Source organism: Asterias rubens, chromosome 5 (genome assembly GCF_902459465.1).
Source record: "Asterias rubens chromosome 5, eAstRub1.3, whole genome shotgun sequence".
Taxonomy (NCBI): domain Eukaryota; kingdom Metazoa; phylum Echinodermata; class Asteroidea; order Forcipulatida; family Asteriidae; genus Asterias; species Asterias rubens.
In genome coordinates, this window is record NC_047066.1 from 1,026,672 (window position 1) to 1,170,850 (window position 144,179).

The window sequence follows — 144,179 nt, forward strand, 5'->3', positions numbered from 1 at the left end:
TATATATCACTATACTAGTTTAATATTTTCCCAGTAATTTGAAATTTGTCTTGTTTGAAGAGTTCTTCTGACGCACTGATGCAGTCCGTAATGAATTAAACCCTCTAAACTTGTTGAAATCTCAGCTTGTTACAGGAATAAACTGGATTATTACATTTAAAAATAGTTGGTAATTGCGGATAGAGATGGCTAAGTGAGTATTGTTACCTAAATTCAAAAACTTGGTCTTAAGCTTGGTCTGGCTCCCGTTAATCAATGCTATTGTCCCACATGGGGATTGAGAAGAGTACAATACAACTAAAGGAGTATTGTAGTGCTTACTGAGGGCTTTATGAATGCGACCATGCTGGGTTATTTCGGTAACTGGAACCCCCTATGAGAAAAGTCAGTATTTGTGACGTGAATTAACACACTGAACTCTTCAAGTCCACTGAATTACATTGTGTAAGAAGATCCTAGCCTGACAAAAAGCTCCTCAATACAAAGTTGAAATGTAATCCTCACACCATATTGAATTTGAGTCTCTTTTTGCGGGGCTCATATCACTTTTATTTAGATTTGATTCTTTCATAAACAAAGATGTATACATTTACTCTGACTTGCTACTAATCTTGTGTTACGAATCTCCTCTAAATATTTCTATTACGAGAGCTCAGTGCAAATTTCATGTGTTGCAGTCAGTCTTTAAGCAAGTAATCTATCTGCTGGTTGTACAATGCGCATTATGTCACTGTAGCTTTTTAACACAATTTGTTTATACAGAGAATGGTGCTGATTTGTTGGAAATATTTGTTACTGGATCAAGTTCTGCTTGGAGAAATTGTTTTTATAATAAGACCAAGACAGGCTTAGCTGCGACTGGTCAGCAGAACAGCAAATCCATCAGCTTTTGTTTCAATCTGCATCATAATATTGTTACCAACATTCAAATTGCTCAGACGGTGGGTGTGACTGCATAGCAGATTACTCAGCCGCATGTTGAATAAGATTCTAGTGTTAACTGTTTAGAATCTCCCACACCAAGATGAACAAATATTGCCTGCAGCTGAAAAAAAAAACACCCGAAAGCTGTGATTTGATAAGCCAAACTGCTGCAGTTGGCAGTGAGAATTTTCCCCATTTCCCGATACTCGTTTCCAGTCGATAACTCAGTCTACCCATCCCTGTAGGACAGACATCTTGCTTAATTGTAAATTGACTACTGCCTGATTCCAAAATCAAATTTTCAACGGGGGAAAAGAGGGGGAAAATTTGCAGTCCTACCGAGAGTGTATTTTTCTTTCCAGTCCTTTTATGACTTGAAAAAATATCAGCGTTCTCCTGCAGGCGTTTAACTGTGAACGTCTGTTTCGGGATATTAACGTATCGCAGCGTGTCGCTCTTGGCGGCTAGGCTGGATATATTGTGTGTTACAATTCATCTGAAATGTCAACTTAGGTTTGTCCTGTTCAACTTCTTCATGCAAGCAGTTTCTCTACCGTCAGGCGTTCTGAATTATTGACAAGGAAACTCTTTAATTTGCCTCTCGGAGTTTCGCTATTGGAACTCCCTATTGTTGACTCCGTAGATATATTTTGCATTTAGGCCAGATACAAAGGGGAATAAAGACGGCCAGAGCTCGCATCGATTTCACGATTGCCCGGAGCCTGAATGACACAAAGTTTTGCCTCCGAGCGTCATAGAGGCTTGCATATATTTTGAACAAGAATAACTTTGAAATCGATATGAAATGTAATCTACAGTCTGAATTTTTTTTTTTTCTTATTCGTTTTTTCTTTCCTTTTTCTCTCCATCTTTGCAAGGACTGTCTCTTTCATTGAAGTAATCTAACCGTGAATGATTTTTTAATGGCAGAGACAATTAAATGAAACCTTTTCACCATAATATATTTTTCATACACAGACATGCTTTTTTCTCTTCTCACCCTGATCAATTTATTTGCAGCATTTACTCAGAGATGTTCATCAAGGGAAGAACATTCTTTCCAATATTGGATGGTTTCACCAAAACGGAACCAAATTATTGAAATGTTGTTGAAAAAGGTGTCGACATGCTCAATAAAACAGTTTCTTTCTGTCATTTTTTTAATGAATGTATAATTCTATTTACATCACTAAATGTTGGGACACTTATGTTTTGACACAAAATATTATGTTGTGTGACATTTTGATGCTAACATAGATCTCCATAGTTACATTGTAACATTTGTTGAATTCTAATACAAAATACATCAAAAACATCAACAGTTTTTAACATGGACTTTTCAGAATAGTCTCTATAATTTGTTTTCCTCATAATTATCATCAAAACTAAACCTTAAGTCTCTAAAGCATCTCCTTCTGTGGCAGAAGAAGATAGTTGTCTTTTAGTTTCTTCTTGATCACAATTTAAAGGTAAATGCTCCAAAAATGAATGACCTTTAAAACTACGGTTTTGGGAAATTTTTCACCCAAAAGCATTTGAACTGTTTCTCAGATTTCTGTAGGTTGGTGTCCATGCTTGCGGTTGGTGAGATGCATGTGGTTGGTACCCGCTGTCACCTCGCTAAATGCACATTGATTCATTATTCTTGTGAAACATGGCAGTTTTTCCTTTTTTTCTCAGCAAATAGACAACCTGTATTCAGCTGAATCTTAAATTGTATCCTTCTTGATAATTTGGCCTAAAAATCAGCTTTTCGTTGACAAAAAACAAAAGATGACCCTACCCTTAAGAAACCATTAAGGTTAAAACCTTTACTAAGGATCTTTATGATATTATGTTTATAACAATAGTTATAATGAACGTCGTCATCAAACCCAACCTAAAGGTATTCTATTCTGGAATGTGTCAGGGTCTACTATAAGACAAATTATAGCCCCAGACAATTCAATCTGGCCCCAAAATGTTCTAAATTTAGCTGCTGCATACTTTATTGATTTGCTATCCGTTCATTTACTAGCTCCTATTGAATTTTATCAGCCGTAATAGACCGGCTAAATTTAATATAACGGGTCGGAATTGGAAGAAATGAACGCACTTGGATGTCCAACTGGAAGTAAATAGTAACTCTCTGGCATCTCTGACAGGCACGAGACCGGCCCCAAATTACATCATTTTGTGAGCTGTGTTAGTCTTCAGATGTCAAATTTATGTCACTTTATTTAATAGTTTCTACGTGCTCATTGCAATGCCGCAATATTTGTGCTGGATGTTAAAAACCAAATATGGAGCATGATGATTGGAATGAGGGTTGCCGCCGTGCTTTAGAATCAAACAAGGCTCGCCGACGCATATTTTACTCTGAAATAAGCAACTGAATATGTTGCCATTGTTAACATATGCCATTCGGTCGTCTTTTGATGATATTGAATTTGTGTCAGATGATAAATATTTATCAAGTCCTTTTTTTCCCTTCAATACAGCATAAAATTAATCAACATGGAAAGAGCTTCCACCTGTGTAATGCACAGTATGTACACAGTACTCACAACAAATAGTACTACTATTCATAATGAACATTTGTTGTCATGATCATGGTGCTCCACTGTGAATTGTACGTCTGGTCATTTTGTCTCATAAAATTACACATAAATCCAAATGGCTCCCATTGTTTCATTAACATATGTAAGGAAAAAAACGGACAGCATATACATAACAACAGATTTGAGGGGAAATTTACATCAATTTAATTCACTTGAGGGCCCGGTATGATGATATGTACAGGGTTTCAGAGTAAATTATTTTGTTTTCAATTTATTTATTTAATTGGGTTTTGTTAAGGTACTGCTTAGTCTATGTGGGAAATAAATTGGCTGCAACTTGGACCAAACCACATGGTTAATTAAAGGGACTGCTTCAGGCAAAGATAAACTTTGTGTAATTGTCCTCACTTATTATTATTAGTCCCACACTCGACTGAATTCAATTTTGATTGAATTTATGTAAATATGAATAAGGGCAAATTTTGATCTCTTTTTTTAAGGTGACTCAATTTTTACAAATGGAGGGGCTTATTCAAAATAACAGAGTTACTTAACTGGCAGTGTGTCATACTGACAAAAATTATATATATCGAAAATATAATATCATAAGCTTCTTCCTTGAACTCCTTTTTCTCAGCCGAACTAGTGAAACCAAATTTTGAGCAGTTTGGACAAAAAATTCACAAATATTTTATGAAACAGTTTTCAATAAAAACGCCAAAACAGAATGGTGCCCGAACAGAATGGTTACCGGTAGTTGGAAAGGCAGTTAGTTCAAACTAGAAGAGTAAGTCGGCTACCCAAAATCAAACTAGAAGAGTAAGTCGGCTACCCAGAATCAGAGCAGTGTCTGTTCAAACCAGATGACTGAACCACAAGTCTGCTAACCAAAACCAGGTCGCTGCCTCCCTTTAAGGAAAGCATATACCCTATCACACTTATCCACCCAGTCTCTTCACATGCATAATCATTCAAAATAGTCCATGCAAGTCCACAAACCGTCATCCCATTATATCCACTTCTACAAACCCCGAGAAAGCCAAGAAAGAGACGAAAAGAAAAAAAAAACTACGGGTAGAAGAAAAAGAAACCCAAACAGGATTGCCAATTCCACTTGCCATTCAACGAGCGTCTCCCTTGGACTCAGCAGTACACTCGCGAGGCACCAACCGTAACGGGACTTCTCCCCCCTTACAATAACACTCAGCCAAGCGATGACATCTTGTATGTTTTCACAAAGACAACCCAAGAGGTTTCGGCACATCTCAGGAGTGAAGAGGTAAACTTGTCCCAGTCTCTCAAGTACTTGTGTTTTTACATCGACGGTGCAGTGACCTTATATCAATATTCCGTTTCTCTTGTTGTAGCGTGTATTGTGTGTATCTTTTCACATTTTTTTCTTCCCCTCTTTGTCGTTGTCTTCTTGTGTGTCTTGCGTTCACTGAGTCATGGAAGCGTCTGAAATACAAGTGTTATCAAATCAGGTCTGTAAGAGGTATGTTGCGTGATTTACATGTTCAATAAGCGGGATGGGTGTACCGAATGGAGAGCACTTTCACAAATTATTCTTCTTCTTTTAAAGAGAAGGTCAACTTAGTTCTACTAGTTGGTAAAGTATCCGTCTATGAATCCAGAATAAGAGGGAAGAGCTTTTCACAAAGATGAATTCTAAGTCGCTAACCTGGATGGGAGAGTTTCAGTAAAATATCCGTCTATGAATCCAGAATAAGAGGGAAGAGCTTTTCACAAAGATGAATTCTAAGTCGCTAACCTGGATGGGAGAGTTTCAGTATGTTGCTTTCCGTTGGTGGAAAGAAAGTTATGGATAGTCATTGCTATGTTTGAAACCTTCTCAGTCCAAGTATTGATTTTTAGGCAAACTCTTCATATTTTTTCAAATGTTTTACAAATCTTTAAGATCAAGCCATGCTGTACTTATTCAGATTTTTTAATACTACATGTGGTAAAAAAATTTCCCAAACACAAATTCAAATCAGAACAAAATATTCATTTAGCTTTTGATTCACTACAGATTGGAATAAACAATTAAAATCAATTTGAACAAGTTGAGGATGACTGCGCAATAAAATATAGCCTTTTTAAATATTTCATAAAAGTTTTTTTAAAAAGTCGTCACCAAAAAAACTCTGTTGGAAAATTCAAGCAAGCCTGTCTCCTTCCGCTCTTCTTAGGCCGCAGTTCTTTTTCAGTCCATAAATTCATGGAGGATCGAACAATGTCAAATATAAAATTTAACAATTTTACTTCTGATTTGTAAAGCTATCGATTGTTGTCCTTTGTCATTTTATTGTGCTGTAAATATTTAACACAATGGCCAATTGACAATGATTAAAGCCATTATACACTTTCGGTAAACAGTATTGTCCAAGTCCCACACTTCGTGTATCACAACTTATATATAAAATAACAATCCTATGGAAATTTAGGCTCAATCGGACATCGGAGTCGGGAGAAAATAACGGGAAAACCCACTCCTGTTTTCGCGCGTTTTTCCGTGTCATGACATGTGTTTATAACAAATCCGTAATTCTCGTTAACGAGAATTTATATTGTTTTACCGTTTTCTCAAAAAGTAAAGCATTTCTTGGACTAATATTTCAAGAGAAGTCTTTCACCATTACTTTCTGTAAACCCTGTAAATTATTTGTAAATCTGTGATTTTTTTTTTTTTCTGTACCGAAAGGGTCCAATGGCTTTAAATGCACCTTTTAAAGGCAGTGGACACTATTGGTAATTGTCAAAGACTAGCCTTCTCACTTGGTGTATCTCAACATATGCATAAAATAACTAACCTGTGAAAATTTGAGCTCAATCGGTCATCAAAGTTGCGAGATAATAATGAAAGGAAAATAACCCTTGCAACACGAAGTTGTGTGCGATTAGATGGTTGATTTCGAGACCTCAAGTTCTAAACTTGAGGTCTCGAAATCAAATTCGTGGAAAATTACTTCTTTCTCGAAAACTATGGCACTTCAGAGGGAGCCGTTTCTCACAATGTGTTATACCATCAACCTCTCCCCATTACTCGTCACCAAGAAAGGTTTTATGCTAATAATTATTTTGAGTAATTACCAATAGTGTCCACTGCCCTTAAAGGCTGAGGGATTAACAAATAGTTCTATCTGAGAAACATTTCTGCCTGAAATATTTCTCAGATTGTGTATTCCAGTTACATTACCACTGCACATTTTTTTTTGCGCTAACACCTTTTTATAGGATTAGAGCAATCGGATGGTTCCAAATCTTTGCCTTTAAGTTGCATATCACATGAACATCTGAAATTGGCTTGAATCCTAACTACAGTTGATTGTAGTTGAAGTCCTTAATCTAGTTCAAAGTTTACATTTAGTTCAAGTAGTTTTTTATATATTTTTTTTTTAAGAACTTGCAATAGTTGAGATATAAACAACTGGCTACACTCCACTAGAGTGAGCGTGATCTGACAGATGTAGGGTTTGTTTGTTTGTCAGCTTCTTCGTGGAGGTATAATCTGAATTTAAAACAAACAGAGGCCATGACCAGCATTCCATAAAGAAAAGAGACCACTTATCGAGAGAGAACGAGGGGGTGATATTCTTCTAAACATTCATTGGTATTGGCAATGAGTTAAAGGAGGGAGGGGTATTGGTATGAGCAGAGCAGGTCACTGATTGGTGAACTCTTTTCACACCTTCAGTGATCTGTAGCGACCTCCCCTCAAGAATAGATCTACCTCTTGGGCATGTGACTTGAGCTTCTGCCTGATGGATCACTGGGGGAAATTATAGCTGACGTAACTCTAGGAACTCTGTCGTCGTTCGTTTCAATGCCTCTCCATTTTGTGTTGGGCTATCACCTGCGGTTCTATATTCTACTAGATTTTGTGTGGTTATTTTTAAACACTTGGTCTAAGGCTCTCGTTTTGCTCATTAAGATGGACTCTTGGCTCATGCATAACAATTAAGTCAAAATTAATGATAGGAGTTATTGATGGAAATTAGCGATGGGAGTTAGCGATGGGAGTTAGCGATGGGAGTTAGTGATGTGAGTTAGCGATTGGAGTTAGCAGTAGGAGTTAGGGATGGGAGAATTTGCTATGGGAGTAAGAGATGGAAATTAGCGATGGGATTACGAGGAAAACGTCTAGTCTGGTTTGCATGCGACGCTTTAAAGGGATGGGAACTAATGGTTGGAGAGTTAAACAACTGGGAGATTGCAGATCAAGTATGCATGAATCAGTACTTTAAAAGATCTGGGCCTAGTTTTGTAGCTGCTTAACAGCGATTTTGAGCTTACTGTGCAAGTTTCCATTTCATAACGCTGCTAAACGTCAGCACACAAAAAGGCATGCTCTTGTGCTTACGTTTGAAAATGAATGACGTAACAGTTGAAATCCATGCTGAACGCTCGAGCTGCAGCTGCCTTATTTTTTTTTGTAAACCTGTGAATTGTACGCTGATGCTTTTGCAATTTATTTGCTGGCACAGACTGTTGCTTACCGTAAAGCTGGGCTATGGAATTGGTCCCAGAGTTTTGGTGTGGCCATTTTGTTTGTCTTCCATTTTAGGAAAATGGAACCAACTGACTTACGCAGGAAGGGAAATTGTCAGTTCCTGTTGGTATAATGAGAAGATTTGGTATCACTATCATTGTATGTGTAGGGAATGAAGTCAAGGTTTCTGTCATTTGATAAAGCTGCTGCCATGGCGATAATTGGTTGTCTTATTATGTACAGTGTATGCCACATCAACATAATTGATTATTTAAAGCAGAAAATGGCGTGCTCATTTTTTTTAGTATTTTTTTTTTTACAAATGGAAAATGTATACCGGTATTTGTTTACAGTTTCAAAATTAACAATCTAAGCAGTGAAACAAATTCCTACTTGGAAAAAAGAAATTCAATTGTGGTTATAAAATGTCTTGATTTGTAGGAGGTTACTGCTGCCTAATTTGAATTAGACATGTTATCAAAAAAAGTCGGTATGAATTGGGCTGAGAGTTTTGTTTCTGTGGAATCTTTGCGTGAAAGTTTTGTTAACTTAAAACAATTTCCCAAAGTGAAAGTTTTGTTAACTTAAAACAAAAGCGTGTTTACAACTTTACACCTAACTCTATGTAGGATATTCATGAAGGTGGAAATGTTGGCACAGGATGTCGTTGGGTAGAACAGCGGGGCAATTCCGTTGTAGATCACTTCATTTCAAATCAACCTCGACAGTTAGGACACACTTCTTAACGCCATGGTTTCTATTGACCCATTCCCATCAACTGATGCGCATCAAACATCCATTTAAAAGCTGAATAGGTAGATAGCTTAAAACTAATACAAATAAGACCTGCAAGTATCGATGCATGTAGTGCAACGACAATACTCATTAACCGACCGACAAACCGACCGACAAGAAAGGGGGAGAAAAAATGCTTATCTCTTGTCCGCATCTCTGATTGCAAGCTTACGGGGCATTTCCTCAATGAAGGGGGGGGGGGGGGAGGCTTTTTAGTCTTGCCTAGCCTTAACAAATAATTCCTCATTTGATGCTGTGGGTGATTAATAAGCCTATATGAACACATCCGCTCCAGCAAAGCAGCCTCCAGCAGTTTTGTATATTTCTCATCCCGGCGTTGGTGACAAACCTGGACTCAGTTAGGCAGGGCATGTGTGGATAGGGTACCAGACCTAATGTAGCAAGTGGGAGCCGAAGGAGATAAGGGATAAAAAGCGTGTCCCTCTTAGGCGTCTCTTATGCTTTGGTGCTGATGGGAGCTTTTATTAGCGCCGGTTACCCCCCCCCCCCCCCCCCTCCCTCAGTAATATCACAGTTTTAACTTTAAAACAAGCGCAGGGCATTGCACTAATGCCCTACCCGCCTCCAGGTAAACTCTATTCATTTCAGATTTTTTTTTTTTTTTTTGTGTTGCCAGCGTCTGTCTTTAGCTGTGGCTCTTTACTGAGCAGACCTTTAACAATGGTTGCAGAGTGTTTTTATGCGAGAAATGATGTTTTTCTTTTGAAGGTTCTAAGAGGTTTCCCTGTAGGGTAGGGGCATCATTTGTAACCCATGTAGCCTAAGGAGTTACTATCCTACCAGGAGTATCACTAAGATTTCTCCCACTGAAAGAAACGAACAGACTCCTCGAAGAAGAAAAAAATATGACAAAGAAGAAAGAAATTGACAATCCAATAAGAGTAAACCAGTAAATCAGTGCGTATTATTATGAGCTACAATAGCGTGAGTTGCATTAAAGTCGCCGCATGAATAGAAAGTGCAGGTTATTTTCCGTCAGGGCAAGGAGCTTGGGAATTTGAAACAGGAAATGGGATTGCTGTTATCAGCGTGATGGGTTTTTATTTGAGTCCGTTGAATATGCTTTGGGTTGAGGATTTCTGATAGACAGAAGAAGGGATAAAAATAAAGACAGATTCAGAATTTTTGTAATTTGATTTAGCTGGCTGATTCGGCACAATTTTTGTGAGTTTGTATTTTCTTATTTTGGAGGATAGATATTATTATTTTAAAACGTAATGCCACGTATCATCATGCAGCTTCAACTATCTCACATTTTTCTTAAAGACCCTTGTACCCAACATGATCATTTTAAAGGCTAGAAGATTGAAAAGTTTTGGCTCATGTAGAATTTTTGAAATAAAAGAAATAAAAGATGTTCTTGGTAGTGGTAGAATGCCAGAGGTGGTTATCAGCCGATGCCATCTTAGAAACATCTGACGTCTCTTTTTACTCGTCTCAGTTAAGCATCAGAGGGGAAAATTATTAACATTTCAACCAAATTCTTTTAATGAGAACAGTTAGTCCAGTTATTTTGTTAACTTAAAAAAAAATTGTCGTGGATGTACTTCAAATTTTCTTAAGAGAACGAATTAACTTATTTTAAAACGAACTAAATCATTTTGAAAGCTTGATTATTCACAATGACTTATCATTGAAAACCCCTGATTTAAAATCCTCTTACAAATCTGGGGCTGTTTTTTGTACAAAATATGTACATTTTTATTTCTAAAAAGAGGGACAGGAAAACTGTTTCATTTGCACTTTTAAACTTCACATTTAATAATTTAGAGCAAGGCTGTGGCCACCTGCCTGGCCCAGTGTCGAACTCCCCCTGGTGTTTGGTTGTCCTTTACGTCATGTCCGCACACTGCCTAACCATTTACCCATTAGACCGATGAATTCCGATCAAACCAAATCTCTTTTGGTTAACATAATTTACTGATTACACTCACTTGGCCTTGCACAGATCTACTGAGTTTGGGATTTAATCAGATTAGTTCCAGTGCAGTCAACCTTCCCCAGTTGCTGGCTCAAGTTATTAACAACCAATCCCAGCTTTCTCAGCCACTGTCACCGACATTTTTGTCATACACAATTATCATTTTTTCCCTTTCATCTATAATGGAGAGAATATTCAGAGATTTATCTCAACCCTCATTGCCTGAAAGAGTTGATTTTCCACTTGGTGGACGTGTTATGGTTGACTTGAAACCTATTTAGGGAAATAATGAAAACATTTCATCGTGAAAAGCCATCTGTTCTGTTACAATTCAATAGAAATATTGAAGCTTTTGGTTTTTAGTGCCGACTACGTACTGTAATTGGACAATCTGTTTGCTATCGCCTTGTATAAACGCAGTTATTGAATGGTGTAATATTGTGGTTGCTCCATTAGTGCTTGGCTCCCTTCTATATACATTTGCCCTTTAATTCCTGTGCAATGAGTTTATGTGCATGTGTACATAGTCTCCATTCCTCTCATTGAAAGCCCTGATGAAGACATAAAGAGACTGCTGGAGTTTCTGCTCCATTTGATAAGCACTAGGGCCATGCATGGCAGCCACTCCGCTTGCCCCTTTGTCAATAGCAGTAGGAAAACATCCTAAGGACTCCTCCCACTTTGTGCCTTTAATATGCCACGACCAGGACGCCTTGACTGTGCAGAGGGGCTCTGTTGATGCATTGCTATTGCCTCCCACTCTCTGTGTCAACACCACACAGCTCCCAAGGTGTCGGCAAGACCCAGGAGTGAATATCAACGCCGGGGCTGCGTGAGGACTGGTTTAATTAGTTGCTACAGCCAGCATTATCAGGTGTGTCGTTTGGCTGATTCAAAGCTGAAGACTGGGTCATATGGATCAGCGAACGGCGTCGGTGCTGGATGTATGCTGATGATCGCTGACTGGGGCCCCAACGACGACGTGTGTTATGTGTGTGTGATGCATGCTGTGCCTTGTGGACTCAAAGCTTGAATACTTGTATTATGAGCAGAAGAAATGGATACTGCATCTGCCATACATTGTGTGTAGTCACCGCAGCCGGTGCAGTGAATGAAAAGAGACGTGGCTTTTTGTAAAGCTAGTACCCCCACTGCAGTGTACGCTAACGGGCCCATCCAGTACGAATCAATGGAAAGAATCCTGAAGGACTAGACTGAATTTATGCCATCATTGGAACCAATCCAACCAGTGAGGTTGACAACGTGCTGGTACTAGACTCCTCATTGACAATCCTCCACACATTAACAACTGTTTTATACCACAACCAGTCGCTGGATATCTGGGAGTAGCTGGTGGATATACACAAACCATTCACCGTGTTTTTGAATAAGTAGCTGTTTTATACAAAGACTCCTGACTGTGTTATTCACCGCATTGACAACGTGTGTTACCCCAGCTCAACGTAGCTACCAGAGACCCTATCTCAACACAGCACTCAGTTGTATACAAAGCTTTCAGCGGTGGTAGTTAGAACGTCTTAACTCTACCCATTTATCCATTGCCACCCCCCAGTCAACCCCGTAAGGATTATTTATTTTATCTGGGGTATTGGATCATACTGTTTGTGCAGGATTCTTATTTTGTGCGACTTTTGTCCGCTCGGATTCTGAAGGTAAGGTCTTTTTTTTCTTCTCTCTCTCGTTGAATGGTGTTTAGTTGTTGGGTGGGTGTTTGTTTGTGTCTGGTGCTATGGTTGGAGTCTAGTTACATACAAACTGTTCAGCCATGTTTAACATTCCAGTAAAATGCACATGTATCTATGCCTACTCAGTCATCTAGGTGATCGAACCAGGGGGTTAGTGGAAAGCTCTGTATTGACTTGAGAAAAGAGATTCAGTGTCAATCATTCAAAAGAAATCTTTCTACAGGATAATTTTCAATGCGTTGATGAGATGGTTCCTCTGTGGAATTCTAAGAAAATCTGACAATTTAAAATTTTGGATGAGAGTGGCATTCTTGTCATCGATTGAAATGTACGTCAGAGGGTAATTGTATCTTTAGTATTTATTCTTGCAGCAGTTGTTTATGTCTTGAGACATGAGAGATGTTCTCACAAGGATTTGTCACTTTTTACAAACGCTATGTGTTCCTCAACCTCCACTGACTGCTGCACAAGATAAATTTTCTGTTAAAAAAAAATGAAAAGTGTATCATCAACGGAGCCCATGTATTATTTGTTTGCTCGTTGTAGTTTCTGAGTCTATCTGTCGTACATGTTGTGTACGTTTCTTAAATTTAAATTTAACGTCCATTTTGGTTTGCAACTTGCAAGATTCTGATATGTTGAGATTATCGCAGTAATTGTCTATAGTTATGTAGTATAACCATTGAGGTATATATGGTAGTTAAACTGTTGTTGTTTTCTGACTGGGATGCTATGTGGGTCTTACACTCAGTCAACACCTCGCCCCCTACCCAAACAACACCCCTGCTTCCCAGAGTGGTAAGATCCACTGAGTGAATGCCAGCCTTATAAGTCTGGTCACCTAATTGCTCAATTAGGGGCCATTGTAATCAAATTAAGCCAAGGCATTAAAATCAATAAACACTGGCTGTGCTCTTAATGCACTCCTAATTGAGTAACTGATTAAGGCTGTATATAACTGCAGTGTGGTTTAGAGATAACTGTATTATGTCTGGTTTGTGTATAGTGTAAATGCAGTAGTAGCAGAGGGCCCTAGTGGATTCATGTATAGGGAATTTATCTACATGCACATTAATCCATTCATGGTGGCCTTATTATACTGCCCTCTTGTGGTGAGAGTGGTCAAGATCACTTTCTTTGTCAGGTTGTTTTTTGGGAAGGTTTGTAAGGCGGCTTATCTCTTTTGTGCAGTGAAATGTTATGGCCCTGAGGAAAACGGTTAGAGTAGATGCCAAAGGTTTTTGCTTGGATTTTTGAGAAGAAAGAAAATGTGACTGTTTTTCAGAAAGTGAAATAAGTATTTGTAACATTTCGTTTGTTTCTATTTTTGAAATGAAGCGTGTCTTTATGTCATTTAAAAGAGACCACATGTTCTTGGTCGGATTTTTGTTTAATGCAAAATAGCGCTTTACCAAAAGGTCAGAGTTGATTGAAACCCGTTTTGATTTCTTCAATGAAAAAAAAGGCTGACATAGTTTTCATCTAATCAGTAGCCAGAATAGTCTGGTGCCCTTTACATGTTTTGAAAGGTGTAATTGTATTTGAGTAAAGGGAACCTGTTATTATAAGATGGCCACCTTACGCTGACGGTCCCAGACTGAAGAGTACATTTAGTGTTTATGGTAGAAACACTTGTAATGATTTCCTTATAATCCCCATTCTTAAGGAATGACGTTTGACGGTTTGTAAGTAATTTTGAGCGACAAGCTTTTTGTTTGTTAGAATCATCTCAATTTAGCTTCTTCTGTAAGTTTTGTGGCTTCACAGTTAATTGTACAAAAAGATAAGTCTGTTTGCTCTAGAAGCAATGGGGCTGTCCCTGCCTCCATGGGGGTTGCCAGCCTCCATCGGGCTGTCCTGCCTCCATGGGGAGACTTGGTCCCCTATTAGGACCATCTTGTCAAAGGGAACAATCAGTGAAGAGTGTACTTGCTGTGCTTCTTGTTAGAATGTGTGGGTTTTCTTACGTACATGTTTATGTCTTCCAATTTAATAAGGAGGTTTATTGTGTCTGTGACTGGTGAAGGAAGTCTGTTTCCCATAAGAGTATAATGTGGGGTTTCTTTTTTTTTCAGAAGGGGGGGGGAAGGTTGTTGACAAGCAATTGCAATAGCAATCCTTTTGAGTCCTTTTGTGGTGTGGGTTATCATGCTGGTTTGAAGTGGTGTTAACAACAGCCTGAGGGTGTTCGTACTCACTGATTTATGAGGGCTGTTTACTGTTGATGGCTTTTAAAACCCCCAGCTTTTCCACACAAATAAAACTCTAGCTTTATCCAGAAAAGGATTAAACGGATTTTGTATGTGGATTTGTTGGAGCGTGTCCACATCGCTCATTAAAAATACCAGCCATGGTTGAATTCCCAATTTGGAGGTAGGGGGTGAGACTCTTTATTAAGTTTTAGGTGTTCCTGTTGTTGTCTAGTGGGGGATGCATTTAAGCCTATTTGAAGTAAACATGGGCTACTTTGGATTCTGCGTAACCTTTACATGACTAACATGACCACCTTTTTCAATGACTAATTTTATTGTGTCTGTTTTTTCTTTGTGTTGTGTTTTGTTTTTGTTTTGTTTTTGTTTTGTTTTTGGTTTTACTGCGCCTTGAACACCCAGCAGGGTGGATATGTGCGCATTACAAGTCTTATTATTATTATTATTATTATTATTATTATTACATGGAAAACCGGCAGACGGAGTCAGTAAAGATCCATCATCCATGGTTGAATGGTTGAATGGACTCTGTTTTTGTGTACATCTATGAGGGTTGTATGTAAAACTGTTAAACTGAATTAAAATTGACGCTATCCATAATTCATGAAAGCACTTGTTAACGCTTGTATGCTTGGTCTCGGAATTACAATGCAATGTATTCCTTTTTGTTCAGTAAATCTTTGGAAACTGTTCATCAGCTGGAAGTCTGTTTGGTAAAAACATTTCATGTGAAAAGTGTTGCATCTGGTATCGTTTAACTGATACGTTTTGTTTGAGTTAACTTTCATAATTCCTTTTTATTTTATTTTATATTTTACGAATGATGGAAGTTTTATGATCATTCAATTCAATACAATTCACTTTTCATTTAGCCTCGCCCTTCCTTGGGTGAAGTTACAGACACTATTAAAACACGGATAGATCTAACATGCTTTGATGAAAACACTGACATTTTTTGTTTGTGAGGAGACAGTTTATTCAAGTGAAGCTAAAAACAGGTGACTTAAATTGTGTCTTTCTGTACATTTTGTCGTAAAAATCAGCTTTATATGATGTCCTTAACCAAACGATGACCCTATCTTTAAATTATCTCTTCGAAACATTAAAACTAGAAAAGTCAAGCAGATGCTGTTGGTGTAACAGCTGAACCGGCTTCACAACAACAACAGTGTAAACACAAAGAGACTAATTTAACTCATATTACATATTGATTTGGGTTCTTGACTGTTGATATAAAAAAAGATAACAAGTTGATTAGTGGGGTTTGAGGCCCACCGGTGTAGATGGTGTAAAACAGAAAACTGTAACATGGAAATAATCGTTTGTCTGAAAATTTGTTTCACTTTTATTGCCACCTTCCTGAATGGGGGCCCTGATATGCATAAGGAGTCCCATGGCTTGCACTTTCTGCCAAAACTCAAAACGGGGTTTATTGGCTCATCAAAATGGTAACTATATTATTTTTCAAGTAATGCCTGTTTAAGACATCACGTCACAATGATATAAAGGCTGATCTTTCAGGTGTCTTCACTTATAATGCCATTTTACTTTTTTTTCTCAAGAACTGCCTGATGTTGCCATTTGGTGTCATAGATAAGTACTTGATATAAAAAGGTTCACAGGTAGTTTTGTTAATAGGCCAGGGGTCGATTCCACAAAGAGTTAGGACTAGTCCCAACTTAGGACTAGTTCTAGGAGATATTAAAAACCTATGGCTAGTCCTAAGTTAGGATGAGTAACTTGTCTTAACTCGAGATAAGACTAGTCTTAACTCGAGATAAGACTAGTCTTAACTCGAGATAAGACTAGTCTTAACTCGAGATAAGACTAGTTTTACTCGAGATAAGACTAGTCTTAACTCTTTGTGAAATCCACCACAGGTTTCTTTGTAAAGGAGTCCTGTTTACAAAACAAAATGTCTTTTCGATACAAGCTCTGACAGCAATGTTGAAAATGTAGACTTTAAATATTGGACTAGAAACAGGTGGCTGATGGACCTAAGTTAGGGTTAATAAAAGCCTAAACCAGAGCTAAAACCCCAAGCTGTGGTTTTTAAACTGGCCTTTAGCAGAGTGTACTCCCCCAGACACCATTACTGCACCATCCCCAAAAAGCATCAGCATTTCAAGGAAAACAAAAAAATCTTGTAGAATTCAATTCCGCTGCCTGTGTCCCAAGGAGATTGGAGATTTGTTTAACATTTGTAAGAGGGAGGTTAAACTAGCTCCCGTGCAAGGCTTCGTCACCTTTCCTCCAGCCTTCTCTTGAAGCAGCCTTGTCGATTCTCAACACCTTGGTTGTCATATCTCCCAGTGGGGGGAGACTGATGATGAGAAATGTGTTCTTTCAAAGCTTAACCAGACTAGAATTCACCATGGGATATACCTCAGTATCGCAGACAATTTGATCTCCCAGTAGCCGTTCAACCACTTTTTTGGCTTACAACTCTCTCCTTATTAAAGCAGTGGGAATATAAACAAATCTTATAAAAATCTTCTCCATAATTGAAGGTGAAAATTTCAAAAACAGTTTTGTTTTGTGCTTATTTTAATTGTTTTGAAACTCCTTTTACAAATCATTATTTGTTGCATATTCCCTTCAGTTTTAACACTGTTAAAGGCAGTGGACACTATTGGTAATTGTCAAAGACCAGTCTTCTCACTTGGTGTATCTCAACATATGCATAAAATAACAAACCTGTGAAAATTTTAGCTCAATCGGTCGTTGAAGTTGCGAGATAATATTGAAAGAAAAACACCCTTGTCACACGAAGTTGTGTGCTTTCAGATGCTTGATTTCGAGACCTCATATTATGCTAAATCTGAGGTCTCGAAATCAAATTCGTAGAAAATTACTTCTTTCTTGAAAACTATGTTACTTCAGAGGGAGCCATTTGTCACAGTGTTTTATACTATCAACAGCTCCCCATTACTTGTTACCAAATAATGTTTTCTGCTAATAATTATTTTGAGTAATTACCAATATTGTCCACTGCCTTTAAACCATGGTGGTTGAACTGAGCACTGACTAAAAATATATTATAGTGTTGCCACTTTTTTGGGTCATACTTGTTTGGTACCCTGTTTATAGAGTTGGTTATGCAATGAGAGACGCATTGTGTTGAAGATAGATAGCATTGGATTACCCTTCAAAACTATCTAAAGAATCAGAAAAAATATCTATCTGAGCTTTTCACTGCATCTTGCAAAGCTTGAGATATTGATTCCAACTTTAAAAAGCGGAATGAACGATCTTGTTCTACTGTAAAGTCTGGCACACACCGGCCTATATAAGCCCCCAAAACTGTGTCATACATCTGTGTGTAGATAATGCAATGTAGTCTGAGAAGGGTGTAGCTCACTCGGCAGTAAAGCGTTTGATCCTTACATCCCTGCAGTCCGCAAGAACTCCACAGTGAGGTTTGTCAGCAAGGTAAACCGTATTCAATCTGATGGAAATGATAGGAGTTTACAGAGAATAAGACTTTCAGACCCACAAGGAGATGTCTTATTTGTAAGAGGTTATGAACTGAATGCCCTCAATACTGTTCAAATAAATGCCTCTGGATTGTGTAGTATCGGCGTACCTTAAGGGAGTGTGGAAAAAACAGGGCCAGAGCAGCTATCAGTAGACTTGTCTCTCTCTCTGCTCCACTCTCTAGGGACGTCCCGCTAACAAGGTTTTGACCCAATTTCAGACAGATTATCCCAACTCTGTTTTTCCACTCTCCCATTCAGATGGATTTTTACGCTCGAAATCCTCCTGGCATGGGGGGGGGGGTGTTATAGGAAGCACAAAGGGCGACGGGGCATTTGAATAATCTGGGCAGAATGGGTGAGGTACATGTACAGTGGGTTTTGCTCACCAACACAGTTCCCCTAGGTGTGTACTTAGCCATGGAGTGGGGGCTTTGTTGGTAGCCATTAGTGTGGGACTTCTGGGTTTTGGTTTTGGGAGGTGACGTCGTTGGCGCTCTGCAATCCCTGTCTTGCATTTGTTGGGGGGGTTTATGTGGATTGAGGTGGCTCAGTGGTGTGAATTGCTTTAGTCAACGGTGAGTAATGTCAACTGGATCAATGAGTTACTTGGGTTATTTTGGAATGAAGAAACTACAGCTTGGATTACATTAGTACGTTGTGTCTTGTCTAAGGATAAGGGTAAGGACTTTTATATTCATCACTGTATCATGTATTTGTGTACAGCTATGGTTACATTGGCAATGGGCCGCCAAAACAACATTCATGTTGATTGTGTGCAGGTGCTAAACATTGTATTCATGTTATTTGTCATGTTAGTTGTCGTGCAATGTATACATTTATACACTGTGTACTTGATTCTTAATCTCACTTTCGTCAATTTCAGAACTTTAAATACTTGTTTAAAACCTTTTAAGATAACTAAACTATTCTGCTATGAAGCCATCCGCTTTGTCAAGTCTCTTAAGTTAACTTGGTAAGAGACTAGAAACAAAGTTACTATTTAAAACCAACAGTGACTATTCCAGTCTTAATCTTGTGTGAATCTTCTAATTCAAATGTTACACGATGGATACCAACTATCCTTGTCCTTAACATCTGAAGCAGTCTAGTATTAGTCATCATGTCACCACAATAGAGAGTAAATTTACAACCACTGGTGTGACTACAAGGTTACCATGGCATTTTGTCAGTAGGCTTTTTATTCTTGCTCCGAGGCTTAATCACACATGGGACTTGTGTATTATAACGACATATGGCGGGGAGGTTGGGCGTGAAATTCTACGCACGGTCGGCTGGGCCCTGATTAAGACTCCTTTCATTCCGTTTTTCTTTGTTGCAGGTTTTTTGTGTACGTATGTTGGGGGGGGGGGGGGTCGGTTGTGGCCAGGGCGATTGCCCGTAGGTTTATACAGCACCCCATTTCTCGTCGGTGTGTTCACAACACTTCCCGTCCCTCGGCTAAGAAGTGGGCCCTGGAGTGCTGTGCACACAATCGAGATGTGATTTCTCCCACTGGCTCGAGTGCTCTAATGCAGTAGTGTTCCATTAACATGTTTGCTTTGGCCACGCTCATGATTGGGTTAACGATCAGCACACCGGGCACCGCGACCGTGCACACACTCCGACGCAGGTTTCAATTTCCTGAACAACTTGACTATCCTCGAAACGAGATTCTTCAGCTCTCCTTATTTCCAATTTCAGGGGCTCTTTTGATGAGCATCTCAAGTCCTTACCGGCATAACTGCAAGACTTGTCCATACTCTCCACTTGGCCAACTCCTTCTAAAACAGTCTGAATAGAATAGCATTCCAATCCCGTTATCTGTTCTCCCCCCCTCTCCTCCAACACCCCCCCCTCCTTCCCTTTAGTGGTCAATAGCTTAAAGTCTAACCACAGCATGGATTATTCAAAACAAAGACTGTCCACGTCAGTCTGGGTTATTTTCTGCTGTGATTATACCTCTATTGGATGGGCTAAAGTGCCTCTTGCCAGCCACATTGTTAGCATTGATTTCCCACTGTACTGTACATATTGATTCACGCTCTAGTGTTTACCGTTAAACGGAGTTCAAACAGTTGATTCTTTTGGAGTGCTTGTCCCGAGCATGGCAAATACATTTTCGGGGGTCTTTAATAATGCCCGGCACGTTTGGCTGCCGCGTTTTGATGAGCTGGCCTGACAGCTGGTTAACGGCGGGTTGAGGGGCCTCGTCTTCACCTGGTCAGTCGTCAAAGGAGAACACATAATCAGATATTTGCTGACACCCTCATCACATCGGTTCTATTCAGGGTTTTTGAGAGACAGTGCCAGACGGGGATGTATGAGAAAAAAAAAAAAAAAAAAAAGAAAAAAAAAAGTAAACATCAAGTTGCAAGGCTTTATTTTCTTTTCATTTGAGTCACTCTCTCTCATTACATGTAGGCAAAGCTTTGACCTTTATTATTTGCTATGTAGCGCCTAATTTTATGTTTCAATTCAAACGGACAGGGTGATATGGAGGGTCTGTTCTGTTTGTCAAGCCACACAGCTGGTGGTTGACTTTATATAATTGAATTTATCTGATATGAATATAGTCATTAAGTTTATACGTGAAATGTACAATGACTCACGAACAGACCCGTGAAATCATTTACATTTCATGTGTATGAAATAATAATGATAATTCTCACGATATTCTACGAAGTAATGTACTCGGATATTATAGACAATCAATCAATCAATCAATTCTAATTCAATATTTTAAGGACACTATGAAACTATACATTGTTCCTCTGAAGCTCGGCTAATCCCTTTTAAATTGGCTATCCACAAAACTAAATTCCACCTAATTTCGTGAATTCATCACATTAATCTGTCCGTCTACTCGACGCCGAAGACAATTTAATTGTACGCATGCCTGGCTATTATATTTAATTTTCATGTACCTGTAGGCTTCGTTAAAATGAACTGAATGGAAGATAATTATGAGCTTGTTAGATAAGCGTGGGTAGATGAGATGGGTGGATGCGTCAGTCATGCATTGTGCTGATGAGCGGGAAATTAGATGTTTACCGCAACTTGTTGCTTGATGTCCAAAAGGTTTTCTTGTCATGGAAATGTAACCCTTCCTTGTTCTCTGATAAACCACGACCACCTGGAGTGGATACAAAGCTAAATAAAATGTTCTCACCATAATTTTTCCTATTTTATCTTAGTGTCTGCACCCCAACCCCCATCTATTCATTGTTGTCAAATCCAACGTGTATCTCGCTGATGGGTGCATGTTGTTTCAATCACCTGCAAGTGCAACAGACAAACGGTTCAACATTTTGAAAAACAGAATTATTTCCAATGTATAAGCTGCATTACATTAGAAATCAGAGAGAGCCAAGTCTGAAATAGAAACTTCAATGTTTAATTTTCTTTGCCACATCCCGATTGTTTAACAGATTCTGTGTTACCAAACAATAATTTCTTGGTGTGCTGTGACCACCCAATCAGAGATGCCATTCAAAATGGCCGCCATTTTCATAGGTGTAACTATTTGGATCATAACTATCGATAGCAAAATGGTAATTTTGCAGTTGGTGTCACTTGAAAGGAATTTGTTTTTGCTCTGGAATGGTTTTTAGTTTGTGGCTTTGGGGATTTTGAAGGTATAATTTTCGCACTGCTAATATTTTGTTCGGTTGGCTACTCACTTTAAGGGTTGTTATTGAGTTGTTTTGAATACATTGAAACTGCAAGGCAGAATTTCTAGTGTGTCATTATCTACACCTTTCATCAAGAAAATTTGTCTGGAAACCCTGACCATTAATTTGTGTTGAGTTGCTGAAAGGACAAGCACCCTTTTAATTATATTGGGAAAAGACCTCCCTAGCCACTCCCCTGTCAATACTCAGATAAATCTAAATTATTGATGGGATCCAGTCTATATAGAATCCCTCGCACATAATTTGATAAAAGTACTGGGTAATTGACATTTCCCCTGGATTTATTTTCTAATTGCTGAAATAACATCGCTACAAATAAGCAATTTCCTTCCCCATTACTCATGTGCTCGCATTTCATTTGCCAAACGTACAAAGAGTCTCACTTTATTATTTGAAGGGGCGGGAAATTGACAAAAGAGATCTTGCCAATTTTAGACTGAAAAGGCGAATTGATGCCTTTGAGTATATTAGAAAAACATTCTAATAATTCAGAATAGATGAATTTTTGTTCATGCTGACAACTCAATGTTTGTTTTTTGACCTTCTGCTGAAAATTGTCTTTACTTAAAAAAAGAAAATAACAAAAGGTAATACATTCTCTCCCTCAGCGTTGCTCGTTGTCCCTTTTGCCACCAAAAGCAATTTTGTAACACAACGCTAAATTTACCAAGACGAAGAATAAGATGAAGAAAGGCCTGAAAGAGACTTTGGATTCAATTGGCGGCCATGTTGCCCCGGAGTCTGACTGTAGGCTGAAATGATATCCCATCACTTGTGTGTATACAGTTGAGTCCCTGAAAATGTCAAATGCAACTGGATCTTGCCGGTGAGTGTATGCAATGCCCACGAGTCGTGACTGTCACTGTTTACGTTAGCTGTTCCCGTAATGCAGCCCACATCCCCTGTCCAACTAGATCAACAGTTACGCATTCATTGCCAGCCGCTTCTGCTTTATTAGTGTGATTTGTTTTCTTCATTTATTATGTTTTTTTATCTCCTTCGGTTTTATCCCCGCAGTGTGTACATCCTGGCCGGGCGGGATAATATCCCCGATATTAATTTTGTATTTGCTTTTCAGCTAACTGTAGTCAATGGTTTCTTGAAAAGAGGGGAATGGACATTGGGGGGAAAAATGGAGGGATAACTATACGGCATTGTTGGGGAAGATGTATCATTTTCGTGTGGGTATCGACCAGTGTGCTGCACAAACAAGGAATTTGCGCCGGCTGCACAAAAGATGTCGGGATCGGGTTTCGCAGCGAGACGGCAAGGCGCATGATTGGACTTTCTGCTGGAATTGTTCGATAAGACTGTTAACTGATCATGGGGATTTGATTTAGAGGCAGGAAATTATAGCATGTACTGCATAGGGGAAAGCTTCTTTGTCTGATTTGGGTTTTGGAATCAGAGAAGTGACTCTTTGCTGCGTTTACCATTAAGTGTTGACTTGATAAGGTATGAGGATGATCATGGAAGTACAAGGTATGTTAATATGTAGTTCGAATGATAATGATGGAAGTATCTGTGACGCTAAAATCTGGACTCTCAAGGTGGCTATTTGTGGCAGTATTTTGATGTAAAAAACACCACAAGGAATTTTGTTAAATTCCCCTGTCCAAGTGCGTTTATGTATTATTCAATTAAAATTAAAATTAAGTTATACCTATTTTAATCTTAAGGTTCTTGCTCATTTCGGTGTTGCTCTGTGGAATTACTGTCTCAAGCTTATTGCAAACGCTGGAAAAATGCACTTTATAAATGCTTGTAAGTTGTTTGTATCACAATTATAAATTATAAAAATTGATTTCAATTTAAAACTGAATTTGTGTAAAATACTTTTTAAGCTAAGCCATTTTTTCAAATAAACTTGAACCTTTTAATTTCATATTGCTGTTGACAGCACATTTCACTTCTTTCCAAGCCTTGGTAATAATTTTTCATTTGCCTATTACTACAAGAAACACCGCAAGGTGCACCAAGACAAATATACAACACACAAGGCTTTATAAATCCTTATTAGACACTGTAAATACGTCTGCTATAATGTGTTTGCAATACTAAGAACACTCCCCAATCAAATCATTTCCCTCAATTGATGTACTACTAACTTCCTGAGAACTCCAACTTAGTGACAAAATGCTGACATGTTGACCTATGACCCCATCAATATCAATACACAATGATGGCCGTTTTAGAAAAGTCAGGGTGAAATGGGCTTCCTTTTTCGGAAATGTTGGGTGGTGTGTTCATAAGGGCTCTCCGCAATCTGTCAGTAAAGATACCACTGACATAATTGAGTCCAATCCCTTCTTGGGAGTAGGGTTCGGTGAAGACAGAGTGATTCAGGGGGGATTTGTCACGAATGGTCTGATGCTGTGAACAGACTAAAAGCAGGTGAGATCTAATCTTGATGGAATATGAAGGTGGAGTCCGGAACTAGACTTGATGTAGAGGAGGACTACAGGTTAATGTTATTGACACATGAGAGATGTCATTGAATTGTACATAATGTGCTATCTGTCTGGACTTCACAGTTAAAGGATTTTTTTTATTTTAGTTTGAAGCTTTTTTTGCCAGATTGGCATAGTGGTTTCTTTCCTCGCCTTCCACCTCTAGGACCCCTGTTCGAATCACGCAATGCGAACTAAATGGATTGGGTTTTTAGTCCCTACCTGATTGCTTGGGTTTCCTGACATAATTCTCTGAGATTTTCCTCCCACATCTTAGACTGAAACTTCCTTCTTTCAAGTTGTCTTCTCTCCATGGGGTTCTTGGCTAGTCGTAGTAGGCCTATAGTGATTAGGTTTGCTTTTCTGAGAGTCGTTGGTTTCACAACCAGAATTATTCAATGCAATGAAAGGAAATGTGAGCAGATCAAGATTTTTTGAAGAAAGTTTCCAACTGTTAACTCAAGGATTGCTGGGCAAAATAAATGTCAATAAGAGATTCTCTGTTTTTGAATAGGAACCTGCTTGTAGTCCAGTTGTAGGTTTTATTGATGTATTTTGTTGTTTCATGGTGATCAAGATCCAATAACCGTAACATAATCAGTGGTTATGTTGATTTGGTTTTTTCCCACATGAGGATTTTATGATAGAATCAAAACACATTATGACTTCCCCATCTGCCCTGCTGGGAAAGAAGTCATACTTTGGCAATGATTATACTCTCTCCTCCACAGCATGCATCATGCCACAGGCCCCCACAGGCCAACCATTCCATCCCCAGATAAGGTTGTCAGCCCCAGGCCTCAAGTAAATTGGAGGTAATGTGACTTGGCAGGTTAATTTTGTGACACAACTTCACTTCATCACATTCTGACCCCTGTCTGGGAGTCTCAGTCTGGTGGACAGATAGATCTAGAGTCATGTTTCTTGGCTCGCTGGTTTAACATCCAAAGAGAAAGTTGTGTGTTTTCTGTGGTGGTGTTCGAACGTCGAGACCAAACCGGCTCTTTTCAGAGCCAACACTCCTTCAAAGAGGTTTTACTCGTGGTTCTACCCCCAAGTTTACTATTCATATTTATATTGATAGTTACTCTTATTCTCCACTCCACACCATGCAAAGCTTCAAACACCATTTTCTGTGGTTATCAGTCACTTTCACTTTTCTGTGGGTAATTCACTTCTAAATCATGTGCTGCTATAATTATCTGCTCCAGTTATTTATATGTTGTATTATTCTTGTGTTTAATGGTTTTTGGTGTAGTTATTCAAGTTATTATTTTGTACGATCTATCATCTTTGAAAGACACAGGTTTCTTGAAGTTGCTGGTAGAAATATAATCTTGACAGAATATTATAGCCTACCATCATCTTGAATTTTGTGGTCGATCTGGTTTTATTTGGTTTAAGATGAACACGAGGAAATGAGTTTTATGATGGATCCATAGTAATGCAGGTACAGTAAACATGTAGGCACACACAATTTATTTCACAAGTTCCGATTTTAATGATCTATTTTTATAATAAGTCACTGAATAATATAACTGTAATGTATATTACGACTGCACCATTGGTTTTTATGGAAGAGTTATATTGATCTACCTGTTTATATAGGCCTATTATTTTAGGAAAGATGCTACCAGCATGTCTAGCTCTCACGTCTCTCTCTTTTTGAAGCCAGCCAAGCTCTTGGTTTGAGAATCAGCCGGAAAAAAAAAACTTATAAGCTGACTTTCGGAAGCAAGGTCTTAGAAATTTATGCAGAGCATTTAAAAACAAATTGTTGGGAAAAAGCATATATTTTGGTATAAATACTATTTCAAGTTTGATCAAATGTAAATTAACATTGAATCAAAATTCAAAACTTGTTACGAGAAAGCTAATTTTGTTAAAAACCCAACTTGCCAATCCTTCCCGAATTTGAATGACATAAATTTATAATTTATAAGTTATCGGAAAGGCGGGTTGAGTCTCCTCATGGGCAAATTATACTTTCCATCAATTTGGTACAATTTTTATAAACATCAATTACGCTACACCATGGCTACACTAAAGTATTTGAAAAAATAGAATTGCACACACATAAAACTCCCGGAATACGTGAGAGACTTAAATACAGTCTACCTTCAGCAGAGGACATGTACAGACCTGCACTTTATAATAATCCCAGTACAAACTGACTTGAGCCACACTGCTCATCATCATAATTTCATTTTGCCTGAGCTAGTTGGATGGAGTTCGTACCCCTGGGTCAGTACCAATTATGGAACAGGAAACCCGCTGTTTGTCCCATAATGCCCTCCCAGCATCACCCTAACCACCTTGAGCTAATCAGAAGTAATCAGATAATCAGAAACTTGCACTTTTGAATTACCAGATCCCCCTATGGGCTCCCCTAGTCATGGGGAGAGGGCCCAGACCCCCCTATGGGATCCAGAGAAACACTGAACCCAAACAGCATCCAATTAGTGTTCAGGTTTTCCTGCTGGACTGAGTCAATGTAAAGGGATCGCTCATGACTCTGATAGGCTACCATCTAAAGGCAAACTCATCTCAGAATTGTGTTTTCCAGGGGACAAATTGGTAATTGATAGAGTCCCTAGTGGTTTTCTGTTTCCAGTCGGGGCCATCATGGGTTTGTGAAATGGTCCATGCGTTGTATGTCTCTAGTACTGCATACATGAACATATGGTGTGTTTATTGATTCTTCAAGTCGGGTCACCAATCCTTACACAGGTGTGTTACATACCTAAGGGCGCAGGGTTCATGTCCAAAATGGTCGCCTTCAAATTTATCATCTCAGTTGATGGATCGCACAGGGGTTTTCTTGTTTCTTGTTCCTTCCCATAAGTCTCATTATGAACCGATGTTTGTGATTTCAAAATGTCACAGATGGTAGCCATGTTGTTTTCAGACAACCGTCAAAAAAAAAAAAATGTCTATGGGTGTAGCTATTTGTCCAAGACCCAACCTCTCCTTCAACTTTCCGTCTTATTTCTTGTTAACACATCCACAGTTGAATTGAATCTTTAGAGAGGTTTGTCTTTTTCATTAAACTACTCCATATGGGTATCGGTATTATTCTTGCCATCCAAGGTAAAAAGGATGAAATTTCAAGGACTGATTGTATGTATTTAAGGAATTAACTTTCTTAGTTATTTAAATTTCATGGATTCTTAAATACTGTGGGAAAACATCTTTCCTCGATCAGGCATGAGGCTGCAGAGTGTAATGCTTAAAATTGATTCGTGCAATTAGTGAATTCAAAACCCAGAATAAATTATTTAGTAAACGCTTGATGAGATTAAAATACAAGTGTGTTTTAAGTTAAAACCTGCAACCCATTACAAAGGCACTTTAATATACATGTAACCCAGGTGTCTTTGGTAAATCTAATGCTACCAACATTTTCAAGTTCTTGTTAAAGTCAACGTTAAACAGATGTACTGTATTGAATTGTTTGTTATATTGAAACCATATCAGAACATTGATTGACAGAACTAGGCGCTGAGACACCAAGACTGCACAAGAGCACTCATTCTGTCATCACAAAAACATCTTTTCCAAATTGTGTTTTGCGGACACATGTTTTTGAAATTGCAGAGTGACTCGCTCAAACTCAAACCATCACAGATGAGCACACAAAGCCTAGAGTGCCATGGTTTTGGAAAGATCTTCTCTTATATGTGACACACAATGTTATTACAAATCGAGATACCACGTTTTTGCAGTGACGGAACGATTTAATACTCAAAAGGTAAATGGCGGACTGTTCCTATGCATACCTTTTACTCCACTCTGCAACTAATAATACTTCTGCCACTTACTGAGTTGCCAACACAAAGTGGATGTTATCTTTCGTTTGCATAAAATAATAGTATTTTTTTATTACAAGTATCTACCAACAAGGTGGTTACTCAAGGCACTTGAACAGACTTCTAAATTCAAAGACAGGTTTTAGATTTGTTAAATTGTTAAGACCCTCAACTTAAACTCGCAACCTTTCCTTATACATTTTTTTTAAAATAAAAAATGGCTCTTAATAATTTGGATTTTTCTATACTGCACAGCAAGCATTTTTTTGGTTTTAACACAGAACTATGTTTTGTCAAGCATTTTCACGGAGACAGAGCTATGTTTATGATTTACCAAAACCTCAGCACTCTACAGATTTCAGTCTGCCTCTGTAGAAATCAGGTTATACCATGTCTCTGCCCATCCATAGGCCTCTCTTCTGGAACAGAGACGAGGGTAAAAAGGGGAGTTATTCGTGGCATGTGATTTGTTTTCCCCCAATCAAGCGAGAGAACTCTTGGAGTTATGTCAGCCGTTATGAGTTATTGACAGTTTCATCAGTAGCATGGAATATATGCAACACTACGACATCGTTACTCTCAATCTTGGCATCATGGGCAACATTTCAGCTTTCATGTCCATTGATTAGAGCAATAAATTGCAACATGAGCTTTCTTTATTATGAAATACATCCTGCTTCAACATGAAATGGAACCTTAAGACACGAGTCTGAAGACGGACATTATCTTAGTCTTGGGAATCATCCACATATTGTTTGCGCGACTCACAAGCAGGGCAATAAATCGCAAGGCGAGCCCAGTGTACTTTTTTTTTTTTAAACACAAGACAGCGATTCCTTAGTATTACCTGCTGGAACTCTGTCGACATTTAGGGCTTTCTCCATACTTAATGCCTTCGTTGAAGTTAAGTGACACTATGATATCTTATGACTCTCAACGGTGTACAGCGGAGCTTGTCTTTAAGGCAGTTCAGTCAGAATCAGTTAACATCATTATTTCATCCACTCTGACTCCTAGAAACAAGTCAAACCCAACCTCATCTGGAATTTCCTTTTTCATTTCCAGCCCTACGGAAAGGACTTTGCTAATCACATCCCTGAAAGAAAGAAGGGGGGGGTGGGGGGGGGGGACAAAAAAATCGTCATGTAGTGAGTCTGCACAGTGTCGAACAATCACAATTAATTCGTTCTGTCTGTTACTGGAAATTTGTGACAAACTCTAATGCAGGTCTTATTGGCCTCCAACATAGCTTATTAGCTCAAATTTGCAACTGTCAGTTTCAATACAGTGGCAGATGTTTGATCTTGGTGCAGTTGGTCTAGGCTTAAAGGCAGTTCTTATTGTTGTGGATTACCTTAAGAATTGATGATGCAGTTTTATAATGTTGGCGCTGAGTGTAGCTATGGTGAGACGTGGCAATAAAATATCGTTTTTTGGGGGGGTTTATGCTATAAGATGATATCAGATGACTTTAACAGACTTGTTGATGTCTTTACTTCAAGGAATGAAATGACGATTTTGTTTTTCACGGTGAATAATTTGAATTGATATGAGCATTAATACAAGTGCTTAGATCTCAATTTGAATTGAAAGAGACAGCTTAAATTAGAACATCAATTTACAGCCTGTCAAGTTGAATTCTACGAGATCTGATATAAAATTAAAGTAGGTCTAGGTCTTTTTTTCCCTCTTTTAATCAGTTGCTATGAATCGAAGATGACATTAGCTATAATTCAATTTCATCTATTTATTACATAACAATGACATGATATCAGTGGAAATAAATAATGAAACTAAATGAGGATTTATCATCTTGGAAATAATTTTTTTTTAACTGTATTCCAGAACTGAATATCTCAGAATTACTTCATCAAGAATGTTTTATGTGTGACGAAAAGAAGAGTTTAGTATTTTGTCTCTTTTAAAACTGTTCCACATGTGCTCTTTGAAATATACTTTTGATTTAAATTGTGTAGACCTACCATTATCTTTGAAGTGGTCAAAACATCTTAGGACTATGGTGACTGTTTTGTTCATCAACAAATAAATACTACTCTATCAAGCTGAAACTTTCACTTCATATCTTTCCTGATAATTCGATCCATAAATCAGTATTGCGTTGACAAAAAGCATTCTATGACCCTACCTTTAATAGATCACAACTGACCTGTCATAATTCTGAATAAGAAAACATGAATATCCCTCATGATCATGCATATTTCATAGCTCTTATATCACATAACTGCTTCAAATCATCACCCCTTCCCACTTAAGCATCTCTGATCTGAGTAAAGGAAAAGAAAAAAAAAAAACCATGCCAGTTTGATCAGCATAATATGCAATATTATCTGATGCAAGTGGCCCCTGTAAAGCCAATCTGTAGAGTGTGAGTAGCATGAGGCCCTGAGAGCAGTGGTAGGGTAAGAAGGGAGAGAGTGTCATTAGCAAGAATCCTGTTCCGGAAGTTGAAGCTAAGCTAAAGGGATCTTAGACCTCTTCCTGTTACTTCCTTCAGTGTCGTCCATCGCTCCCTGGCATCTCCAAACCCCCCCTCCCCCCCCCCAAGTAGGTCAATTGCCTGTTGTTAGCAGCCAATGGGGTTATAGTTATTATTGTACAGACAGCATAATGTTGACGTCAGACTGCGACGGCCTTTGTGTGAAGTTTGACCCGTGAAACATTTATTACAGTCGTCTGAATTTGTTCATGTACTCGATGTTCTTTGGAATCATTTTATTGAAGTTCACAAATGGTCCGTAACGATCAACGCTTGGTTCCAATCATCATTCACGGTTGGTTCTCATGGCATTCTAAATCCAGTAATTCCTTTGTAAATCGGCCACACCGAATCCCCTATAAAATCCAGGAATTATTAGGCTTACTACCCATTTCCATCCTACACAGCTTTTATAAACCTCAGATGTAGTTGTTCTATGATTTCTAAAGTTCCTAATCTCACTTGTCAAATCTGACAACCTTCAATCTTTTCAAATATAACTCCCCTTCTGTTACTTTTAAAACCACCTCGCAATAACACCTCAACAATAACGTTTCATTCGCCGCGGGTCAAGTGTACTTTTGCTGGAATTTTTTTCTTTAAAATTTATTATGATGTGAATAATGATTTTGTGAATGAGAAGTTTAAATATAGTTACTTATTTTATGTGGAGCATTATGAATGTGTCTCTCCTCTTCGTGGCCTACTTTCTTTTTGCTAGCTTTGTAATCAAAACAAGACGAGGAAAAACTCTGGGAAAAGTGGTAAACAACTACCAAAACCCTTACCTCAAAACATTCTTTTTCAGTTTGGAGTGCCTGCGTTTTGAAACAAAACAAAATAACATAACATCCTGGAGGTATTTTGTGCCTTTCCCTGTCCGATCAAAACAACTCTGACAATTGGATTGCTGTTTTGCTCATTCAGGCACCCATAGTATGTCCCGTGTTTTGCTCATTCAGGCACCCATAGTATGTCCCGTGTTTTGCTCATTCAGGCACCCATAATATGTCCTGTGTTTTCTCTTTTTAGTCTCAATCGAACGGGAAAAAATGCAAATGCATAACTGGCTGAGGTTGTCAAAATTAATTTATTGTCAGAAGGGAAAACAGCGATTCAATCGAAAACTTTATAATAAAAAAAAGTATTAAATAAAAACAGAGACATTATTTTATTAAGTTATGAGACATGTTTTGTATCCTCATTTTTGTTTTCTTTGCAACCTTCCACTACTAACATTACAATTGAAGTAAATTATATTGATTAAAAGCATGGAAGGAGGGAAAATGACGCACTAGAGCAACAATTTCAAAAGTGTCTGAGAATCAGTGACCTTTCTGTTTTTTTCAATTTTGTTCAAAATCTAGAAGCTTTACTCCAATCAGGTTTAAGAATACTTTGTTTGATTTTTATCTTTACATCTTTTGAACTGTTCATAAATTGCTGTCAATAAAGCTGCCTGGAGGTTCTTAAACTTACTTAGCTTAACCAATTGTGCTTACCGTTAGGAGAAGGTTACCAGCTGAAATGCCTGTATGTGTAGTGTTGGTGACCAGTTTCCGACCAGCTTAGTAAATTAGTTGATGTTCTGCTTAGCAGCTGTATAAATCCTGACCTGTGAGTTGTTGTGATTGAACATTTACAAAGAGTTGAAACTGACCCTTTGATTCATAAGATATCATACATGTTGTGACACTGCAAAGAACACCATTGTACTACAGTGGCATTGAGGCTCGATTTAATTATATTACACCTGGCCATTAGCCCTGAGGGGGGCGGAGGATATTCCTCTCTGCCCACCGTCGCCCCGGGGCAACCAGTGCTGCTTGGCCCAACAAGGGGATAACCTTTCACCGTCACTTCTTGGGGCATTTCCTATTGAAAGGGCATTCTAAGGGCTGAAGTGACACTGGAGTGTTGGGACTCAAGAGAGGGTTAAGATCTGGTATATGATGTCGTTGAATATTACAAAAGGCAAAAAACTCAAAGCATAGCGGACTGCATTGTTTTGCTTTGTTGGAAGGAGGGTTTGTTGAACCCTAATGACTTCCACCTTGTGGTTTTGTAGTCAGAGTGGCCATCTTGGTTTACGTTTCACACAGGGCTAAAGTATTGAATCAGAGAGAGGCACGTGTCTGAAGCTGGTGCATTTCATATAGAAACTCTCTGAACCAGGATTGATGCTGTAAGGAACCAAAACCTTCAAGAATGTTGACTTGAAACAAAGAAAATGATACACTGTTTAGCAACATAGCCTTACGTATGACGTCACAAGCTCTGAAACAGCGCCCTTACTAAGGTCAATGAAGACTTATAATATTATTTGTTAGAATTGTGTGCGGGGTGAATGCATGTCTGTTTCTATTGTTTGATATCTGTGATGACGGCCAATGCCAGGACTCTCATACACAAATCTGTTTAGAATCAAACTTTATCCAGTTTCTAAAGGACCACAAATTCTCGCAACTTAAGATTTATTCAATCCTACACCATGAATGGAGAACAATTCGATACACAGTTACAATTATTTAGAAGCTAAATATGACACATTCTTAAAATGAATGATTACATCGGCTGCTTTAATATGGTGATTATTCTGATGGGAAATTTGTTCAAGTGAAATTTAAAAGACTCATTGATCTGGCTCACTAAAATTTGAAGATTTCCTGTGCCAGCGTTCCATGGAGCGCGTGGTTTGAAGATGGAGTGAGTGCATTTGGGATGAGTGGCGAGGCCGTGCCAGCCTGCTCACCCCGTGTAGGGATATCGGGTTACCATTGTATCGCAGTATAATTTGCATAAGTTTTTAAGGAGAAGCGTTGTTCCCAACGTCTTGATGCTGGAGTGCCCTAAGTGTGCTGTAGTGCATTGAGTGTGATGCATTGCCAATGAGTACCTGGCTCGTGTTACCTGTAGGGTTCACAAACTCGTAGGAGACCGTTTTTTTTTGTCTTCTGAAGAATTTGGCACCCACCAGGTTTTCTGTCCCTATTTTTGCTGAACGTTGGTGAGAGATTGTGTGTAAACACTGAAACAGCAGTTTTGTAGACGTGCCCATATTTGTTTTGTTATGGTGGAATTCGGTTTACTTTCAGCTAGCACATTTTGTGCAAAGTAAATTCAAAATGAATTTGATTTTATTTGAGGCAAGTTTGCAGTGTAAATTTTTCAGAACATCATTTACCGCATTTTGTTTTAAAGACACTGGACACTATTTGCATTTAAAATTAAATTTGTGGAAAATTACTTACATTCTCGAAAACAACGTTACTTCAGAGGGAGCTGTTTCCCACAGTGTTTTACACCATCAACCTCTCCCCATTACTCGTTACCAAGTAAGGTTTTATGCTAATAATTATTTTGAGGAATTACCAATAGTGTCCACTGCCTTTAAATGACAGGAAATCTATGCAGGCTTCTTATTAGTAAACTGTAGTAATTGTTGTAGGAAAGAAAACATTAAAAACATGGAGAACCCATTAGTAGGCTAGCCTTTCTACGATGTGATCATCCTCTGTGGTGTTATTAATGCTTTTTAAATGTCAGTTGGATAGATATAATCAGGATCAGAAACTAAATGTATTTCACATGCATGAATGCTGATAATAGTCGCAAAGGTTAAAGTTCATCAGACAACTGGCTCATGATGGGAACCTCAATTATCAAAAATTGTGCTACAAATACAGACATCTGTCACTACCGCTTTCCAAGTACAGGATTGTGTTTTGTTTCATTTCGTATTTAGGGAAACCCATGTAGCACAGATGTTCATTTGGAGTTTTGGAAAAAAACAAATGATTATTCTTCCCTTTGAAGTCATGTGGTTATGGAAACAACATATTAATTTGTATCCCCCCACAATTTGAATCTGAAAATGTTGATGACAGTAGCGCCTCTTGGACTGTGTATACTTTGCCTTGGACTGTTGTTCATGCCCATCATGTACTCTATTATTGTAGTTTTGATTTGTACTAATCTGCAGACAGCTCGTACCTCTATGCCAATAATAATCATAATATTGAATTAGTGTAACTTCCCTTAAATCACTGCTGTGCGTAAAATCAATTTCCATCAAATCGTCATCAGAGTCAGTGTTGTCTCCCCTAAACAAGTCCAACACCTCACAGTTGTGAAAATTATCGCAAGCATAGACAGCTGACAATGATTTTCAGGCAATTTGTGATAGTGTAAAACGAATATGCAGGTATTTCACGGTCCGATTCGAATGCCCCCAGCGGCCTTTTCATGGTTTCGTTCAGTTTGTCATAGAATGGATTACTTTCCTGGTCCCCCGTGACCTACCGGGGGAAAAAAATCTGGTGTTAACGGCTTGCCTGTAGGGTTATAATTCCCCTTGGTCCCATAATGGTGTGACCTGGCTTGTCATATGGGGTCATATCGGTTAGCTGGTTGGAGATCCAAAATTAATAGGATTTGGGGAATTCATTTGTATGAGTTGTAAAGAGCATTGACTTATCATTCTGTTCTCCAAGCTACCACATTAATACAGTTGTTTGGTGCAATAGTGGAATAATAGAACTGTGTGCTTTCAGATGCATGAGAAAGGCTTCATGCTTGAAGCCTTTCAAGGTTCAAATTTGTTGGTGAACAATTACCTCTTTCAAGGGTGGCGTTTCTAACAGTGTTTTTAACCTTTCCATTGATGAAAGCGTGACCTATTTCTAATGATAGGGCTGTTGAGCTTTCTATTAGTGAACAAGTTTTTAGTGAACAAGAAAATATTGACTCTTTAGTGAGAGAAACCTTTCTCCCTGCCCGAGTCCGAGATTTACCAAACTCGATTGTGTGGAGTTGGATTAATACAGTGTGAGAGTGGATCAGGGTAGAGGGTCTTTTTATCATATAATGATCTCCTGATTGGGGGCTGTTGATACCCTCATTGGGGGATAAGGATTACAACTGGGGTATAAATACATCCCATTCAGGGTAATTAACCACTTTATATTGGTACTCTGAACATCAATATCCAGACATGATAGAGTGTCACAGATATAATTATCAACTTCATGAAATAATAATAAATAACAATTTTTCTGTTTTTATCATCCTTATGCAGGCATCAGAGAGTGACACAGATTTGTTTGCAAATTCGCCACCAAGAAGTAAGTACTTTATTTTAATATTTATTTATTTATTTCCCCCTGATCTATCAATCATTTCTTTTTGTAAGTATTGTTCCTTTGTTTAATAGTGAATACAGATTACCAGCCAAAATGCATTGAAACATGAGTTGTTTGTCGTTGGTTTCAAGCACATTCTTGCTAAGCATATTTGTTGGTAAGCATTTTTGGTATCTTCTTTTTTGAAATGTTTCTTGTGACACGGCATTGAGAAGTAAAATACATTCTGATTCAATGTGACCTGAGGAGTTATGAACCATAGAGGGCGCTATCCACCCAATGCAGGGTTGAGATCAAGTAGCTCTATCAACATTATTAGTGCTGTTAAGAAGGGGGAAAAAGGAAATTATGCTGAAATATATCTCAAGAAACTTTAATTGTAAACTCATTTTCTTTCAATTGAATGCATGGAAATCACTTTGATAACTTCTACTATGGTCATATAAAGGTTAGTAATCAAGAAAGTGCCAAGCTAGCTGTGAGTTGTGCATATATATTTATCGAAAGCGCTGTACTCTAGGGGAATGTCACTCTGCTCAATTTGTGGAAGTGAGCCTCTGAAATGAAGCACCTCACCTCGTCCAAACGGCAGCGAATCGGTTTGAATTTGCCAATTCCGGCAGGATGCTAAATCAGACAATCCCTCAGTAGTCATGCAGGAGTGATCAGTTTAAAACCCGCCTAACCTAATTACCTTGTTCGTATATTCCCACTAGAGAGACACTTTCCATCCAAACAAGGAAGTCGTATATGTCTTGGAAACCCACAACGGGCTTGGGCTGTCCACCCCTGGAAACTGCCCGTCGTTGACAGTAATTGGAAAAACCGTGAAATATTAGTCAACATAGTCTCCCCTCAAGGGGTTAAAAATCCATTAACGTGCTGCCATATGAATTATATATGTCTTAATATTTGCCCCCAGGCACCATGTCGACTCTGTCTTAACCATACAGTAATCTCTCATATCCATTTTAATGTTAAAGCTACTTGGTGGCTGAAGATCTTAAAGGCAGTGGACACTATTGGTAATTAGTCAAAATAATTATTAGCACAAAACCTTACTTGGTTATGAGTAATGGGGAGCTGTTGATACTGGACGTATAAAACATTGTGAGAAAAGGCTCCCTCTGAAGTGACGTATTTTGTTGAGAAAGAAGTGATTTTCCACGAATTTGATTTCGAGACCTCAGATTTAGAATTTGAGGTCTCAAAATCAAGCATCTGAAAGCACACAACTTCGTGTGACAAGGGTGTTTTTTTTCTTTCATAGTTATCTTGCAACTCCGACGACCAATCGAGCTAAAATTTTCACAGGTTTCTTATTTTATGCTTATGTTGAGGTACACCAAGTGAGAAGACTGGTCTTGACAGTCACCAATAGTGTCCAGTGTCTTTAACTGACATGTGTTTTATTGTTGTTCCTCAACAAGCTGCTAAATACCACTTTTCTTTTGAAGAATTGAACTTCTAGTTTTCATCATTTCAATTTTGAATTTTGAAAACTATTTTGTAATGTTATGATTTATCTGATGGGGTAGTTTGACAGAAAATGGACGCCTCACCAAGACTTAAGGCTCCCCACATTAGACAAATAAGTTCAGTTGTCCAATCCCACTAAAAACAAAAACATGAATATTTACATCTCAAGAAATCATTAGTTGTAGGGGAATCGTTTCTCAAAATGTTATACATTATCAACAGCTGCAGTACTTCCTATTTTTACTGTCATTAGTTTTGGAGTAAATACCAAAGGTATACCCGCCCTTTAAAAGTGTAAGCACTAGAGGGTTTTACCTCTATTTTAATATCCCAGTTGAACCTCTTGTACTCTGGCTGCCCCACAAGTCAATTTTTGCCTGGAGAAGAATTCTTTCCGAGAAACATTTGAGGTTTATGCATAATTTAGTATTGATAATTATTCTTGACATTGAGTGCTTGATTTGATCAACAGCTGCGGAACAACAGGAAATGCATTTTATAAACATTAGATTTAGAGTTATCCCATATTTCTCCCTCAAGGCATGATATTCTTAGGTCTGAATTCCTATTTTGGGCTTAAAGAAACATCAGCAGAATTGTTATTAAATATCCTGAAAAGTCTATAAAAACCTATTTTGGTGCTGCAAGTACATGTAGACCAGCCCTTAATAAAATATTCAACCTTTTTTCCCATGGACCAAGTATAAAGCCTATTCCACATTTTCCATCGAAGGGAAAGCATGGGTATCTACTCATAAAACATCATAGCGCAAACTCCTTTATTATTTACACCAGTGGTATACTTTCCTTCCACTGGAAAACCACACTGGTGTCTTTAAATTTGACGAGGTACATGTTTGTATTCTCAGGGTAGTAGGAAGCAATCATTACAGGCATAGCAGAGGCTAGACAAATGGTACCCTTGATACATCCATGAGAGGTCTTGGTCATGGTTAGATGGCCTGTGGGACAATTATTGGCTAAATTGTTACCACATGTGATTGTACTTTTTACATCCGCGAATGTTGTTTCAGGTACTGCGGATTTTGCTTGTAAATGAATCTTTTTATTATTCGGGAGTGTTTCTAAATAAATTATTAGCGTTGGTCGATCAATATTTTCAAAATGCAGTCAGTGTGACTTGATTAACAAAACGCCTGAGGATTGAATGCCCCATTTCTTGCAACATAATTGACACAGCCTCAGCGGCTGTCGGTTCAGGTTTTTTCCCATTTCAATTGAACTTTTATTTACTCTGAGGCTAATTACATTATGTATCACTGGACAACTGTTTTCTAAATCATCTGATATTGAATTTGTGTTCTTCGTAGCTTTGAAATTGTACATTGGTTTGAGGTAGAATGCTCCACAGCTTGTTGACTTTGAATGCCATTGAGTGAAGGAATCATCTTTGTGTAGTTTCAAGTCTCCAACCTCAATCCCCAACAAAACAACCTAATATTCCACTTGATGTTGATGTTTTATTCCGAACAGCTGGTACCCTTGCTCCCTCTGGTAACCCTAGCAGGCATTACATGTATATCTTCCCTTCCTACAAACCTCTAGACAATGCTTGAATCCACACTACCCAGCTCAGCCTGTTGTTAGAGTTACTGATCGCATGAAGTTAACAATGGCTTTCATGAAGTCGACAACACCATGGATGTGCTCTCCATCGCCCTCTCTCTCTCTCTCTCTCTCTCTCTTGACTCTGTGGACTGATTATCCCCTCAGTGGCTCCCACGGGTTCATCTTACACCCCTGGAAATTTAGGTCAAGCCAATTAAGTGTAATATTATCATTAGTTTGGACTGGAGTATCTTTTAGTGGTCTTCCTGAGGCACTCTTCGCTAAGCCAACAGTTATTTCAGGATATTTCTGTGTGTTTGTCTCAGTGGGACATGGTGTTACTGATTAGTCCCAGGAAGCATTGATTTTCATGTCAGAAAGTAGGACAAGTTTGAGACAGATCTAGGGGAAAATATGACGAATGTCACTTTGACTCTCCCAACTGGAAAAAAGTGACATGTGTAAAGCTTCTGTAAGCTTCTGTAAAGCTTATGGTCTGATGTTTCGACCCTTGATAGCACAACACACATGAACAGGTATAGTGTAGGAGAAGGAGTCAAGTGGACAGAAATGAAAAGAGAGAAAGACATATGCGCATGGAAAAGCAAAGAATGAACATTAAAGATGGAGATGGGGTGGGGGATGGGGTGGGATGAACAACCCAAAACTTGCAGCGTACAGTGAAGTAACTCTTTAACAAACACAACCATCAGGTGAAATACTTGTGTCTAAACTTGAGTTTTGTAAAAACAAAATTATCTCCTTACAGTTGTGAGGCTAGATAAGTAATCAAAATATAACAAAATAATCATTACTCAAATGCTCTAATACAGCTGGTCTGTCCTTGAAAACTATAGGCGGTTTTGCATGAATGTACTTTTCCCCAAAATAATAATGTGTACTCCATGATTGAAATAGTGAAAGTGATGCATTAAACATGAAAGTATGTGTAACTTGATGGAGTCAACTTATTGACCCAAAACGATTCTTCAGGTTTTGCAAATTGAAACTCAAAATTAGATAAATCTATAAATTGAACTGGCAGAGAGTGCAATTGTAAACAAAATCACAGAAGAATTTTGTAACTTTGTCCCCGACTGATTCTGGAAATGAGACCAAATTTGATGCAATTCGGTAGCAGCAGGGTGGCTGGAAACAATTTATGTCACCTATATGTCAGGGAACCGGGAAAACCGTTGTCCGTTTCATTCTCAGAGACAGAAGATACATGTTCATTGTTGGCTGGCCATGGCCAGTAAGGCTTGTTTGGCAGGTAAACTCATTGGCCAGTAAACGCATGGCAGAAACGCAATGGCAGAAATTAGCAGGCCGTTTTGTGTTTCATTTATAGCGGTTAATAATCATTTCCTGTATTTGAAATAAATACCAGTCATCACTTATTAAAGTTTTTTTTTATAGGGAAAATTTGTAAATGGTAATGCAATTTAATTTAATTCAATTACTTTCTACTAATTCCTCAGACATGTCATGAATTATATTCTTAACTTCCTTGTTGATCCAGTAAAACAACATTTTTTCCCCAAGCTATGGTGAACCCTAAACACAAAGTATCTCCAAACTTGACCAACGTACTGTGAACTGAGGACCCATTGATCTATTTGTGTACAATCTATCTGATTGAGTACATACCAGAATCGTCTCTCATTAAGCTAATGAGGTGTGCTGCATTACTCATTAACTCGGAACCCCCAAAAAGGACTTTCCATCTTGAAGTCTACTTTAGTGCTCGATAACGTCCTGAGATCTTATCAATTTTGACAGGTCATCATTTTTCTTGGAGATGTTGTTTTCTTGAACCCATTTTAGTGTGTTTCGTCATCAGAGGACTTAAATGAGTTTCAGTCATTGGTGACTGCGCTGTAATATTCCAACACCCTATGTGCCGACACCCATATCAATAATATGTTCTGGAAAAAAAACCTTGTGGTGTACATGGGTTTTGGTTTAGGGTTAGGGTTAGCATTAGGACATTTTTTTTTTTTTCTTTTTTTTTTCTTCTTCTTCCACAAAAGAGATAACCATTATAGAATGTTCAAGATTTCACAGTAATGCGTTTACAACCAAGATAAGCACCAAAGAGTAAACATTCCAAAGACCTTGTTTAAATTCAGTGTACTTCGCCCAAACATCAATGAACTTGGGTCCAGATTGCCCCACACTTTTGAAAAACCTGGATAGAACCCTTCTATGCAAATATATTTCAGACGTTTCAGAGCAAGTGTCCATAATGGGACTTCTTGAGAGTAAAGTGAAAGTAGTCGACTTGAGATTATGAAGTGGTTCCAATTTAAGTGGTATTTTAAGATAGACAGCCCAAGGCCCTTTGAAGACCTGTGGGAGTCATATGCCAAGGGAAAGTGCGCAAATAGTTCGGTTCCAATCAGAGTTCAGCCCATCTCAAAGATTCCCAAACCTGTTGCACAGACTTCAAAACTTTATCTCATTATTAATAATTTTAAAGTTTGCACTTTTTACATCAACAATTAGCTAAGGAACTATCAAGCAATGTACAGCTATGGCAATGCTCAAAACCCAACCTCTAAAAACCAGTGTCTTGACAGGAAAAACTCAAACTTAACTCAGAATAATTGCTTTGGAAATTGTAGTCTCTCTTACAAAATAAATTCATATAGATCCATCTGTAAGAAGTTCTCCCCCTGACCCCAATTCTTCTTATCTATCCCTGATGAGACCTAACTGCTGCCAAGTATTCGTTATGCTAGTAACACTTGGTAATCATAAACATCTTTCAGTTAATATCAAGTTATATAATTATCAAACTGACATGTTCCTCCACTTCTCTTCACCCCCACCCCCACCCCCTCTAGAAGCAGCTGCCATCCCAACCTCCATCATAACCATATTTGATTGACAGAGCAAACAGCATGATGTATTAAATTGTCTCACCTGTTCAATATTGTGACATGCCTCTTCAATTACAACCAATGAGATTGGGTACCAGACCTGCCCCTGGGCCATGAAATGGATTCCAATTAGTGGGAGCTAGCTTTCCCCGATGCTGCAGGCTAAAATGGCATTCAGACTGGCTCAAGTTTATGAAACAGGGTTCAACATTAGGAAAATGTTTCCACTCTGGGCCACAAGCTGAAATCAAAACAGACTGGTGATCTAGGGTTCGCCTCAAAAAACCCATACACAATCACAAGTAGGATGCCCTCGCCATTTCCTAAATTTATATTGTCGACTTTTGACATGGCATTTTTAACTTTTCAGCTTAAAGACTCATGCTTATTGCACTAGCCTTCATTATCAATTAAAGCAACCTAAATACTAACAACTGTTTTTTTTTTTCTTCATAAAGGTACGGTCATTGTTTGGTTTTGTCAACAATTTGTTTGCCAATTTATCAAGAAAAATGTCACTTGTGAAAGCGGAAGTTGAATACAGTGTCTTGGAAATAACAAAAACCAGTTGAGGTATTTTCACAAAAATGTCAAATCCATCCATGTTAGTGAGGTGGCACCTCTGATTTTACAAATAGTCTCCATGGAAATTTAAATCTCCAAAAGTTGTCACAAGATAATCTTTGCTGAATCCAATTTTTGAAAAACTGTTATTGATTTATAAACAACAGGCGAAATAATTTCGCCGGATGATCACAGTTATTTCTACCATTATAACATTAACAAGTAAGCTTTTTGATAAGAATTGCACCGATTTCCCTCCCCCCCCCCCCCTATACCTAAGTATGATGTAACCTTTAAGCTACTGATCACTTAAACAATAAATGTGACATGAATTTCAAAAGGATTGCACGAACTTGGCACAAAATAATCTTTTTATAAAACTAATTCAATAACATTCCCATCATGTTGTCACCAATGTCGTACCCTCCCTCTATCATCTGCTGAATTACAGAGAAACGTAGGAATTGACGTTCAGCTGGCGTACTTAGCGATACGCGTTGCTGGCGTACTTTACGATACGCGTTGTTGTCTCATCTGCTGTCAGCTGCTCAGATTGAAGACGTCAACGTAATCGGGTTAAATCCCGCCGAATTAAATGAGTAATCAGAAAAGCGATTAAGGAGAATTTAATGCGGGGAAACTGGAGAGGAGCAACACAGGTTTAACTTCTGTCCGTTCACATAATACCTCGTTAGGATCTAAATGAATGAGAGCTCGCAGACCTTGGGGCCCGGGGAAACTAGATTATGGACTGGGTACTTCTACAACCTCAAGAAACCCATTAGACCTGTCATAGCTAATAATGGATGATGTTAATTTGACGTCGGATTGTTTCGGGTTATAATTATGTGGTTCCGGTGTTTATGAATGGGGCAAATGTATGCTTAATTTTCTTTCTGTTCCCGAAATGTGAGCATGGAGTGAAGTTGTCAGGAAGAATTACAGAGATGACTAGATTGAAGAAATAAACAATTGATTAAGGAAGACAAGACCTTCTCGGTTTAATTACTTATATCACGCAATTATTTGACTCTTTATGAATCTTCCTTCCTGTGTGCATTCTAATTGCTGTGTTTCCGATCGCCCGAAATATCCTGGGCGTATTTAATGAGTGATGTGTGTAACCACAAACACAATGCAGGAGATGTCAAATTAATAATCGCAACTGTGTTGAACGCCTTGTTGAGATGACAGTTACATGTCTACTGTCGTGTTTAGAACCGTGACAAACACTGGATGCTTTAACTCGGTGTCATTGCATGAAGAATTGCCAATTTCATTAAAGTTTGAAATTGTAATTTTTTTAAACAGCATTGGGCTCTACAGACCAAAAAAATCGATAGCAACTTCAAATTAGGTCCCCATCACAAATGCAAAGTGGTTTTAATATGTGATATTGCCCCCCCCCCCCCCACCTCGGATAAACAAGAGTTAGGGGTTGGGTTGCAAGGAAGCACTGAAGCAGAAATAACATGAACACTGTCTGCTACTATTTTGTCATACACATCCTGTTTGATACCTGTAACAGTCAAATATGCTAAGCTATATTTCATGCTTAGCAGAGTTATGAAATTAGGCCCTCCGCCTTTTTGCATCCTTCCTTCTTCCTCCCTGCTTACTCAACCTCATCTGACACCCCCTCCTCGTCTGCTCTACTCCTCTAATGTATGATACCTTTAACAACCAATTTTGCTAAGCAATATTTTTAGTGCTTACCTCCACCTTCCTCCCCTTTTTGGCCTCCTCCTCTACCCTCCTCCTCATGCACATTATGATTGGAGGGCATGCTACATTTAATGCATGACAAAGTTTGTTTGTATATGGACTTGGACTAGCTGTGACCTGTGTCCAACCCAGCTTTACCATCTAAGGTGTTGATAGATACCTAGTGCAACTGACTGATCCCTCTCTTTATATACTGGCCAAGGAGGGAATTGATTGTGTTTCTCTGGCTCGTAAATGAGAATTCTAAACATGACTTTTTCACATTTTGTACAAAAATGATTGTGGTGAAAATTGTTGTTTTGGGTTAATATGACACCTTCGTGAAGTATTTCCAATATTAAGAATGAGAAAACAGAACATTTTACTTATGATGCTAAGCCCAGTCCAGAATTAAGCAATCTAAATAGTATTTAGAATATGTCTTGTCAAAAGGACAGTTTAGTTAATCAATAAGTTGATAAAAGAGCCGGAGACTACAATCTCTCTCAAACTTCACAGATGGTCACAGATGGTCTCAAAAACATAAAAGTGAAACTCCAAATTACACTTTACTTTCTAAATCCTAGTACACTTGAATACCTTGCTCAACAAATGACGTGACAATTTTTTTACCAAGCTCTGAGGTTTTCATTTACCCCATGGCTGTTCTGGCCTTAGAGATTTTATATTGCTCTTGTTTCGAGTCAATTTGTCTACATTTGAGTCACTGATCATGTCTTAGTTTTGATTTGACTCCTATTGTTCAATTGTATTGTCATCTACATTAAAGACACTGGACACTATTGGTAATTGTCAAAGACTAGCCTTCACAGTTGGTGTATCTCAACATTATGCATAAAATAACAAACCTGTGAAAATTTGAGCTCAATCTGTCGTCAAAAGTGCGAGATAATAATGAAAAAAGAAAAGAAAAACTTATCACACAAAGCTGTGTGCTTTCATGATGCTTGATTTCAAAACCTCAAATTCTAAACCTGAGGTCTCAAACTCAAATTTGTGGAAATTTCCTTCTTTCTCGAAAACTATATTACTTCAGAGGGAGCCATTTCTCACAATGTTTTATAATATCATCAGCTCCCCATTCCTCGTAGCAAAGTAGGTTTTTATGCTAATAATTATTTTGAGTAATTATCAATAGTGTCCACTGCCTTTAAGCATAAGAATTAGGTCGAAAGCCCAACTGAAACATTTAGCTTTGATGTAGAATCTGTTTATGGTTGTACATGCTTCCTGAGACTAACTGAAATGAGTTTTATTTGCTGGAAAAAAATGTTTCTCTTTCTAAATCTGGTAGTATACATTCCCTCTCAGGAAGGACCAATTATTATTAATATTATTATTATTATTATTATTATTATTATTTTTATTATTATTATTATTATTATTATTATTATTATTATTATTATTATTATTATTATTATTATTATTATTATTATAATTATTATTATTATTAAACCAAAAACACACCTTTGCTGTACCATAACATGTCTGCGAGTCGAGTCGACTATAGTTCATCTGGGTGGTGCTCTCTTTTTAGAGGGTGGCTTGTTTTAGGTTACTTTCCTGTCATAAGATCATGCCCTGTAATTGGAGTAATATTTGCTGAAAGTTGCTTGAATACTGTGAAGCCAAAAGTGCAAGGAACCTCAAGAAAACAGAATGTGGTAAAATGCTTATGTGGAAGCATAACTGATCCCAGAGTGGAAACTTTAAGTTTGACAAGGCCCTCCTCTGTAGAGAGTCAATCTCACATCTCGTTAGTCACTAACCCTGGGCGATATGACACTCATCTATTAAAGCCAGGGTTACTGATCTCCTGGATTAAGGAGGTCTTTAGAGGGGATTAGTGCCAGCCTTCCTCATGTCACCTTCACTAATCCCTGGATAATCACAAAGTTGGAATCACCTGTTGTGGAATCAGAAGCCGCAGCGCTGTGAGTTAACGTCTGGAGTTAAGTCTTGAGTGCCATTTGTTTTTCTGAGAGTTATATTCCTATGTGGGTGAGGCCAGCTTGATGTCAAAGGGGGGTCATTTTCTACGGGGTTTATCTGGTTGGACAGCAGCGGATTTTGATGGGGAAACCAGCCCAGCGGGACACCATGGCGTTGTGTTGTGACTCACAGGTCTTTAGGGGTAAGGCACTTTGGGATATTTAGGGACAAATTTACAGTCAGCGTTGTTTGAACAGGAGTATTTTTCTTCCTTTGGAGTCATCGGATCGTTTCTCCATATGTGTGGATTTCTTTTTGTGGATTAATCATGTTTGGTGGTAACGGTTTATAAACGGAAAGAATCCTTGAGTTGTACATTTTGGATTAATAATACAGAGTCAATGTTTAGGTGCTTCAAACATTGCCAGGTCATCTTTGGTAAGTTTTTTTTGCGACTTTGCTGTCTTTGTTGGGCTTAAAAACTACACTTTTGTCATGTTGTGATGTCTGTCAATTATTAAGGTTCAATGGCATCTAAAAAATACATAATATTGTTAAATGACTAATCCCATATGATTAGGAAAAGCGTGGACTGTACATTTATGAAAAGAAAATTGGTTTAAATAGGGCATTTGATGCTACTTATTTCTTGTATGCTTAATACATGTATTAAACTGATATGATGGTTGGTGGGGATTCATTGTCATATTAACAGCTGTGTTCTGAGTATATCCAGTGTTATTTTTTGAAATTGTAAGATTTTAAAGAACCATATTCAGAAATATTTAATTGTTGTCTTTTTATTAAAAAGGATCTCTTGGTTAGATTAAAGATAGACAACACAGTCATTGAGACATCCGTTCATGGGTTGTTGTTGTTGATGGAAAGTTCATTGGCGTTATCTGTTAGTCTGTTATCATTGCATCTCATTAAAGTTGCGATCTTCCTTTGAACCATAGCAGTATGTACTGTTAGGAGCGATGCCATAATGTGACATTCTTCATCTCACACTGTATTATCATAACAAGAAACACATGGGAAAACATCAGTTGAGGCAACCCTTTAACTCAATTACCTCCAGGTCCCCGTTTCCTACACTCTCCCCTCCATTCTCCCAATTTGATTTGCTCCCCAAAGCATGCCACGGAATTGTTTTAGCAGTTGTGCCAATTATTCCGATACGCTTTGAATTAAGGACTGGTTACCAGCGTAATTGGCGGCATATGTGGGCCCCAGTTGGCACATCACAGGGCACTGGAATGTTCAACTATGGCTTGATGATTCAGGGTCCAGACCAGACGATATTCATGTAGCTTGGACAGATGGCGAGTTGCATTTATCAAGTCTGCCAATTATGCCGTAATGCTTTCCAGAATGGCGTATCCCCTCATGAAATGTTGCAACTCGCAGCGATAATCAATCTCAAGTCTGGTGTCTTGTATTGATCAAGTTGGAGTGATTAAGGAATATGAGCGGTCACCAGACTAAGCTACTGTAGACACATTTAGCAGTGTGACCTACATAATGTCTGAACATTCGTATCTCATTACGGGTTTATTGTGGTTGACATCCAATATGTACTCCCTCATTTGAAACAGCCCTCGGGGTTTGACCTTTTACGTCATTTTTGATTTGGCTAAAATATAATCGTAAGTGTCATGAACTCGATAAGTGTTTGATTAAATGTGACGGGTAGTGAAGCGTGCCTTCACACAATTGTGTCACTTACGTTTGAAGCATTAATTCAATTGCAATAAAGTTCCCATGTGCTGAAAAGGGTAGGCGTGTGCGTTAATAACATGAATTTGATTTTCTAGCCATCGGGCTAACTCAGTGGTCTAGTGACCTCTGCTCTAGCAATGCAAAGGTCGAAGATTCGTATCCCATCCAAGGGATTTGCTTGTGGATTTATTTCATAGAACTCGGGAAAGAACTGAGTATTCAGTGTAAGGTTTAAAAACGTGAAAGTTGTTCTTTATCCCGATGCAAACAATTAATTTATTAAATATATTATTTCAGTAAAGAGATAAATTTGGAATTGGGATGAGGGAAATAATTACCCCATAAAGAAATTTAAGTGATTCCACTCAGTGGCCGTCCCATTCACAGGAAAATTCTAAATATGGGGCAAGTTTAATCGCATCGCAGTTGTGCCATTTTGGTTAAATGGTTAAATTGAGGCAATACTACCATGACTCATCCGTCTTCCTGTCAAAGATTGATGGCTGAAATGACACCCCTGTCTGTCCCGAGACCCTCTCGCCTTCTCCTCTACACCCATGACGACACCAAAGAGCCAGCCAAGACTCGCCAATTACTAACGAATAATACGAGCAACTGAGTTCCCCTAATCCCAGAAGTAATATCGTAATGACATTGTACTGTCTCTAGGCATGCTTAAGCAGCTGATTGATAGCTTGCTTACTGGCAACCCAAGTCAACCATGCCAGATATTAATGTATACACCGCACCTGTTTTCCTAAGCCAAGAGCAACTGTTCAATTACTATATGATCCAGGGCATAGCACTTTTCTTCAATATCATGTTAAGGTATTAGTAATGATAATAACAACACAGGAACAAGGCATGGCGACCAATTTAATTACTTGAAACTCTCCATGGTGACAGGATTGCTGGATAATTCCACAACTGTTATGCCCCACTAACACATTTAGCAGCGGGTGAATTAACAACCCCTACTCCAGTAATCTTGTAGAGACACCGGAGTTGAAAGACATGCAGACAATTGTACACAGCTCCTGCTCCGCCAGCGGTAATACTTGCTTTCTTTTCAGACCAGAAGGCATGTTGGAAATATGGAATTTTTATTAATTTGGTCGAATAATCCGGGCTGCGAATATCTTAGTTTTTGATAAAGTGGAAGTATAATTCATAGAGTCAGGTCAATTGTTTAATGTCATGAGGTAAATGTTTATGGCATCAGAAAAGCATGATGGTTTAAGAGTGTACATCGAGTCAAGGCATTTTATACTTCTACTACTTCATTGTCACCTTAGGACGGTCGTCTTCAGCAAATTCCACAATTTCATTGATGTTGCTAAGCATTTTTCTTTGTGTTCTTGTTTTTTTACAGAAGAGCCTGTCTTACCAACCAAACCTGCCCCCCTCACCAATGGTCTCCCAAACGATTCCAGCCACTCTGAATCCCCGTTGCCAATCCCCGGTCCGCAGCTGGGCACCTCTCCTTCGATTCCTCTCTCCTTAGTAGGTGAGCGTATACCCAGTGGAGGTGATAGAGGATTGGGTGGTGGCGGAGGCGCTACTGGTCGTAGTGGTCCCTGTAGTGGTACTCTAGGAGGTCCTCTGGGAGGCCCATTGGGAGGACCTGTTGGAGGTATCGTTGGAGCTTCCTTAGGAGGTCCGGGTAGTCGAGACGGACGTGAGATCAGGAAAGAAGAACCGTGTCTTCTTCATCCGAGAGAGAAAGATCCAAACTACGCCAGGGTTCCCAGCTGGTCAAGGTAACTATCCAAATTTTCTCAAACTACTTTTCTTGAAAGAAGTACATGTAAAGTACATGTAGAGTAGGCACCAAGTTTAAAAGAAACGCAATATGTTTTCCTTATCGAAGTGAGTCGATTAATCATCAGAAATGTAAGTGGAGTCGAAGAGGCTGAAAAGGTTTTATTTTTAAGCCAACCGCTGTAGCCATAGCCGATTCTAACATGGCACTAGAAAAATATTGTATTATCTTTTAAGAAATTAAGTTTGTTTTATTGTTTATTCATATTTATATGTCGTGTGTGGGTTGGGGGGGGGGGGAATGGGTGGGTGGAAGTTGACATCATTCATTTTGGTTCTGATTGAACCCAACATATTCCATCCTAAATGTTACATAGATTTGATACTATCCCGCACTGCTCCAAGTGAAAGCATCTGTAATCCGACTCTAAAGGAATTACAGCAGCCTGTTTTCCCCCAGCTAGGAACCCCTCGAACCCACCACGGGAAGAAAATTAGGCGGGAATTGAAGCCAGATTATGAGTGATTATCCCATTTGGGGAGTGGGAAATTGCTCGTAACTAAACTCTGAATCATTCTGGTTTGCCACACCTGGCCGATTTGTTGAAAGTATCACAATCTGACGAGCCTTTTACTCGTTGGCGGATAAGTTTCACCTCGGTCCACTCTTTAATGATCAATAAGTCTAGAAGAAAAAACACAGTTCTGAAAGAAGGATAGGTTTGGACCCTGATATAATCTGCCGCCATATTTGTCCTATACCCAATGTGCCATTGCATTATTGGATACTGAGTTCGTTACCCTACAGAGGGCTCTGACTATATTTCCTTTGGGATACAGTTTGTATTTGATGGGTTGTAAAACAAGGTGAACTTATACCATTGTAATAGTCTGAAGAATGTCTTAAATTCAACCAAATATGCTTGACACAAAGAAACCCTATGCCAAGACAAGTAAGGTCACTAGCTAAAGACTTTTGTCATAACAAGTATTCATTGTGACAAAACAATTTTGTCAAGTAACTATTTATGTTTGCATGTAATGTACACTAATGATAAATTTTGATGAATTTGAAAGCAAAAAAAGCACCAACATTTGCATAAGTAAGATTTTACTGCCTATGTGCTAAGCAATTTTTGAGTTGAACGGCATGATGACATTCAGCCAAGTTCTATAAACTGCTTTGGACTGTACATGTATTTGCTACATTTATTTGTTATTCCCTCTCCTTTGAATTATTGAGGTGAATCACCTTACATGTTCCGACAACAGGGTTAAATATTCGCCTGGAATCGTCGCAAGGCCTTGGGTCCTAATTTTTGGAAACATTTTAATCCAGATTAGCGGGGATTACGTGGGAGACTTAAGAGCCTGAAGCCCCTAATAACCCCGGTCTGACTTGAGGGGCTTGAGATAGGGATTATTGCATTCAGAGATTAGACTGGTTTGAAGTGGGCTCTAACCCATCGTGACTGGTGCAAAGGAACCAAAATAATATTTCAGCAAAACCACAAAAACAGCTCCTTCGAGTGTTTATATAAACAGTTAAAGAATTTTTTTTCCTGATGTAACATTTGCAAAACCTATTTCCCCAGGCAAGGGTACGTCTATTCATTTCTACACATTCTTCAACTTCCAGAAAACCTAAAATGCGGTGGTGATATAAATCTTTGTAAAGGAGTTTTCTTTGCATACATATGACTGAACACAACAACAGTTTAATAACCCAAGGTGTTCCAATCCAAACTGAATCGTACTAAATGCTTCTCAACAGCCGCAGCTTGTCCATGGTAAATGATCTTGAACATGAAACAAACAACTGGACTTAACATGGCGTCGACTCCAGCCAAAGGGCAGCCATTTTTAGGTTGAGCACCTGTGATTCGTATTAAACCGGATTGCTGGGTCTACATTAGGACAAGTCTTTCTTTATCATCCAACTTCCAGACGCTCCTCATCTCAGCCAATCATTGCATTTTTTCTATGCACAGGGGCTGATTTGTTATCAGAACACAGCCTTTCTAGTTTAGGCCAAATAAAAAACAACTCGTGTTTAGCGTCCTCCTTTTTTGATAAAAGAAAGGAGGGCCTTTATTTAAAAAAAAAAAAAATAATAATTTGTTTTGTCTCCCCAAAAATGGCAACCCTACAATTTTTTTTATACAAGCGGCTGGGCTATTTCTCAAAAAAAAAAAAAAAAGTAAAAATATATTTTTTTCTGTAAAAAGAAAAAAAAAAGGAGGCGGGCAATTAACAGTAAGCAGACAAGCCCGCTAAACATGTTTTTCTTTGTATTTGGCCTTACACTTTAAGGTCATGTGTACTTTGGGCTTGCTGATCATCGGCAATAAGCATCTCAAACCTAAAGTGATCCGACAGAGAAGACGCGTTAGTTATTCTACGGTTAAGCGCGTGATTTATCAAAAGGAAAACAGCTCGTCTTACGATCTCCCCCAGATAAAAAGGTCTCGCTCTTAACTGTTAGTTGACGTGACAATTTGGTTATTGGGCAAAGTCTGCTTGTTTCCGTAAATGTTGAATGTTATTTTTGTCAAGTGTTAACAATGTGGATAGCTTGGAACAAATGGGACACATTGAAGTGGAATGTATAATTTGTTATATACACCATTTGTTAGTACACAGTTGTTGTTGTTGTGTGTCTTGTTGTAGTTGTTGTTGTTGTTGTTGTTGTTGTTGTTGTTGTTGTTGTTGTTGTTGTTGTTGTTGTTGTTGTTGTTCTTTACCCCTGATGAATTTAAAAGCTGTTAAAATAAGTTGTTGTTATTGTTGTGTTTCTACTCTCTTCTCTTAGTTAGGGATAAACTGAGAGATCAAATTCATATATAATGCTCTGTTTCTAGTTTCTGTTTTGAAACTGTTACAGTTTTATTTCCGCAAAATGTGTGTACCATTTTCCAATATTTAATATATTCATTTGAATTTATTTTGTTGTTATCCCCAAATACTTGGTGGTAGAATCTATAATAATATTTATAAAAATTGTGAAATTATATGGAGTTATTTTTCTGTTTTCTTCCTTCAGTAACCCAAGCCAAGCTCGAGGAAGTCCCCAAACCCGAATCCACCCTTCCCAACACCCCACGAGTGTCCCCCCTAACTACCCCAACCACCCTGCCCCCCAGAAGGGGCACCATCTTCCCCCTTACTCCCACCACGTACCCAATGCTCCCAACCCCATCGGCCCCCCTCCCCAGACAGCGCGTAATATGTACCCAGGTCCTACGTTGCCCCCACCCCCACCACTGACGTCCAACAACGCCTTGCCAAACCAGATTGGATCACCTGCTGTAAATACACAGCCAGGTCAGCAAACTCCTTTACCCTCATCGGTTCATCCACGGTCTGAGTCTGGTGTGAACTACAATCCTGCAAGTGAGTATTCAAATCCCTTCCTCGGTGGCTGCACTGGAGATATAGCGCCTCATAATTTTTTTCAGGTTCCCCCCCCCCCCCAAAAAGACTCTTTGATTTGGTAATAGCCGATAGCCATGGATTGATGTAACAAATAATCTGAGCCATGATACCTTTACATGTATGCTGACAAAAAGAGTCTATAAATCCTTTCTAGGAAAGTCATGTGATAATCCTTTTTATAAGATAACATCAATTAGGTTTAAAGGATTTGAGGCATTGCATGGTGAGGTATCAATGTATATTTGGTTTGCGGTAATACCACAAACCAAATATACATCAATGAGATTAGTCAATGGAGGCTACGTTCCATAGCAAGAAAAACTCAGTTTGTAAAGTTAAAAAAACTTTTACTTCAAATGTCACTTTGGAGTAGGTTAGTGCATCATTTTATGGCATCATGTTTTGTTGTTGTTATTATTGCAGTGTTGTGAATTTAAGAGCCTTTTTGTAGGTGGGGGTAGGGGTGGGAGGCAAGAACAGATATCCAAAATGATCTCAACCAACCGCTTTAAATTCTCACTCAAATGAGCCATGATGACCTTTTGCCAATCGTTTAGACGAACAGCAATCCTCAAAACGTGTCTGATAATATCATTTCTCCATTTTCTCTATGATCACACACGATCCATTTTTTTTTCATGCAGTCTGTCAAAGATTGATTTTCCTCTCTCCTCAGTAAAGTCCAGCCGTTGCCATTTTATTTTTCCTCGGGGCTCGGGAGTGCTGCAGCGGAGTGTTTTTCTTTCCTAATTAGATCCACTTCCTTGTGAGGCATCTTGGATCATTCGCAGAGGAAGTCCCAATGTGTCTGCGTAATTCAGTCATTTAGCAATTTGCTATGGTTTCCCGTTGGCTGTGAAAGGGCTTCTGGTGCGTGTCACTCGCTCTACAGGAAACGTTCCGTGCCCTCCCTCCTTTCCCCCGTTGCTCAAGAATTTGCAAATCAAATTGGGTTTATTTGCGAGGATTTAGATGTGTTTGGCCAAGTAAGAAGGACGGGGTCCTAGGGGGATGAGAAAGAGTCAGTGTTGTTTTTATTTGTGTGTGGAAAGACTCCGGGTCATAATGAGTAGACGGAATTCTTATCATAATCACCCATTAAAAATATCTGACAATACTGTCCCCTGTGCACACAGCAGTTATAAAACGCTTGATTTATGTTCAATTAAATCTATGACGAGTGACAAAAGACGTGTCTGGTTTGGGCTGGATGTCTTTCTCGGAAACAATTAAAAGAATTATCTTGTTGGATATTAAGCCGCTGTTTTTCAAACAAAAGATTTGTCGTTGGTCTTTAGTCAGGATTTATGTATCCTTGACTGATTTGCTTCATCTGTGTTGTGTGGTGGGTGTTTAATAAGTCAATGTTAATTATAGTGTTTCCCTTTTACTAATGGACAGAGAAAGTTGATCTAAATTTAAATACGTGATTGAACTAGAATTTATGGGTTTGTATCAGTCCATCCAAATGTTCTTGATATGTTGGGTTTACAAACATTTTCATCCTGTTCTACATGACTTATTTCATCCTGTTCTACATTACTTATTTTCATCCTGTTCTACATGACTTATTTCCAAGAAAGCATTTTATATACATTGTATCACAAGTGTAACTTAAAAGGAAAAATTCAAAATAACACAAGAAATGAAGAACGAATTAACTGTTATAAACAAGCGGCTCTTCAGTAGGGATTTCGAAACTCTGCCAACATTTTTAAAGCGAAACTGCATACAGTATTCAAGTGCTGATAATGGTTGAGCAAAAGTAACGGTTGAAGCATGGTTCATACTTCTTGCTTTTGTGAATACCATACAAATTTTGATGTCAACAATTTTGCGACGATTATTATACTCTGCTGAAACATTCGCAGCAAAAACATGGCTGTGATGTCATAATTTGCATTGCCTTCTCTTTCGCAGAAATTATGAACCGTGCTGAAGTGACTGGAAGATTGAGTATAGACTAATATTTTTCTCTCAAAAGTTGTAAGTACTTTCTTTTTTCTTTCCCGGTGCGTAGATCAACAACGTGAAATCCTTCAGCAGGAGCTGAACAACCGTTTCTTGGCTTCCAATGACCAAAGGATGAATGTTGGCCCGCCGCCGTACATGCGCCAAGAGACACACATGCACCAGCACCAACACATGCATCAGCATCAGCACACACACCAGCATTCCTTCTTGCCACCCACAGGGGGCGCTTTGGTACCCACGCCTGCACCGCCTATGGTGAGAACTACAGTTTTTGTACAGGTTTCCCACGTTTATTGTAAAGCGCCTTATTTTGGTCTCAGTTGACCTTTTACAGAATTGCCTCTAGAGGGCGCTTCACTACATTTTATTGACAACCTGCCTTTTTGGTTTTGAGTTAACACATTTGCAATGTTAAGACATTTTAAACACTCTTAGTTGGTTCTTGTTTAAAAACCTTGGCTGAAGCTTCAGCTTTAAGGCTAGAATAGTGTCTGCTTCTTTGAAGTCATGCACCGAGAGTGACTTCTGGTAAACGCCCTCTATTGATAATTGCCTGAAGCACAGAAGCACATTGGACATACTCAACTGTAGGAACTCCGCTCTTTATCCCTCTGAAAATATTAGGCCAATGACAAAAATACCAGAATTAGGTTTATATAAATTTGCTGAAGAAACCTGGCTCAACTTCATCCAAGATGACACATTAGAGATAGAATTTAAATTCCAAAGTATAACTTCCGGCTTCACTATCTATTTCAACATCTCTTCTAAATAAATTTTTTCCCCAACTCCTGCCATCAACCAAAGCAACCGTGTATTTTCCTACCACATTCTAACAGTAAGATCTCTGTTAGTCAACTTGTTATGTCACGCATCATGACATCAATGATGTTTCAAGTCGCTGTTTCTCTTAACCATGAGTCTCTCGTTTCAAATAGAAATCCAGGACTCAGCCGTGTGTTTTTCTCATCAAAGCGCTCTGTTTGCACTCGTAATACTGTTATTAAATTTCCCGAAACTAAGTTAGGCGTAATAGAATTACGCTTTTAATAGTGAGCTTAGAAAAGTGCAGCTTGAAGGTTACAACAAAGGTTTTTTTTTCCCCTCAACTTGCTGTTTAAAAGCTTTGATTTAAATATCATCAATTGCATTAAATAATATTATTTCTTTTTAATACACCAATAAAAATCTATTTTGCAATCCCTATAAAAAAAAAATTAAAAAAAATCTACAATCTCATGATCAATTTACCATTCAGACATACTGTAAAATCATTTAATATATATTTGGCTCAATCCATTAAATAGAAAGTTAAATGATAATAATTTACCGTTTGAAGTACACACAACACTGCAACGTTTCCATCAATATCTCCAATCCATACCATAACCCATACAAACAAGTTCAGTTGCACTTTTATCAAACTAATTGAATATTGAAGGGCAGTACCTCCATGATTAGTAATGATATAAAAACATATAACCATCGTCCGCTAACGTGCCAGTAAGTACAATTTAATCCTTGAATGTTAGGGTTTGAAAAGCGACTCTCGTCGTTTATAGCTCAATATAGTTTCAGATGTTTACAAGAAAACATGATTATTGTTCTGGTTATCCGATGAGAGTTCTGGAAAAGTACATTCATTCCAAACTGTTTCAATTTCAAGAAACTTTATAGACCGAGTGATATCAATCCATTCCCAATGAGTCTGGTTTTCCCAAACTGCATTTACGTCAAAAATTCCTGCGTTTTCTTTAAAAAGATGTTTGCTTTACCACATAAATCTTTTTATGGGGATAATAATGTCTGCAATAAGTTTATGTGTTTTTTGCCAGTTTTGTCTGATTTTTCATGAGGTGTCACAAATAGAATTCAAAAATAATGTTGTATGACACTGATGAGTTTAGATTAACCCATAAAGCATCAAGTAAAACACATGTAATTAGGTAAGCCTTTGTTACCATTGAATAGAGTTCACTGTACAATTGTCATCGCATTACAGAATTTTGTTTGCGTGTGAAAACCTGTGATGTTCATTAAAGCATGAACAACTTGCGACAAAATTAGAAAGAGATCTGACATCGAATATGTCAGTTTGGGCAAGTTTATACTGGGAAGAGTTTAGTCACAAATTAAAAAAAACTAAATGTTGATAACTAATAAGACATCTGTTGAATAAAGGGCTTTTCTGTTTGTCAGGACTCATTTGATTTTTAATGCGAGTGATGTAACATGTGGACAACAGACGTGTTTAAGTCTCATCTTGTTTGAATCCTTGCGGTGTGAAGAATTCTTTCCTTGGCCACGGATAGATCCAAACAGATCCTTAATAATTTTCATTTGATTACTGAATTTGTCACCCCTAGCTAATGGAAACTTCCGAAACGATAATGAACAGGGATGACAAGGTTTCAAAAATACTTCTTGTTTTGAGATAGTTTTTTATTGATCAAAACAGCCCTCTGATAACTTTCTTCAAAAACCTCTTATAGGAAAACAGAAATCGCTTTGAAATCGGAGGAGACGTCCATAAAACAAAATATGCCGAGGACAGGATTGTAAAATCTTCAGAGACAGACCATCTTAGAAAAAAGGTAAAGTGGGAGCATACAGCAAAAAGAAAACAAAATTATCTTTTAAATGGTGGTGGTATACAAAGAGACGAATACATGTAGATCTTACACATTTATAGAGCAAACAATATTTGCATATTGATCAGTTGAGAAATGAATCACTTTTAAGTTTAACCAGTGAAACTTTTTACATGGAAAGATTTAACCTTGATGTATTTTTCATAATACAAATACATTCCAGTTGTATTGTACTAAAAAACGAAACCAAAACGAAACCAAAATATTGTAAGAAAAACATCATACACAAATGTTATTATTTATGATTTAGAATATTTGTTTGATATCCTCATTATCAGAACTGTTATTCCCATACGGAACTTGACCATCTGTGGGTTATCATTCCAACATCAATGTGTTTTCCATTCCGTATCTTTGTGGGGGATGTTTTGTGCGTGATGGACTCCAAACTGTTTTCACTTTCTTGAGCTTTTCATAACCAAAGTGGCTTTTAGTATGTCTGTAGAGAAATTGCCGTTGCAATCACATCTTACACAGACACTCGTCAATTCCTCCCGAAGGATCCCTCCCAAAGGATACCTCAAGTCTCAACGGACCCAAAACCATTTAAATCATCCTGAGCAACGCTCCCGTAAATTAAACAGATTTCCCTCGGATCAAAATGCCCAATCCCACCGATGTTATTGCCTAATTACATTTCCACTTTTGAACAAGTATACGAAACTACCGGCTGATTCATAGACTAGATACTCCCCCCCCCCCCCCCCAATCTTACCTTCTTCCTGATCGTCAGGTGCCAATCTTCCCATCACCCTCACTCTTCAATTCTCCGGCCTTGACAGACTTAACAATTTGCCAGCCTCTTGATTAAGGGCGGAAATTGGTTAAGGAAATGAATCTAACAAGTGGCGCAGTCGAATGTTGTTACTCATTGAGTCCCCCCACCCCCCTCCTTTTCCAGGGGTCAGTGTTGATTAGGTTTAGGGTGTGATGACATCTACAAGGAGTTTGTGTAGAAGGTTGTCTCTGAGTTTGCCTAGGTCACCTTAAGTGTCTAAATAACCCCTATCCTGATTGCTCATGCCTCTTGGGTACCTATTTAAGAACCGTCTTAAACCCCAAGATGTCTTTACATCAACTACTTCTTCAGCCCTGTTTCATGTCTTGTGGTGTCCTTACACTGGTGTTAGTATTACCAAAACACCAATGCAGTTATATGGATTACTTAGACATATCTAAGAAGCCTTCAAAGTTCTGATAAATCTACTCTGTGGTAGTAGAATCGACAGCAAGACAAGCTCTCAAAAGAACATACCGTAATCTACCCAGCAAAAACATTTATGTGGTGTTAAGGAACTTTACCCTAGAATGCCTGAAATCCCATATATCTAAAAACCATGATGAGCAGGTAGTGTCCACTGTCCTGCTGGGGGGAAAGGGGGGGGGATGTTTTTTCAATAATTTTAGTTGTTTTATCGGATAGTTTGCTCTATATTTTGGTTCGTGGAAACAGTTTATATAATTATTCCCATCTCAATTATTTGAAACTGAACGTAATTTTTTACCGATGCAACATTTTCAGCTTATGTTGTTCTTGTCTCTGTCTCTTTCAGTTTGTCAATTTCTCTGATATTGGTTTGGGATTGTACCATTACCATGTGAGTGGTCTCGCCCTGATTCCATGTACCAGTGTCAAGATTTAGATTCTAGAAAAGAATAGTTCATATAGTCATTTTGCTTAGGAACTTTACTTGATCATGTAGCAAACACGCTCATCATTTCTTTGTTTGTTGTTGATTCCAAAAGGGGTTAGAATTGTCCAGTCATTTTTTTGGTAGTTGGCAGAGTACATGAAATAACAAACTTGTGAAAAATTTGGCTTAATCCATTGTGTTAATCAGGAGAACATAGTGAAGAACCATGCACCATTTTCAGCATGTCCTTGATTTTTGTTGAAACAATCTAAATTAGCCGTTGCATTTTTTAAAGGTTTCAGATACAGTTTTCAACAATATGTCTTCACTTCAGAACTTCAGAGGAAAATTTATCATAGAAAAAATGGTTCTCGCATGAACTTCAAAATCAGTAAACTTCAGACTAAATTTAAACAATGATGTTTTTATTTTGACCAGTCATGTATAACCTTTTTTAATTGTTACATCGTGACCTTTCCTATCGGTCAATCCTACGTTAAAAGGGCACTAGGTTCGGGCCATGCTGCACTTCAAATTTAAAGCCTGATGCATCTACACGTCTGTTACACCTAGTGTTACAAATGATAACTTCAATCATAGAATAAATTCATTCCTTCGGAAAGTCAACACCTCGTATGAAATCAGATACTGTACTCCTGTTGAATGCACTGCTGACTTAAATGTCAAAGTGTACACCTTGTTCTCAGAACGACACATTGTTCAATTCAAAGCTCATTAACAATTATTTATAAATCTAGGCCAGCTTTTGTTGCTTCTGCTAATGTTAGTGAGAGGTTACCTTACAAAATCAATATTTGACTCGTTTATTTTAATGGCAAACTATTAATAAATAATGACCTTTACTGTAGAAATATGTTGAAAAGTCCTGTTTTCAAATAATGAGTGGGGATTAGTAACATGTTATAGGGACATGATTCAACAGGTTTTTCAAATGAATTGACAAAATATTAATCAAAGAAGTTTGAAGCGTTGACATGTGTATAGAAATAATGGGACAGAATTCTTTCAGTTCATCTCAATTGTGCTGTATCAGAATTGAAGTTCACTGCAGCCTGGAGCATTTTTCAGAGCTCTGTTGGTATTTTTTTGTTATAACACGTTTTCATTTGAAAAGAACACAGAAAAACACTTTTTTGACATACATGTACCCTTTTGATTAACCTCTTTTGATGCTTAACGAATTGGAATCTTTTATCAATACTGTATACCAATTTATACTTCAATACCATAAAAATCAGAAAGGTTATGTTTCTCATTTGCTTGCAACCCGCCATGTAGTCAGGGCAACGACACGCCACCAGACAAAGATGCTTGCTCCTTGCCTAAGTCATTGCACTTTTCTAAAGTTTTCCCGCCTCCTAGTTAATTCCATTTAGCTTGTAACACCAGCTGGCTTTATGTGCATCTAATACCGATGTATTCTTTCCTAGTTGAGAGTCTACACATATACACCCTGTCAGAGACATCCAAACTAAGTATTAAAAACCTTCACCAACAGGTGTCTATAAACGTTAGTCTCAGATATAAATATACATTATATATAATTCTTTCAAATGGTTATTGGTGGATTATTTGAGGGTAAACAATGTCAGAGGTCAACTGTGATTGTAGATTCCTGGGTGAAAGCCAAAATTTAATGCCCTTCATGGCTGAAGTCCTAGTGATGCATTCTAAAAAACCATAATGAATGTTGTGTTTGACAGATGTCAAATTGAATCACAGAAACTTATGCTAAAGTGTTAATGTGGTGTTAACTGTATACCATTGTATTCACGATCACCACAGTTTACATTGATGGTTTATAGAAGCTAACCATTTGTGAAGTCCAACGCTAGCTACACCCAGATGAATCAGGCAGGCAAAAATCTCTTAGCTCAACTTGATCCCATATCAAAGCTCAAATTTTCACACCACCGAAAAAAATGTAACATGGCAGAGACATGTTACCAGTGACCAGTGCTACAGCGTTTGTGACTGGTACCCTGTCAAGCATTTTTAGGATTGTTTTGTAACTTAGTTCATGAGCTTTTATACCTAGAACCATGAACTCAACATGCGCTGTTGAACTTGTTGTTGCTTCATTAGCCTTTTAAGCTATACTTTTTTGTAACAATTTGTTTGAAGCATTTTTTTTTCTATTTTTTGCCCAAGTAGTACAAAATAACATTTATACCCTACTAGAACTCAAAGGCATACTTTGTGACACTAGGTGGCAGCAGACCTACCATGTAAATGTCCATTGTTTATGGCATACTGAGCATGCTCACAATACCAAGAACAATGGGTTTACCTGGTAAGTCTGCTGCCACCTACCCTAGTGTCCCCAAAAGTTACCCGTTCCTGCCTTTCATTGAATCATTTTCCTATGTCTCCCCTTTTCATCTACAAATCATTGCATTATAAAACATGGGGTGCGTGTTGATGGTTGTAAATAATCATTGTTTCGGTTGATTTTGACACTGGTTTATCACTGACCAATGACCGAAACAGTTTTTGGTTACGACTTCCAAAACACACCCATGATAGATGTATAGAACTCACAAGGGAGACATTGCAGATGTAAAAATGGTGTATTTTTCTCTCTCTTGTATTTCCGCTACAGCTCGGTATTGGGTATCCACCCGGTATGGCTCCTATCCTTCCACCAACCAGTATGGCAAGCAGCTTTGGTTCTGGAGCCTTCCAACCAAAGGTAAAGGTACAGTCTCCAATCTTACAACCATCCATCCCAAACTCACTTCCGCCGTAAAAACCCTCTTCCACCGAAAGAAAAAAAAAAAAAAAAAAACCACTTCAATCTTAAAAAACTCACTTCCATGCCGAAAACCCACTTCCATGCCAAAAACCCACTTCCACTCCAAAACCCACTTCCACCGAAAGAAAAAAAAAAAACACTTCAATCTCAAAAAACTCACTTCCATGCCGAAAACCCACTTCCATGCCAAAAACCTACTTTCATCCCAAAACTTACTTTCATCCCAAAACTTACTTTCATCCCAAAACTTACTTTCATCTCAAAACCAGCCTCCATCATCATCATATAAAGCACATGGTTCAACCACATACCAACTACCCTAAAGTCCACCCAGAGAATCGCTGTTGGTAGTTTGATATAAGTGCTCCACCTCCATGATAGGGTTCTGTATGTTGGGTGGTTCTAGGAGTGTCACACCAAAACACTGCCCCCAAACCTTCCTGACCCCACCCAATCACCAACTCTTTAATTGTATTGGGACTTTGCAAAGGACATCACAGCAAAAGCCCAGGGCACCACGGCAGCTGCTGTGGGTGCTATGGGTTAGTTTGAGACCTGCTTGAATACCTTGTTAGGGTCTGTACTGGCATGGCTTAGCCTTCTATTACGGAATCTAACCTGGGTTGTTGTCTTATTGCTATTGTTTTATTCAGCAGGTACCTCCACCACCAGACAGTCGCTCTGTCTTAGAGGGTGCGTTACACTTCAAAGGAGGGGCAGACAGGCCGCCCGGTTTGCCCTTGTCAAGATTATCGATGATGGTAAGAATTAAGCAATCACATGATTTACCTGTCATTACCTTCGTCCAGTTCTCTGAGTGTAGTCTTATCTTGAAACTGGACTCTCATCATAACAAACAGGGACCAGATCTTTCAAAGGGACCTTGACACCACAAACAGCGCCCTCGTGGTTGCAATAGTTCTTGGCACACAGTAACATTGATTCTCTATTGACCTTTTGCACAACGCCGGCTCACCTCAACTATTTGGGGAGTCGATTCCTTAGCAGTGATTTTCAACAGAATGGAGGTTGTTGAAATTAAAATAAAATAAATGCTGAAGGAACATAAACTCTGAGCCCCTAGTTGTTAAAAAAATCTTGATCCTAGAGTTTTAATGTGATACAAATTGTCTTTTTTCATTATTTTTTATAAAGTGTCATTTGTTTAGAGAAGGGGTAGACAAACATGTACCATTATGACTTGGACATGAAATGGCCTATGATCTACTGTTACAGTCACATTACAGCCACATTGATATGAAACAAAATCCATAGTGAATCAAGAAATTGGGTACTTTATAATTATTGCATATTATAGACGATAAACACCTGCCGATAGATATGCATATCTGAAGTTGTAAGTCTCTCCAAGTCGATCGACTTTTTGCAACATTTCCTTCTTGGTATTTAAAGTGGAGTTCTCTTTTGTCCGTTTTGTTTGATTAGAAACCGGGCAAATGGTGTGCAGCTCATGTCAATGTAGCCTGGTTGATATATCACCAACAGCAGAAGGTAAGTGTCTGCTTGTGGTTTTGTTTTTCTCTTCGATAGGAGACTTTTGTGGACGCTAGGTGGCAGCAGACTTACCAGGTAAATCCATTTTTCTCGGTAGTGTGAGCATAGACCTTTTCGCAAACACTATTGCGCAAGCGCAGAATGTTGAACAAGGTGCATTGTGGGATAGATATGGATCAAATTTGCACCTTGCACCTTATTCTAAGCTTTACGTGCACGCCCCAGTGTTTGCAAAAAGGTCTAGGCTCAGAATGCCATAAACAATGGAAATTTACCTGGTAAGTCTGCTGCCACCTAGTGATCCAAAGTCTCTTATTGAGTTCTGACTTCACCAACCCTCCTTATGGCTAACGGATGTTCACTGGTCCAAAATCCTGGTACATGCACTCAAATAGCCCCTTCGCATGTCCCGATGGGCATGATTGGCTTACAAAGAGTTCTGGGTGCTATCCTAGTTAAAGCATCACCAGCAATCATTATGGCGGGCTGATTTTGAAGCAATGTGGTATTATAAAACATGGCATCGTTACATGGAAACTACAGCTTGGCGTCCATATTGGCAGCTTGAATTCATTCCAACTGTATTCGGGTTCTCAAGATGCGATGTGGTATATTTTTAAGAAGGTGCTTGTGACCTATTGTTAGGTTTGAATGTCATATCAAAACTCTTATATTTGAAACATTTATTAAAGAAGGTGCTCATGTACTGAAGAGAAAAGCTTTAAATATTAGCATAAGTTCATAATCAACAGGTTTTTGTTTTTTATTCAAGAAGCATCATCTCATATTCAAGAAGAATATATTCTTATTAAAGAAACGTTACTTCACATTCAAGAAGCATTTGTTCTTATTCCAGAACCATTTCTTCTTATTCAATGAACATAGTTTTTATTCAAGAAATATAAGTGCTTACATAAGATGCACTATTTCTTAATTCAAAATGCATTAGTCCTTATACAAGAAACATTATTTCTTATTCAAGAAGAATGACTTTGTATTCATGAAGCAAAACTTCTTATTCAAAAACATTTTCTCACTTGCACTTTTTCTGAAGATATACATGCGGCAACTTTATACTGAGTATTCTTCAGATTTAGGATCAACAAACCTACTTAAAACCATCCCAGACTATCCCATGTTTCTTAGTATAAAACATCTTCGTCGTCTTTATTTATCACAGGCCAAGGCAGATGCACAGAAAGACCAACTTGGTAAAGCTGATTTATTCGGGGCCAGACTCCCTAGCCATCATCTCTTCTCACCGCATCGACCGCCTGACATCCAGATGCAACCCGGCCTCTTCCCTCACGGTAAGATTCGCACCGTCTTAAGATTCGCCCCGTCTAGGAAACGCTGAACAAACAGATACCCCCTGCTTAATACAAATAGAGGAGAAGGGTCATAAAGAATAACTCAATTACGAAAAAGTACATGAGCCTTTTGTGTAAATAAACCCCTATTTGAAGTAACCATATGAGCATCTCATAACCTGATGAACGTGTTGTTGCCTTAAAAAGCTGTTTCTACTTCCATGTAGTCACCTTATTTTAAGACAGGTGGTTTTGGGGGATGTTTTTCCCCCAATTTTGTTCCCCCTCACAAAATCATCTGTTCCAGCGAGCACTGTTGCATAAAGAGTGAATACTGTAGACTCAACATATTCTCTGAAGTTTCAAAACCAACCAGTCTACTTCACTCTACTTACCTGTAGAGCAAATACTGCATCTCAATGCTACCTATGCTGACAGACAAAAGGCTAAGAGTATAACGCACAATATCGCCCTCCGTTGTCCAATCTCAACGCCCTGTGACATATTATGTTAATGTCCTCTTTGTCTCTTAAAAAAAGGGAAAAGGTAAATTTGTGATTTTCAGCTGCTTTATTTTCACCTTTTTCACTTGACTTTGAGAAACTTGTTTTGTTAGTAAACTCTGTTTGTTTGTACCGGGTAAAGGGTAAATGTGTGATTTTCAGCTACATGATTTTTACCAGTATTTTAGTGACTTTGAAAAAATTTGTTTCCAGAATAAACTCTGGTTGTTTGTCTACCTTTGTTGCTTCAACAATTTTAAAGTATGTTTTGTAAAATAAACTCTTGTTTGTTTGCCCCTCTCAGGAGCCCCAGGTGCCCCTCATACCCCACTCGGTACAACTCCTCATCATGGCTCATTCCTCAACTCATCGCCGGGTCAGTTTGGACTGCCTCCCATAGCCAGACCAGGAGGTTATGGACCCTCCTTTGGCTTTCCACTGGGCACCCCAGGTATGTGAATGACAGGTCGAGTCATCTTTGGTCATTGGTACTTGGTATGAGTGTGGGACGTTCTGATGAGTAGTCAGTCAGCTTAAAGGAGCAGCTAATAATATTAATAATAGTAGCTTCTTATAATACAGCGCTCAAATTGGTTACTCAGAAATTCTCATGGCGCTCCAACAGTCAGTATTTTACTTCAGTGTATGCGGAGCTATTCTTTTGAAGTATGGGGCCTTTTTAGTTTAGCCAGCACCATGTCATGGTTTACAAGGTGCTATCGAGCAATATGCTGCCAATTAAACCACGAACACCGGTGCGAACCCCTTCTCTTTACAATGAGTTCACTGGGTTGTTTTACTTGACAAAAAGACATAACACAGCAGTCCAAAAGTACAAATGACTTTAAAACAAAAACAAACTGTAAAGAAAAAATATGTTTGGTCTCAGTCTGTTGGATTTTACAATTTCTTAGATTAACTTCAGGAGGACTTTACTGATGCCAAAGTGTTTATTGAATTAATGGTTTGTGTTTTTATTATTTCCAGTAACCCCAGGTTCAGGTGCAGCACATTTAAACAGCATGTTCAACGGTCGAGATATGCTGACCGTCCCTCCAAGTCTTGTCAGTCCTCATCATCCTCAGTGGAATCGGCTTCATCGTACCCCACCAGGGTTCACCAACGCACCCCCACCGGGCTGGGGTAAACCCGATGCCGAACGGCTCAAGGAAGGGTTTCATATGGACTTTGAAAGAGCCAAGGAAGAGGAGAGGAATCGGGAGAGAGAGAGGGAACGAGAACGGGAGCGCGAAAGGGAACGAGAACGGGAAAGGGAAAGAGAAAGAGATAAAGAAAGAGAAAGGTAGAACTTTGAATACTTTGTAGGATTTGCAACTTTGCTTGAGGTTTGCCGTAGCACCATGTGTAAATCTCTTTTGAGTAGATTTGGTTCTGAGAAGAACCGGTGGGTGACAACTTAACTTTTCGCTCAGTTTGCTCTGTGCTAATCTCCAAGGCAGTACTTAGGCAGCAACAGAGTCCAGCATTCTCCTGAAGATGATCAGAGCATACTGATCAAAACGTTAAGTTGTCAAGCACCTGTTCTTTTCAGAACCAACTCTTACATGAAAGAGATTTACAAATGGTGCTCCCCCTACCTCACCTTAATTGTAATACTTATCTTGTACAAGTTTTAATGTTTTGATTTTGAGTTTTGGGGGTTTTTATAATATTGTTCTCAACTGTAACTGTAGCTGTTAGTGAAGACGATCACAAAAACAAAAATTAAAAATTTTGCAGGAGCTTTTCCCTTTAGGTTTTTATAATTTTTATCATGAAATAAGCTTGTGTGTTTTAAATTTAAAAAAAGATGAAGCTAATAATTTCTTCAAAGCTGTTTGTAAAAATTTCCTTTTTTGATTATAAAGGTGGCGAGCTTGTTATAACATCATTTAAGAGTTACATCAAGCTTGCCACTTTTAGAATTCTGCACCCTCTCAAATGAAAATTCCTTTACCATTGTGAGTTTATTTCCTTGTTAATAACGGCATGTAATCTACCTTTGCAACTCTAGGGAACGAAGAGAAAGTGAAACCAGACCAGGCAAGGAGAGAATCTCACCATTGACCCACAGCTGGCCCAACGATTCCGAACACCGCCGCGATGAACGAGACTCAAACAGAACTGTCCAGAATCATGACAGAGGGCCATCACGGGACGGAGATCACCACCACAGGGATCATGAACCACGTCCAATCCCCGGAGAGCACGGCAGAAGTCGTGAGTTCTCATCCCGCTCCCCAATCAGGGACTCACACTACCGACCAGCCAATGACAATATGCATGCCAGTAAGTCGGAGAGTGCTTTCAATAATGTGCATGGGTTGTTACCCAGCAAAGAGGAGCGGAAAGAAGTAGCTCCACCAGAGAAGGAGCGACCTGTACATAACTCACATCCCTTGCATCCTGCAATGAGCATGGCACCTGGGATGTCTTTATTTGAACGGAGTCGTATGGCGGCAGCCGCTGCAGCCCAGCTAGGACCTCCAATGCACCCATTGGAGAGGCCGCCTGGCCCGGTTGGGATCCACTGGGATCATTTTGGAAGAGGCTTAGAGCAGACTCTTCAGTTGCAGCGAGAGCAAGGTATGATAAGACCTGACTTGAGGGAGTATGAAAGAGATCGCATAATGCGGTCAACTCTTCAACCCATGGGCCCACTCATGGACCATGAACGATTCCGCGATCGAGAGCCTCATGATTTCACACGTGATAATCCCTTAGGATTAGATCCACTCCGTAGACTGGAGCAAGAGCGTATACAGCACTACATGGAGGAACGAGATCGTATGCTTCGTGACGAAGCGGACCGTGCACGCTTACTTGGTGTAGACCCAGCTCTCTGCTTACAAGGAAGACCTATGGGTTTAATGCCACCGGTATCCACTGGACTCAGTTTGTTTCGGAATAGTATGATGTACCCAAACAATGTGCATAGGAACGGTTCCCCGTCTACCGCACCGCAACCCCCTCCTCTTATCCCATCTACGAGTATTGGGTTAAACCCTGCTGGTCCCAGGAGTCGGACTTCCTCCCCTAGCCTGGCTTTACCTCCCAGTGTGAGGAACTCTTCACCGGCCGAACCATCACAAAAAGACAAACATTCTGAGAAGGATTCTCATTCAAGATAGACATCAACTATCTTGGCTTTGGCTGTTGTCTTATTTAGGACTGAGACTTATTTGTTTTGAATGAGGTTATTTAAAATGCTGAAAGGAGGACTTTTTGGGGAAAGCCGTTTTGTTTTTTCCTTGGATACTGTGTGCTTTGACATGAAGATGTGGTTGTAGTGAATGTCAAATGACATGAGTTGTCTACAACAACACTGTCTGAAATACCTACTTAATAGCACTGGTAGCAGTTTGCAGCTACCCTCAACTTGATTGCAACCAGATTTTAAACCTTTAACAACATTGATGAACAATGGTCTGGCCTACATTCTGTAGAAGGTTCGATTCCTCAGGACAGTAACGAGTACACTTTAAAAAAGGGTTGTTTTTTCATTCAAAAGTTATTTAATTTATATGAACCTGTAAAACCTTTACCAAAAGTTGGTAAAACTTTTACAAAAGCTTAAAATACAAAGGAACTTCCATCGAATTCCATTTAAGACACAAAAGGTGGAAAAATTTTTATATTTTAATTCTGTACCTCTAGGCTTGTTCTTGTGATGAATTGCAAGTAATCATTGAAAGTTTATAAGAAAAATTAAATCATATTCAAGCAGATTCTATCTTGAAGTTGATTTCTTGTTATCCTTTAAAATGGATAATCAAAGATATGGACTTGAGAGATTTTAGCCAAGTAAACTTTGGAAACCTTATTAGCATATGATCATATGGCTGCATTTCATGGTTGTAGACATCTGGTGTCGCAATCTTCGTAGCAATCTTCGTTGCAAACGTTTGTTTCAAAGCACATTTTACTACTTGGTTTTATAATATTGGTCTAGACAGGTCTAACTAACAATAGCTCATATGCCAAAGGAGTCTTGGTGAAATCCCGGTCCAAGCAACACTGGTAACTATCATAGTGCGCCGATTTTGAAGCTACAGCTATGGCTACAGCTAGATTTCCATGACATCATGCCTTGAAGTATAGGACATCCTTAGCAACACCCTTAGCAACAGCCATAGCCGTAGCCGTAGCCGCCAATTCAGACACGGCCTTAGTAACATGGCGTCCATCTTGACAGCTTGAAGTATTTTTTATCTGAAGTCATTTTCCCAAAACGCATTGCAGTATTTTGTTTATATGGCGCTTGTTCATCAGCCTAGCTCAAGTTGAAAAAAACTTCAGCTTTTTTTATATTTACCATACATCTACTAGTTCAGTGGTGTAAATGGAATTCTGGAATTCTAACAATATTAATACATGCTCCTTTTATCATATTTTGCAACTTCACTTTGATGACAGAATAGACAAAAAAACATCACTTGAAATGGAAGTTAGTATCCAAGATAAAAAAAAGCCAGCTTGCTAATGAGCATTCAATATTCAATCCACTTTGCCGCTCACTGGGTCATCAAACAAGATTTCTTCCAGCAAACAGTTTTGACGACTTTGTTTTGCAAAAACAAACAAACAAAAAGGTTTTTATAAATACAGTTGAACATTAATTTTGTAATTTTTATGTGATATATATATGGAGAAGCTTAAACAACCTTTTTCAGCCTAATTTGTTGAGGTTTTTTTTCCTGAATAATTTGTAATAATTTTGGAACTACATGTATATGTAAAGGTTTATTCCATGTACATTTTTGAATCTGTAGATCATGTCCAGTATGGTCCCTCGCAAATGTCAAGATGTTTAAATGTTTTTTTTTTCCCTTTTAATTTTGCTCTTTGGGTTGCAGTTGGTCTTGCAGTCAAATTCTTGCCCACTTCCTCTGTGGATTTGGTTTGAAAGTTCAAGAAAAGTCAGAGTTTTATTTCTAACTGGGTTAATTATTTCCCGTAGGAAAAATAAATCATAATTATTTGTAGCTCCAATGGGAGTTTTTTTAATGCTAGGTGGCAACAGAGTTGAGTCTTTCTATGCTCACATTTTCAATAGCCATGGAATTACCTAGTAAGTCTGCTGCCACCAAGTGTCTGTAAAAGTATCCCATTCTGATCACCATTTGATATGAGGCTTAGATCTTGTCGATCTGCTATCAAACTTAAGTAGGTTTACAATTCCAAGCATCATTTATGACACGGCTTATTAGCAGGTAATCTGTGGTGCTCTGCGCTAAGCACTAATCTTTTGTAAAGTAGTGATATTGATCCAAATCACCTGATGTAATCAGAACAATCATTTTTTTTGTGCCATTTTTGGAGTCAATGTCCTTGCGTACTAATGTTGTGAGCATTTTCGCAGTACAGCATTTAAACGCTTACCATTGACTCCCAAAATGGCTAGAGTGGCAGAAATTAGGGCATGCGACGTATATCCTCCACAAACTGGGACGCATTTACGTTTGTGCGTATTGCGTATATAGGTTTATCTCTCAACTCATTGAACAAAGATGCTTGTGATGCAAATTGCGAATTGTTTGGCGATCGGGTTGGCATAGTGGTATCTTTCTTCACCTCGGGGATCCTGGTTCAAATCCTGTCGGAGCATGAGTTTTCCCTGGAATAATTCTCTGGGGTTTTTCCCCTCACATCTTAAATGGAAACTTCCTCTTTAATTCTCTCCATGGGGTTCTTGGCTATTGTGTCCAGTGTCTTTAATAATTGAAAATAAAATGAATAGTATAGGATAGTTTCTACCCAGTAATATAGCCACAACATTGTTTCTTGGATATGTCTGTAAAGTTGGTTCAGAGAATGGATTGGGGGGGGGGATCATAATATTTGTTTCTGTTGATGTCATCATGGGTTGCTTTCACATTTTGACGATTGCTGAATTTATACTTGAAATATTTTTAATTGAATAATGTTAGATGCTGAGCATAATAATGAATTCTATACAAATTCCCATTCCTATTATTTAATTGTTCCATGAAATGAATTAGTTATAAATTTACACAGGTTTATTACCACCCTTAATCACTGAGCTGAAATTTGTCATGCTGGCATTTTTTTAGTAAATGGGATGTCAACAATCATGTTATATCATAATAATTCTGCTGATTTCTTTTGATGATAATTTTAGTCTGAAGTCCTACTGATTATGAAATTCATATTAGAAACAAAAATTCTGTGAAATTTTCTTACAAATCACCAAAACACACTAGAAATTCTTACTAGAACAATTTGTTCTGTGAAATTCTGTATGTTTTTTTTGTAATTGTGTATTTTAACAATGAATTCAACTGTTGCAACAGTTATGTCAATTCTATAAAATATAAGATTGACACATGCAATTTAAATTAGTTATAAACCATTAAGCTCTGTTCAGATGATGATTTTCATTTGGGGTTATTCCTAAGTGGGCATTGATTCAAGTTGACAAGATGTTCTGAATGGTTCAACTTGAAGACAGGAGTTTGGATTGTGAGTTGTTTTGTTCTTGCATGAGAGGTATAGATACTTGTTCAGGTCAGAAACAAGACTCCTTTGCTATAGATGTGTTCATTGGTCAGGTTAAATCTGGCTACTTGTCTAGCCATAGCTGTAGCCACAACCATTATTTCAGACACAACCTTACATCAAGTCATGACTTGAATCAATGCTTATTCGTGGCCTTTTTGTTTTGAGATAAAAAAGCCAGGATCAAACGAAGATGGAGCGAAAATTAATGATTGCATTTTTATTAGGTGAGGCGCTTGGGGCTGCATACACTTCCATGAGTATTTGAAGTTTCTGTCCATAAAATACAGACTTGTACATTTAAAAATATTTATTTTATTTAATCAAACACAAGTACAACAATGACAAATGAAATTTAATAATAATGAAATGACTGTTACAGGAAAAAATGGTTAAACCAAAATTACGATTGGCTTTTTGAATCAAAGTCATGATTGGCTTTTGCAGTTATTCCTACTGAACACAAAATGGACATTGTATTTTTTACAACAAATTAAACGAAAAGGGGGAGGGTGCGTAGATGCAAGAGACACCTGAAAACAAAATGGTTGACTGCGGAGAAATTCCAAGTGAAACGTAAACAAGAGAGTGAAGACACTATAGTCTCGAAGGACTGCAGTTTAAGAAAAAGACTTCAATTTGATTGTGCAAAGTGTATTGATCTTTGCTTCCAGGAAGGTTGGTCGTCTTAAATCAGCAAAATATACATAGTACTGAGACATTCTGAGGGAAATTGATATTTGTCATTGAAATAAATGTGTTTGTATAACTTGCAAGGCACAGCCTTTTCTATTGCATACATTATAGATTTGTTTAAAGGAACGCTACAGAATTTGTTTTTGCTAACAAAACAGTTGCTGGCAGTGTAAGCACTTCATGTACTCCACCATACTGACAAACCTATAGAAGTTTGAGATCGATCAGCTTTCTTTGTCACAAGAAAATAGTGAAAAACCAATTACACTTTTTGCATGACATCGATTTAAAACAAAAATGAATAAAACGCTCACTGAGCAATAAGCTCCATAGAGGAAATTAGTTTTATTTATTTCTCACGAAAGATGTCATTTCAGACGGAAGTATTTCAAGGGATATTTTTACTATCATCCTTTGACCGTGTATGTTTTATTGTAACTTGTGATCTTTGACGAGTGTTTTCCTACCAATGCTGTAATGTTCCTTTAACCCAAATAAACATTTACAGTTAAGTTGTAAAAACAAAATGTGGTTTCCCTATGCTTTGTATAGCTAAAGGAACATATGTGTGAGCAATTTCATTTTTTTTTTATTTATCATAAAACTGCGTGTCACTGAAACATAACTCTACATTTCTGTTGAAAATTGAATATTTCTTGTGTGTCATAGAAATTATTTAAACTTTGCATTTTTTTTCTGTTTGTAAGTAATTTTTTACCAATTTCTCTAAACTAATATAATTTTCAAGCATTACCAGTGAATTGTACAGCTGTATGATATTTCCGTACGGAAAAGGTGTAAAGTATTTGCAGACTCAATTTGCATATTTAATGTGATTCTTTGGTTAACAGGTGATGTGGTTCAATTCAGCTGATAATGATGTATCTAGACTATGTGTTTGTATGACAATTAGACTTGATTAAGTCAGCTGTCAGTTTATGTCCCTGCCTTTCAACAATGTGTCTGTTTTTGAAGTTTTTCTGTCTGACAATATAAGCGAGAAAACGAAAATTTTGGCAAGTCTTAGTAAATAACTGAATACAAATGTAACACTTGGCTGACTATAATACTGTTCTTTGTTTATGGTTAGTAAAAGAATTATCTCTTTTGTAAAAAAAAAATAAGGAGATCTGCCTTCTTTTAGTGGCAGATTTTTGGTGTACAGTAGAAAGGACTTTCTTTTTTAGATAGATGACAAACAATTTATATGTTATTGTTGGAAGAGAAAACTGTGACACCCACTCAAAAAAATTCTTGTCAACTCAATTTATGAATTATTTTGTAGCTTTGGGTACCAGTCATATAGGTGCCAAGGATAATAAAATATTGAGAAAATTAAACTCAAAACAGTGTTGTTTGTGTTTGATATTTTTTGAATGTTTGTTAATTGCAGAAGGGCAGGGGAAGGGTTAGGGGTTAATACCATTAATATGACATTCATGAGATATTTTGTTGGGGTTTTAGCAAGGGGGTTTTAAGGTTAGGGTAAGGGATGAATAAGGCATAAGCCATGCGAAGGGTTGATTTTGATAGTGTTTTTGGTTAGGATTGATGTTGGTGTTTTGGGTTTGGTTAGAGGTTAAGGGATTAGTTATTGGTTAGGGTTTGGTGTTAATGGTTTGGGTTTGGTGAAGGATTAGGGTTTGGTTAATGGCCAGGGTTTGGGAATGATTAGGGTTTGAGTTATGGTTAAGATTGGAGCTTTGCTTGTCTACAAAACCCTAACACATTTCACACCAGCCTGAACCCTTTTCCAAGACAATTTTTTGTACACCAGCCAAAACCCTAACCCAAACCCTTACCCATAATCCATACCCCAACCCTAATCCTACTCAAAGACAATATCATTTTCACACCATCCCAAACACTAACTAGCCCATAACCCACACCACACCCATGGCAGTCCAAGTGTCTTCTTTTCATGCCCAGCTACTCTACATTTATTTTATGGATTCGTGCAATGCCAAATCAATGGTTGGATTGATGAATATTTTTCGTGATGAATTGTAGCACTTTTTTAGTAAGCAATATATTATCTACATAAGCCTTCATAACAACAACATGTTTACTTACAAATAAAAGTAAAAATTCATGTAGCGCCAAACTCATCGAAAACAATGCTCCATGACGCTTACAGAGTAACATTTAGAAACAAAATCCCTACACTATATTATATAAACACAAAGTCCATATCAGAAATACCAACAAGGTACAACAATAAGTTTTAAATCAGCAAAAAAAAGTACAAGCGAAAAATTGCAAGCAATGACAAGAAAAATATACAGTCCAACACAGTTCAAACAATTATAATAAGACAGTGATGTAGGCACAATCCCTATCTCATCTCTATTAAGTCCACTACAATACCACAGTCTTCAAGTTACTGCCTGGTGTTGTTTTGTTTGTTGCCAATGAAGTTAGCTACAAAAATGCAGTTACTATGGGGATATTCCAGAGTCAAGAGGAAAAGGTAAAGCACATCAACAAAATTAGATAAATCAAAATCACATTTTGATTTCCCCCATCCGCGTCGTCGTCCGATAACTTGTTAATTTGTTCAGTTTTCTCTATCAATGCTTAGTTGGTAGACGGCGGTATGCACGGATCATTAACAATCCAATTAACTTTACCGATGCTTGAAAAATGGACATCCCAAGTCATGTTCACAAATGGTACCCGGTAACTAAATGAACCATCCTCTGATGCAAGGGTTAATAGGCCAGCATCAAGAGTTACGACAACAGGTTTGCCCTTGACGGTCAAGTCAGTCGTCTGTTCACCGGTGTATTCCTTAGTGATTATGTCGTAGATCGAGAATTTTGCTATATGTACTGCAAAGAGAAAATTTGGTTGTCTAAAATAACAGTGGAAAACAATTAGAAATGCACAGAAAGCAAAAGAGACTTATGTTTTTATCTGTTGAATGTTTCAAACCCAACGCGAGGGCCTGAAACGCAGGAGGTAACAGATAAATGCCTTCATAAAAGTGTTTACTTTTATACCAATCAATATAAGCCAGACATGAATGCTAGCAACCCATGTCATATTTTGTTGTTGTTCACCAACAAGGTTTGCTTCATAAACATGATCATAGATAACTTGAGGATGGAAGTGAACTTAAATTAAAAAAACAAAACAACAACAACAAGTGTAGAATTATAAACTATGCGACACTCTCGTACCTTGTACCCACCTCTTCAACCAAGAAATTTCGGGGTTTTGTTTAAAGAACTTTTCAAAGCACATTCTGTCAAGTTTGGTGCTAAACAAATGAACTGTGCGGAGAAAGCACTGCTTTGTTGTTAATCAGAATATTTGTTTCGCTTTCCTAAAACTCACATAGAAGGACAGAGAAAACTTACTTTCAACTGACTACCAGTGAGGACCATTTATTTGTTCAAATGCCAAATTAACGTAGGCATCAGCATTGTCCCAGTCTGCTGTGAACTCTAGACGTATTGGCTCGCTTGTATCAAAAAGTATAAGTTGGTGCTAAACAAATGAACTGTGCGGAGAAAGCACTGCTTTGTTGTTAATCAGAATATTTGTTTCGCTTTCCTAAAACTCACATTGTTGGTCCCATGACAGTCTTTTCATATAACTAATATTAATGAATAAAACCAGGCCACCCACCTTTAAAATAATGTTATAAAATTAGAAGGACAGAGAAAACTTACTTTCAACTGAGTACCAGTGAGGACCATTTATTTGTTCAAATGCCAAATGAACGTAGGCATCATCATTGTCCCAGTCTGCTGTGAACTCTAGACGTATTGGCTCGCTTGCATTTGGCAGAACAGTAAATACATCAGAGGTACCGTTCTCTGTGGTAATGCTGGTCTGGCAAAGCACGTTAGTCACGGAGGATGTCGATGGCAAGGGCTTCTTATCTGTATTTGTTATAAATCATAGTTGGAAAATATTTTAATGCTGCATTCATGAGTCCGTGTGAGCCACTATTAGACAATGAATAATAACGTTGGTAACAAACCTTCATGATCAAAAGTAAAAAGAAAAAGTACATGTTGTTTGAAATCAACGACAGCCAGATCTTAAAGGAACACGTTGCCTTGGATAGGAAGAGTTGGTCTTTGAAAAGTGTTTGAAACCGTTTGTTATGAAATGCATATGATTAGAAAGATATTTTAAAAGTAGAATATAATGATCCACACAAGTTTCACTCGAAATTGCGTGGTTTTCCTTCTCCATCATCGACTAACACGGTCGGCCATTTATGGCCGACCGTGTTAGTTCGTAAAGTAAAAACCAAGCAATTTCGAGGCATATTTGTGTAGATCATTGTATTCTACTTTTAAATGATATTTCTAACCATATGCATTTCATAACAAACGGTTACAAACGCTTTTTAAAGACCAACTCGACCGATCCAAGGCAACGTGTTCCTTTAATTCCTGTCGAAGCATCCAAAGAACATTCTGACTAAATTTGACGGTAACTGAACCCCAAAACGTGAACGTACCGGCTTCATGGATTAATGGTCGGTTAACCCCGTGTAACCATGTAACCGTGTAACCATGTAAGCTTGCAACCATGTAAACCGTGTATCCGTGTAACCGTACAACCGTGTAACCATGTAACCGTGTAACCGTGTAACCGTACAACCGTGTAACCATGTAACCGTGTAACCGTGTAACCGTACAACCGTGTAACCATGTAACCGTGTAACCGTACAGCCGTGTCACCTTGTAACCTTGTTACCGGCATAGGCGTTTAACTGTGTGACCGGCACACAGTGTAACCTTGTATAACCGTGTAACCGTGTAACCGTACAACCGTGTTACCATGTAACCGTAAAACCGTGTAACCTTGCAACCATGTAACCGTGTATCTAGATAATCATGCTCCTGAAGTTCTAAAAACTGTAATACTACGCCCTCATGCTCCATGGTATAGCGATACTTTACGTGCAGCCAAGCAAGTGAAACGTCGTCGTGAGCGAAAGTGGATAAAAACTGGCCTTGCTGTACATCATGAGTTGTATAAAGAACAGTGTATTATATACAGAGACATTGTAAACAATCGTAAATCTAATTATCATCACCATCAAATATCCGAGTGCAACCAACGAAGTCTGTTCCGTGTTATTGACAAGCTTTCTTCTCCGAAGTGTTTGAAAAAGCTTCCAAGCTTTGATAATCCTGTTGATCTTGCAAACAATTTCGCTAGTTTCTGTAAGAAACTGTATGGCAGATTTGATAATAATCATCCTTCACCCATCTCCGTTGACATTCATGATCATTGTACTTCGTCATTCGCCACTTTTCGTGTAGTCACATTCTGATAAAGTGATGAAGATGATCAAATCTTGTTCGATTACCTCCTGCAAGCTGGACCCTCTGCCATAATCTGTTTTTAAGGAGTGTTATTCTGAATTGCTGCCAGTCTTCACAGAGATTATTAATAGATCTTTGTCTTTTGGTCATTTCCCTGATCATCTTAAGGAGGCTTGCATCCTGCCACTTCTGAAAAAGCAACATTTGGACCCAGAGTGTTTGTCAAATTATCGTCCTATCTCTAACTTGAGATTCATCTCCAAATTGATTGAGCGTGCTGTTGTTAGGCAACTTCATGACTATCTCCATGAAAATAACCTCCATGCTAAAATGCAGTCTGCTTATCGTCCTTTCCACAGTACTGAGACTGCTCTTGTTTGTGTGCAGGACGAAATCTTACGTGCACTGGACAACCATAAGGAAGCAATCCTCGTGCTGTTAGATTTTTCAGCTGCATTTGACACTATCAACCATGAGCATCTCATCCAACGTTTATCTTCACGCTATGGAATTACTGGAACTGCCCTTAACTGGTTCTCTACTTATCTGAACAACAGAACCCAGCATGTTCTCATCAACAATGTTAAATCAGATCGCCATCATCTCTGGTGTGGTGTTCCACAAGGCTCTGTAGCTGGGCCACTTGAATTTATATTGTTCAGTGCACCCTTGCAAGACCTCATTGCTGCCCATGGTATTTCTAGTGTTACTGAAATTAACTCAACTACATAGGAAGAACTCAACCAAACATAATTAATTATTTTTGCTTTAAAAATATTGGCATTTATCACAGTAAGTTAATTTGGTTAAGATGAGCTGTTACCTTTGGTATGGAACGATTCGTCAAAGTAGAGACAGCCACTAGATTTCTGCAGTGAGGTCTCGTTTTCAGAATACACAGCGGAGTTAAGCTGACAGAGCTCGTCGTCCATGCAGAAGTTAAAGGACTTACATGCATCTTCAAGCAGACAGAATGTGGCACATAATACATATGTACGACATGAAATGTTGCGAAAGGTTGCTCCTTTAAGCACATGATCTCGCATTGGACCAGGGTAGAATTGATGAGCGGCTCCGGAACGTAGGAGTTGCCCACGAGATATTGGTGGGCATGTGGTACTTATATAATAACATGTAGTAGTTATCACAATGACTGTCGCCCATGCAGTGAAAAATATCATTGAGCTGGCCATCCTTCGTGAAATATCAGATGAAACTTTCCTTCAGTGTTTGGGACCTGAGAAGAAGAGTAAACAAATTGAATTGAATTGAATGGTTTATTCGTCAAGTATATAAAAAATACATGAAATTTACCATCCTATTGTACAGCAACATATAAAATATTAAAATGTAAAATTGCACAAGTTATACCACAATACTACATAAAACAATAACCTTAATGTGAGAAAAATCATTAAAGTTTATTTAAAAAACAAACAAACAAACAAACAAACAAACAAACAAACAAACAAACAAACAAACAGTCAAACGTTAAAGCATGATGATTGAGTAGTGGACCCCCTCCCCAATTTAAAAGAGGCCAAATTGCACAGGAGATGCCAGAACATCAAATAAAACAATAATAAACAATTAAGACAGTACATAGGGCTGGATGCATTTTAGTTATCTAATAAAATCACTGTTAAAATTATGGATAGCAAAAATGAGTTCTTGAACCTGTTAGTCTTAAGGCTTAGTTGACGGATCCTACCAGATTTGTTGTGAACAATCAGTGGGTAAAGGGGATGTGTGTTGTCAGACAAAATACAGTGGAACTTACTCATAAGTCTATTCTTAACTAATTCCTGAAGACCGTCATTATCTGAACCAATAATTCTACTGGCTTGTTTGGTAATGCGAACTAGTTTTTGCCTATTAAAAACTGGAAGTGAATTAAACCAAGTGATTGCACTAAAAGTCAACAAGGATAAAATAGTACTCTGATAAAATAGATTAAGAATCCAGGTGTTAACATTAAAATACTTCAGCTTCCTGACAAAGTACAACCGTTGATTAGCCTTCTTATAGATTTTCGTGGTATTAGAGTTCCAGTTCAGCTGATCATCAATTACAGTTCCCAGATACTTGTATTCCTTTACCACTTCAACAGACATGTCATTAATTTTAACAGGTTGTACAGGTTGAATGTTTTTTTGAAGGTTAAAAACCATTGTTTTATTTACGTTAAGAACAAAGTTATGTCTTTCACACCAATCAACAAACTGATTAAATCCTGTCCTATACTCTGATTCATCATTGCCAGAAATTAATCCAGTCAAGGCTGTGTCATCTGCATAATTATTTAATCACAATACAAGAACTACTTTGGACATTAAAGTCACTTGTGAACAATGAAAACAAAAGAGGTGATAACACACCCCTGTGGAACTCCAGTGCTTAAGTGTGCGACATCAGAGCTAACGCGTGAAAATCTGACCTTCTGTGGTCGCTGCAGTAAAAAATCATTAATCCAGATGGCAAGGTGTGGGTTAACTTTCAAATGCTGTAATAATACAAAAGAGACTGTGGCCTTATTGTCTTAAAGGCAGAGGAAAAGTCAATAAATAATGTACGTACATAGCTTTTACAATTGTCAATGTGCCCGTAAATATTATGCAATAATGTCATAATGGACCCTTCCATGAAATATGCTAATCACATTCACGCATGCGTACAGACCCTGTTGGTTGGCAAACGCCATAGAGTTGTGCACTAAGCAGACGCGCAATCGCGTCTGCGTCACGCACCCATTAGCCGTGTACAAAACAGCGCGATGTTCCCTCATTTTGCCAACCAAAACGTCAGTGCGCACGCGCTATGTGCAATTTACATAAATGTCATGGGAAGGGTCTATTGCATCATCCACACCACGATGCGCACGATAGGCAAACTGCAAAGGATCCGCTGCATTTCTTGTTTCGTTGAGCAGAATATACCTCTGATGACCCGTTCAAAGCATTTCATCACAATAGGTGTGATGAGGGCAACCGGTCTATAATCATTGAGAACAGCTGGCTTCGTTATCTTGGGAATTGGAATGACTGTTGAGGATTTCCATAGACTGGGGATTGTTAGTGTCTAAAGACCATTGGAATAATCGTTGAAAGACTCATGCAAGCTCTTTGTGACACGCTTTTAAAATCTTACCGCGGATCCCATCTGGTCCTGCAGATTTGTTCGTCCTAATCGATTTGAGGGACTTTTCAATTTGACCGGTAGTAAGGACGACTCTCTCTGATACATTTCCCTGTGAGCCCAACTCCATGCACAGCTTGGTGTGGTTTTCATCTCCATTTGTACTGTTATTGCGATCAAACCGGCCATGAAATTGGTTGAGGTCGTTCACAAATAAATTCAGATCACCTTGTGGTATCTCCGATTTATTGCGGACGCCAAATCCTGTGATGACTTTCAATCCCTCCCAAGCACTCTTGTGGTCGCCGTTTCCGAATTTATGTTCGATTTTCCGGGCATAATTTTTCTTGCATTGTTTGACGAGATGGTTGATTTCTTTTTGTTGTTTGCGTTTGTCTTGAAGATTGTTATTTATGTGCGCCAAATGTTTCCTGTTGATAAGTTCTTTTATTACTTTTGTCATCCATTGTTTGTTGTTTGGAAAAGTCTTGATAACTTTTTCTGGTACAATACAGTCCTCACAAAACTTGATGTACTCGGTGATTACATCAGTAGATTCTTCAATTGAGTTGGAAGAAAACAAAACATCCCAGTCTGTACAATCAAAACAGCTGTGTAGAGTTTCCGTGTTGTCTTGATTAAAGCTCCTGATCTTTTTTATATAGCAGGTTTATTTTGCTTCAGTTTTTGTATATATTTTGGGAGAAGATATATCATGTCATGATCCGACTTTCCGAGCGGTGCTCTACTGTATGGTTTATAAGCATCGGGTATGTTCCCATAACATTTGTCTAGGGTACCATGTCCCCTAGTAGGAATATTGACATACTGGTGGTAGTGAGGCATCACATCCTTTAAATCACCCATAATGAGTTTGACAGCATCGTGGGATTTCTTTTCCAGTTATTGAACATGTTGAGCAAGGATAGAAGATGCAGTAGCACTGTCTGCTTTTGGCTGGATATATACAACGGTGACAAATATCTGGGGAAACTCTCTCGGAAGGTAGAGTGGTCTTAGTCCGACAGTAATATACTCAACATCGGGTGAACAATGGCTTTGTTTGACACAAATGTTGTTGCACCATCTTTGATTAATGTAAATACATACACCTCCGCCCGAAAAAGACTGGGCATTGGCCGATAAGAATAAGAAAAACTTTCGTAAAGAACAATTGCGTGGCATGTGGGAAAAAGTAACGTCATGTTGTTTGAAAATGATGATTTAACGTGATTGTTTTCTCAGCTGCATAACGTGTTTTTGCAGTTTGATTAATTAACGGCACTGAAAACTGAGTTGGTGAAAAACCGCATTTTGAAATCAAATTTCCAACAGTTAGTTGTTTTAAATACATATTATTATAATTGATATTAGATATATACGATTATATAATATGAATGTGTATTTGAATTTTATATTTGAAATGAATTTGAGTCGAATTGATCAAAACAATCGAATAGTTCAAAAAACCAAATGGCTGGGGAGATTTGACTTTAAGGAATAAAAAACAGACAAGTGTATGGAATGTCTTACCTTGCTGACTCTGCTCCAATGGGTAGATCAAGAATTCCTTGGAGTTCAACACAACACGATTTGAAACTAGGAAGAAACTATAAATAAAAAGTAAACTTGCGGGTACAAACCATGTGTAAATCTGTTTAGTATGAGTGTTGGCTCTGAGAAGAGCCGGTTTGGTCTCGACGTTTCGAAGAGTATACTCTGCTCAAATTACGCATTGTTGTACCCGATAGTTTCTTCCTATTTCTCCACACCATGCAAAGCTTCAAACAATACTGGATTTGAAACTAGTTTAGATCGTGTAAGCAATTTCAGATAAGTATTGCAGAGAAAGCTACATCGCATCTGCCATTCATGAACGTTACGGTTAGAACTGAGAAATAGGGTTTGCGTAAAGCACGTTTGCATCTGAAACCATAGCAACAGTTTTTGGTTTTAAAACCTTAATTGGTTTGTTATTGAGTTTAAATGGAGAAGAGCAGCTGTGACGTGTTGTTTGGGATTAAAGGGAAGATATTTCTTTACTCAACAATACATTGACACATAGGCCTAAGTAACACCGCAGCTATTGAGAATTTACGACATTTTAAGAAGTTTACTCTGCTTTAAGTAACGTGGTCTTAAAAGAAACGGTGTTGCAAAAAACACTATTCTGAAAATATTTCAGGCATAAAGGCTTCTCAGTTTGTGCATTCCATTTACGAATTATACTTCCTGCAAGGGCATAACTGCTCAAGGTATTCGGCAACAAAACTACGATCTTTTGAAATGAAATTACTGTCAAAATTTACTGCCTATCTCACTACTATTATGGTTAAACCAATCGAACGGTTAAAAAAACTAAATGTATACATTACCTTTAAGCTGTGACTTTAATGCAAGGCACTTTTAATTTTGAATTATTATGGAGCACACCAACGTTTTGATAATTAGTAACGCATCACTACAAGCAAATAGTGGTAAATGTATAGGTCAGCGCGCCTCGATTGACAGAATTTGTATACAGCTCAAAAGACAAAAATATAAATCTTACATTTTATTGTTTTGAAATATTTGTGATATTTGGAGGGGGTACATCTCAAAATTTGTTCAGCTATATTTTTTACGTAGTAAATCTTGAATTTATGTATAAAATTATGATATAAAATGTTAGAAAATTAATTCCTACGACGGGTGTATCTTGTCTTAACAATCAATGTGTGTGTGTTTGAATAAGGCAGAGGTAAGCTGTTTTATATAATGGATACTGAGTAGAAGGACAGAAAAACGCACATTTAGTGAGCAAAGAAGCTGTAAATGTAATGGTTTTCACCAGTCTGCTTACCCCGCAGCCCCGGTTTCCCAGGGAATTCAAATTAGAAATTAACATGGGCTGGATCAAGGAGAAGCATTCAAAAGAGGGCGCTATCGGAAGATGTCTGTACACAGATCGCCATATAGGGGGGGGGGGCATAAACTCCTGCCACACTGTGTCATAGGGAAATCTGTCACCCGGATATTATGTCGCCAATTATTGGCTGGAGGAGGAGAATTCAAAAAAGGGCGCTACCAGAACTGTGTACACAGTTCGCCATAATGCGGGGAACAGAATCTTCATGCTCGAGCATCGAGCTGTATCGCGAAGCATGACTTTTCGAATGGAATCGATGTCTGAGCTGGGACCAAACTATTTTCTACTATAAATAGTAGGCTACCCGACACTCTGCTCCCAGAAGAAAGCTGATTGAAACGTCCAGACGTATCATGTCACCTCTCTAGTTCGCCTTAGGACCACGCCTACCCCTTCTTTAGAAGTCCGACATCAGCCCACCCAAACTTTCAACGATCACTTACATTTCGGTGTCACTTTATTGCTACAAACAATGAATAACATGTGTCACACATTTTGATTGCCTCTCTGAAATTAAAAAGATGAGCATAGAACTATCTTGAAGGAATTTTGGCGGTAAAATACATAAATATCCAAACTGTGTTTACACAACAGACGGCTGGAATGACGTACCAGAGTCACGGGAAGAGACGATACCAGCTGGCCATATAAACTATCACAGATACTCCAACAAAGGCTATGAGGTTACTGGCAATTGATGTGACATTATCTATTATGCTTTATAAGATTTGGATACTTTTTGTAACACAAACCACAACATCCACAGATTTACATTAAACTCATAAAGGGTTTAAAGATAATTATAGTAGAAAACTTACCTTAAAATAAAACTAGCTGAGGTGCTGTAATTTTTAAGAAATGAATAAAACAATGTCACGGAAATAGGTTTTAAATGTTAAAATAACTTTCGTGACTTGTTTTTAATACAAATTTCTCTAAAACTACAGCACCTCAGCAACTAATATTTTAAGGGAAGCTTTCTACCATCATTATCTTTAAACCATGTGAGATTATTGTAATCTGTATACATTGTGTTTTGGGTACTTCAAAAAGTATCCATACCTTTTAATGTTTTCGAGCATTAAACCAATGTTCTTTGTTTTGGGAAACATAATACGCTCAACACCATAACGGTCACATTTTCAGGGTTTTTTTCAGGTTGTGTAGATGATTTATATGAAAACTAAAGAAAGATTGAGTGGACTACAGATTGGGCAGGCTTATCCATTTGTTTTGGATGTATACGCATGCTCATCTGGTGGAAATGATGTCATGTTTTGTCTCTTGCCAGGCTGCTACTGGCGTCACAAAGTCCATCGTAGTTCCTTCAAGTCTTGTACATTTTCAAACCCTTTTTAGGGTGCCAAATAAAGACTCGCACGTACATTGTTTTAACGCATGAAAGAAACAAACTCGCGCTCTTTAACAGGTCCCAAAGTCAAAAAGCGCGAGACTTAAACAAGTCGCAGGCTAAATGGACGGACTTTAGCAAATATCAAACCTGAGGACTTCACATAATTCAATCACCTTGTTGTTAAAAATTCGCTCATAATATTTTTTAATTTTATTTTTAATTTTTACATACAAGCAAAGCTTGTTTTCAAGTGCTTATAAAAAAATAAAAATAATAACCATAGTTTCAGGAAGTGGAATTTGGACATCTCCTCGGGCTTGATCCTCCCATCATCCCCGAAGTCAGAGAGAGAAGTGTACACAGGTCAAGTGCTTGGTTCGTAACGGATACTTGTAAAACGTTTTTGTGTATGTCGAATTACTCACGTGCTCTTGTTAATTAATAATCTAAGCTCGAGCAGTGTTTCCTCTAATCAATATGGGTTGTCAAAGGTCCGCTGTAGGCCTTGACAAACAGTCAAAAGAGATACTAATTAAGAAAAACTAATTTTCCACATAAAGAAAAACTTATTATTTCAGCAAATTAACCCGTGAGCGGGATGAAAGTCAAGTATAATATTATAGGATTGCAAGTTTATTTCAAAGGCATTATTAATAATCGCTTACACTGATATGCCCTTATCAATAACTTACAATTAATCGATATGAGGCTTGCTGCCATCGGGAAATTTATTGGAATTTAATATTGGGCCAAAGATGATCATGGTTTTGGTCCCTTCCATTCGTCCATTGACCCTGCACCGTGTTGATCACTTAAGTCGCATTGAGATCGGGCATGATGGGTAGGGTGGGTCTTAGAAGCTCCGTCATAACTGGATAATACATTGGAAATTCGACAACCATATCAAACATGCTATTCCATATATATTTCAGTTCCCTGTCAACATTTATGTGCACTATATGAACATACTGTGTGGGTCTGGTCCTTTAGTCTTATATGAACATACTGTGTGGGTCTGGTCCTTTAGTCTTATGAACATACTGTGTGGGTCTGGTCCTTAAGTCTTATGAACATACTGTGTGGGTCTGGTCCTTTAGTCTTATGAACATACTGTGTGGGTCTGGTCCTTTAGTCTTATACAATTATTTGTATCAACAACAGTTTTTAGTGTAGGCTACTTTCTTCAGTCGTCGTCACCTAAGAACATTCCTCCATGAGCCCGATCAGTATTCCGTCAACCATTGATAAACTTAAGTACATCATATAAATTCTTTATCTTATTCTCGACATCACATAATGTCTACCATCATAAAACAGCAATGAAGATAATTTAGGAGGGGGTTACTTTTGCCAGAATCTATTTATGTTTCGTCCAAGCAGGACTTGGTATTATTTAAAATGATCTAATTAAAACTTTAATGATGTTATTGCATCGTGGACAAAGAACTTTTTTTTATTTATATATTACAAAAAAATTAAAATCCAATACTATTATGCGATACATCCACTGCTTAAAGGCAAATTATAATTTGGTGTTTTGAACCGTTTGATTTATATAATTCTATAAAAGATTTAATATCATAAAACTATCGTAGCGGCATACGTTATCGACCCTCATATGTTTTCGGTCCCCAACTTTGATTCCCGTTTTTCGCGAAAATGCGCAAGCTGCACCGGTGACAGAAGCTATGCAGTTTACTCACAGTCTGTATTTTCATCAGGCTTAATCATGCTGAGAAAAAAGTTTCCTGTCGTTGGTTATGCTCAAACATTTATAAAATGATTGATTTTTGGTACTAATCACTAGTGCATTATTATGCCAACATTCAAATGAATCAAAGAAACATCATCCAACCTCAAAAGTACAAAACAAAATTACTATCTGCTAGATTGAGTTTCATTCTGCTTTAGTCACTAGATGGATCACGTGAGGTGGTTACTATTTGGGATTCTATGGTGTGCAAATGTGGGGAAAATATTAACATATTTTAAGTGAAAATGACAACAATTTTTTTTTGGATTTACTCATGCATACTGTAATAAATTCTGATAAGCGTAATAAATATTAAGTCAACATTCAAGAGAAAATATCATAGATTGGTTTCGTATCTCCTGAAACCAAAAATTACTGGTCTAAAATGGGGGGAAACGGATTGTTATGAAGTGTGAGTGCATCAAGGGGGGCTGGGGTGTTTTACTTTCATGCCTTATGATATCTCTGGATTATAATAAAGTAGCCATAATGCCTTAGGACAAAAATGTAATTAAATTTGTTAAGTAGTAATTGAATAATGTTTTGGATTTATTTTGCACGCCATACTAGCTTCTGAATATTCAATAAAATACCAACCAATGAAAGGTGTGAAAACATATGACGTTGCTCCAATGTCGTGCATGCATAAGCACTGTTAATGGCGGACTTTCTCTCATAACGTAAAACCAAAACTTTAAAAATTTCAACACACCATGAAGTGAAAGTGTTATTGTTAAAAAATTGGATAGATGATTTGAATTTTTTTTTTTTTTTTTTGATTGTGAACAATAAATTGTCCTGTTATCCTACTGAAAACACATGACACCAGGATATAACATGCCACATATTTTTTTGCCGAAAGCCTGGATCGGTTTAATGTGCACGACGCGCAGGAAGAATAGTCCGTCATTGGAAAACACAATATGAGAAGTGTTATACCATACTCAAATTTTGAGGCATAAACATCGAGATCTTTTTATGACCACATTACTCCGAAAGGATATGTTTTGCAAAATGCTTAATACTACGAAATTTGTTGTAGGATTCTAAATCAAAAGTCTGTATTGCCATGCATTTTAAAGGCAGTGGACACTATTGGTAATTACTCAAAATAATTATCAGCATAAAACCTCACTTGGTAACGAGTAATTGGGAGAGGTTGATAGTATAAAACATTGTGAAAAACGGCTCCCTCTGAAGTGATGTAGTTTTCGAGAAAGAAGTAATTTTCCACGAATTTGATTTCGAGACCTCAAGTTTAGCAGTTGAGAATAACTCAATTCATCAAACACAATTACGTCTCACCACAATGCACTTAGTATGCCCTATTGGGGGGGGGGATTGTGTCAAATCATAGTCAATAAATTACCAATGAAGCATCAAACCACTGTAATGATATGGTTTAGATCGTCCATTAACAGATATTCAGCTCAGTGGCAACACTTCAAAATGGAGAGCTTTATCAAATCTCACTGGGCATGTCCACGCAATCAAACCGATGACTTGGAGACCGGGGTTTTAAGAAAAGGGATCCGGGGAAAAGTCACACCGAGGACTTCGTCGATTCGATTTCGTGTACAAAACCAATGGGGACGTCTTAAAAATAATGGGTGAACAAAGAGAAGTCTTCACAAGTGTGTGTTCCAGTCGGAGTAAACATGCAGCCGATTTCACGAAACGCTAGGATCATTCGTAACTCGAGTTAGGACGAGTAACTCGTCGTAACTTAGGATTTTTTGCCGATTTGACCCCAAAATTTTGAATTTAAATTCAATAGGTATTTTGATGGGGGTAGAGAAAGTTACAAGCTTTCATTTGAGCCATTGCTCGAAAAAGTCCGCCAATATCAGTAGCAAAAAAATAAAGTGCTCAAAATTAGTTTTTGTCGGGATCCCGACAATATATCACGTGACCAATTCTTATGTGTTTTATTAGAAACGTTTTAAATTTTTGACATGGTTCCTAACCATTAAAAGTTAAGGTTAAACTTTTTTTTGTTAGAGCGGGTGATACTCCTTGAAATACCATTCACTCAAAAAAATCTATTTTTTAATGTTTGGGGCCAAAAATCTGACATAGCATCTTTAACTCGTCCTAAGTTATTCATTTTGGTTTTTACCCATAAACACCAATGTGTGTTAGCACTGTATACTCAGTACTTACCCGGAAAATTACAGGCATATTACTTGGGTGGGATTCGAACCCACGACCTTTGCAATTCTAGTGCAGTGTCATACCAGAACGACAAAGGTCGTGGGTTCGAACCCCACCCGAGTAATATGCCTCTGATTTTTTCTTTTCACAGAGCTCGGCTAAGTAAACAGTGCTGTGTAAGGGTAAAACCCAAAATGAATATTCTTTATCCCCGTTGCAAATCTAACATCTTTAAATCGTCCTTTAATTATTTAAATTCTGCATAAAAACACGTATACACAAAACAAAAGCCAGGGACATATGCCTGGAATTAAAAACGTTTACCAAGAAAACTGTAGCCCGAAGGCCTTCAATTCCAATATCCCTGGTCATATATTAAAAATCTATAATTATTTACAATAAATCTATATAGACATTGAGAACATTAGACAACAATAGAAAGATGCTAAAAAGCAATGATGCAAAATGAAGGGTTTTGTGAAATCAACGGCCGTAAAGTCTGATACATAATGCAACTTGTGACGTCACTAGTGTGCCAAAGACCGTCCAGGTCAGATGTTTGTATAGGCACAACGTGTTTTAAAGTAGCTATTGAATGAATATAGACCGCAAGGGAAACTGACTGGGTAAATAAAAAAATAAAAAAATTGGGTTCAATCTACAAACTAACCTGATGCCTATATAGCCCTATGTTGACGGTTACCCTATTTTGTCAATATTATCTTTGTTCGGGTGCCAGTCAAAAGCCATCCGTCACAACATTTAAGTGCCGTGAAGCCAGGAATCGCACACAGGTTTGCGATACAACATTATACCAAGTATCACCAGTGGATGTATGGTAAATTAAAACGTTTGTAATAATGCTCCCAATAGTTCAATTGTCAAATAATACTAAAAGCCATATAAACAGAAGATACAACATTTTACAATGCATTATTATTATTATTTTTTTTTTAAATAGTTGGATCGGCGGCGGCGGATATGTTTAGGGACCTCTCGCACAAGTATTATAGAGCGGGACTTGAATCAAGTCTAATCCCACCCCAGCACCGCCCACTCTCCCAATTGAGTTAAGAACGTTTTAAGGGCTTCCTAAAACTTTCCTACAACGAAAATAATTTTTGAAGTAATTCCCATTTAATACATTCTTCCATTTTGGAAACAAATTTGTATATTTACATTTGATTATTTCTTTTTCGGTATGGTAATGATTCAACGAGTCGAAATATTGCTACAGAAAGTACACACTGTCTATGAGTGTGATGGTCCATTAAAATACATAAATAAAAGTGTCGGGTTTTTGATCTAATCAAGGGAAATGTTTTGGTTTCTAGGAGACGAGATCGTTGAGAGTAAAACTCAAATAGAGAGGGGAAAATGTAGATTTACTGCATCAATGGGGTCGATAAGGATGCACTTTAATATGTACACAGTTAGCTGTGATTTTAAAGGGCCACCTAAGACTTCAAGGCAAATAATACATTTTTATTTTTGGAGCCGTTGATATTTTTAATATATATAAATATTAAAAATATGATATATCAATAAAACCAAGCTTTGAAAAATTCATTTCAAAAGGTGGGTCCATTTATTTTAAGATAAAATCAGCCTAACATCCGGACCAGTTAGGTCTATTCGTTGGACGTTAATGTTTTACTCATTTCTTCAAAACTACAGCATCCCAGAGTGAGTAATATTTGAAGGGAAGCTTTCTACTATCATTGTCTTCAAACGCTGTAAGTTTAATGTAAATCTGTGAAAATTTTGAAAAAGTACCCGAATCCTTTAAAGGCAGTGGACACTATTGGTAAAATAATCAAAATACTCAAAATAATTATCACCATAAAACCTTTCTTGATTACGAGTAATGGGGAGAGGCGGATGATATAAAACATTGTGAGAAACGGCTCCCTCTGAAGTGACGTAGTTTTCGAGAAAGAAGTAATTTTCCACGAATTTGATTTCGAGACCTCAAGTTTAGAATTTGAGGTCTAGAAATCAAGCGTCTGAAAGCACACAACTTCGTGTAACAAGGGTGCTTTTTCTTTCATTATTATCTCGAAGATTCGACGACCAATTGAGCTCAAATTTTCACAGGTTGGTTATTTTATGCATATGTTGAGATACACCAACTGTGAAGACTAGTCTTTGACAATTACCAATAGTGTACATTGTCTTTAAATGGATATGTTATTGATTCGATTCTCAAACTAGTAGTGTTTGTGGGTTCTGTCAAGAGTCTTTCTCAATATTCAATTCAGAGTCTATTCCATCAAAGCCACCATTGGTAGTGCAAACATTCAGACTGAATATTGTTACATACATAGTAATGTACATACATAGTAAAGTACATACATAGTAAGGTACATACATAGTAAGGTACATGCATAGTAAGGTACATACATAGTAAGGTACATACATATTAAGGTACATACGTAGTAAGGTACATACATAGTAAGGTACATACATAGTAAGGTACATACATAGTAAGGTACATACATAGTAAGGTACATACATAGTAAGGTACGTTAGTCATGGGTTTGTAATGGGCTCATGCCTTTGAATAGAATTTTTACAGACACTCAGAATATGTCATGAGAAATATATTTGGCTATTAGGGACATCGCAGATTTACCCAATGAAAACAACATAGCCACATTAAACAATTTGAAAATTGCTCATACATCTGTATTGTTTCAAATAACAAATCTGCGATGATCCTTTAGTAAAATACCTTTTGTCAAAATTGCTTATACCAACTAAAAGTACTTATGGTATAAATGCACTCAATAGTTAATGGCCTGACGTTTTGACCCTAACCTAGTCTTAATACCTAGCTGGGATCGAAACCTCAGACCATTAACTATCAACTTAATATGAGAGAGAAAGAAAACGATAACACCGAGTTATTAAATAATTATAATAAAACGCACGTATTCTACAGTAGCTAGAGTGTTTACATCAATAATATCCCGGTTCATTAAGCATACCTTTAGAATTTTTTTTGACCAATCTCAACTCCTTGGGAGTTTACAGCCCCAAGGTGATTAAAGTTGCTCTAAATGGGTTAATCCAACAAAATACTGACTTAGCCCTCTCAGACTCCACCTATGTTAAGAGAAGCAATAATTGTTAAGTGCCTTGCTCAACAACACAAGTATCATGCATGGGAATCGAACCCACACTCCGATCTTTAGACATCAGAACATTATTTATAGAAGTTTATAATCTTGTCAATTGTGAGTATTGTGAACTTCTGTCAGGAGTCGTTTCATTCAAGTTGAATTGAACATTCTCTTCACCATGTCTCTTGACGCTACGGCCAGCTTCCACCAAGCTGTCATTGACCGTCACGAATCTAGAGCGAGCCCGGGGTCCACCCTTACCCCGGGTCGAACACGTAAACGCCCGTATGAACGCCCTCCGGTAACGGGAATTAGTTGCGTTATAGACAATCGGGTTAGCCGCCGAATTTATCGAGACAAGAATCCGAAAGACCAAGAGAATAAAAGTCTCAGTGACTGGATTGGAGAAAAGTTGCTGTCCAGCTAGATTCGCTATCAACCCACACATGTTGAGGAACTGGAACGGGGCGTGGCAAATGAAGAACACAACCACGTTGGCCACCAGCATTGTTGTAACTTGGTGGGTTGTGCGGGAGGTACGTCGAGTGTGAACGGACTCTCTCTCAAACGCACTCCGTCCTCTGAGATTACGGATAATCTTAGTAAAGAACACGGCATTGCAGATGAGAGCAGAGAAGAATGGAACTGTCTGCAAGGCATCGAATAATAACAAATTCCATAAAGCTGATGGTCTGCAACGTCCTACATGCTCGGGGAAGTTACTAAACTCATCAGTTCCAGGCCATTCAATGCAGACCTTTTGGTGAACAGATTGAATAGGAATTGCCCAAATGCTGAATAGGACAGCGACAGCCCAAGCACCGACCAAAAGTTTAGAAGCTCTGCTCTTGGTGTTAATCGAGAGATGCTTCAATGGGTGACATACTGCTAGGTATCTCTCGGTCGATATAAGACAAACTAAAGTAATGGAGGCAAAGTAACCCAAGTAGGCGAAGAAGTTATTAGCAATACAGCCTGGAGCACCAATGTAATGTCCGCTCGAAGGCACCCCTATCCCGAAGTAATACACTATCGGTATAGCTGCATTTTCCACGAGTAAAATCAAGTCTGCAAAGGCTAAGTTCACCAAATAGAAGTTGACGAGGGTCTGCATTGTCCGCACTCTGGCAATGACGAACAGAAAAGCACAGTTTCCCAATAACCCTACAGTGAGGACAATGATGATGCTGATGATTTTAACTTGTATAGTTACACCAGAGAAGGTGTAACGTTGTATAACAGAGTCATCTGCAACAGTAAGATTCACAAAAGAATCACATGCAGCAGCTACCTGATTGTTTGCCCCCATGGCTGACAGTCAGAGTTACGACAAAAAGAGTTGAGTCACACTGTTTAGAATTCTCAGAAGTTTAACGCACGTTCTCGCCTATCAGTTTCAATTCACCGTGTGTACAGACAGATCTCTGTCCTCTCTCACTGGATTGAGATCTAACTTAGACACGTTACAGGAAACTTAAGTCTTTATCAAGATGGAGTACAGCCTCATCAACAAGGCAAGAAGACATGTAGACCAGGGTGGGTTTCATGACAACGAGTGAGTAGATACAGACGGTTGCTACGTGCTGTCTCTGCGGTAAACTCATTATGCGGCACACCATAGATGAAGTCTTAACAAACAATTACACAAAGTAGTGTACTTCAAATCCCCTTAAGAGCACACCGAACTGAATCCAACATCAATTTTGCTATTAATATTGTTTTGCAGTTCATAACAAATGACTGGTGAGATTTTATTTGAAAGAGTATGCGCAACGATGTTTAATGCTACAATGCGTGTGCTAATAGCACGCTCAATGTACTCCACCCAACCGACTGTATAGTGCGTGTTTCGGATTGAGTAGAACGAAACCCCACACATTGATTTAAAGGCAGTGGACACTATTGGTAGTTACTCAAAATAATTATTATCATAAAACCTTTCTTGGTTACGAGTAATGGGGAGAGGTTGATAATATAAAACATGAAGTCTGAAGTGACGTAGTTTTCAAGAAAGAACCAAATTTCCACGAATTTGATTTCGAGACCCGAGATTTAGAATTTGAGGTCTCGAAATCAAGCATCTGAAAGCACACAACTTCGTGTGAAAAGGGTGTTTTTTCCCCATTAATATCTCGCAACTTCGACGACTGATTGAGCTCAAATTTTCAGAGGTTTGTTATTTTATGAATCTGTTGAGATACAGCAAGTGAGAAGACTGGTCTTTGACAATTACCAATAGTGTCGGTGTCTTTAAATGACGCACTTTACTGACATCTTAATATAATACATTTAGTAACGCCCAGACACTTGATGGACAAGCAACTCGACGATAATGGCAGCTAATATAAAAACAATCATGTTTGGACGACGCTGTGAGTTTTAAATCATGATCATTAATCACTTTCTCTCCCTGATTTCGAATGTTTATAGTTGTGCATGCATGTTGTGGTGCTTCTGTTAGTAAAGCTTTGGTTATTTATCATTTCCCTTGTCATTGAACTTTTTTAAAGCAATTTACATTAAAATGTAAATTGCTTTAAAGCAATCGCACAACATCGGTAAGCAGTATTGTCCAAAGGCCCACACTTCGTGTATCACAACTTATATATAAACCTTTGAAAATTAAGGCCCAGTCGGTCATCGGAGTCGCGAGAAAATAACGGGAAAACCAACCCTTGTTTCCCGCACGTTTCGCCGTGTCATGACATGTGTTTAAAGTAAATCCGTTATTCTCGATATCGAGTATTGATAATTGTTTTAATGTTTTCTCAAAAAGTAAAGCATTTCATGGAATAATACTTTAAGTGAAGTCTTTCACCATTACCTTATGTAAACCCTGTAAGTTATTTGTAAATATGTGAACTTTTAATTTTTGTTCTATTCAGAAAGTGTCCAATGGCTTTAAAAAAAATTATTTTAATAAACCATCAATATTAATAATAATTGCATTGTCTGCAATAATTGATGAATCGTGCAACTTGAAAGGATATCATTGGCTGTGAGTTGTGCGCAGTGCATACGATATTTTTCATCAACAAAGATGGCGGCTAATGACGTCACGTGCAATCTGCGCACTTAGCGTCAATGTTGTGAATGTGTGAGTTTTACGAGAGACAATTAAACAGTTTAAACAGCGGATCATCGCAATCGTCTTATTGCTTTATTTCCAAGTTATTTACATCGATATTTGAATATTTCAGACAGCCGTTTCGTTCGAAGTGCCATTTAAGGGAAAAGTTAACTTTTTGTTTTTTTTTACCCAATAAAAACATAAAAATAAATACTTCGAAGTAAGCTGTGAAAATTTCAGAGCAGAAATATTTCCCATTAACAAATAACTGTATGAACTTCATAACCAGTAAGCTCTCATACTAAAGTTGGGCAACGGTGTTTTTGTATCCTTACAAATTTCATACATTAATTTGTTCTCCTTCTTAATTTAAATCTTGCCTAACCTTTTGAGCATTAAATCTGCCACCGACTGAGATTTACGAAAAGTTGTCAAACTATTTCGGTCATTATTTGTGTTGATGAAGAGTACGAGGCTAAGTTTCAATCCTAAAAACCCCAAACCCCAAACTTGCAACCTCGTTTTCAGTTTAGAGTTTCTTGTGACAAAGTGCGGGGACTCGTCGCAAAACTTTGTCAAAAGAATTTCTTAACATACAGTTTGTGAGCAGACCTCTTATTGACATTCTTCACAAGTTTTCTAAAGCAAAAACATTACTTCTGACAGAAGCAAAGGTCTGGCAGAAAGCTACTTCGGACTTCGACGTAAACTCTCTTCATATACAGCATAATTTCTCAATAAGATATGTGGTTGATCGACAAAGATCGAGCGGTGTTTAAAGTTTGCGCACAATCTATCCTGCACAAATTTTGAAAACATGCAAGAAAACAAAGTTTGTTTACGTAAAAATATGGCACACCGCGCCAATTTCAAAAACGGCCATAACACGCGCCTAACACTGCAATGTTTGTTTGCTAACTACCAAAATGTTATTCTCCAGCAATAACTCTGCTAAAAACAGCAGAGTTCTCTTAGACCCATGGGGTTAGGATGGGATGAGAAGTTATATGTCCAGCCCGTACGGCCCATTGAGACTTACTGACCATACAACGGTCCAAAGACAAAAACAAAAGCAGCTGGTCTCTGATTCAACCAGAATGACACTTTCAATGATGAATGTGAATGTATTTACTCCTCTCTCAGATGACCATATCTAATTGACACGCCGTCCACTCCCAATCTGGCCGGCCCCCATCTTTGAAAATTCTTGCAGGACAGTTATTATTTCCCGCACTGACTGTAGAAAGTGTAGCCACAACGGACGGATCTAAATGAAAAGTAAACAATTCAATTTCAATAAAACAAACAGCATCGTACAATGAACCCAAAGTTCACACGGTCTGTAAATGAAGACGTGGTTTTGCATTTAATCAGACTCGGATAAGGTTTTTTCATTCCCGCTTTTTTTAATTACTGCCCATCACCACAAACAAATTCCGACCTCATCACAGTGACCAGTCCAACAGAACAAACAACTCACCAAGAGTCTCTCTGTAATTGGTTTAAAACCCTAAGTTGAGTTTGTCAAACCAAAATTTTTAAATAGTGGTTTGTTTACAAATGCCTTAAAGAGACACGTTGTCATGGAACAGTCGAGTTGGTAATATGAAAAGCGTTTTGTAACCGTTTGTTATATAACGCATATGGTTGAAAGATGTTTTAAAAGTGGATTTATTAACGAGCTCACAAACATGATTTGAACTGGCATGGTGTTCCTTACACGTCGTGAACAAACACGGCATGCCATTTGTGGAGTCAAGTTTTTTACTCAATAAAATGACCGCAAAGTAAAAGGAAAACCATCAATTTCGAGGCATGTTTGTATGCTCGTTAATATTTTTGAGTAAGGGGATTCGAACGTGGGTGTGAATCCAGACACATGAACTTCATTCTGTAATAGAACCGAGTTGAGTATATATATATATAGAGTCTGAAATCGCGGTTATTTCTCTGCATCAGCCACGAAAAACGCCCAACAGCACGCGCCCCAACTCGCAGTAGACTAATGACGGAAGTTAACCTGCAAGAAATAAATGTGTGCAAATACAAATACAAATACAATACAAGAGGGCGCTACTTCAGGCAATAGTGTATTTGGCTATTTCGGGTAAACTTAAAGCTATACGATGGTAGACTTGGAACCAAGTCTAGAGTATGCGGAGCTGAGCTACAAAGCGTATGAGGGTAAAACCAAAATGATGTTGTTTTCCAGTCGCTTTATAATTACTGTGACTGAATACTATTTGTGGATACCTTTAAAGTAGCCAGCGTACGTGGCTGGGTATTTTTGATGAAGTGAGAACGTGCACTAACGCCTCAATTTTGTTAATTAGTTTCTGTTTACCTTGGTCTTAGACGGGTTTAAAATCAAATCTAAAAAACAGAAGAAGCACTATTCTAAGAAGGGGTTATGTAAATTCCTCTCTTTTTTTGGGAGAGTAATAGAACGCCTTTGTCTTATGTGTCACATCTTATGAGAGGAGCACAGTTTATTTGTAATATTTTCATTTATTTAGTCAAATTTTAACTTTTGTTTGTGTGATGAGGGGTTCGGCCATTGTTAATTATAGTTTGACAACAATTTGTTTACTTTATTTCATCAAAATCCCGTCTTCACTTTTGGCCATTGACCAATCCTCTTCATTCAGCAAATAAATATAAAAGTTCTCTACATGTCTAGGCGAGTCTTAAAGCTATAGCAACCCAATAATGGACAGACTCTATGGAATCCAAAGTTCACTCGGACCTTTATATGTTTTAATTAACTTTAAAATACTGTAGTAATTGAAAGTGGGCGAGGCAGGTTGGTGCCTGCATTAAAGTTTGACCGCGCTTCTTTCTGCACGGTTCGAAGTCAACGCATCCAATTTATTTACAGTGTAAATTCTTGCACATCTAAGGAGCAGTATTTATCATCACGCAGCCATAATGTCTGGGCCGGAAGTAGACATAGATGTAAAATGAATATTCTAACACGTGCATCTACACTGAGCTGTTAATTATTAAATTCCAAGTATTATATGTGGGGATTTTTACGTGACTTAAGGGGTCACTTTTGTAGGACAACAAACACAATGTCCACAGATTTACACTAAACTTACACAGTTTGAAGATAATGATAGAAGAAAGCTTCCCTGAAAATATTACGTGCTGAGGTGCTTGAGTTTTTGGGAAATGAGTAAAACAATGTCATGAAAATAATTTTCTTCTCATGAGACGAACATGATTTTAATCATTTGCAAACACATTTTCATGACATTGTTTTACTCATTTCTCAAAAACTACAGCATCTCAGGAAGTAATATTTGAATGGAAGCTTTCCACTATCAATATCTTCAAACCCTGTTTAATGTTAATCTATGGACATTTTGAAAAAGTACCCAAATCCTTTAAAGCCACTGGACACTTTTGGTATTCAGTCTAATCACTTGGTGTATCTCAACATAGGCCTATGCATAAAATAACAAACCTGTTAAAATTTGAGCTCAATATTGGTCGTCGAGGTTGGGAGATAACAATGAAAGAAAAACACCCTTGTCACACGAAGTTGTGTGCGTTTAGATGGTTGATTTCGAAACCTCAAATTCTAAATCTGAGGTCTCGAAATCAAAGTCGTTGAAAATAACTTCTTACTCGAAAACTACGTTACTTCAGAGGGAGCTGTTTCTAAAAATGTGTTATTATTATCCACCTCTCCCCATTACTCGTTACCAAGTAAGGTTTTATGCCAATAAATTGAGTAGTTACCAATAGTGTCCAATGCTTTAACGCTCCCGAGATAAAGCATTGAATAAAGATTTGTAATTTTGTACGAAAAGCTTTCAGTAATCCAAAAATCCCTATTAAATTCAATCTGCCAGCACCATTAGACTTTCACCTGCGAAACAAATAAGCCCAGACTGTTCTGAGCTTCACTGTATTTCACTCTGTTACTACTCATTACATTTTGTTAATAATTGATAGAACTTCATGCATTGAAGTCACTGGGCCGCCATCTTAAAGGTAAAGCGGCGACGCAATATTGAAAAATGATTCTATTATGTACGCGCAGCGCGAAGGATGGGCCAATGAGCAACCTTCTTTTAGACTCTAGCTGAGGGCGCCCTACTCAAATGACGTTTTGTCCTCGAGGTTGATGCGGCTTTTTTTCGGACCGAATGAAATCTCCGTTGTAACATATTCGTCGTTGTACTAACTTGATTAGCCTTAACTCCAAACACACAAAATTTAAGTGATAAATGCACTGTCATCTATTGGGGCATTGTGTGCCTTTCCAGAGATTCGCAATAATAATACGTAATGGGAGCACGTTCGGGTTGGAAGGGACCGCTGACAAAATGGATGATGATTTCAACATCGTATGACGTGTTTCGGTACCCTCTTCAAAGGGCATATAAATTGATGCAATTCCATGTTAATATTTACAAGGCGTTTCAAGAGAGAAACGGTGAGAAATAGAGAGAGCTTTGAGGAGAAAGCAATCAAACGCACAGAGAGTCGTGAAGTGCAAAGATTTGTAATATTCATATTCGAAGGTGTTGAGAACAACCCGGGTATTCCGAGCAGCGTATATTCAGGGGATATCGTTGCCGTGTTGCGTCGTGGAAACCCCCACTGCCATCACCAGGGCGTGACTCTTAATTCGCCGTACTTCAGATACCGCGGTAACTTATCACCGTCGAACACCATCGTGTTGCTCATTACTTCTATGTGTTTTTTGTTTCGCTCGATTGTGTTTTGACATCGAAGCTTCTGTGGCATTAAACATCAATCACAAATTGCTATATCGCTTGGATAATTTTGTAGACCGTCAAGCTCAAACTATACGTACAGAACAACAACATCGTGTACGTGGGAGATGGGAGATTTTGAGGGGATGTTATCTCTAGAGGTTCCACTGGTACTTTAGTGATCGTCAATTTTTGTGAAACAGTCTGTGCTTTCTGAATGGATAGATCCTGATTAAACACTTGAGTCCAGAACTTGAGATTGTTATGTGATTTATGAAAAGTTGACATTGTATTATCGTCTGATATTCAGCTGCAACATTCAACAATGGGTTCAGATACGAGTAAAACACACTGCTCTGTAGAAAACAGTCTCAATCTCACCACGCATTCCGAAGCTAGAGATTTCATTCTTGACCCACTGGTCATCACCCTGACTCAGTACCTGCTACCAGTCATCTTACTCGTTGGTCTGGTAGGCAATGCCGCGTTCCTCTTCGTAGTTTACCGCATCCCGAGCATGAGGACGGTGACCAACTATTACCTTGCTAACCTTGCCGTTGCGGACTCAGTGTTCCTATCCATTGTGGTTGTCACAAGGATCTATCAGCTGGGAGTTTACGGTGAAGTTCCCACTGCTCACCTGGGATTGGCTGGTTGTATTTCAAATACTATCTTCAACTACTCGTTCCATTTTGCGGGGATGATCCTTATAACATTGATGTCACTGGAGCGTTTTCTAGCCGTATGTCATCCTCTTCGACACCGTTTGATCAGTGGGCGTAGACGCACTATCAGGATGATTGTAGCCTGCTGGATTCTGGCAGTATTTCTAACATCATTCCAGATTCCAACTTCCATGATCTTCGACCGTCTTTGCATCCAATGGCCTGCCTCTGAAGAGTACGCTAACCTCCCTGATGTTATTGGAAAATGTTCGGCTCTAGACAAGCCATGGGTTATCCCTATGTTCCACTCGGCTCAGACTCTTCCATTCTTCGTGGCATTCTTTGGGAGTTTTTATTTCTACGTCTCAATCGTCATCAGATTGAATAAGAGAAACTCATCAAGCGACCGTCAGCAGGTAATACGTACCCGTAACCACGTGGCCTTCATGCTGATCGTTAATGGGACAGTCTTCTTTTTGACACTCTCTCCTTTTGAAGTCACCTCCATGATACTCTTCGTCGAAGGGTTCATGGATGACGTCATTCTGATCCCTTACGATATCAGGGGGTTGTTATTTGAGGTAAATCGCATTTTGTTGTTCATCAATTCTGCCATTAATCCCATAGTGTACACGGTTACCAACGCTAGATATAGACGTGCCTTCAAGAGAGCCTTTACGCCGGCTTCATGGAGCAACGGACGGCCGCGCCATTCCACGATTTTCAGTACTTTCCCGGAGTATTGCTCTAAATACCACATGCATATGGGAGGTTTATCGCATGGTCCCCCATCCCCACCACCATCAAAGAGCCCAATGGTTGCTAGACCCGCTACATACTCTAACACATGTTTCAATGATGACTTTTCAATTGATATCTTAAACAATGATATTCAAGGAACAATGGAAACGTTACAAGAAAGTCAACTCGACAATTCAGAGCTTCAACAAGTCAAATAATAAGCTGTAATCATCGAAATCTATACTGACGAATTCTATTTGTTTATTATAAGTATAGCATCGTGAAAAAAGGACTTCATAATAAACTCGAATTTAATTTGCTGGATGTTTAAAAATGAAACTACAACTATAATTGTTTTAATGTTTGATTATTTCACTTATATAATGGTGTTTAATAGGCACCATATTGTGTTGATTTTTGGTTTATGAAAGGCTTTCCATAGGGGGCCGATAATGTGACGACGAGCTAAGATCAATTGGTCTTAAAGCAATCGCACAACATCGGTAAACAGTATTGTCCAAAGGCCCACACTTCTTGTATCACAATTTATATATAAAAATAACAAACCTGTGAACATTTAGGCTCTATTGGTCATCGGATTCGTTTCGGGAGAAACACACGGGAAAACCCATCCTTGTTTCCGCACGTTTCGCCGTGTCTTGACATGTGTTTAAAACAATCCGTTATTTCGTCATCGAAAATAAATATTTGTTTTAAAGACATTGGTAATTGTCAAAGACCAGTCTTCTCACTATCAACATATACATAAAATAACACCGCCTGTGAACAATTGAGCTCGATTGGTCGTTGGAGTTGCGAGATACCTATGAAAGAAAAAAAACACCCTTGTCACACAAAGTTGTGTGCTTTCAGATGCTTGATTTCGGGACCTCAAATTCTAAACTTGAGGTGGAAAATTACTTCTTTCTCGAAAACTACGTCACTTCAGAGGGAGCCGTTTCGTACAATGTTTTATACTATCAACCTCTCCCCATTACTCGTCACCAATTAAGGTTTTATGCTAATAATTATTTTGAGTATATACCAATAGTGTCCACTGCCTTTAATGTTTTCTCAAAAAGTAAAGCAGTTCATGAAATAATATTTCAAGAGAAGTCTTTCACCATTACCTTCTGTAAACCCTGTAAGTTTAAATCTGTGACCTTTTAATGTTTTTGCTGTTCAGAAAGTGTCCAATACGCCGCTCTTAATATTTATGCATGAGGTACGTCACAATGCTAACTAAAAACGAGGCGATGGGCGCAGCCACTGCAAGTGATGGGGAACGTGCGCCCATAGCCTCATTTTGGGTAAGAATGATGACGTCATGCATAAGTATTAAGAGGGGCGTATGGCTTGCACTGCAACTCAATCGTAGTTGCTTAGTAAATTGTGATGTCAAAATACAAATCACTAATGGTGATACTGACATTTTGTATCACGATGGAATAGTGTCAACAGCTCCCCAGCCGTCAGTTTCACCAAACTCTTCCTAACTTATGATTAATCTAAGGACTTATGACGGGTTAAGTTCCGTATCCATAGAAGTTAGGACATAATTGAACCCATCCTAAGTTAGGACGAGTTACTCGTCCTAACTCCTAACGTAGGATTAATCCTATAAATATAGCGTTTCGTGAAATAGCATTTATTTAGGTGTTCCTCCCTTTAAGTTTGATTCGTATGTTTGTTGCAGTTGTGTTTGTTAAGGGGTGTTGGTGTGTTGGTTTAGTGGTTTGCTTGTTTGTTTGTTGGTTGGTCCGGATCCGGAGCATCAATTTTTATTTGGACCCAGTTTTTCTGATCCAGTCAATATTTAACCGATTCATCAAATTGAATTGTTTTTCTGCTAAAACTCAATCGTGGTTCGAGTTACCCCCATGTAATCGACCAGCCTAACTATATATACGAGACACACTCACAACTTCTATGCCAAGTGTTACCAATACAACGGCATGTATTGCCATTGTGATGTTCACAAAATGTAATTATCCCATTATCATGAATTTATGAAGAGGGCGAAATATTAAAAGTATTATGTCAAGTTCTTTGAAAAAGGTGCTAGGTTTGATTTGTAACTGATCTGGTCTAGACATTTAGGTTGAGATTTTAAATATCTTTTAAATATTTTGTTTATAGATTCGAGGACTCAGGTATAAGGTACTAATTAAAGTATCATAATCATACAAAATATTCGCCAATGATAAAAGGTAATTATTTAAAAGCTTGAAGTTAATTATCATTGAGACCCGACATCATCTCACGCCAATAAGCCATGAACAAACAATTATTGCATGCAACATGTATTAATTTCGACAATATTATTATTATCCGCATCTTTCGGCCAAAAGCTGACCGTAGCAACGATTATTTCTTGTTGTTTGTAAGTTTGGTTGTTGGTTTGTTGTTGTTGGCTTTTAAACACATTTTTTTTAATGATCTTTCTGTCAAGGGAACTCGGCAAACTTCCAAAAGGGACTCATAAACGCCAAGCTGGCAACAACCAATCTCTCTCATTCGAACATTGATCTATGAATTGCCAAAGCAAAACATTGCGATTCAGTAGAAAACGACAGTACTTATTGTAGTCATTGTGAAATCAATTGTGCTTGGTAGGATTTAAAACTTGTGATATCAAATCATCCAGTCTAACCGTTTGACCACAGTGAGTTTTCAGCTATAACTAAAATTATGTTGTGTATACCCATTGAGAGAGACTTTGATGTGGAGTTTAAAAGCGATACCAACTGTGTGCATTTTAAAAGCAGGATAACGCTACCAAGTTCTAAATTTTTAATCAGATTCACACTCTGTTTTTGCGGATTCGTAACAAGTTGACATTTTTTGTTTGTGCTATAAAGGGTTTAAAATTTTCATTTTTAATAGACCTAAATGATAAGCAAAGGCCCCTCAGCCTGAAGGAATATGTCTTAAATAATTTCACTTAAATAACTGCAGAACCTGACTATTCGATGATTCGGGAATGTGATTATGGTTCCCTGATTTTGCTGTAAGTTTGAAATTCCACGGAACATAACAAAAAAATAATAATATTGGAGACTTGTAACATTGGTCCGCTATTTTTATTGCTTACTGTTGTTTATTCCCTTCATCCCAAGTATAACTAAACCGATGTTGGGAGGGAAAGGGTCGAATAAAATACAAGCAAAATGTACTCAAATGTTGTCAAATTCAGTTTTTTAGTCCTTATAAAAGTGAGGAAATGTTGAAGTCTCTTGTGTTACACCTTCAAGTGCAAATTGTTTTGTCTGCACCATACGAAAACCATCTGATGACGTCACACTTCTGCTTCCGTTATGGTTTGTATACAGTTAATCTACGGTGATTTTATTTAGTTCATTCCTGAATTCATTCCTGAATTTAAATGTTATCCAATCAAAAATTCGTTGATTAAGTTTTTCACCAACGAACAATTCTTGGTGTGGAATTTGCAGATCGCGTACAATTTTCTTGTTATTCCATTGTCGCCATGTTAACAGTTGTGCTCTAAAAGAAACTCCCATAAACTAACCCTTCATGCATCAACTTCAGATGAATTCAGGGACTTTAACCTTATAAGAACTTATCTATTTGAAAATAAGCTCATCACAAAACTGATTTTGACCTCAGAGCCCCCCCCCCCCCCCCCCCCCGTTGAATTTGTGGCCGCTCAATAAAGTCTGGTCTGATAACTGTTGGCATTTTCAATTTCAATCTTTCCAAAACGGACCCTCAACACCACTCAACAATCACATTGAAGTCAGTGAAATGTCAATGAATCTGTCTGTATTTTCGAGAGTCATGGCAATGATAAAAGAAGAAGAGAAATAGATAAAGTTGAGTTTTCATTTAGATGCTGCCGCAAAACCATCTTTTCCATTTGGCCGTTTGTTTGCACTTTGTCCATCAAAATAACGAATACGTATTCACTTTATTGGACAACGGCCCAAAATATGGTTGCTATATTTAGGTGCTAATTCAATTTCATCGGGCAAATTCAATTTAAGCGTTGGCAATGACACCGGGGTTTACTTTCAACAACCCAAGAGTCCTGCATGGTTTAATTGGAAAGACTATAACATCCGTGGTCTATACATCAAACAGTGAGATGTTTTATAAAGACAATTAAGATGTGGATTCAGTCAGCGATCGCCACGACAGAAGAACCATTTCAAAGTTGTCTTCCTGTTACTGCAAGAATCGGTGGAGGATACTGGGTGCATATCTGCTTCTTCATACCGGTGTTCCGTCTCCGTTGCCGGGGCACCACCGCATCCTTAAAAACTCCTCATAAATTAAAAACCACCATCAGTTACCCATGCTTGAAAACAAATATTTGAGAAGACATGTTGTGATCATCGTCCACCGACAACGCTGGAATTATCTCCATGCAAACCATTTAAATGCCGGTCGACGGTTGGTTCGTAACGTGCCCTATTTCTTGTTTTGTTTTTCACGAAATATTGAGAGCGAATTTACCTTGACCGCTTTTATTAAACGGAGCACATCTGCTCACAAAGCACATGTTTATTGCGAACAGTTTCTATCAATAATTATTTGCAAAGATGGGATCGGACGTGAGTACTGCTGAAGACTGCAATTTGAACAACACCGGTAATTTGTCAACAGCCGAGGTTGCCCAATTTTTGTTATTTAGCCCATTTGAGAAGGTCACACGAGTGTCCGTCCTTCCAATGATTCTTGCGATTGGACTGATTGGGAATGCTGCCTTTCTCTTCACCATCGCCCAAGTCCGGAGCATGAGAACGGCAACCAACTTTTATCTGTCGAATCTTGCTGTGTCAGACTCAGTGTTTCTGTCCATCGCTATCGTATCAAAGCTGCGAGAGTTTTCCATCTACGGGGTACCGAACAGCGCGCCGCTACTCGGTATGCTGGGCTGCGTGCTCGGAGAGGTCACAAAGTACTTGTTCAGCTTCGCCGGTATGATTTTCATAACTTTTATATCTTTGGAGCGTTACATCGCCGTGTGTCATCCACTTCGACACCGACTCATCAACGGTTCAGGCCGGTCTGTAAAGCTCATCACACTCTGCTGGTTGGTAGCTCTACTACTCGCTTTGTTTGTGGTACCTGCTAATCTCAAGTTCATACAGTTTTGCCTCTCATGGCCTGAAGATGAACCCGAACTGTACTCTGAGTATCCAACCATTATTGGAAGATGTGCTGGATTAGGAGAGTGGGCTTACCAACTCTTCCATCTGACGCAGACCATACCCTTCTTCGTTGCTTTCTTTGGTAACGCCTTCTTCTACACCCGGATCCTACTCAAACTTCATCAGCGAGACACCGATGAGGACCGTAAGAGGGTGATCCGTACCCGGAACCAAGTAGCCACCATGTTGGTCGCCAACGGAACAGTCTTCTTCTTTACCACAACCCCATTCGAAGTGACTTCATTCCTCCTCTTCGTGGAAGGATTCCTAGACTCCGAAATCATCCCACAAAACATCAGACCATTCTTATTTGAAGTGAACCGTATCTTGTTGTACATCAACTCTGCTATCAACCCCATCGTGTACACCGTCACCAATGCTAGGTATAGACGCGCGTTTAGGAAGGCATTCATGCTGAACAAGTGCAGTAGCAGACGACTCAGGAATACAACGTTATCAAGTGTTACCCCTGCTCAAAACGCATACCAACTCAATGGTGTTGACCCGTCGATACCAATTCCGGCTTCCGAAGCTAATCGTTCAGGTGGACCGTTTCTGAATCACGGCTTTGACTTCAACGAACACACGGGAACTAAAGAGAACGAAAATGCGGCTGGCGTGTTTCACGTACCTCATCAAACTGAGTGAATAGACAAAACCCAATCTTATTTAGAGCCTGCTTGCACTGGACACTATTGGTAATTACTTCAAATAATGTTAGCATAAAACTTACTTGGTAATTAGCAATGGCGAGCTGTTTATATGAAACATCGTGAGAAACGGCTCCCTCTGAAGTAAAATAGTTTTTGAGAAAAAGGTTATTTCTCACTAAAATATTAGGCCTAAAGCATTTTGTAAGGCATCTTGAAGCACACAAAGTAATTCAACAAGGGTGTATTTTCTTTTATGAATCTCATGCAACTTTGATGATCAATTGATGCAAAATATTTACAGATTTGTTATTTTATGCATGTCGGGATACATCAATTGAGAATACTGGCTTTGTCAAACACCAAACGTGTCCAGTGCCTCTAAGTAGGATTTGAATCTTTGTATGGACGGTGGGGGTCAACCTCGTCCCCATGGTTTACTTTATTTTCAACTATTGTATGTAACCGCTCGACACACCCTGGGGACGAGTTTGGGGGGTATACTCAGGTTAGGTTTTGCAGTATCACCATGTGAAAAGCTCTTTTGAGCAGTGTTGGTTCTAAGAAGAACAGTGGTTGACAACTTAACGTTTCGATCAGTCTGCTCTTTAAAATTTCTACCGCGGTTAATTTGTAATCCTTTATAGCCTAATTTGATGTACATATGAAAATGAAAAGTGTGTAAATATAATATGTCGTTTTAAAGGTGACATTATTGTAAAATTTAGCAGAACAAAATACTATGTTGTTGATTATAGCACGTATCTATACTCGATGTTATAAAGTATTTTTCTATTTACGTGTAATACTTCCCCCATCAGATTGTCTTCAGATTATCTTATATAATATAAACAAGAGCGCTGAGAATCCGTGTAAATAAGGAAAGGCAAACCTTACTGCAGTTTTATTATTGGCCAGAAATTCCTCGTAGAAACGACGTTACATGCCTTAAAATATCGCCATAAGTGTTCCGAACCCGCATAAGAACTTAAAGGATTTGGGTACTTTTTGTATCACAAAACACAATGTCCACAGATTACAATACCTTACACCATTTGAAGATAATGATAGTAGAAAGCGTACCTTAAAATATTAGATGCTGAGGCCCTGTAATTTTTTTACATGCTAAAATTATTTTCGTCTCATGATCAGTGAGACGAAAATTATTTTCATGACATTGTTTTACTCATTTCTCAAAAAATAAAGTACCTCAGAAAGTAATATTTTCTGGGAAGCTCTCTACTATCATTATCTTCGAACTGTGTAAGTTTAGTGTAACCAAAAAGTACATCGACCCTTAATACGTTTTCTCAAACCCGGCTCCACACTCGGCCGGTGTCGCATGCAATTATGTCCTCTATGCAATGCTATCTGGAGGACACTATTGTATATGAAATAATGTGCTTCGGACGGTTTTGCATATGCAATCGTGTCCGCCCGGACGCTGCTGCATAATGCAAAGTTGTGTCCGTTAGGACACATTTGCATATGCAGTTGTGTCCACCCCGTGCAAAACCGTCCTTGCAGTAAATTAAACGCCCTTGGTCGACGGAACACGTCCGCCATTTTTTACAAACTGAGTGCATGTGTCATGAATGACATGGGAAATGTTCGGCCGTTGGTATTCGCTGAAATCATAAAACGTGAGTATTCATGCTGCATATACGAAGTTCAGTGCATATGCACGATCGCTTACGTGCGCACACTTTTTTGCATAGCCCCGGATACGATTGCCTATGCAAAAGTGTCCGGAGCGGACAATATTGCATGGCGGACACAACTGCATCTTACACCGGCAGAGGTTTGTATCCCAATCCCAAACTAAGACTTACACATTTTAAAGATTAATTTCTTTTCACATAATAATTTCAGGCTCCCTCATGGTATGCTTGTGGTGATTATTGTCAAAGACCCCAGTTACTTCGTGTGCCCCAATGCAAAACATAACAAACCTGTCAACATTTGGGCTCAATTTTGGTTAGTAATCGAAATTGCAAGAAAGTGTTCAATGAAAATACACTCTTGTTGCATATGCCTACTGTGTTTTCAGAAGTCGAAGAAAGGCCCCATGTCTGAAGCCTTTTTCAGATGCAACATTGTTGGGTGAAGTGTGACCCTCCAAAGCTGCCCTACTTCAATAGGTAATGTTTCTCAGAAGTGTTTTTATATCGACAGCTCTACAGTGCTCTCTTTACTGGTAAGTTTATAACATTATTAAGGTAATTAATTTTGGAGTAATTACCGCATATATACCCCCCATCTGTAGTCACAACGTCTATGTTTTTTGATAAACCATTTTACATTAAATTAATATCAAACTTGTGAAAATGTGTGCTTATTTCGTTGTAAGTCAGGATAAAATAGTGGTGGGCTCTTTAGATTCCTATTAATTTCAGAATGAATCTTTCCCAGAAAGTTACTCCAGTATGAATTTTCTAATTAGTAAGTTTACAAAAAAATGATAATCCTTCTGATCTGTTTAATTACCTTTAAAATTTATGTTGTGTTAAAGTAATAACTTTTTCCAGTGTTTTCAACAAAATTGATAACGAAAGCAAGAGCAGCTTGCAGAATTCAAAGTGAGGTGATTCTGCACCCCCCCCCCCCCGCCCTCCTTTACGGCGAACTGTATAAAAAGTACTTCTGGTAGCGCCCTCAAGTTTGAAATAGATCTACGGCGGACAGATTTCCCTGGGACGCCGATCTCTTTGGAATTCAATTTACCCTCTGAAATGTTTTATTCAGTTTTTACACGTGGGGGGGGGGGGGGGGGGGGATATTTCAAATTAAGATAAATTACTAAAGTCAATGTCAATTAAAGATATAGAAAGCCATTTGTTTTGAGTGTGCATGTTTTTCTTTGATGGACCAACTCAGTTCCTTCCTCGTTTAAACATTAAACATATTAAAAATTAAAAATTTGACAGGTCTATAATTGATCCGTGTAGACCCTTGTACTCTTTAAAAACTTGGGTGTTCAAATTGTGCTGTCACTTTTAGATACTGAAGAGAACATCTAAATTAACATGATCATATGGTGTTATATAGTTACACAAAAATGTTTATTGTTTTTGCAGAAATAAGTGTTTTTTAAAGGGAAGGTACACGTTTGGTAATTACTCAAAACAAATATTAAAAGACTTCTACTAGCTATAAGTTTTTTTATTCCTATCTGAAAGCACACAAATCCGTCCAACAAGGGTGTTTCTTCTTTCATCATTTTCTCGCTAGTCCGATGACCAATTGAGCTCAAATTTTCACAGGTTTATGTTATGCTTATGATGGGATAGACCAAGGGTGAGGACACTGGTTTTTGACAGTTACCAAATGTGTACCTTCCCTTTAAACACACTGTTGTGTACAATTTGATTATTTTTCTGCATCAACTGAAAAGCTTTGGGTCAGTGGAAATGGGGTTGGTTGAAGGGGAACGTTGTAGGCCGGCTATGTGGTAGTCTCTAAATCAAGTCGGTAAATGTTAAGCGCCGTGTAGTTACGGGGGCTACAACCTCGATCCCAGTATGTGTGTGGGCCAGTCTGCCACGTGCGACCTATGACCATTGCATGAATGTAAAAATCACACTGTGTCTGTTGCATGAACGTCATAATGTGTGCTTGTAACAGGCAGCGCTGACGACTTGTCGTCAAGTCTAGCTATTTGGGTGAAGTTAGAGAAATTGAGTTCAATTGAGATGAAGTAATGATAAATAACTGTGGTTGAAGGGGGGGGGGGGGGGGTGTCGTCAGTGCCAGGACATTTCAAAGTCCAAAAGTGGAAGAACTGTGTCTGTGCATCGTGCATTAACAATCTATTGCTTGCTGTTCCTTAGCCATACATCAGAGTAATACACGGTTCTATTTCATTAAATGTATTTTAATAAGTTCACAACTTCACACAATAGTTTTTCAATCTGCCTATCGAGAGCTTCCACAAGCCACAAATGACATATTTCAGATTCTTACAACAGAAGGAATCATTGATAAAAAAAAACTATTTAGAAATCACTTTTCATTCACAAACAAATAGATTTAATCACACAAAAGAAATGGCATTTTCTTAAATGCACTTGAAATTATACGTTATTGACAGCCAAATCCTTCCCAAGATATAAGGATGTTATACTTTTAATTAAAGGTATTGGACAGGATTGTTAGAAACAGACAATGTTTGAGAATTTTGTGAGAAACCGTAATGTGCACATGTAACTGTGCAAGTTTGGACCAAGTCTGTTGTGCGAGTCAAAAGGAAACGCACTGTTCATAATTTTGGTTGGAACAACTGAAATCAACTATTGCATTTTTGTGCAGGCTTTAGATACAGTTTTGTACAATAAATGACTTCATTTCAGAGGGAAATATTTCACAGAAAGAAAATGGTTCTAGTATGAAATTCATAATCAGTAAGGTTTCAGAAAATAATGAAAATAGGAATGAGGTCAAGATGGTACGTTGAGAGAAAACAAGAGTTTTTTTTTAACAAGTCTTACATTAAATATTTTCAAGACTAGGTAAATTTTTTAAAGGGTGTTTCTATGAATCACCCCATGCAATTCTTTTATTCTCTTATTTCTTTTGTGGCAGGAAGTCACTTTAACGCATGCAGACAACAACAGTGGTAATTGTCAAAGACCAGTATTGGCATTTCGTGTAACCCAAATATATACACATGAAACAGCAAACCTGTGACAGTTTTAGCTCAATTGGTCACGAAAGACACAAGAAAATAGTGAAAAACCCCATAAAACATTTTCACCGTTATCAATTGAGCTTTGGACCGACAAGATTAAAACTAATTACTTATAAATATAATTTCTCAGACAAGTCCATAGCATTGCAGGCAAACATATTCAAAGAAAAGTTGTTCACATCATCATCTTTATATCATGTGCAAATCTGTGAACATTTATATTTTCAATAATAGCAAGGTTTAGCTGCATGCTACGTGAGTAAATACATGAATCTGAACAGAAAAAAAATTATGTAGTTTCTGGGTGACGTCGCCACTTTAGGCTTATTGCATGCTCACATACGACATCAGTGCGCACAGACGTACCTGATGTGAAAAATGGAAACTTCACGAATGCTAAAATTGCAGAACGTACAGCTAAACCTCCCTATTTCCAACGCACTCTTTGACTATTTTTTCCAGACTGAGCTTCCACAGTGCATCTACTGCTCACTTCTTTTGAACAATGACATACATCTGATGAGGTTTGCGGTAGCACCATGTGTTTATTTCTTTAGAGGAGTGTTGGTTCTGAGAAGAACTGGTGGTTGACAAGTCATTATTTCAACATTCTCTGCTCGTCTTCGTTGTTTTGATCAGTATGCTCTGATCAGCATTTTGATCAGTATTCTCTGCTCGTCTTCGTGAAGATGATCATAGCATACTGAAATGTATTTCTCAGTGCTTCTCAGAACCAACTCTACGCAAAAGAGATTTACACATGGTGCTACCACAAACCCCACCTGATTATAACCCCACCGTGCAAAGTTTCAAATCCTACTTAATGACCTACATGTCTAACTGTATTCTTTGGTTAATTTTCTACACACCTTTTAGCGATGTGCATCCATCTTTGATGAGTAAAGCGCTCTATAAATGTATGTATTGCATTTGCTGAGATGTAGAACGATGAGCCATTCCAACAGCTTTATTCCATGTACATGTACTGCATCTCTTTGGAACTCTTGGCCTGGTACATGTTTCCTTCCATCCTACAATCCAGACTGTTTTAAGAGGAATATCAATTCCTACCTTCAGCTCCCCGAGCTCTTTTCACATTGAAGAGTTTTTCTTCTAGTAGCCCCTTTACCAAGAGTGGCTTTGAACCTTGTTTTGGGCGAACATGCATACAAAAAATATTTAAAAACCTTCAGAGCAGTTGTCTTAAACCCTATCCTTGTTCTTGGGCGAATCAGCAAGTCCAGGAATATCGGAGAGGTTAAAGGGTGAGGTTAAACCCAACTCCTGCTGTACGGCCATCATGTCATCCACGTTCATGTCACGGACTTCTAACCAATCAGAGAGCAGCGATGCAGACAGTGGCCCAGAATCCAACTTACTGAATAAAACAGAATAAAGCATCATCAGTTTAGTAAGTTCACTTATAAGTTACTCGCTCATAAATGCAGTCCTTTGTACAAAAAGCCAGTTGCAAGTTAGATTTGAATAATGTCTGGTACAATGACTGGCTATGTCACACCTTTCTGCATGAATTTGAGTTCCTCAAACTGACAGTTTCCATGTTTGGGGCAAACCTGGTCCAGGGCAACACCCAGTCTGGGTGTTTGTGTTGCCTCATATACAATTTTGAATTAATGTGTATGGTAAAAAAATAGTGCCTGGGTTTGCTCATCTGGAGGTTACTAAATACCAGAACAGATAAACACATTGTAGATGCTAAAATAATTATTTTTGTGAAAATGTTTTACGCTTTTCTAAAAAATTACAGCACCTCGGCAAATTAAATTGTATGGGAAGCTTTCTACCAATATTATCTTCAAACCCTGTAATTTTAATGTAAATCTGTGGACATTGTGTTTTGTGTTACAAAAAGTACCGAAGCCCTTGAGGTCTAACAAAATAGGTACATGTAATAAAATTGATTGGGTTGTGGATGGTTAGTTATTAGATATAATAATAACTATAATAATGCATAATGCGCCATCTATCTAGTGTTAGTGTACAAGACCCTATTCCGAGGCGCAGAACAAAACACAAACATACGTATACAACAAAAGAGAAATACAGAATACAATGAAAATTATACAATGAATAACCTGAATAATCTGCCCCCGATTTCACGAAACTCATCGCAAGTAGCGAAGCATCGTAGGGTTTGCGATGCGTCGCAGACTTAGACACGTCGCGGCTGCGACGAGTTCCACAATCCATTTCACCAAACACGTCGTAAGCGCGACGAGTTGCAACTCAAACCATTTTCACTCTTAATAAAAACAACCCTTTGGACGAGGATGAACTATTAAAGTTGTACGGCTGTTTCGTGTTGTTGCAACTTGGGTCATGGAACAGTCGTATATAATTCATTCAAGATGGCAGACACTCAGTACCGTTCCACGCACACATGGACGCACTGGCGAGAAATCGTGGAAAATGATTGGAGTAGAGTGAAAAGCGAGTGAAATGTCGTCTGCTGAAGTTGTGAAAGGCGCTGAAAGTACTCACTCAAAGTAAGTATTGTTGTTGAGTAGAATTGTGTCGATCTTTTGGGTGTCATTCTTAGAGACTACATTCAAGTATTCCGAGTGCAAATTATTACATTACAGTTACACAGTCAGTCAGTCGCTACGATAAAAAGGTCAACTGTTCGTTGTTGTTACTGAACCAAGTATCAGCCCGCTGCAGCAAAAACATGAAAAAAGCGTACGTACATGTAACTTTGTTTAACGTTATGTATCGTTTAGCGTGTTGTTCTCGTTTTTGTTTTGTGGAGCGAGGAAACGATTTACAACATTCGACAGCAACTTCAATCAAGTGAAACAATTTGGTTCTTGCAGAATATAACAATCTGCTACACTGAGTGTCAGACTCACTGTCCTGACAGTTATTTTATTTATTTAAAATAATATGTCAATAATTACAATTTACATGACATGAAATGAATCTTTGTAGAGCACCGACTGACCAGAGCCTGAGGGTAGCACACAAAAAATGTGTTGGGCATCAATCAATTCATTCATGACAATCAAAAACTGTCACAAAACGAGTCACTATCATCATCAGAATATGCTATAATAAAAATACCATAAATTATTGCTCTAGAATTGCCAGCGTCAGGAGGGTTGTGTGGGTTCCAATCCCACCCGAGTAACATGCCTGTGATATTTTTTCACAGGACTCAGGGGAAAGTACTGAGTATACAGTGCTAACTAACACACATCGGTGTGTGGGTAAAAACCAAAATTAATATAAATTATTTATAAATATATAATTATAGCCTTATAAAATACCATATAAAATTTATTACTTAGTCATGTTAGTAGAGAAAACTCAGCAATGCTTGCGACTTACTTGGTTTTTATTTACATTTGATGACTGTCATGACTGTAGTAGGCTAATGTAACTTTGTGCACTTTTTTGCCGATATAAACAAAATGTGTGCAGAAACACTAAAACGTCTGACCGCTCACCAAACTGGGAGCATGAAGAAGTGGCGGTTTTGTGTGCCTTTGTGAAAGCAAATACAGCCGCGTTATTTGGAACGAACACGAAGGGAAAGAAGGCCGATGCAGGTGTGGAGAGTGTGAAGACTGAACACTGGAAACAGTTATCAGAAGTTCTTGTTGCGAGTGGGGGACGCAAGCGTGATCATGATAAGATCCGTCATAAGTGGTCAGATGTGGCCAGCAAGGCCAAGGCTTACCACCGAGAGTTTTCCAAGACAGGTGAGTAAGTTTTCCTTTTTCGGGGTACTTATTTATCCCTATTTACCGTGCAATGTATTTCATTCCATTTTATCCATCTCAGCTCTGCTCTGTGGGGATTTGCGGGGGGGGGGGGGGAGGGGGGCTTACAACCTGTTCTGCAAATATACATGTGAAGTAACACACACCAAGCTCATCATTCACAAAAACCATCTCTGCCCTCAGCCAATTACATAAACCACACTGGGTTTACAGAAGCACCTTAAAAGTATAACTCGGTCTTCGCCTCATTTAATATGAGACGCGCAAGCACAATATTTTTTGAATTCCACTCGTGCTCGTGTAATAACCAACGTTATCCACCAATCAGATGCTCGAACTGGAGGGTGGTATAAAAACCTTTACTTACTTCCAGTGTTTTTATTAGACAGTGCGTATTGCAAGTGTCATGAAAGTGGGTGATGAACTGCTCTGAAATAATTTACTTGTTTTTGCTTTCAGGAGGGGGTCCGAAGCCCAAACCAAACAAGACGTATGATATTGTACTGGATGTGTTGGACCCCATTGCCAAGGATGGCATTGTTAACCATGAAGATGGTGAGACGGACCTTAATGAGGACGTGGCCATGATCAACAATGTGGCATATGGTAACTACATTTTCTTTTTAACTAACTATTCATGAGGATAATATTTTTTTCAACTATAAAATTTGCTGCCATGGTATTGAACTTGCACGTAATTTGTCTAATTCTTCACTTTACAACTTCCACAGTAATAGCTGCCGAAGATGCAAGACAGGCGGTTGTTGAAGATGGTGGAGAAGATGAGTGTGAGCTGGAGGGGGAGGAAGAGGAAGAGGGGGAGGAAGAGGATATGCCTGTGGTGGCAAAGAAACCAAAGCTGACCACCAAACTCAGTACATGTACAAGGATACCTAATAATGCCATATATAATGTTGAAAAGGAAAGGTTGGTAGTAGCAAAGGAACAGTTAGGCGTCTCTAAACAGATTGCAGAAGCTTTGGCTAATATCAGCCAAACCTTAAGTGTCTTGTTAAATGTGAAGCTGCAGGAAAATGGGATGACACTAGTGAATGAGGGTTAATTGTTTTATTTGAAGATGTTTGTGTTGGTCTACCTTGTTTTGGACAGAGCCTTGCCATATTTTAATGGATAATTGTTGACTTAGCTAGAAATAAACAAAATTGTTAAATAATATAAATAAATTATTTAATTGATAAATTATTAAAGTAATATATTATTAAATAATATAAATAAGTTGTTTCTTCATTTATATTTTTATTTTTTTCTTGGGGGGTGGGGGGGAGGTTTCGTTTAACATCCTCTTAATTTGCCCATAATTATTGCGGGAATTACTTTATAGTTTCAGTCAAAGCTTTAAAGGCAGTGGACACTATTGGTAATTACTCAAAATATTTATTAGCATAAAACCTTACTTGGTAACGTATAATGGGGAGAGGTTGGTTGTTACCAGACATTTTTGTTTTGGGTTTGGGGGGGGGGGGGCAGCGGGTGCAAAAGGCCATTTCTAGACATCCTAGTTCATGTATTTGATAAAAATAACTGAGTGTGCCAATTGGATGATGTCAATACAACATTTTATTCAAACTTCAACACTTTATATTCTCCTAACGTTGCATTTCAAATCTTAAAGTACACAACTTATTCTAATGCTCATGTTGAGATACACCAAGTGAGAAGACTGGTCTTTAACAATTACCAATAGTGTCCAGTGTCTTTAACAGAGGTTCTGAAGCTTTCCTTTTTGATTAGTAATTTCAGTTGTACATGTAATTTATAACAACAAAATATCATGGTCTGTTTACTGTATACCTATTTACATAATTGTATAAAAAGAATTGTGTTTGTTCTTAAAAGAAAATCATTAAAAGACACATTCAGTCTCAAGGAAAAGAGAACACAATAATGAATCATGTATGTGCATTTTTTTGTGTTGTTATTAATTTTAGTGCCAAAGAATTCGAAAAAAAACCGAACAGTGTGTCAAATTCAGCTCCTTGACCCCTCTCCCCTAGGCCAAGTCTGGGGATTATACATGTTATCACACAAGCTCGAGTGGAACAGCGAAAAATATAGCGCGTCTGCGTCCCATATTCAAATTTACTTCTGCCCGGGTGCACATAGTGTACTGCAATTAAATTTGGTAGTTGCAAGCTTGCTTTTGACAAATTTGAAGGAGAAATATAGTAATTTTCTGCCAATATCAGAATAATGCGCAAGGGTTGAGAAAATGTGAACTGCAAATAAAAAATGTGGGGGTGTTTAAACCTTTAATAATGACCAGTGTTTATAACCGGTTGTGAGTGGATACTCTGGGCTAGTCTTGGTGCAAGACGTTTCTTGTTACGGGCGATGCGGGCGCTGTTGGTTAGTTGGCCGTGCTGTGTGTGAAAGGAAAATGAGACACCTTGCACCAAGACTATGTGCGCACGAACAGATTCGCAAACTGTTGTCTCAGTCATAACAATGCAACACACGGAGCTCAAGCACGTCGGAAATGGATAAGCTTAACAGAGTTTCTTACTTTATGATTTATTATGCTTTTTTAAACAAAAAAGGTATTTATGAATGGGAATAAAAGACTAGTGACTTGTTCTTAAACGGCCGTTTAAAACCTTGCATGTTTTTTTGCCGTGCAAAAAAGGCCCTCGTCGAACACATGCCATGACCCTGCCGGTTTTAACTGCCGTTTAAGAACTCGTCGCTACCCTTTTAATCGCTTATTTACAACCCCCTGACAAATCTTGTTCTCTCTCTTAGAAATAGCGATTGATTAGTTCGTTCCTCTTGACTGTGCCATCATGCAAAGGGCCGTTGTACTGAATGCCTTCATCTTCATAGTTGTCGTCTGCATCTTCATCAAGATCACCATCAAATTCAGGCTCCCTGAGACTCTTGGAGATGTTAAAGAGTACACAACAAGCTTTTATGATGAAGCATGCCCTTTCTGGGGATACCCTCATTCCAAGGGAAAGGCAAGGAAATCTTCTCTTGAGCTGTCCAAAGGTTTGCTCAATGACAACCCGTGTTCGTCTATGACTCCTGAGGCAAAAAAATGCACGATAATTTGAAACAAGTATGTTATGTATTGTTTATCTTTCTTTAATATTGCAATTTATTTATTTATGTCATAACATTGCGATAATAATTTAAACCTGCCACATGAACTCACTATCAATTATATTGTAACTGATAGTTTGTTAATAGTAATGGAGGCTTAAATCAATATTAAACTACTATACCTATTGTATCTTCTTTCAGCATTTGTTGCTGGATCTTGTACAGGGGTCATCAGCCATGGACGAAGGGCATACCCTGTGTCGCCAATGAGAACTCCATGGAATCTGGTTGCAGGTAGATAAATATGTATTACTTTTTTGTGATTAGGTAAAGCTAAGGATTTATAAAGATGATTGAAACTTTGTTACTTTGTTTGGTTCAGTGTTGACAAAAAACAAAAAAACAAAGTTTGGCTTAATCTGTTGTTTGAGTCACGAGAAAATAGTTGAAAACCTTGCACATTTGTACTATATAGACACATTATTTCAATTTGAGTTGTGTCAACAAACTATATATCTTCATCTTCTGTTTTTTTCGCCTTTGACAGGATTTCAGAAGGAAACATCCCATGAAGACTGGTACTGGCATGATCTTCAGAAACAGTGAGCTTACAAACTGATAAAATTGTGAATACTGTACCAATACAATCGGACATTTGATTTTTAAGTTTTATTTTATGTTTATTCCTATTAAAATTTTTGTAATGTTCAATATAAAAAGGCATGGTGATGTTAGCTAATTTCTGCAAACAATTTCCCTCACTTTGTGCAAATTTCAGATGTTTAATTTGGATGAAATTGTTTTTCTTTTTCTTTTGTACACCAGGTAGAAAGAAAATTTCTGACAAACCTCCCATTTTCAAATCTGTCACTGATACGGCTTCCATGAAAAATAGCACTGTCATGCATACTCCCCGGCCATCTGGCAACCACATTTATGATGTTAAACTTCGCATCACAGATCACTTGGGCGTTTATGCTGTGGAACCCTTTTCTGTTGACAAACAGATGTTCATTATCACCTAATGGTGCTCCATAGAGGCGAATGTGGCTGCAGTCAACTGCTCCAATCACATCAGGGAAGTTGGCCAGTGCAAAAAATTCTCTTTTTTTTTGCATTTCCTCTTGCAAGTTTGCAGGAAACCTGATGACTACGTTTGCCAGTCTGCAAAATGCCCGTGTTACTCCATGTACTATCCTGCACACTGATGGTACACTGACGGTATGAAGGTCTCCATGCACAGTGTAAAATGAACTTGTGGCATAAAACCTTAATGCTGTCAGTACCTGCATGTGAGCTGGAATTGCATTGCTACGCTGTGAAAAGAAAAACACTTTCAGCATTTCATTTCATAGTTTTGTAGGACAAAAAACACAATGTCCGCAGATTTACACTAAACTTACACAGTTTGAAGATAATGATAGTAGAAAGCTTCCCTGAAAATATTACGTGCTGAGGTGCTGTAGTTTAGGGAAATGAGTAAAACAGTGGCATGCAAATAATGGGAGACTTTCTGGGACGATAGAGGGCAGCAGACTTACCGGGTAAATCCATTGTTCTCAGAATTATGCGCATGTTCAGAACTACGTAAACAATGGAAATTTACCCGGTATGTCTGCTGCCACCTAGCGTTGGAAAGTCTCCTATTGTCGTCTCATGAGACGAAAATTATTTTAATCATTTACCAACGTATTTTTATGACATTGTTTTACTCATTTCTCAAAAACTGCAGCACCTCAGTAAGTATTATTTGAAGGGGAGCTTTCCACTATCATTATCTTCAAACCCTGTAAGTTTAATGTAAATCTATGGACATTTTGAAAAGGTACCCAAATCCTTTATGGCAAGTTTATATTACTCTCCATGTTGCAAGGGTTTACCAATATTTCATGTGATATTTCATGTGATAGAAATAATAGAGAACTTATCATGCCCTTTTACTATAAAATAAACAAATTTTTAAGCAGTAAAATATTTTGTGTGTTATAATAAAGTGTATTTTTTGTTTCATGTTTGAAAAAGCTGGTCAAATTTAATATAAACAGTCTGTGAAGAGTAGTCAAAACTAGTTGTTTGTATTAGAATAAGCTTATTTCTGGTGTAAATAAAGAAACTTATTTTCATATGTCTATCTGACTTAATTTCTTTGTGTCAGTAATATACATTGGTATAGGACATTATATGCTGGCCCAATGTTCCCTATTGGGGGTTTCCTCTAATCATAAACTGGTATTTCTTAGTTTTCTCTCGTGTATCTATGTGCTCTATGCTTTTTAGGATCCTTTGTGTTTCATAACCAGATATAACTTTATATAATTCATTTTGATTGGCCAACTTTGTTTGGATTGGACATAGTGTGGAAGAGTTTTGTGGGTTGGTTTATTAGTAGTTTTACTTTACAAAAAAAAGAAGAAAAAAGGAAATTGATAAATAAATAAAAACTTGAAGGGAATAATTATAAACAAATCAGGATATTTTTTTAAAGAGAGCTACAATGTATTGGTATTTAACAATAATATTTCAGAAACTTGAGTTTGCTGCCCAAACCAACAGCGCCACCACTGTCTAGAACGAAAAAAAAGATGGGGGAGTTCCCCGCTGGTACCAGTCTTGTTCGTGCTGAGAAGTGTGGTTGCGCTCTGGGCGGCAGCTGGGCCTTGACTGAAGGCTAAAGATCATTGTGTGTGGGTTGGTTAATGATCAGTCGGCAGTCATCAGCCGCCGCCGCGTGAGGGTCAATCCACAAGAGGGCGGCATTGTAAAAATAGACGTAAAATCACGTTGTCTCTCATCAGACAACGATTAGTTTGTTGCACCCCCCCCCCCCTCATATCACCCAAACATTATTTTATTTAGGCCTATAGTTCTATATGGAAATTTAAAAAACAAACTAAAAGGGGCCAGCCGTCATTGGACGTTTAAAAGCTTACCCTTGTGACACGTTCAATGTCTCCACGAACCATTTCGACGATGTGATAAATACCCCGTCTGGTAAATCTATACCGACGGAATATTTCATCGTCAGTTAGACTGTCGAGAGGGTTAGTTCTGTCGCGAAAAAGTCTTTCTCTCCGCAACGCTCTTCCGGCTTCTCGATTTGCAAGCAGCATTAACGCCATTTTGCATGTATTTGTGCGCTATCAATGAGATATCGCATCGTAAGACGACCCTTTGGGTAGTCGCAACTTACGACGTGTTCTTCCTCGTTGTCAAGGAACTTGCGACGTATCCGACGCATCGTAACTTTCATGAAATCGATTTATACGCATCGCAACTTACGACGTGTAACCGGTCGCAACTTGCACTTGCGACGCGTCGCAGCGCTTCGTGAAATCGGGGGCAGGTATGATAGGATAGAATGACAACATGAGTTTTAATCCTCATTCTTTACCTTGCTCCTCTTGGAGAACCTAAAGAATTTTCTTCAAACCAATCTTCAATATCCAGGCTGAGTCCGTACCCTGTTCCATTCCCCTTAGGCGTAACTTGAAGGATTGGTGGTAGACTGTCTTCCATAGCTGACTTAGATAGCTGGTGGATAACATGAGCTAGCTCTGGAGGGGAGGCGGTGGTACGAGGGTTTAGTGGGAGAGCTTGAGTCATTAGAGTCTGCCGGTTGTTGCTCAAGTAGTGGGTGTTGTGCTTGTAAGGATAGCTTGTTTGCAATCCTGTTTAAACAACAAATTAATATCAATTTCAATTTGTGTTACACCATGTCAGTAAATTTGTTCCTTTTTAAACATGTATTTTACAGATGGGTTTATACCAAAAGGCGTCGCTCTGCGAAGCTCTATTTTTAGGTTTGGTAAAAACGAAGATACAACAAATGGGCAACTAACCTGTTGGGCTCGTATAACTTGTTGTATACTTTGATTTCATGGCATCTTCATAAGCTGGTGGAGACTGCTGAATGTTGTGAGGTGGTGATGGAGTCTCCCGATCTGAGTAGTGGCGTGATCGATACTGCTGGAAGCTATTGTCCATCTTACTGGCCTGGGAGTCTGCAGAGGGTGACGTCATTGCTGGTGGACACCCACTAAGGTATTGAGTAGTTAAACTACTGGTGGACATGGAGGCTTTACTCGACAGCGCTTCAACAGCTGATGAGTGTGGTTGATCTCTTGTGTTCACATTGTTAGAGTTATTCCCTTCGCTCCCGGTGTAGGGAACCTGGGTAGGGTTACAAGCGAGAGATTGGCTGAAAAAAGGTGTTGTACCTCCAACGGTGAAGTTCCCCGATCCAGCCAAAGACTGCATCTTGTAAGACGTCTGCTGATGGCGTTGCCCTTGCGATGACGTAGGGAGAGAAAATGACGATGATGGGAATGTACCGCTGTAACTGGACACTAAGTGAGTGTTCTGTGGTTGGGACAGTAAGCTATTTGTATCCATTTCTCTTTGAGACTGGATTTCTCCCTTTGAGACCATCTCACTTTGGGCTGCATCTTGTTCCTTACTTTCGCTTGAGAGGGGCTCCTGTGGAAGTTGGGCACTCTGGAAAACCCCTACGGAAGTCACGGCATTAATGGAGTCAACATGAGTGTTGGAATCCTTCCCTGGTTCGGTCACAATCACTGAAGGTTCTGCGATACTCTGTGGAGCATTCATGACATCTACGTTGGACTCTTGCTCCTTGTTTTTACCCTGCATCTTGTTCCATCTCTCAAGCATACTCCTGTCTTCTTCGGTAAGCAAGACAGACTTGGCTTCATCATCGTTTTGTGCGTTCTTCTTACCCTTTCCCTTCCCTTTCTTCTGACGCTCCTGAGATCGACGGAGCTTCTGGCGTCTTTTCTGTTCACGTTCTCGTTGGCGTGCTAGGGCAGTTATTGGCATCTTACCTCCACCTTTTTCGCCCTCGGAATCTGAAAGTTGTTAATAAAAAATATATTAGAAATCACAATATATGACAGAATGAAAATCTGTTGGTAAACTTAGATTTTAAAACATCCTGAGTGTGGGTTTTTGGTCTGGTATGGCTTGCCAAAAACAACTGTTTGTTTGCTGTAATCTGACTAGCTAATCACACCCTATCAAGCTACATGTTGCCCTATATAGGACTCTTCCTCTGTACACAGCAGAAAAATATATGCTGCCATGGAATGTGAATCTGTTGAAATTGGTGCTTTCTTGCAGGTAAGATTTGAGTTATAAAATGAAGCTTTGAAAATTTTCCGCCCCAGAAATGGACCCTGATATCCAGGACGTCACTGTAGTACAATACGAAAGTGTAAAGCCGCCAGGGCTACCTATCAAGCATACAAATTGTATACATGAATTTAAAAGTTTCCTGGCTGCATGTTTCAACTCTTAAATGTCACAAGAATTAAAGATTTAACTAAACAAGTTTTTAAATCTGATTCATTAAAAAAAAGACTCCACTTCATATTTTTAGTACTTAAAAATATTTCTTCAAATATACCTTTTTTTTCTAGCATTTTAAACGACCACAGAAATTTATTTGTCAGGCCTAATTGACAGGATGTTGAAACCCAAGTTTAATATAAAGAAATGAAAATCTAATACACAGTGTAATAATAACAAAACAACACAATCAAATAAGATGAGAAAAGAAAAGGTTAGTCTATCTTTTTTAGGCTCGGAGAAATACTCTGATAGAGTTTAAACTTCAGGACATTAACAAATGGCAAGATGAAAAAAGCTGACACTTTCTTAATACACAGCAGCTTCACATACAGTACATATACCACAGAGAACAGACTTTCTGATCCAACAAGTTTTAGCAAGAATTACAAAGCACTGAATGTTTATGTCAACACTTCAGGAATGATTGCAACAAAATGGATCATACGTCTCGCCAAAAATTATAATTTTCAGAACTCCAGATGACATGAAAAAGCTGCCAACTGTTGCATCTTGCAATCAGGAAGATGTTGAACAACAAACAATCAGGGAGATATTTACAATTACAATCAAATAAAAGGGGAAAAGTTCCCATAATAATCAGGGAGATTTTCCAAATGTGTCAATCTAAACATTTAGAATAGTTTATCTTCAGGGAACTATTTGCAGAGTCAAGGAGAGTTGGCAGCTCTGTGTGATTGGAGTACAACTAAATTACCTGACCTGGGTCAATAAAAAGAAATCACACTTTACGACTTCATGTTCATTCTGCAGAGTGACACAGAGTAAAACAATCAATTCTACACACTGAATTAATATCTCACCTTTTCTCATTTTGTTCTTCAAAGCAGAGTTAAGCAGGGCAGCTTTGATGAGTTTCTTAGTGTCATCTGAAATTGTTTTCTGTCCTGCGTTTTCATAAACCAGAGCCTGCTCTACAGATTTGCCGACAGCTTCTTCAACGGGTGCAGCTATACGTGAAGAATCCGCAACAGAACCAGTCTCTTCTTGCTGACCTCTTGCACTCTTCATATCAATGTCCAGAGACTCTGATGAGCTGGTACTGGAAGGTGTGATACTAGACTCAGTTAGGGGTTGTTTCGCCTCACCGTGGGCACTTTTCATCTCAACATCTCCTGAACTTCTTGGGATGGAAGGAGCAGTCAGATGCTCAAGCGTTGACGCATCTCCTGAAAGTTCTTGTGTTTTAGCAATTGCATTGTTTTGTGCTGAGCTTCTTGCACTTTTCATGTCGACATCTTCTGTGACTGACAAGGAAGGCATTGCCACGACAGTTAAAGTCTCCACTGACGAAAGAGAATCTTTGTCTGAATTTGATTCAGAGGCTACGACCTTCTTTTCATCAACAGGGCGGGACGGAACTTTAAAGACAACGTCTTCAGTTGAACTTTTGGTTTCTGAGTTTGGAATGCTCTCTTCACGATTGGCAGTTGGCAAGTTTTTGGCAGGATCAATCGATGCAGCGACTGTTTGTGCAGTAGCTCCTTTGGTTTCCTGTCTAGCTGCAGAAGTGACCGTAACTGCAGTTGATGGTTTCAAGATAGGAGCAGAGCTGGGAAATTTCTTTCCGGCAAAGAGCTTGGTTCTCTGGTACTTCAAGATCATCTTGCCAACATTCTGCCTCATCTGCTGGGCATTCAGATCATCTTGCTCAAAAGAAAAATCAAACACAGGATAACAATTCGGCTCATCCTCCGGATCGTGATATTTGGAAAGAAAAGGATGAGCGAGGGCGTCAGTGACTGAGATTCGGTCCTCTGGGTTGAAGACTAACATCTTAGATAACAAGTCCAACCCATTATCATCAACCTTTGGGTATTTCTCTCTCAGATTGACACATCTTCTACCACCGAAATTCCGATGAAAGAAATTAAAGATCTGATCACTGTTTGACGATCGGAGCAGTTTGTCTGGTGGCATACCGAGCACCTCGATGATGAGAGTCAACTGATGCATGGGATTTCTTCCTGGAAAGATCTGTCGACGTCCAAGCATCTCAGCAAAGATGCAACCTACTGACCACATATCTATTGCATACGAGTAGTCATCGTTTGAAAACAGTAACTCTGGCGCACGATACCAACGTGTGGCAACGTATACAGTCATAAACATCTTACGTTTGGAGTCAACATTACCTGACAGCCCCCTAGCCATTCCGAAATCTCCAATCTTCAATTCACAGTTCTCGTTCACTAAGAGGTTACTGGGTTTTAGATCACGGTGGACGACATTGGCAGAGTGGATATACTTCAGCCCTCTGAGGATCTGGTAGAGGAAATAGCGAATATGCTCCATGCTGACTGACTGCTGAGAGTGGATAATCTGATGAAGATCGCTTTCCATCAAATCAAGAACCACGTACACATCCTTGAAATCATTCAATGGTTCTCTTGGCATTAGAATCTCTCGGATTCCGATAACGTTCTCATGACGGAAGTGCCGCATAATCTTCAGTTCCCGGTAGGTTCTCTTGGCTGTTGTGAGTTCCTCAAAGGCATTTGGTATTTTCTTAATGGCTACCTTCTCAGAGTTTTTCTTGTGTGCGGCTGAACAAACAACTCCATATGCACCTGTGGTAAGAAGAACAGTTTCAAAAGACTTTAAAATTTAGCATGGATAATAAAGACTGTTTTAAATTCAAGGTAAACTGGGTGTAAAAATGCCACTTGACTTGTTTCAATGCTAGTGAAAAATGACAGAATGAATTATCAAATCAAATGGAATGTGCAGTTTTTTAAAAAGTACAATGTATGAAAATTAATTAGCAATTATTTAATTCGTTACCATTTTTAAGGGTACATAAGTGCTCTTGAAAAAAACCAAAAAAACCAAAAAAAAAACATTTCAATAATAATATAGAAGAGTTTGCGGTAACACCATGTAATAATAATCTCTAAATGAGTTGGGGTGGTTCTGAAAAGAACCACTTCACTTCAGAGCGAGCCGTTTCTCACACAATGATCAACCTTTCCCCATTGCTTGTTACCAAGTAAGGTTTGTGCTTATTATTATTTTGAGTAATTACCAATAGTGTCCACTGCCTTTAATAACAAATTTCAAGCCAGCCCCTGCTTGATCTCCTTCAGGGATGATTTCATAGAAGTTGCACTGACCTGTTCCAATGTTCTGGATGGCTCTGTATTCCGAGTTCTCAAGGTCAAAGTTCACATCCAAACATTTTGATTTGAATGCCATGGCATTCTTTGCTGCTGCTTGCTGCATTGTGAAGTCTATCTCTGGGTCAACAAGTCAAATCTGAAACAGGATGAATATATTAAAATATTATTAAGACATGATTAAAAATCTAATTTTCAAGCACATTGCTTGTCACAATAAAATGAAAGAAATTCAAAAAAAACGAAATGGCTCAAATAGACTGGAACCAGAAGTGCATGCTATGCAGCGAGGGTTAAAATTTTGAGACAGTTAAAACCTAATGTCAGCTAATTGAGTGCGCATCAAAAGAGGGCGGTATGTTGTAAACTGAAAGTGGCTGTTACTGTACCAACATCCACACAGAACAAGGTTTACACTAGACCTTGTAAACTGAAAGTGGCTGTACCAACATCCACACAGAACAAGGTTTACACTAGACCTTGTAAACTGAAAGTGGCTGTACCAACATCCACACAGAACAAGGTTTACACTAGACCTTGTAAACTGAAAGTGGCTGTACCAACATCCACACAGAACAAGGTTTACACTGAAAGTGGCTGTACCAACATCCACACAGAACAAGGTTTACACTAGACCTTGTAAACTGAAAGTGGCTGTACCAACATCCACACAGAACAAGGTTTACACTGAAAGTGGCTGTACCAACATCCACACAGAACAAGGTTTACACTGAAAGTGGCTGTACCAACATCCACACAGAACAAGGTTTACACTGAAAGTGGCTGTACCAACATCCACACAGAACAAGGTTTACACTGAAAGTGGCTGTACCAACATCCACACAGAACAAGGTTTACACTAGACCTTGTAAACTGAAAGTGGCTGTACCAACATCCACACAGAACAAGGTTTACACTGAAAGTGGCTGTACCAACATCCACACAGAACAAGGTTTACACTGAAAGTGGCTGTACCAACATCCACACAGAACAAGGTTTACACTGAAAGTGGCTGTACCAACATCCACACAGAACAAGGTTTACACTGAAAGTGGCTGTACCAACATCCACACAGAACAAGGTTTACACTGAAAGTGGCTGTACCAACATCCACACAGAACAAGGTTTACACTAGACCTTGTAAACTGAAAGTGGCTGTACCAACATCCACACAGAACAAGGTTTACACTGAAAGTGGCTGTACCAACATCCACACAGAACAAGGTTTACACTGAAAGTGGCTGTACCAACATCCACACAGAACAAGGTTTACACTAGACCTTGTAAACTGAAAGTGGCTGTACCAACATCCACACAGAACAAGGTTTACACTAGACCTTGTAAACTGAAAGTGGCTGTACCAACATCCACACAGAACAAGGTTTACACTGAAAGTGGCTGTACCAACATCCACACAGAACAAGGTTTACACTGAAAGTGGCTGTACCAACATCCACACAGAACAAGGTTTACACTGAAAGTGGCTGTACCAACATCCACACAGAACAAGGTTTACACTGAAAGTGGCTGTACCAACATCCACACAGAACAAGGTTTACACTGAAAGTGGCTGTACCAACATCCACACAGAACAAGGTTTACACTGAAAGTGGCTGTACCAACATCCACACAGAACAAGGTTTACACTAGACCTTGTAAACTGAAAGTGGCTGTACCAACATCCACACAGAACAAGGTTTACACTAGACCTTTTATTATGGATTTTGTTTCTATTGTAAAGTTGTAAAATTTTGACCCATTCATGGTTAATCATGCCTAGTTCATCGCAAGCCTCCACTACATGTATGTATATATATGTGAACCTTTTTTAGCCCTAAAAATTTGCAATCTTGCCAACAATCAAAAGACTCGCAGACTGTTGCTAAAATTAAAAGCCAAATACCCGGATCTCAAACAAAAGGGTCAAATTTCTGCGTAATCTCACAGTCTGCCTTGTATACGCAAGACACACAACGCGCATATCTTGCGTTGCGTTTGTGTGTTAACGCTGAGCAGTCAAGAATACATAAGTTTATGTCTTGTTACACTGTGAGGATATGATCAAAACAGGAATTTCTTTAACGTTGGGACTCTGAGAGCTGCATTATTTCACGAAAATTATGGATTTGTGAGAAATATATGACGACAAAAACCCACCGTAGAAAAATAAATGTTGCCATTGAATGTGAATCTGTTGAAATTAGTGGCTTTGATTTGAGTTATGAAGAAACGGGCCCTAATACATGTATGCAGGACTCTGAATCTGTGGACAGCACAGAGGGCTACCCTCTACCCTACTCCTAGAACTACAGTATGAGGTTCCTTCGGCTATCGTCTCCACGAGTACCCCTACCCTAGCCTAGGCAGCCCCCTGATGCAGTTTTAACTTGTCGATGATGCAGTGAGTGATTGTGTGTGGCATGTTTGCCCATTTTGTATGAGAGCTGGGTACTTTACGCAACAGTGATGTCATGAGTGCGGGGCGAATCAAATTCATTTGGTACTAAATACAGTATTACCCCAAAACAAAACTGAAAATATCATTAATTGTGTAGAAAAAAATGCACAATATTTGTAAATTTCTTTCAATTCAAAAGAATTAAGCTAGATACATGTATGTAGATTGCTGGTCCCAATTTCATGGCTCTGCTTACACTACAGCTGGATTCTGCGGTCCTGCTGTACTCGATTGTGCCGTCATCCCACCGTCAACTTAGTCTTGACACAAGACGTCAGCGATCAATTTACACAATGTGCAGTACATAATAAATACACTATGCAGTATCGATCATTGACATCTTGAGCCAAGACTATTCCATATGCTGGAAAGCGCCCTCTGTTGTCCATGTTGTGCATGCACTGGGAAAAGGCAAGATGACGGCCAACGGTTTTGCTGCTTAGAGATAATTTTCACGAGAAAAATCTAAATTTTTATACCGAAAATTATCTTTTAGCGATCACTTAACAATTATATGCATCTATGGTGGATTTTAAATCTGTAGTGGAGGAGTTGACGGCGAGTTGACAGTGACATGGCGGCAAGTAGTAGGAACCGAATTCTGCGCTAATACGTTCAAGCGCCGAATTTCTGCGCTAGCCCTGTAAGCATAGAATGCCTAGTAACTTTGAGTTTTACATACGTGCTGAAGCCGAATGAAATACGCATGAAATACGCTTACTGTAAGCACAGAATTCCCTGCTTCCATAAGCACCGATTCTGTGCTTACGGTATACGGTAAGCAGACCTATCAATTTAGGCCCAGTTGAACTCTTATTTCTCTTGATGTTTCTATAATACTATTATTAAAACAACAAGAGAAAGAAGAGTTTATTAACTATAAGTATTGTTTATTAATGATTAATAAATCATATTCATAAATAAAGCTATGTAATTGTAATGTAATTGAGACATTGATGTTATTTGTTAATATTACTAATTAGGCCTATTTTTATATATTTTGTCATTGATAAAACTGTTAGTTAGGAGCAAAACGAAAGTAACCCTTAACATTCACAATTACGGACGACTTGGTTTGTCTAAAACAAAACTTAAAAGCATGGAGGAAGGAAATGGTCTTTTTGGCTTTATAAACACGTAAAAATCATCCATATCATAACTGGTGAATGGGATTCAGTAATGTTAAAACACAGGATGTGCTTCGAAAACAACCACCCAGTTTTCAGAGAAATGCGATTTTAATATAAATTATTTCCAGTTTTTCTTTTAACATTATACAAGAATGTCATCTATCTTGAGATGAATTTACAAGAAATCTTCAGTCACACTCACGATATGATATCCGCAGGTCTGTCCCAGTCAAAATTGGTGTTTCCATGGGGCACTTTGAAGAAAGTCCACCATTTTATACGCGCGGCTGTGAAGATCTAAAAATAGATTGAGTTATGTCGTAATCTTCTTCCACCAATGAAATGACGACATCGCCCAACCTCATGAATGATTCATGACATCTACCCAGAGTGCACTACGATTTATGTTGTATTCGCTGTTTTTTTTAATATCAAATCGATCATCATCAACAATCAACAAGTTTGTACATGTGTTCCTCCTTTTGAGTCCAGCTTGGTAAACTTTGTAATAAAAGTGCATGGTAAGTGTAAAGGTGATGATTGGAAAAAGATGATAATTAATTGATTGATTTCACCATGGAGGTAGGATCACATTTTTATGTTGAGATATTTGACGGGATGAGACAAGGAAGAGAGGATTTTCCCTTTGGCTTTTGTCACTTGTGACTTTGTGAAGTTTTGAACGGAATAAGTTGATGGTATGCCTGTGGTCGATCCATAAATCAAGAAATGAATGGATGGACGAAGAAAATGTTCCTTCCTTCCTCCATGATCATGATGTAGTGTTGGTGTGATAATCTTTCATAGACGTCATAGGTCATCTTCGAGCCCGACAGTTACAAAGTGGGGAACACTGCAACTTCAACTTGAAGAGTAGTCCAGACTTACTCTATGGATAGAGCAAGGGATCCAGAGCAAGCTCTGTGGATGGAGCCTCCATCTATGGTATGGTGTTTTGTATGGAGGCATGGCTATACCTCCATGGTTTGGGGGGGGGGGGGGGGGGGGGGGGGGGGGTGGGTACTATACAAACAAAGGTTGGAAATCTATTTATTATCTTTCTTTAATTTTGTCCCTTCCTACAACAACAAGGCTTTTATATGTTGAGTTGTAAATCATTTATTTCATCATGGCTCTCTTTTGTTTTACATCTGTCTCATCACAGTCGCCATTATTACACTTTACAGCCCACCACTCTCCAGGCGACTGTGTGATGAGACAGATGTTAAAAGAGAGCCATTTATAGCTCAACAAGGTGGGCCAATCCATGCATGTGTGTTAAAAAATAAAATCTAGTTAATAACGGGCGAGGGTCGAAGAGATCCGTCTTCGACCTCGCCGCAGCGTTTACAAATTGTAAAAATTTTTCCACATTTTGGTGAGGGTCGAAGATCTCAGTCTCTGACCTCGCCACGGAGTGTACAAATTGTATCTATTTTGTTGACATATTATCGGTGTTCCCAAACAAAACAAAGTTTTAACAGTGGAAGTTTACTGTTAATATGATATTGACCTGTGCGATAAGAATACGTTGGGTACATGCGACTTTTAAAGGTGTTTTAAAAATATTTAAACATGTAGTATCAGACCCCTTTGTTATATAACTGTCTGAAGGATCAATGATTATGATTTTTGCAATTTTCATTTAACAACAGCTGTCCTTTTCCCCAGATACAAAAAGAGAATCCAACTTACAGCTCAAACAATGGTGTGTCTTCTAAAAGTGCCTTCAGGCACTGAATCTTCATCCTCACAAAATGCAAAGTGGCGTCTGCTGCCCAGCCTTTAAGAAAAGATGACAACAACAGTTGGAAAGGAACATTGGGGAGAGAACAATGGACTCAGATTTAGTACGATTGCCAGTTAGTCGTGGCGGAATCGCAAATGAAAGCTACGATGCCACCCAATCGAGATGTGACAGCAATAACAACCGCAATGGAAGTCCGGCCATCACAGATGATCTTCTCTTGTACTCACCTTCGACCTCAAGCAGCGATAAGGATTCCCAGTTTTCACCAGAAAATTACCAAGATGAGGAGTTCTATGGAAAGTTAAAGGTCCGAAAATAAATGAAAGGAACATGTTGCCTTGGATCGGTCGAGTTGGTCTTTGAAAAGTGTTCTGTAACTGTAGAAAGATTTTGTCAAAGTAGAATACGATGATCTACAAATAAGCCTCGAACATGCATGGTTTTCTTTTTACCTCGTCGACTAACACGGTCGACCATTTATGTGAGTCAATGGTTTGACTCCCTTTAATGGACGACCATGTTAGTTTGCGACGTAAAATGAAAACTGTGCAATTTTGAGTGATACTTGTGTGGATCATTATATTCTACTTTTAGAAACATCTTTCTAACCATATGCATTTCAACACAAATGGTTTTAAATGCTTTTTATAGACCAACTCGTCCAATCCAAGGCAACGTGTTCCCTTAACAATCAGACTTGGTCTATCGTTTTGATCAGGGCACCAAGCAAGGCATTTCCTCCTTACTAAAGGGGGCTTCGGATGGGGAAACTGATTTCTATTGGAACTTCATGGGGCACCGAGGCAATGACCAGAGAGTATCAGGCCTGAGTAATTAAACTTCAAGTAACTACATGTTGTCGTGATGGTATTGTGATGATCTTAAAGGGTCTATGTACTTTTTCCTCACACAAGACACAATGTCCATGGATTTCCATTAAACTTACACAAATTGAAGGTAGTTATAGTGGAAAGCTTCCCTTGAAATTTGTCTTACTGAGGTGCTGCAGTGTTTTAGAAATGAGTAAAACAAATGATTTTTGTCTCAGTTTTAGCATGTAAGAACCCATATACCAGTTATGCTATTGCTATGTTTATGGCATATTATCATAACTGGTTAATGAGTTTTTACATGGTGAAATATTTTTCGTCTCACTAAGACGAAAATTATTTTGTGACTTGTCTTACTCATTTCTCAATAACTACAGAACCTTAGTTAGATTTGAAGGGAAGCTTCTTCAATAAGTTTAATGTAAATCTGTGGACATTTTGAAAAAGTACCCAAATCCTTTAACACTCTGTGGTCCTTACCATAGGTTGTGATATAATCACATCCTATTGCTAGATTTATGGAACTCCTTTCATATCTTAATAGTAAAGGTGTTCATTTGAATAATTCCAGTTCATGAATGAAAACAAATTTTCACTTTACAGTGCAATCCACCACAACACCAGTGGCTTCATCAGACTGGCGACTCACCACTCGTGGTTTTCTCCTTTAGTTATCAGAGACAACTGTTTATAAGAGCTAGTTCTAAATGTTGTGAAGTTTCATATCCTTAGTTAAAGATTCTGTGTTGTCAGACTTGACATAAACAGTTCATTGCAAATGGCTATCACATCGACCTTCAACCTTTGACCTGCTTTAGCTCAAAGCTAGCCCTTGTTTGTTTCAATGCGCTGTATATCTTTTTAATATTAATAATAACGATAATAACTATGTGACTTACACAAGTTCTTTCAATTATTTGTCATGTAGGTCAAAGTTAGGAAAGACGGCAAAAAGCTTGTTGAGAAGAAACGGCGTCAGGATCTTCAGCAGCAGTATTCTAATTTAAGGATGATGGTGCCAGGGTTGCAGGATATTGAGGGCCGTACGCCATTCTCCAGGAATTTTATTCTCAAAAACAGTACGTTGACAGTGTTTCCCCATAAGCCTGGAATAAACATGTACTTCCAGCGAATGCGAATGGGAAGCGAATTTTGACGACACAGGGCAGTTTTGCATGGAATGTTTTGCAGGAATTGAACAATTTCAACCGAAAAAAACTTTGACGTTTCAAATTCCAACGTATAAGGAAAACCATGCAATTTCGAGGCATATTTGTGACATGTGAGGATCAATATATTCTACTCTTAAAACAAATTTCTTCTACTATATTCTACTATAAAATGCAATTTTTAACAAATGGTTTGAAACGCTTTTCATGGACCAAATCGCCCGATCCAAGGCAACGTGTCCCTTTAAGTCTTAAAATTTAAGTTCTTGGTGGACCTTAGGGACAACCAAACCATAAATCAAGGATGCCCCAGCCATCCTATAGTACAAATGAACTCTTTTCAACAACTGTTTATATTATTTTCTAATAACTATTGCTTCTTTGAATAAAGTTAAACAATTAGTCAGCTAATTTCTTTGCTTTGAGTTGATTTCAGATTTGACCGTCAACTTTCACAATGGTTACAAAAAAATGATTTTCGTGTCTCAAAAGTTGCAAGCTTTCTCGTTCATTTTCTTTTATTTTCAGCCTTTAACTACATTGAGCAGTTGAAAACCTCGGTACGTTCATCTCTGTACTTGGCCAATGAGCTGCGACGAGAACAAGAATACAGCCTGAGATTGGAGAGAGAACTTCTGATGTGGCAAAGGAGAGTTGCTGATTTGAGGTAAAACATTGGAATCCCAAGTTTACTGAAAGCTGTTCACTGAATGCCCTAGTTTTGGTCTTGATGGTGATGAGTGTCCAGCTGGAATATCTTTACAGTGTTTAGTAAATAAGGGAACAAAAGAGTAGACGGCGAGTTTTTAAACGGCCGTGTAAAACCTTGCAGGGTGGTTGCAGTGCGATAAAGCCACGAACTGTAAAACCGACAGGGTCGTGGCCTTGTGATAAAGGCCCGAGCTGTAAAACCTTGCAGGGTCGTGGCCTTGTGATAAAGGCCCGAGCTGTAAAACCGACAGGGTCGTGGCCTTGTGATAAAGGCCCGAGCTGTAAAACCTTGCAGGGTCGTGGCCTTGTGATAAAGGCCCGAGCTGTAAAACCGACAGGGTCGTGGCCTTGTGATAAAGGCCCGAGTCGAAGGCAAGGGCTTTTATCACACGGCCACCACCCTGCAAGGTTTTTAAAGGCAGTGGACACTATTGGTAATTGTCAAAGACTAGCCTTCACAGTTGGTGTACCTCAACATATGCATAATAAAACAAACCTGTAAAAATTTGAACTTGCGAGATAATAATGAAAGAAAAAAACACCTGTCACACGAAGTTGTGTGCGTTTAGATGGTTGATTTCGAGACCTCAAATTCTAAATCCGAGGTCTCGAAATCAAATTCGTGGAAAATTACTTCTTTCTCGAAAACTAAGGCACTTCAGAGGGAGCCGTTTTTTAAAATGTTTTAAACCCTCAACCTCCCCAATTACTCGTCACCAACAAAGGTTCTATGCTAATAATTATTTTGAGTAATTACCAATAGTGTCCACTGCCTTTAACAGCCGTTTAAGAACGAGTCACGACTCTTTTATCCCCATTCATAAAAATGCCCATATGTTAAAAAGCGAAACAATCTCACAATTATAGTGACACTGTTTCTTTTGCAAATTTTGTGAAGTTTGCGATTTTTCAACAACTTTTGTACAAATCTTTTGTGCGCATCTGTCTGTGTTCATCGCGTGTACACACATATTAGGCGCTATTACTAATACCTATGAATTGCGTTGCGCGTAACTGTAATTGGCGTACATTAGCTTGTGCGCTCACCGACCGAAGCCAGGCGAACTTAAACAGCTTTAGCTCTAGCCACCAAAAGGAAGTGAAAAACTTACCAGGGTGTTTATAAATAAGGAATAATAATATAGACTTGTAATGTGCACATTTCCAACATTTTTGCTGCAAAAGAAAGAAAACAGACACAGCAAAATTAGTCTTCGAAAACCTGTGACATTAGAAGTTTTGAGAAGAGATTTGAATTGTGTGGTACAAAGACAAGATCTAGTAAAAAAAAATTTGCGGCGTATCCTGGCCGAGTAATGGTCTAGGCATCGAACTCAAAACCTGATGGCCTAGTAATCTGAGTGTGGGTTCGAATCCTGGTCATGACACTTATCAGCAAATTTGTTCTTTTATCCAGGATAACGGGTCATATTAACCTCCTTAGCGCTATAAGCAGTTTGAGGTTATATGTTTACCAGGAACCTGAGGAAGTTTGGATTAACTATACCTGATGAAGGGGATAATATATATAAAAATATTTAATAGTGCCTTGGTCTAACAATATTTGGCATCAAGTTGGTTCAGTGTTTTCTTTTCCTGCCTTTCACCTCTGTGGATTCTGGTTCAAATCCCACCTTGGACCAGAGCCTTGCATGTGGATCAGGTTTTCAGTCCAAACCTAATAACGTGTCTTACCCCCCACTTGGATTTTCCTCCCACATTTAAAATTGAACATTTCTTGTAGTTTCCTTTTCACAACCCTGTTATTGGCACTTGCACTGTTTGATGTATTATGAAAGAGATATGTGTGCTATGTAAGAAGCAACTATTACAATTTACCTGTGTCTTATTTTGTATGAGCAGTTAAAGCCATTGGACACTTTCTGAACAGAACAAAAATTAAAAGCTCACAGATTTACAAATAACTTACAGGGTTTACAGAAGGTAATGGTGAAAGACTTCCCTTGAAATATTATTCCATGAAATGCTTTCCTTTTTGAGAAAACATTAAAACAATTATTGATTCTCGATATTGAGAATAACGGATTTATTTTTAAACACATATCATGACACGGCGAAACGTGCGGAAACAAAGGGCGGTTTTTCCTGTTATTTTCTCCCGACTCCGATGACCGATTGAGCCTAAATTTTCTCAGGTTTGTTATTTTATATATAAGTTGTGATACATGAAGTGTGGTCCTTTGGACAAAACTGTTTACCGATGTTGTGTGTTTGCTTTAAGCTGTGTTTTTTTTTATGACAAGTGGAGCACAAATTTAATAACTGACAGATTGTTTTTATTCTGGTTAATTGCAGAGAGAAGCGGAAATCCAAAGATATGAAACCCTCTATGCCCGGACAAGGAGGTATTGTTAACAGCATGGCATCTTCCTATAGTCATTCATGAACTTTGAACCTACACAATCTACACAATCCAGCAACATCAAAATAAGGCCCGGTCAAGGTGTTTATGAATCTGGCATCAGCCATGGCCACATAACTAAAATGACCCATGGTCCTTTTCGCTTCAGCCAATGAAAAAAAACTTACAAAAATTTGTACTTTCTGTATGTATCAATCATTCAATCAAATCAATCATTGAGCATTTGAAGAGCGCCGCCTTTCTAGTTGCCTATTCTGAGGCCCTTATAGTAAAGTGGCGAAAAAACTAAGACAAAAGAGTTGACAGAATTTCATGTGGAGATGAAAAGTGCAATGAGCTAAAAAGCAGGTTTGACGAGATGTGTATGGAGTTGATATGGGAGATCATTGCATAGCTTTGGTGCACATGAAACAAAACTCACATCACCTGATGAAGAATGCGATCTAGGTTTGTTCAACTGTGGTTTGTTTGAAGACCTCATATTTGGCCTATGATAGTACATTTATGTTAATAACATGTCTCTTGTATAAACTGAGAATGGACTAGGAAGTGCCTTTCAAGTCAAAAGTAGGACTTTTTAATTAATTATTTGGGTAACCAAAGCAATGCTGTAAGTGTTGGATTAATGGTCAAGTTTCTAGTAGTTTATGAAATTGGTCTGTTTTGAGGAGAGTTGCTGAGGTTAAAGACTTCACAATATTAACCAGCAAATTGTTATCATTTCTTCTACTCGAAGCAAGGAGTAGTAGGTGATAACAAAATGAACAAAAATTCCTTTGCAAGTACAACTGAAATAAAAGCTGCAAATTATAAAAGGAAATTTCTTGTGGAATGTGTTAAATAAACACATCAACTATGCAAAATGTTAACATTCTCAGTAGAACAGATACTATCGAAAATAATAGCTATGTAAGTTCTTCCAAAAAACTGTTTCTTCGTTGTGGTGCTGTAAATGACAGGAGTCATTTCTTTATTGTGTGGAAGTCTTCTCCACTAGTCAAGTTAATTTCGTTTACAAATGTTTATAATTTTTCTAACTAAGATTAATTGTTAACAGATTTCACAGATTTCGGTGGCACGGTTGGCTTGTGCGTAAAGCGCTCGCCTCTCACCAAGGTGACCCCGGTTCGATTCCCGGTCGGGGCCATATGTGAGTTGAGTTGTGCGTTGGTTCTCTGCTGTGCCACGAGGGTTTTCAAGACTATCCGGTTTTCCTCCCTCAGGAAAAAATCAAACACTTTCGAACTTGGCTGTGCTCCGTGGTCATAATGGGTTGATGTTGCTGGCAGCTGAATGCGCCCTTGCATGCCTGCTTCTCGAACACGTTGTAGCCGCGTCCTTCGCAATTCAGCTCTTAGCTGCGAGTAAGGACGATTAGCCCCCCAAATTATTATTATTATTATTATTACTAACATTATTTACAATCAAAAGTCACTTTTCTATGCAAGTTCTAACATCACAAATGCGTATTTTACATTTGAACATGGAATTGCAAGGTTAAAATACTTACCCAACATTACCAAATTATTTTTGAGGAGGGGACAACAAGCAAGAGTGTTAATTGAAGTTCCAATGGTCAATTGACTGTTAACTTGGCTTGTGTTTTAACCTTGATTTCCTATTTTCTTTGAGGAAATAAAATAATAAAGCCAGGGCTCATAACATTCCAATATATTGAAAATGTACACATTGTATTTAAAGCCATTGGACACTTTCGGTAAACAGTATTGTCCAAGGTCCACACTTCGTGTATCACAACTTCTATATAAAGTAACAAACCTGTGAAAATTTAGGCTCAATCGGTCATCGGAGTAGGAAGGAAGTAATGGGAAAATTCACCCTTGTTTCCGCCTGTTTCGCCGTGTCATGACATGTGTTTAAAATAAATCCGTAATTCTCGATATCGAGAATTGATATTGTTTTAATGTTTTCTCAAAAAGTAAAGCATTTCATGGAATAATATTTCAAGAGAAGTCTTTTATCATTACCTTCTGTAAACCCTGTAAGTTATTTGTAAATCTGTGAACTTTTATTTTTGTTTCTGTACCGAAAGTGTCCAATGGCTTTAAAGGAAGTGATACACCTTTACAGATTGTTTCCAAAACCCAATAAGTACTATTTCTTTTGTATACAAGTCAGGGTTAGATAAACTAAGCATTTTGTTAAAATTGTATTACCCTTGTATCTTGTAAAACTAAAAAGAAAAACTCTGAAGACCCTCTCATACTTTTTTACTTACGTACTGGAGTTTTTTTCACACAAGGTTTGTATGTTCTTACTTATGTGAAAGGTTTTCTTATAATATTATTGTATTCTTCATTTCTGAAATAACCATGTCTTTCTTGTTGGTGTGTGAAGTTGTTTAGTTTAAATAAGTGTTTCTACTTTTTAGTTTAGTATTTAAATTTATTAGATAGATTTATGTGGTTGTGTTAGTAATGTAGTATTCGGATTACATAAAGAAGTTTTCTTTGTTGTACAAATTTACAAAAAATCAAAAGGTTGGTAAAACAAATGTACTTAATAGTTATCTAGTAAGGTTTTACGGTAACACTGTGTGCATGGGGAGTGAAATCTCTCTATGAGTTGGGGTTCTGGAAATAACTGTTGGTGGAACAATTACTCATTTTAAGAATTGCCACAACTTGAGAGGGATTTCATTCTCATGGTGGTTCCACAACCCTGGGGTTGTATTCTCCACTATGCAAAGTTTCAAATCCCACTAAGTTAATATGAAATGTGGCCTTACAGCCATAATTGGTGCCTCAGAAGAAATTTGTAAAAATAGTACTTAAATTTGTTATAATTTTGTGCTACTTGTTGTATATTTTGTTATTGAAGAAACATATTCCTTGTGAGACTTTATGGGTTAGATTAAAACATGCTTACTTTGTAGAATTTGTGTTGTTTGAACATTATTTGGTAGTTAGTGATGAAGGGTTTTGTTGAGGAAAAGACGGAGGCTAATAGTTTTGGTCAGAGATGAGGCACTTCACAGGTGTTGCATGCTTCCATCTTTCAGCTGAAAAAAGGCTATTGTTTCCCTAAAAAAGTACCCCTAAAACATGCTCTTTGATCTACAGCTATAGTTCTCTCAGTTACTGTTCCAATAATTATGTGGTTGAAGTGCCATCATTCTTGTGAACTAAACTTGGGTCAATTTTTTTTGCCAGAGGTTTCTGTCAGAAACTCTCGTGCCTGTATTAGTGTATTTACAGAGTTGTTTTTTTGTGGGGGAAAATCGCGTCATATTGTAACTGGTTTGTTGGAATTTAAACTGCCTTTTAAACTCTCTTTTATAAAGTTATTGTAAACATCGTGTTGTTATTTGGAGCAGCTGGCTAGCAGGTGGCTTACGATTATTATTTATCGATCAATAAATTTGGTATTGTGGCTATTTTTCAATCCCATTCGACAATTGAGGGCGCTACTCCACTTCTTAAAAACACACGTGTACAATCGTATTGTTGTGTACATACACAATGTGCACTGTTGATCTTGTGCAACCAGACACAAAACAACGGACGACGAGCGATCGCGCGCGGTTGTCAGATAAAGAGTCGAGTGTAAATTCAAGCATTGGTAGGCCCACCCTCTTCATTTGGCGTGGTAGTTTTTCTCAAAATGACGGCTTCAAGCACATCTAGAATCCGTATTCCCAGATCCCATATGTTATCATCATGGGTACTTTGTGCATTAGGAATTGTGCTCTCTGTTTATGCACTGTACGTAGAAACATCAAAGGAATCGAACCCTGATTTTACGGCGATGTGTGACATTGGTCAAAGCGTTAGCTGTTCCAAAGTGTTTACATCTAGGTAAGTAACTGTTGTGGTTAGCGGAGTTTCACAAATACTATCAGTATCATCCAGTCAGTAGCTTGTGTTAAAACGAATTAATCTACATATTATATATGAAGTTATAGTCTTTCTGTGCAACAAGTAGGCGTTTTAATTATAAGCAAATAAATATTTTGTTTAGGGTTGGCCTTTCATCAAGGCCAACCCAAGGGCAACCTCGTTAAATGTCTGTCGCGGTGATATGATAGATAGCGTTCTGACTCTATTCCTAATTGAGTTCCCCGTGATTCCCATGGTATTTTCGTCGCTAGACTGCTGGCTCCACGAAACTACTGCTCTCACGACTACCGTCCCATGTAAATGGGGAGTAGAACTATAGTTAGAAGTTGACAACCAGCAGTTGCGCGAGAGCAGTGTTCTCGCGAGAGCACCGCCACAACTTGACTATCTTACCGCGGCAGACCATTAACAACCTGTGCGCAACCCTGCCTTGTGGTGTAAATTGTTCTTAATCTTACCATGTAGAGCATGCAATAAACACTATGATCTTTAACTATACTCGCACTAGTACTATAATACACTAGTCTACCGGGTAGGCTAGTTAGTGTTCAGACAACTCGTCCATAGGACAACTCGACCATTACAACTCGACGGTTGAGACAGCTCGACCATTCGGACAACTCGACAGACTTTTTTTTCAACTGTCAGACAAGTCGACGGATTGCCGTGACGGGGGCCTCACCACAACAATGACCACCTATGTACTCAATAAATTATGCACCCATCTTTGTAGTCTTTATTCGGTTTATGCTCTTTAAGTTTTTTGCGAAGATTTCAAATGAATAAACGAAGGCTTAATTTTCCCTGATTATGGCAGGTACGGAAGAGGGTTTGGAATTATTGGGCGAGTTCTAGGAGAACATCATATATTGAATCAACCTAACAGCATATTTGGTATTCTTTTCTACTTTCTTCAAGTTTTAATTGGTAAGTACTTTAAACTAACTAACTGTTTCCCTTTTTCTTCTGAAATTGTGACCAGTTATTTTTTTTAACACAACAAATAGGCTAAATAATGTTTTTGTGTTGCGCGCTCTCAGTATCTCATAAGAGAAAAAGAAGTAAAGTACCCCCTGCAACAAGCAGAGAAAGGGCCTTGGTGCCCTTGCCCATGAAGAATGAAGAATCGGCAGGGTAGGAGTGGGATGTCTGATCATCAGGTAGAGAAAGGGCCTTGGTGCCCTTGCCCATGAAGAATGAAGAATCGGCAGGGTAGGAGTGGGATGTCTGATCATCGTAGAGAAAGAGCCTTGGTGCCCTTGCCCATGAAGAATGAAGAATCGGCAGGGTAGGAGTGGGATGTCTGATCATCAGGTAGAGAGAGAGCCTTGGTGCCCTTGCCCATGAAGAATGAAGAATCGGCAGGGTAGGAGTGGGATGTCTGATCATCAGGTAGAGAGAGAGCCTTGGTGCCCTTGCCCATGAAGAATGAAGAATCGGCAGGGTAGGAGTGGGATGTCTGATCATCAGGTAGAGAGAGAGCCTTGGTGCCCTTGCCCATGAAGAATGAAGATTCGGCAGGGTAGGAGTGGGATGTCTGATCATCAGGTAGAGAGAGAGCCTTGGTGCCCTTGCCCATGAAGAATGAAGAATCGGCAGGGTAGGAGTGGGATGTCTGATCATCAGGTAGAGAGAGAGCCTTGGTGCCCTTGCCCATGAAGAATGAAGAATCGGCAGGGTAGGAGTGGGATGTCTGATCATCAGGTAGAGAGAGAGCCTTGGTGCCCTTGCCCATGAAGAATGAAGAATCGGCAGGGTAGGAGTGGGATGTCTGATCATCAGGTAGAGAGAGAGCCTTGGTGCCCTTGCCCATGAAGAATGAAGAATCGGCAGGGTAGGAGTGGGATGTCTGATCATCAGGTAGAGAGAGAGCCTTGGTGCCCTTGCCCATGAAGAATGAAGAATCGGCAGGGTAGGAGTGGGATGTCTGATCATCAGGTAGAGAGAGAGCCTTGGTGCCCTTGCCCATGAAGAATGAAGAATCGGCAGGGTAGGAGTGGGATGTCTGATCATCAGGTAGAGAGAGAGCCTTGGTGCCCTTGCCCATGAAGAATGAAGAATCGGCAGGGTAGGAGTGGGATGTCTGATCATCAGGTAGAGAGAGAGCCTTGGTGCCCTTGCCCATGAAGAATGAAGAATCGGCAGGGTAGGAGTGGGATGTCTGATCATCAGGTAGAGAGAGAGCCTTGGTGCCCTTGCCCATGAAGAATGAAGAATCGGCAGGGTAGGAGTGGGATGTCTGATCATCAGGTAGAGAGAGAGCCTTGGTGCCCTTGCCCATGAAGAATGAAAAATCGGGCCTGGAGTAGGCTATGCAAAAAAAGTTTTTTCATCAACATTTTTTAGGACATCTTTGCTTTATTGAAATCATTGCATTATGTTTAATCAGCCACAACATTGTGAACATTTGTTTAGGATAAGGACTTTAGGCTTGATTTAGGACAAGGTAACTTTACGCTCTGCCTGTTCATAATTCCTGGCAGTTCATACCGCAGGGGAAAAAAAGGTTTGAAATTCATTAAGTTTGTAGTGATTCCTTCAGTTGTTTCTGACAAGGTGTATAGTAATTAACAATCCAGGTTAAAATACCATCTTTTTAATCCAGGATATACTTTATAGATTAAAAAATAAAGAATTAAAACAACTATTATCAAATTTATCAACTCAAGCATTGTGGTACAATGTATGTGTGTCAGCGTTGTAAAAGAGACTAAAGTTCAAGACTAAGATCTTCCGTCTGAGACCAAGACATTAATGTCCGAGTTCAGAGGGAGACCTGGAAACAGCCGAGACCTCAACAGTCTGCTGGAGTCG

At 38.4% G+C, this 144,179-nt stretch overlaps 8 protein-coding genes across 14 annotated transcripts in view; 5 read left to right on the plus strand and 3 right to left on the minus strand.

The window, feature by feature from the left end:
- Window positions 1-12,226: 12,226 nt before the first annotated feature.
- On the plus strand, window positions 12,227-70,521 carry LOC117290982 (autism susceptibility gene 2 protein-like). Of its 4 annotated transcripts, none has more exons than XM_033772575.1 (13): window positions 12,227-12,366; window positions 35,614-35,659; window positions 48,926-49,313; window positions 52,358-52,707; window positions 54,770-54,978; window positions 57,216-57,317; window positions 61,632-61,727; window positions 62,441-62,545; window positions 63,231-63,296; window positions 64,480-64,609; window positions 65,417-65,563; window positions 66,100-66,415; window positions 67,127-70,521. In XM_033772575.1, exons 4-13 carry the CDS (start codon window positions 52,542-52,544, stop codon window positions 68,241-68,243), a joined length of 2,454 nt encoding a protein of 817 aa, XP_033628466.1. In that variant the 5' UTR covers window positions 12,227-12,366; window positions 35,614-35,659; window positions 48,926-49,313; window positions 52,358-52,541; the 3' UTR covers window positions 68,244-70,521. The 4 variants fall into 4 exon arrangements, with proteins under 4 accessions (XP_033628466.1, XP_033628467.1, XP_033628468.1 ...); XM_033772576.1 differs by having other exon boundaries at window positions 61,632-61,721; window positions 62,438-62,545; XM_033772577.1 differs by having other exon boundaries at window positions 61,632-61,721.
- A 21,626-nt stretch (window positions 70,522-92,147) lies between these two features.
- On the minus strand, window positions 92,148-93,359 carry LOC117290036 (pyrokinin-1 receptor-like). The gene has a single exon (XM_033771269.1). It carries the CDS (start codon window positions 93,357-93,359, stop codon window positions 92,148-92,150), a length of 1,212 nt encoding a protein of 403 aa, XP_033627160.1.
- Window positions 93,360-100,175: 6,816 nt separating this feature from the next.
- Window positions 100,176-101,474, plus strand: LOC117290037 (neuromedin-U receptor 2-like). The gene has a single exon (XM_033771271.1). It carries the CDS (start codon window positions 100,176-100,178, stop codon window positions 101,472-101,474), a length of 1,299 nt encoding a protein of 432 aa, XP_033627162.1.
- A 4,347-nt stretch (window positions 101,475-105,821) lies between these two features.
- LOC117290038 (neuromedin-U receptor 2-like) lies at window positions 105,822-107,081 on the plus strand. Its single transcript, XM_033771272.1, has one exon. The coding sequence runs from the start codon at window positions 105,822-105,824 to the stop codon at window positions 107,079-107,081; it is 1,260 nt and encodes a 419-aa protein (XP_033627163.1).
- Window positions 107,082-112,385: 5,304 nt separating this feature from the next.
- LOC117290371 (mitogen-activated protein kinase 7-like) lies at window positions 112,386-130,950 on the minus strand. The gene is made up of 6 exons (XM_033771732.1): window positions 130,865-130,950; window positions 127,072-127,213; window positions 124,762-126,528; window positions 122,413-123,438; window positions 121,965-122,241; window positions 112,386-113,148 (listed from the first exon to the last, which is right to left on the minus strand). The coding sequence occupies exons 2-6, from the start codon at window positions 127,178-127,180 to the stop codon at window positions 112,974-112,976; spliced, it is 3,354 nt and encodes a 1,117-aa protein (XP_033627623.1). The 5' UTR covers window positions 127,181-127,213; window positions 130,865-130,950; the 3' UTR covers window positions 112,386-112,973.
- On the minus strand, window positions 118,094-119,916 carry LOC117290372 (putative nuclease HARBI1). The gene is made up of 3 exons (XM_033771733.1): window positions 119,423-119,916; window positions 118,756-118,857; window positions 118,094-118,555 (listed from the first exon to the last, which is right to left on the minus strand). Exons 1-3 carry the CDS (start codon window positions 119,914-119,916, stop codon window positions 118,270-118,272), a joined length of 882 nt encoding a protein of 293 aa, XP_033627624.1. The 3' UTR covers window positions 118,094-118,269.
- Window positions 130,951-131,075: 125 nt separating the features above from the next.
- Window positions 131,076-138,648, plus strand: LOC117289901. 4 transcript variants are annotated; one of them, XM_033771101.1, is made up of 5 exons: window positions 131,076-131,183; window positions 132,334-132,719; window positions 134,171-134,321; window positions 134,940-135,078; window positions 137,439-138,648. In XM_033771101.1, the coding sequence occupies exons 2-5, from the start codon at window positions 132,498-132,500 to the stop codon at window positions 137,527-137,529; spliced, it is 603 nt and encodes a 200-aa protein (XP_033626992.1). In that variant the 5' UTR covers window positions 131,076-131,183; window positions 132,334-132,497; the 3' UTR covers window positions 137,530-138,648. The 4 variants fall into 4 exon arrangements, with proteins under 4 accessions (XP_033626992.1, XP_033626993.1, XP_033626994.1 ...); XM_033771102.1 differs by lacking the exon at window positions 131,076-131,183 and adding an exon at window positions 131,712-131,772; XM_033771103.1 differs by lacking the exon at window positions 131,076-131,183 and adding an exon at window positions 131,724-131,764.
- A 2,353-nt stretch (window positions 138,649-141,001) lies between these two features.
- Window positions 141,002-144,179, plus strand: part of LOC117290786 (vitamin K epoxide reductase complex subunit 1-like protein 1) — a 7,037-nt gene continuing 3,859 nt past the window's right edge. The window contains exons 1-2 of the mRNA XM_033772340.1: window positions 141,002-141,323; window positions 142,183-142,292. Of these exons, the coding sequence (XP_033628231.1) occupies window positions 141,130-141,323; window positions 142,183-142,292 (304 nt within the window). The 5' untranslated portion in view covers window positions 141,002-141,129. The remainder of the gene's footprint in view (window positions 141,324-142,182; window positions 142,293-144,179) is intronic.

Bases quoted from the DNA above. Each gene is read 5' to 3' on its own strand.
- LOC117290982 (XM_033772575.1), top strand. From the start codon at position 52,542: ATGTACCCAGGTCCTACGTTGCCCCCACCCCCACCACTGACGTCCAAC. The intron at 63,297-64,479 runs GTAAGTGTCTGC...TATTTATCACAG, and splicing joins TATATCACCAACAGCAGAAG to GCCAAGGCAGATGCACAGAA. The intron at 65,564-66,099 runs GTATGTGAATGA...TATTATTTCCAG, and splicing joins CTTTCCACTGGGCACCCCAG to TAACCCCAGGTTCAGGTGCA.
- LOC117290036 (XM_033771269.1), bottom strand. From the start codon at position 93,359: ATGGGGGCAAACAATCAGGTAGCTGCTGCATGTGATTCTTTTGTGAAT.
- LOC117290037 (XM_033771271.1), top strand. From the start codon at position 100,176: ATGGGTTCAGATACGAGTAAAACACACTGCTCTGTAGAAAACAGTCTC.
- LOC117290038 (XM_033771272.1), top strand. From the start codon at position 105,822: ATGGGATCGGACGTGAGTACTGCTGAAGACTGCAATTTGAACAACACC.
- LOC117290372 (XM_033771733.1), bottom strand. From the start codon at position 119,916: ATGCTGAAAGTGTTTTTCTTTTCACAGCGTAGCAATGCAATTCCAGCT. The intron at 118,858-119,422 runs GTTTGTCAGAAA...ACCTGCAACCAG, and splicing joins GACAGATTTGAAAATGGGAG to ATTCCATGGAGTTCTCATTG. The intron at 118,556-118,755 runs GTATAGTAGTTT...TTTTTGCCTCAG, and splicing joins GCTGAAAGAAGATACAATAG to GAGTCATAGACGAACACGGG.
- LOC117290371 (XM_033771732.1), bottom strand. From the start codon at position 127,180: ATGCAGCAAGCAGCAGCAAAGAATGCCATGGCATTCAAATCAAAATGT. The intron at 122,242-122,412 runs GTTAGTTGCCCA...TTGTTTAAACAG, and splicing joins AAGTTATACGAGCCCAACAG to GATTGCAAACAAGCTATCCT. The intron at 113,149-121,964 runs GTAAAGAATGAG...TGTTTTATTCAG, and splicing joins GGTTCTCCAAGAGGAGCAAG to TAAGTTGGATTCTGGGCCAC.
- LOC117289901 (XM_033771101.1), top strand. From the start codon at position 132,498: ATGGACTCAGATTTAGTACGATTGCCAGTTAGTCGTGGCGGAATCGCA. The intron at 132,720-134,170 runs GTCCGAAAATAA...TTTGTCATGTAG, and splicing joins AGTTCTATGGAAAGTTAAAG to GTCAAAGTTAGGAAAGACGG. The intron at 135,079-137,438 runs GTAAAACATTGG...GGTTAATTGCAG, and splicing joins AGGAGAGTTGCTGATTTGAG to AGAGAAGCGGAAATCCAAAG.